General features: G+C 32.6%; 15 protein-coding genes and 2 pseudogenes across 20 annotated transcripts; 9 read left to right on the top strand and 8 right to left on the bottom strand.

Moving 5' to 3' along the window:
• Window positions 1–1,771: 1,771 nt before the first annotated feature.
• On the top strand, window positions 1,772–4,120 carry LOC129881873 (two-component response regulator-like PRR1). Its single transcript, XM_055955985.1, has 3 exons — window positions 1,772–2,614; window positions 2,710–2,895; window positions 3,754–4,120. Exons 1-3 carry the CDS (start codon window positions 1,856–1,858, stop codon window positions 4,045–4,047), a joined length of 1,239 nt encoding a protein of 412 aa, XP_055811960.1. The 5' UTR covers window positions 1,772–1,855; the 3' UTR covers window positions 4,048–4,120.
• A 10,866-nt stretch (window positions 4,121–14,986) lies between these two features.
• On the top strand, window positions 14,987–29,692 carry LOC129883721 (uncharacterized). Its single transcript, XM_055958331.1, has 14 exons — window positions 14,987–15,487; window positions 15,653–15,782; window positions 16,363–18,176; window positions 18,282–18,442; window positions 22,941–23,082; window positions 23,606–23,661; window positions 24,142–24,331; window positions 24,550–25,135; window positions 25,968–27,082; window positions 27,662–27,924; window positions 28,391–28,457; window positions 28,562–28,612; window positions 28,767–28,862; window positions 29,413–29,692. The coding sequence occupies exons 3-13, from the start codon at window positions 16,506–16,508 to the stop codon at window positions 28,857–28,859; spliced, it is 4,395 nt and encodes a 1,464-aa protein (XP_055814306.1). The 5' UTR covers window positions 14,987–15,487; window positions 15,653–15,782; window positions 16,363–16,505; the 3' UTR covers window positions 28,860–28,862; window positions 29,413–29,692.
• Window positions 29,693–30,652: 960 nt separating this feature from the next.
• LOC129883720 (disease resistance RPP13-like protein 4) lies at window positions 30,653–31,237 on the bottom strand. Its single transcript, XM_055958330.1, has one exon. The coding sequence runs from the start codon at window positions 31,235–31,237 to the stop codon at window positions 30,653–30,655; it is 585 nt and encodes a 194-aa protein (XP_055814305.1).
• A 4,559-nt stretch (window positions 31,238–35,796) lies between these two features.
• Window positions 35,797–38,957, top strand: LOC129883181 (60S ribosomal protein L23-like; annotated as a pseudogene).
• A 3,752-nt stretch (window positions 38,958–42,709) lies between these two features.
• On the top strand, window positions 42,710–44,321 carry LOC129881872 (acid phosphatase 1). The gene is made up of 3 exons (XM_055955984.1): window positions 42,710–43,193; window positions 43,624–43,833; window positions 43,921–44,321. The coding sequence occupies exons 1-3, from the start codon at window positions 42,811–42,813 to the stop codon at window positions 44,096–44,098; spliced, it is 771 nt and encodes a 256-aa protein (XP_055811959.1). The 5' UTR covers window positions 42,710–42,810; the 3' UTR covers window positions 44,099–44,321.
• Window positions 44,322–44,705: 384 nt separating this feature from the next.
• Window positions 44,706–47,122, bottom strand: LOC129881871 (peroxygenase-like). 2 transcript variants are annotated; one of them, XM_055955982.1, is made up of 6 exons: window positions 46,954–47,122; window positions 46,661–46,810; window positions 46,436–46,521; window positions 45,319–45,413; window positions 45,107–45,232; window positions 44,706–44,965 (listed from the first exon to the last, which is right to left on the bottom strand). In XM_055955982.1, exons 1-6 carry the CDS (start codon window positions 47,090–47,092, stop codon window positions 44,809–44,811), a joined length of 753 nt encoding a protein of 250 aa, XP_055811957.1. In that variant the 5' UTR covers window positions 47,093–47,122; the 3' UTR covers window positions 44,706–44,808. The 2 variants fall into 2 exon arrangements, with proteins under 2 accessions (XP_055811957.1, XP_055811958.1); XM_055955983.1 differs by having other exon boundaries at window positions 45,111–45,232.
• A 2,306-nt stretch (window positions 47,123–49,428) lies between these two features.
• Window positions 49,429–53,800, top strand: LOC129883719 (uncharacterized; annotated as a pseudogene).
• A 758-nt stretch (window positions 53,801–54,558) lies between these two features.
• Window positions 54,559–57,004, bottom strand: LOC129883718 (uncharacterized). The gene is made up of 3 exons (XM_055958328.1): window positions 56,478–57,004; window positions 55,751–56,361; window positions 54,559–54,993 (listed from the first exon to the last, which is right to left on the bottom strand). The coding sequence occupies exons 1-3, from the start codon at window positions 56,986–56,988 to the stop codon at window positions 54,559–54,561; spliced, it is 1,557 nt and encodes a 518-aa protein (XP_055814303.1). The 5' UTR covers window positions 56,989–57,004.
• Window positions 57,005–59,486: 2,482 nt separating this feature from the next.
• Window positions 59,487–63,589, top strand: LOC129883180 (eukaryotic translation initiation factor). Its single transcript, XM_055957781.1, has 5 exons — window positions 59,487–59,753; window positions 60,544–60,712; window positions 60,837–60,962; window positions 63,202–63,264; window positions 63,367–63,589. Exons 1-5 carry the CDS (start codon window positions 59,566–59,568, stop codon window positions 63,415–63,417), a joined length of 597 nt encoding a protein of 198 aa, XP_055813756.1. The 5' UTR covers window positions 59,487–59,565; the 3' UTR covers window positions 63,418–63,589.
• An 891-nt stretch (window positions 63,590–64,480) lies between these two features.
• On the bottom strand, window positions 64,481–66,313 carry LOC129881870 (protein PROTON GRADIENT REGULATION 5, chloroplastic). Its single transcript, XM_055955981.1, has 2 exons — window positions 65,885–66,313; window positions 64,481–64,789 (listed from the first exon to the last, which is right to left on the bottom strand). The coding sequence occupies exons 1-2, from the start codon at window positions 66,137–66,139 to the stop codon at window positions 64,685–64,687; spliced, it is 360 nt and encodes a 119-aa protein (XP_055811956.1). The 5' UTR covers window positions 66,140–66,313; the 3' UTR covers window positions 64,481–64,684.
• Window positions 66,314–72,800: 6,487 nt separating this feature from the next.
• LOC129881869 (uncharacterized) lies at window positions 72,801–73,997 on the top strand. The gene has a single exon (XM_055955979.1). The coding sequence runs from the start codon at window positions 72,917–72,919 to the stop codon at window positions 73,781–73,783; it is 867 nt and encodes a 288-aa protein (XP_055811954.1). The 5' UTR covers window positions 72,801–72,916; the 3' UTR covers window positions 73,784–73,997.
• A 2,512-nt stretch (window positions 73,998–76,509) lies between these two features.
• On the bottom strand, window positions 76,510–82,852 carry LOC129883179 (actin-related protein 2/3 complex subunit 2B). 2 transcript variants are annotated; one of them, XM_055957778.1, is made up of 10 exons: window positions 82,555–82,852; window positions 80,656–80,722; window positions 80,212–80,419; window positions 79,127–79,293; window positions 78,161–78,238; window positions 77,934–78,066; window positions 77,555–77,646; window positions 77,427–77,483; window positions 77,231–77,282; window positions 76,510–76,951 (listed from the first exon to the last, which is right to left on the bottom strand). In XM_055957778.1, exons 1-10 carry the CDS (start codon window positions 82,743–82,745, stop codon window positions 76,740–76,742), a joined length of 1,257 nt encoding a protein of 418 aa, XP_055813753.1. In that variant the 5' UTR covers window positions 82,746–82,852; the 3' UTR covers window positions 76,510–76,739. The 2 variants fall into 2 exon arrangements, with proteins under 2 accessions (XP_055813753.1, XP_055813754.1); XM_055957779.1 differs by having other exon boundaries at window positions 80,218–80,419.
• Window positions 82,853–88,826: 5,974 nt separating this feature from the next.
• LOC129883178 (uncharacterized) lies at window positions 88,827–92,993 on the top strand. Its single transcript, XM_055957777.1, has 2 exons — window positions 88,827–89,544; window positions 92,653–92,993. Exons 1-2 carry the CDS (start codon window positions 89,339–89,341, stop codon window positions 92,708–92,710), a joined length of 264 nt encoding a protein of 87 aa, XP_055813752.1. The 5' UTR covers window positions 88,827–89,338; the 3' UTR covers window positions 92,711–92,993.
• On the bottom strand, window positions 92,966–95,342 carry LOC129883177 (histone H2A.Z-specific chaperone CHZ1). The gene is made up of 3 exons (XM_055957776.1): window positions 95,035–95,342; window positions 94,562–94,632; window positions 92,966–93,981 (listed from the first exon to the last, which is right to left on the bottom strand). Exons 1-3 carry the CDS (start codon window positions 95,107–95,109, stop codon window positions 93,225–93,227), a joined length of 903 nt encoding a protein of 300 aa, XP_055813751.1. The 5' UTR covers window positions 95,110–95,342; the 3' UTR covers window positions 92,966–93,224.
• A 3,036-nt stretch (window positions 95,343–98,378) lies between these two features.
• On the top strand, window positions 98,379–103,231 carry LOC129883176 (heterogeneous nuclear ribonucleoprotein 1-like). Of its 3 annotated transcripts, XR_008765883.1 has the most exons (4): window positions 98,379–98,712; window positions 100,763–102,084; window positions 102,365–102,525; window positions 102,616–103,231. XR_008765883.1 is itself a non-coding variant. In XM_055957775.1 (2 exons), the coding sequence occupies exons 1-2, from the start codon at window positions 98,491–98,493 to the stop codon at window positions 101,966–101,968; spliced, it is 1,428 nt and encodes a 475-aa protein (XP_055813750.1). In that variant the 5' UTR covers window positions 98,379–98,490; the 3' UTR covers window positions 101,969–102,236. The 3 variants fall into 3 exon arrangements, 1 of the variants encoding a protein (XP_055813750.1); XR_008765882.1 differs by lacking the exon at window positions 102,365–102,525; XM_055957775.1 differs by lacking the exons at window positions 102,365–102,525; window positions 102,616–103,231 and having other exon boundaries at window positions 100,763–102,236.
• A 1,174-nt stretch (window positions 103,232–104,405) lies between these two features.
• LOC129883173 (uncharacterized) lies at window positions 104,406–120,257 on the bottom strand. The gene is made up of 25 exons (XM_055957771.1): window positions 120,101–120,257; window positions 119,518–119,713; window positions 115,603–115,820; window positions 115,268–115,373; window positions 115,056–115,157; window positions 114,843–114,902; window positions 114,618–114,696; window positions 114,293–114,440; window positions 113,580–113,703; window positions 108,090–108,270; window positions 107,949–107,977; window positions 107,689–107,837; window positions 107,400–107,502; window positions 107,188–107,283; window positions 107,061–107,116; window positions 106,855–106,978; window positions 106,675–106,737; window positions 106,535–106,594; window positions 106,292–106,453; window positions 106,127–106,200; window positions 105,944–106,037; window positions 105,709–105,845; window positions 105,546–105,626; window positions 105,309–105,414; window positions 104,406–104,720 (listed from the first exon to the last, which is right to left on the bottom strand). Exons 2-25 carry the CDS (start codon window positions 119,689–119,691, stop codon window positions 104,640–104,642), a joined length of 2,607 nt encoding a protein of 868 aa, XP_055813746.1. The 5' UTR covers window positions 119,692–119,713; window positions 120,101–120,257; the 3' UTR covers window positions 104,406–104,639.
• An 11,670-nt stretch (window positions 120,258–131,927) lies between these two features.
• On the bottom strand, window positions 131,928–138,406 carry LOC129883174 (uncharacterized). 2 transcript variants are annotated; one of them, XM_055957772.1, is made up of 24 exons: window positions 137,989–138,406; window positions 136,929–137,146; window positions 136,562–136,667; window positions 136,348–136,449; window positions 136,155–136,214; window positions 135,978–136,053; window positions 135,721–135,868; window positions 135,259–135,382; window positions 134,999–135,179; window positions 134,750–134,778; window positions 134,500–134,648; window positions 134,314–134,413; window positions 134,139–134,234; window positions 134,013–134,068; window positions 133,805–133,928; window positions 133,600–133,662; window positions 133,424–133,483; window positions 133,180–133,341; window positions 132,981–133,054; window positions 132,791–132,884; window positions 132,579–132,715; window positions 132,415–132,495; window positions 132,237–132,342; window positions 131,928–132,127 (listed from the first exon to the last, which is right to left on the bottom strand). In XM_055957772.1, the coding sequence occupies exons 1-24, from the start codon at window positions 138,160–138,162 to the stop codon at window positions 132,056–132,058; spliced, it is 2,592 nt and encodes an 863-aa protein (XP_055813747.1). In that variant the 5' UTR covers window positions 138,163–138,406; the 3' UTR covers window positions 131,928–132,055. The 2 variants fall into 2 exon arrangements, with proteins under 2 accessions (XP_055813747.1, XP_055813748.1); XM_055957773.1 differs by lacking the exons at window positions 135,721–135,868; window positions 135,978–136,053; window positions 136,155–136,214; ... (2 more) ...; window positions 136,929–137,146; window positions 137,989–138,406 and having other exon boundaries at window positions 134,999–135,163; window positions 135,259–135,375.
• Between the last annotated feature and the right edge of the window lie 3,205 nt (window positions 138,407–141,611).

Raw genomic sequence — 141,611 nt, 5'->3', positions numbered from 1 at the left:
ACTGACAATTAAATACTCAATTCATCCTCATTGCGTCTCATAGACACCCAACGCTGACATGACACATAAATTTGAAGATGTCTAAAAGATCCTTTTGTAAATTAAAAGTGTTCAAATGACATAATTAAGACGAATTGAAATGTCTAGATGTGAATATTCCTAATTGAAGCACCATTTATTTATCAACAGAGGCCAAATTTGAAAGTTTGTTTATTGTATTATGCTTTCATTTTTAGGCTAAACAATTGGCAAGAAAATTCAATATTATATAGGGAATCAAATTATCGGAATGAATTTCATGCCAACATAGTTAATTTACTTCATTACTACTCCCCCTATTCCAAAATAATTGAATTATTGGAATATGACACACATTTTAAGAAAAAAATAAAGACATAAATTAATCATGTTTTTCCATTTTTGCCTTTTCAAACTTCATGCTAACCCTCAATACTCATTTAATTCATTCTTGGAACTCAACCTTGAAAATTTAATTAATGAAGGATAAAATTAAAAAAAAATTCCAACATCTATCTTGAATAATGAAAATTTCAATTATTTTGAATATGAAAAAATACTCTAACAATTCAATTATTTTTTTTTTAATTTTATCTTCCCATCCAGCAATAGGAGAAAAAAGTAATCTTAAATGCTCCCTCCACGTGTCAAAATTTCATGACATATCCCACAAATTGACTGGCCCACCAACAACCTCGGTTTGACTTCAATGTATGGTCAATCCATTTAGCTATATAATCAAGGTACCTTTGTATTTCCATTTAGACCAACCCCCCCCCCCCTAGATGTTATAATAATCTCAATTTTTTCATAATAATCTCAAATTTTTCATAATAATCTCATATATATCTTCTCTCTGTTTTTCCAATCCAAAAAATAATCCTATTTTTCTTCCATGGATTTCTCTCTTCCATTGGTTACAAACATGAGTTTCATTAAGGTAACAAAAAAAAAGTGATAATAACAGATTTCTTTGTTAATCACTTTTTTTTATAAAAAAATAATTCTCTTTTGATATTATGCATGGTATAAATTTTCAAGTTTTTAAAAACTTAAATCAAGAAACAACAATGTTGCAGGACATGATGCTTCATCCTCAAGAACCTCAACAACTTTTTAATGTACAAATTATGTTGAATTCTTATATTAATAAAAAAAAATTACAGATATATATATAGACAAGATTCAAGTTTTTATAGAAATGGGGCTTTGAGAATTGGATGATTTTTTTTTCCTCTTTGATTTTCTTTCAAGATCTTGAATTAGATCATATTTACTTTTTTCTTGTCTTAATTTAACTCTTTTTGTTTTTACTACTAACATTTATTCCTGTCATTTTCTTAGATTGCATTAAATTAAGAATATTTAGCTTTTCAAGCTTATTGCTCAAGTTCTCTATATGAAAAATTATTCTGTTTTTTTTTTTTGGTCTAAGGTTCTGTAAAATGACTTTTATGAAAGGAACTTGAAAAATTGCAGATAAGTCATATGCTTATCATAATATGCTTTTAGTGCTACGAAAATTCCCATTGCTTGTCCAACTTTGGATTCTTTTTTTGCTCCATTTTTGTCAAGTTTCACTAACATAATCCTCAGAATTCATGTCCTTTTTTTGTACAATTTTAGATGCCAAAAGAGTTTTTTGAAGTGTACATAGTAAAGTGTTGGGCATCTCTCGAGTCTCGTGTAGTCTGCATGAAAAAAGATGGTTTTCAGCTAATATACGTAACGACATGATTCTATTCTATGAAAAAGTAGTAGTAGTAGTAGTATAAAGATGGTACTAATTTGTAAGTGAAATTTGAATATGTTTCTGTTTTTGTTTTTGTAGGAAGAGATGCCAAGCCCATTAAATGATCAAATTCTGAATTTTTGTGAATCTGAACTTTTTTCAGAAATACAAAATTCAGATGTTGCTTCTAGCTCAAATAATTGTTGCTATGATGAACAATCTTCTTATAGTACTACTACTACCACCAATTTTGATCTAAACAAATTCCAAAACAATGGCGAAAAGAATGATGAAACTATCACAAAAACAGCCACCAGCACGACAGATGTTAGCCCTGATAACGTCGATTACAACAACAATATGTCGATTATATTTGATACACAGGATGAAATTGATAACGACATTTCTGCATCAATAGACATCACACCATCCGCGAATTTCACAGTTCCTGATCATTTCCTACAACAACAAGAGGAACAATTCGACGTAAATCCTCTTAACAATCATCATGGCTCTGTTATTCCCCTGTCTCATCAGTATCACTCTCTTATGGGGCCTCCATTAGGACATGTATATGAAGATGAATCGTTGTCTTCTATCCCTCCTTATATGCAAGGGCTCGCGAGTACTTCTTCTACTTCTCCTTGTCATGCACTTATTGATCGTAACATGATTAATTACCTTAAGGGAAATCTTAACAACACAATGAATTCAGAAGCTTCAGCAATATTTGCTGCAGCTGCTCATAGTGCCTTGTTCTTTGGATCTCAATTATTGCCAAATCAAGAATTGGATTTTCAAGGAGAGAATGGTAGAATTTTTCGCCCTGATTCCTTGTCAAGGATCTACAACAATGAGCTTCAGGTATTGATTTCCTTTCATGTGTAACATAATCGTCTCAGTGAAAATCCTGACTTTGCTACTTATAGATAAAACACTTGTTTGTTTTGTTTATGAAGGCACTGAGCAATGAGAGTCAGCATTTGGTTAGTGGTGCTGGTTGTTCTAACACTTTGGCCACAGAAATCACAAGCTTTGAAGATCCTACCTTTAAATCTGGTAGGTGTTCAGTTGAGGCAAGGAGGGAGAAAATTCATAGATACATGAAGAAAAGAAATGAGAGGAATTTCAGCAAAAAAATCAAGGTCTACATCTCCCTATTATTTGTAATTTTATTCCCCCTCATCCTCCCCCTAAAAATCTTTATACCAGTGGCGAAACTAAGAATTTTGCTAAGGTTTAATATATTTTTATAAACTAATATATAGTATAATTTTTTATACACACAATATATTTTTTGATGAAAGATATTCAACTGAACACCACTTCATGTTATGTGGCTATATACTTCTAGCGCTAGACTTCTCCCCCCCCCCCTTCCTTTCTACGTTTCTCTATCTTTTTGTTTGTTCTTCCATCCAGGCTTTTCATTTTGTTTTATAAAAATCCAAGAAAATTCTATATAATAAATAATAAATGCAAAAAAGTGAGGATGAGGTACTTTTCCTGATAAACGAAAAGAAATTCAGGATAAAGGTTATCAAAAGATGAATAAGAGACAGAAGAGGAGGCTCTCGAAACCAAACAAGACTAGAAAGAATATAAGAATTAGCACCCATCCATATGAGTGCTTTTGCCTCTTCGAAACAACATAACAAAAGGACAACCCTCTCTATATCTCGATCTCGATCATTGTATATCGCTTTGAAAAGCATATTTACTAGTATTTATAATGTGGATGTTAAAGCAGCTCCTCTATACTGTGTGTGGAGGGGGCGGTCGCCAAAAGCGGAGACCACCAAAACTAACTGCGTCGAGTGTTTCGATTGAAAGAGGAAGGGAGACAGCTCATTCTTGCTCCATACCCAAAAAGACTAATGAAACACCATATATATTACCACTAATTACACTTCTACCATTGGTAACTTTTAATTACTTTCATGTGATAAAAAACTAATGTTATGTTTGTTGTGAGTTTGATTTTGGAACCCAAAAAATTGCAGTATGCATGCAGAAAAACACTAGCAGATAGTAGGCCAAGAGTGAGGGGAAGATTTGCAAGAAATGATGAATTTGGTGAGGCAAGCAAAGCAAATTCTTGTGGAACTATTGAAAAGGACACAATTAGTCATGAAGATGTAAGGCTCAATAATATTATGTATCATCCAAATATGGTTACATCTTCAACTCATCATGACAACAATGCCAGAATTTTCACCTCCAATTGTCATGTACCAACTACTGGTCCCTATGATATGTGCACACCTCTCTATTGTATAGATGGTCAAATGCACTAAGCTAAGAGTTTTCATAAAAAGCTCTCCAATGTGCTCCTATAGGTTCTCTCCTCTACATATAACAAGGTACTCTTCTAACAACCCTTCACATGTTTTTGATTATTTTTTGATATTTTTGCTCTAAAATAAGTCATAGATATTTGTGAGACTTAAATCAAAAGTTTTTTTTTTCATTTAGTCAAGGGTCTTTCGGAAACAGCCTCTCTAACTCTTCGAGGTAGTGGTAAGGTCTGCATATACTCTACCCTTCCAGTCCTCATTTAGTGGGATTTCACTGGGTATATCGTTGTTGTTGTTGTAAATCATTTCATTAAGAATAAAATGATCATTTTAAAAGTTAAATTGTTACTATTAAATATAAAAGCATGTCAACTACTAACATCGACTAAAAAAAAGAATGTCTCATGGAGTATAAAGTAACATGTTTGTAAAATTGGCCTAGAAAATATGGCAAATTACCATATAACAGGCTTGAAACATGTTTATAGTAGAAGTGTCAAATGAGTGGGTTGCGCTGAATTTGAGAGGGTCGAATAAATTGAGTTAATAAATGAATGAGTCACTAACCCATCTAATGGTTGTATTGAGATCACATGTAGATCCAATATTTAAATTTAATGAGTCCAACTTTTAAGAATTTTAGTATTAAGCTCATTGTAAGTACTACTAAAATTAGGGTGTTCATGGGTCGATTTTTGCTTAAAACCAAAATCAAATCAATTTGGACAGTTTTTCAATTATCAAAATTAAATTAAATCAAATATAATACACATTTAACGTTTTAGTTATTGTCAGTTTTATTCGATTTTTTTATATAAAAAACTATTGATATTTTTCTCTTTCTTTTATCCCCCTACAATCAGAAGAATTTTCCATTCTTTGTCAACTTACAATAATTTATTATCCCTTCAATATGGTGGCTATAATTTTCTTGAATTATGGAGATAATATCTTGAGATCCATAAATTTAAATTAGCTAATAAAGTTTATCAGAATACAAACAAAAACATTAAGGTAAAGTTTCCTAGTTGTTTTATTACCTAAATTGGTCTGAATTCATACCTTTCTTTAAAGAAATGAGCTAGTCAATTAGTTTTTCAGAGATAAAACTAATGGTAAAACGAAAATTTTAATGATAATCAATATAAAATATTTAAAATTATTTATGAATATTAACATATTGTATTTGTCACCAAATCAAGAACACCCTTAGCTAAAAGTATGGGTTACTATCTAATATACTTAATATTTTAGTAGGTTTTTACACATATATTGATACTTCGTAGTTTGTATCGAAGGTTATGAGTTGAGATGAACATATAACCTAAAGGCTACATCCTCTCATGACTGAGATGATATGTGTCAAGATGGGTTAAACAATGGGTCATAGTTCAACGCGTGCAATTCTTATTAAGTTTTAATTTCTTTGTTGTATATTTATAATTGTTTAATTACCTTAATGTTTTTCCTTTATTATTATAACTATATATAACATGTGAAATAAAAAAAAGTCTTCTAAAAGGGTTTTTCATAGGTCAATTTAGATTACATATTTAGCTAAAATCAACTCAATTTTTAAATATGTTGAGTTGGATGATCAAAATGAATTGAGTTAATAAATAGAAGGGAGGGGGTATTATCATCCCTCCTAAATTAGTTGGATTGGACGAATCATATTTCTATGAATTAATTATGCCGCCCTACCTAATACATCAACATATGCGCTAACAGTGTAAGGTATTTTTACACTTTCAGTGTATCCTAACATGTTGTCAGAGATGGATCTAGAATTTAAACTCTCAAATTTTAATTTACGGATCTAGAATTTAAACTCTCAAATTTTAATTTACTTAGCATTGAATACAATATATCTTAAAAGTTATGAATTCATATTTTTTATTTCTTATAATTTTAATGCATTTTTTACATAAAAATCAATATTTTATATTAAAAATATTGAGTTCAGATTAACCTAATATCTTAAATCTGCATGTTACTAGTCACAACTTTTCTATGGATAGTTATAATCCTATTTAGGTGTTTTCATAGTGTAAAAACTCCTTTATAATATCAATGTAATTAAACTCATAAAATATATTGTGTAACAGTATAAGGTGGTGAAAGAAAGAAGAGGTGGAATCATTATATATATTTCCACATATTATTGGTGTGAATACCTTCAAAATCATATATTGCATCAAGCAATCTTGGATTTGATCAGCTGTCAACTTTGTCTTGGACACAATTTTGCAGAACTTTGTTTCCAATAGGATGTAATAATTAGTCATAAACTAATTAGAGAAAACAAAGAATAACTGGTAATAATTACTCAATCAATGTCCTGTAGTCAGGACATGTAAATTTTTTAAATGTTGTGCTATTGTAAGTTAAACTTTTGTGTTTCCAATGCCAAGAGTTATCCAAGTTTAGCAAATTTGGGGCTAAAAAGGGAAATAAGTTATTTGGGCTAAATGCACAAATATTCAATTTTGGGATCATTATTTAAGATGTTACTCGAAATTGATTTTTTTTTCTTAAATATAATTATTTTGAAACAATTTTAGAGATACGAAATTGAAATTGCAAAAAAAAATAATATAAATTTTGACGAACTTCAAATAATTTTTACCTAAAGTATTGAAACATCCGACATGTTTGCTCGAAGTTTGGTCTGGCTTGTCAAGGTCAATTTCAGGCATTTTCTACAAAAGTTTTGACCTTTGCTAGGCCAAACTTCAAACATTTTTAATTGTAGTTGTGCCTTTGGCAAGGCCTAGCTTCAAACATATAATGATTTGTCAGGATCAACTTGAGACATTTTTGCTGAAGTAATGTCATTGATAATACCTAACTTTAGCTATATGTTTTTTACTGAAGTTTTTTGACAACGCCAAACTTCAGACATTTTTTTTTTACTGAAAGTTATGGCCTTGGCAACGTCAAATTTCACACACATTATGTTGCACTTCAGACATTTTGACACGAGGTCAAACATATATTTGGATGCACTTGAGATAGTTTGGGATGAAGATTTAGATGAATATTTTTTCTCCTCGAAATCAACAACTTGTTATTCAATTATGATAATTCAACACACGATTCAACACTCAAGTCTACCTCAAATGAGCTCAAATTTGAAATATAAATTTCATATATCACGAATAACAAATTTTAATCATCAATTTGTCGAACAACAACAAATCTACCAAAACCATTTATTACAATAATGACGATTTATTATTATCTTGAAGCTTTTTCAAAAAACACCTATTTGATTTAAGTTTACTTCTCATATTTCAAAATTCAAGACCACTTCCTCAAAATATTATAATTTAATTGTTATAAGTTTGAAAAATATTATTGTAAAACAACTAAGACGGATGATGAGGAAGAAAAACAGAGAAAAACCAATTTTATTTGAAGTTACCTATAATTTGGGTATCAATTCAACTTTTTTTTTTTAAAAGTTGGTACAAATTAAATGAGGATGATCAAATTAGATACCCTGTGACATTTATACAGCTTATACAAAGACCATTTTACACCCACATACATAAAAGGCTCCTAATTATCATTTTTATAGAATTTTTTAAAAGTAATTACCAAACATAACAATATTTTTAAATTGAAAATTTGATTTCCCCAATAACATGATACATATCTGTATATGTTTTTGCACAAATTTTCTTTGTGTGATTTTTCTCCAAATTTGCAATGCTGGAATTATGGAAATTACAATGGTGGTGGTTTGAAGAAAAAAAAATTAATGCATGTTCGGTGTATCTTATTGTATATCTACTGTATGTTTTATGTATCACTATATATACAGTGATATACACACGACATATTTTATGTTGTGTGTATGATATTTATATATCTTGTATCTTTTGTGTATGTGAATATATATGATTGTATGTCATGTGTATGAAAATTATATATATTAATATACATTTGAAATACAATAATATACAAGTGTATATGGAGAGACGATAGAAAGGTCTTCCAAATTTTCTAATTTTGTGGGATTTGTTGGAGATTGTATTGTTTTGTTATAAAACTATTGCTAGTTTTTTGAAAATGTAATTTTACCATTAATGTATTACATTTTTGTATGTAATATAATCATAGTTGTATGTATGTAATATGCATATAATATGTATACACCAAATTTTCTTCGTGTAATTTCTACAAATTTGGTCCTCTCTATAAAAGCCCCAACATGTGTGTATGAAATTGGACAATTTGTTGCCCTTGTATAAATTTTGTAAGAAATCCATTGTTATGAATCGTAAACTAAATTTCTTGGTATAATTTGTAACTATGGATCTTATTTTATATAATATTTAGGAATACCGACATACATGAATGGAGAAACTATCTTATCTTATTAGACATATATCCATACCATATATATAAATTCTACCTATACTTTCAAATAATTACGTATCTTATCACTAATTAAGAGTTTTCTACCATATATTCATGAGGAAGATACACTTAGATACATGTATTTTTGCTTTCAGATACACAAAAAATAGGGAGAGATAGGGAGAGAAGCGAGCAAGATAGTCATGTATCTCAAATACATGTGAATCGCATTAGATATATATATATATATTTGTATGTATCTGATGTGATTCATATGTATCTGAGATATCGAATACATAAAAAAATGGCGAGCGAGATGGGACGAAGGCTAACGGAATTTGTCTAATGTATTTGCTGAAATATGCATGTAGATCCTATGTGTGTGTTCTGTGACAAGAAGTCAGAATCCAAAGAACATTTGTTCTTTAAATACAACTTTACACATGAATTTTTTTGTTCAAATCAGAAAAGAGTCGTGTAGGAGAATTTCTTCTTGATCTTGTAAATATTCCCACTTGGTAATTAATAAAATATCTTTAATTGCCAAAAAAAAAAAAAAAAACTTGGCTGCCTCAAAGTTGGGACCGTTCAAACAAAAAATGATCCCTAAGTTTAAATTTGATTTCAAGATAATCAATCCAAGTGTTTTTTTTTGCTTTTTAATTTAGGGGAAAAGATCAAAAATATTCTTAAACTATTTAAAATGAATAAAAATGTCTTTCGTTTATAGTTTGGTTTTAAAATGTCCTTGCCACTAATACTTTGATCCAGAAATGCCTCTTTTTTTATTAAATGGGTAAAAAATATCCCTATTGTTACAAAATGGATCAAAAATGTCATTTTCCGAATAAATACATTATTTTAAAAAAACAAATGTTGTTCTTTATAAAAAATATTGCTTTTAAGGAACTCTATTCATATTTTCTTTCTTTTTAAACCACTTTAAGTAATAAAAATGTAGAAAATTATTTTATTCTTCGTAATCTCATTTTATCAATTAAAATAGAATAATTTCATGTACTCTAAGTTTTAACGGATAATGTATGTCATATATATAAGATCATAATAAATCTATCATTAATTTTTATTCAAATACCGATAGAAAATAATTATAATAAAATAAAAAATATTTCTAGTTTTTTAATTTTTTTCTAATTGAAGTAGAATAAACATTTGCTAATAAAAGAAATATTATTAGGAAAAAAAATGTGTAAAAAAAAACAAATAATATATTTATTTAAAAATAATATTTTTGACCATTATAAAAAAAAGATATTTTTGTTCATTTCAAATAATTTAAGGATATTTTTGACCATTTTCCCTTTAATTTATTCTGTACATGGTTTTCTAGAGTCATGTGGACTTTGGTCATGAATATGATTTGGAATATTTTGAAATAACATTAGGAAATCGTTTTAAGTAAGTAATTTGTTTATTAAATTTATCAATTATTTCAACTTCCAACTTAAAATATAGAATTAAAAATTTGAAAAATAGGTTTTAGGAGTTTTTTGAAGTTTCCACTTACAAAATTTCAACTCTTTTTTCATGTCTCAAGATAATTTTAGGTAGTGTTTGCCCATATATTTTAGGAGTAGATTTTGAAATTTTGTTTTTAAATATATGTTTGACCATGAATTTGATCAGGTTTTGATAATCTGATCTTCCATTATTTTTAGGTATCTATCTAAGATTTTCACTTGTAAAACTTCAATTTTTTCCATTGAAATGCATGTTCAAACATAACTTCAAATTCCAAAACTCAAAATTTTAAATTTTAAATTTCAAGTTCAAAATTTGCTCCCATCTCTTGGCAGTGTGCAATTATGCTTCAGATGCTTCATCATAGAATAGATCGATCCAGTTCCTGTTATTTATGAACAAATTAACATATTTCAAATTATGTACCTACCAAAACTCATGTGATCATATGTTGAATTATTAAATCCATTTTATTCATTTTTAACTCACACAATCGAACTAGAAAGATGAAACACATCTTAGATATTATTAAAAAAGTACAAAGTTTTCCTTTTCTTGGAGGGGCAATAGAAAGCTCCATTTTAAAACCATCTTACAAATTTTTGCAAAAGAAGGTGTTCACAAGACAGGGAATATGGTTGGCCATACTACATTTTCCTTGAAATTTGAGTCCCTAGAACAAAGTTGATTTTGATAGAAAGCGTTTAACTTTAAAATAAAATTTTCTAATGTTAATTTGGATTTGTCGGTCCCGAATTAGTTTTTTTCTGTGAAGTTTCACTTTTTGTGGATAAACCACTCTTTACTTGAGATAACTTTATTTCGAAGTTTCGAATCTAAGATCTCTAATTAAAAATGAAGGGATACATATCGACCACCACAATGTAATATATTTAGATGTGAGGAAGTGAAAAGGATCACAATTAGCATCAAATTGACACTTCCAAGTTCCAACTAATTAAATTTGCCTAAATTGAAGGTAATTAAATCAACAAGTCATTTTCACGTCCATAATCTGAAATGGAATAAATTTAATAACAATAATTTGACTAAAACATTTGATACAACCAACCTTAAAACAGTAATTATTTCTCACCATTCAAATTTTTGACTTTTCCCATTTCTTTTTCTCAATGGTTAGTTGATTAAATAGTTGTTAAGTGTACAAACAAATAAACAAATATTTCTCTGTCAATCAATATTTCATTGAGATTCATTGCATTAATACTGAAAATTTTGTTCATATGATTTTTTTTCCATCCGGTATCTGGTATCTGCATTGGATTTCATCCAATCTGGATCCGCGACCATTTTTGGCAGCAACACTTCCAACATGATTTTTTTCGTTCTCAAGTTGCTCGAATCCAAGACTTTAGTTATAAGTGGAGAACTCACAATCATCCCGCCACGACCCATGTTGGTTCATAGTGGTTCTTTAATTTGGCCCTACCACCACCTGAATTTGAGTTTTCAAAATGAAACAATTTTAATACACTGTGTGCATTTAAATAAATTGTTTCCAGAGAGTAACAACTAAATTTGACTTTGCAACTCTGAAAAAGAAGTGCATAGTTTATAAAGTCTTGTCTCTTTTGTATTTATTTCTTGAATTCAAAATTTTAAATTCAAAATCAATGAGATAATGTTTTTATAAAGAAATAATAATTAAGCACCTTCTAGTGTTACAATTATTGGAGCACATTGTGGATTCATGTCTATTTTATGAATTTGAATTTCAAATTTGAAAAAAATGGTGCATAGACATATAGTATACATATATAGTATAATATTTTAGTGCAAATATGATGTATTGTCTTTGTTGCATAAACAAAATATACAATCATTAAAAGAAGGGAATTGGTCACAAATTTTATCACTCATTTGTTGCTAAATAGCTCGTGATTAACAATTTGTTTTTGATAATTTATCGTTAACTCATCGTTAAATTAGATCGATTAATTTTTATTGTTTAGTGATAGAAATTGTCTGTAACTTTTTTAAAAAAGGATTTTTTGTTTGCGTCAAATCTTGCATACATTACATTGTCCAACAATTCTTTTCCATTTGATCTTTTTCATCTTCATTTAATAGAGACAATATATATTGCAATTGGTTGAGTTTATGTGAGATAATTATATATGCTGAACACAAGAATATTCAAAAGTTTAATAAACGTAACAAAAAAACTTTGTAACTTTCAAGAAATCCAAAATAATACTAGTCTTCTAGTCTTACTTTAACGTGTTGTGTTTATATTTTTATAGTATACTTTTCGAACTTTGACAAATGCCTAATTTCTCTTCTTTGAAAATTACAATTAACGAACAATTAAGTAGGAGAAGAAAGCTTAATGGAAATTTTGTGTTATAACCCTATTGCAATTTAGAAAAAAAATTTATTTTGTTAGATGAGTAGGAAAAACATATCCATAAGTGATATTTCACACAATTATCTCCTCCCCACCCTTGTATAACTATTGCTTACCACCCCACCCACTTCCATATATCCAATCACAAGTTTTTGGGATAATATTTTCTGCTTTCTTATCGAAAATCTAAATAAGAAAACTAATTATTTTTTATAGAAATATTCACCGCACCAAATACTCTTACTATGCACTAGTTCTTTTTATAAAAATATTTTTCGTCGCACCAAACAAACACTCATACTATGCACTAGTTCTTAAAAAAGATTTGGAATATAATAATTATGTGATTGACGTAGTCATTGAAATAATCAACTTAAGCCAAACATATGAATACCTGGAAAGTCTAAATCAACAAATGGTTCACTCCATTAAGTGAATTAATGGATCTCCATGTGCATGCACTATCTTAATAGTTGTCTGGTATTAATGCATAACACAATATTAGCTTGTTAGACCCTGAACAATTTTTTTTTATTTGATGTTCAATATTAATATTGAATTCAACTATATTTAAATTTGCGTATTACAGGATTTATTTTTAAGATCGGCACTCCGAACATGACCTTCTTAATTATAAGGCTAGAGGCATTATTTGATAATAATCTTTTGTATTCTGTCAATATTTTATAACTCAATATTTTAATTGAAGTTTGAATAATTTCACCTATATAGGTATGTCGAATAAATTCGAAAGTCTACTTAGGTTGAAATAGTATCCTCTTTGGAAGTATCTAAAAAGTCGATTAACTCTAATCCTAACTTTATAAAGGTCATTTATTATTCTCTCCTACGACCTCTATCTACTCACACTTTTTATTAAGAAGAAAAAAAATAAAATTTCCTCTTTCTTTCATTCTTTTATATAGAAATGTACAAGTCAAATTTTCAAGTTAAATAGAATCGACGAATTAAGTTAAATCCATAAAAAAAATTAACTTGTGGTTTGATTTGGTTGATTTGACGTTGAAAAAAATAAATCGATCATCATTGTTTTGGTTTGATATTAATAGAAAAAAAGTCAAACTGAATACAAACCAAACTGACATAATACATATATAATTTTTTTTATACATAAAAATATTTATTATAATATGCTTTGTAAGTATTTTTTAAATTGATTTATGACTTTCAATGTTTACATATATTATTTCATATTTGGACTTATAATATGACTAAAAAATTGACATATGTTATGTTTTTTCGTGAGTTTTTGATATGTTTTCCAAAGATAATATCTTGAAGATGTCATTGTAACACTTATTTTTTTTCGATTTCATTTGTTGAAGTGTCTTTGTTGATATCATTAAGCAATACAATCACACGATCAAGGGAACAACCTCCAGTTAAGAACTTCAAGTGCAACATTAAATCACACAATCAAGAAAACAACCTATTCAATTTGATCTCTTTTTCAATTACGGTATAATTGTAAAAAAAATAATAAAAAAAATTAAAAAATCGAAAGAACCGACTAAAATTAAAATCGAAAAAACCAATATTATGTTGATTTGGTTTGATTTATAAGTTTAATAAACCGTCATAATTAATTTTGTTATTTTTTAATAAAAAACCAAACCGACCTAATATACACCCCTATTTTTATATATATTTTGTTATCTAATTTTTTATTCCAAATACATCGACAAGTTTCCCATCTATTGAGCTTTTTGCGCCGCAGATAAAATAAAAAAAACAAGTCAAGATAAACAACAATAACAATTAAAAAAAAAGTAGCAACATGACAATATTCAATGATTTGAAACATCATGATATTTAATTTATTTCACAGACAAATCTACCACCAAGCATTAATTTCACAGAAGAACATTTCCCATGTCTATAACATTAATTTCGAAAACATGTTTGAAACATAACACCTCCAAAAAAAGAAACAAAAAATAAAATAAAATCGTCCTACCACCTACGTGATCTATGTCAGTATATATATATATTAAATTTCTTTCGATTAAATCATATATTTATTTTTTTATATTTTAAATTTTTTAATAAAAATTTTGTATGATTACAGAAGTCACATGTTTGAAGAAAAGTCATGGGTAAAGGTATCAATATTCAAGATTGTTAGGTACATATGTTTATTTATATCTTTACAGGTTCCTTTTGTTTTCTTCTTTGGATTTCTTACTTCTAAGCAAGAAATTACCTGTTTTCCTTGATCAAAACGACTAATTAGTACCCATTTGGCAATAAAAATTAACTATTTTTGGAATAATTTGTATTTTATTTTAAAATTGGTGTTTGGTTATAAAAAATTTAAATTTAATTTAAAATTGTATTTTAAATTTGAAAAACATCTTATAACTTGAGTACATCCCAGCATTCCAAATATTCTTATGACCAAATGCCTACTAATTATTTAGCTAGTGTTGACCAAATATTTTATATCAAATTTTCATAATATATCTTTAAATATATGTTTGACCATAAAATTGAATCAAATTTTAAAAATTCAATCTTTAAATATTTTTAAACTCTAAAAATTTGGCTTCAAGTTTTGAAAATTCCACTTATAAACTTCAACTTTCCCCCCCCCCCCCCCCCCCCAAAAAAAATACACATCTAAATACAACTTAAAAACCTCAAAATGTCAGACTTCCAACTTTAAACTCTATAATTAAACGGAGGCTTACTTTAGTTTTGCACTATTCCACAATAAAAGCTTTAAAGAAAAAAAAAAGGGGAATTAGTTAATGACATGACATAGTGCCAAGTTGCCAAATAGTCCAGCACTGATCTTATTGTGCTGACCAGCTAAGACATTTTTGTTGCCTTTTTCTCTCTTTACTCTTTCACCTATACATACATATTTCTGTATATATCTCTTCTGTGTTTTCACTCGTTTATGGATGTGGGGTGGTGGGGTTAAGGGGTTTTTGGTTTACTCCATAGATTGGACCTTGAAAATGCAAGATTTCAGCAAATCTTGGACCCCACTATTGTCTATTCTATAGTTTTGCCTAATTTTTCCAAAAAAACCAAACGTGGCTTACGCACCCCCCACCCCCACCCCCTTTTCTTTAAACCCCATTTAGTTGAATTTAGCTAAAGATTTTACCTTTTCTCTATTATTTATGTGTTTGGTTTGGTATTCTTCTTCTAGAATCAAGATTTGTCAAAAAAACAGTTATTTTGTAGTTGGAGGTGAGTGAAAGTGGTGGTGGAGCTTTCTTTCATGTGCTATACTTTGTAGAAGTAATTTCTTTCTTTTTTTTTAATAGCCAAAGTTTCTTGCTTTTCTTTCTCTACTTTGTTTTAAAATAGACTTTTTGAGGGACTAATTTTACATTACATCTTATCTTTGTTTAGTGGGGTTGGCTTGAAGTTGACTACCATTAAGTTATCTTTTTTTGGTGTTAGCTGTTTCTGAAGAGGATTGGAAGAGCCAAAAACTTGATCTGAGTGGTGAATTTGAAGTGGGGTTTCATTTTTTTTGGAGGTGAGTAGGAAGTTATTAAGCTTTGATTTTACTTCTGATGTTTGATGTGTACTTTGCTTACTATTTGTTGGACATGTTGTTATGTTTGCTTTTTTTTGTGCAATTTGTCTAGTAGTTGTTGCAATTGTTTATACTGAATTTCTTGGTTATTGAAATGCAATTAGGATCTGCTTGAGCCCTATGAGATACATAACATTGTTTGTTCTTCTTTATTCTTTTTGTTCAACTGCTTGCGTCTCTCCCAGCTATGGGGAATAGCAAAAGATTGTTGTTTTTGTAAGGAGATTTGTTGCCAAAGATATGATCTTTCTTTTCTGTTTTTCAGGCTGTTACAAAGTCTGAGACTTTGTTTTGTAGTCCGGAATCTTACTAGCTCAGTTGATTGGCTACCTAAACTCTCAACTGGATTCCCCACCTTGTAATCCCCTTCCCCTACAAAAGACTTGTTTTGTAGACCCCCCTGTAGCTCATTATTTGATCAAGTTTTAATCTTTGGAGTAATTTAATTGGTAAAGATTCTTTCTTCTGATTCATGCCTAAAAGTTCTTAAGCATTAACTGTTAGTTCCATTTGATTTCAGCCTATTTCCCGAAACTAGAATTGGGGGAAACAAATGCTGGTGGATTTTGGTCTCTCTGTATAACTATATTTACACAAGTAGAAGGTGAAGGAAGAAAGTTCATTTATCTGCTTTCTAATGTTTAATCACCTTGGAGGTGGAATATGGAAAACAGAAACATGGACAAGGATGGAACTAATAAAGAAGATTTATTGCACTTTGTGAAGAAGGAAGAACAAGCAGAGGAGAATAGTTGTTTGTCGACAAGATTAATAGAAGAGTTACAACCACAGCACCTACTTAGATTCAGAAACCCACATTTTACTGGAAATTGCACTCAGAAATTGTTCTTTCATAGTTCTCTTGGCTTACAAAATAAGCTTCCGAAGCATATAATAAGTTTTGACGAAAGATACTTTCTTCGCTGCCTTGAATTGGTACACATACATTCCACATGTAACTTCTCTTCAAAAATGCAAATTTTATCAAAGAGTTCAGGTTCAAGAGAGGTTAGAAATGAAAATATCTGCACTAATGGCAATCTGGCAATCGAATGTACTCAAGCTGCGGGGACTGAGAGTTATGTCCCCGACTCCTCTGCAGAGTGGATTCTTGGTGCAATAACTGGTAGTAAGAGTATGCTGAACATTTTAAAGAGTCCTTTACTTAATCAATTGAGATCTGTCAACTGTACCGTTGATTCTGGAAAGGAAAATATACATGATAGTGAAGAAGCAGGTTTTTCTGATTTCATGAGCTCTCCCAGTGGTTTTAGTGTCGGTTCATCACAGAAGCTACAGAAAGAGATGACAGGTCTGGAATATCGTGTATATGGATCTGAGCATGTACACAGAAGGGTTCTTTCTGTATCTAGTACAGCTTCGACATGCTCAGATCAATCTTGTCTTTCAGCAGCTGCTCCTATTTCTCAAGGAATGCTCCAGAGGAGATGGAAAAATGGTTTACCACATTATGTCTTTTCCATAGATGGTAAAAAGGAAGTTTATGCTGCTGATTTGCTGAAGATCGACTCACCTGATGATAAGTTTCTGGATTATGTTTACACATTTCATTCAAGACCAGAAGGCAAAAAGGAACGCGCCTTCTCTGCAAGGGAATCACATCTTGTAGGTAAAATGACGGTGTCAACTTCAGTTACACTCAGCTCTACCAAGTTGGAGATCATGGAGACCCAATTTGTTGTGTTTGGTTCCATGGATCAATATATGGATGAGATACAAACAAGTCATATCCTCAGGAAGAACAAAAAATTGGCGAAGAAAGTAACAGATGTGTTCAGAACTAGTCAGTCTTATAAGCAGAGAAGCTTATCCAAGTTCGGGGGAACAAGCGCCATTCTTGAAGATGCTTCTTGGACGCCATCCATAGATATGTATGATGATTATTATTCATGCGGCAATGCTCTTTTAGATCAACAGATTCCACCAAATTTTGAGTTGGCTGCCATTATTACGAGAGATCCTATTTATGACAGCCCCAAGGAGGCAGAGACGGGTGGCTGGGGTATGAAGTTTCTCAAGAAATTCCCGACTGGAAGTAAAAATGCACGTCCTGAGACATCGGTGGAATGTTGTTCACGTGGAACCAGTGAATGCTCGACAAGCATGGATGTTATAGTTCCAACTGGTTTTCATGGTGGACCTAGAAGCAGACATGCTGGGCCGTCAAGCCTGTTGGAGCGGTGGAGCTCTGGTGGGCACTGTGATTGTGGAGGGTGGGATCTCGGGTGCCCCCTCACAGTTCTTAAAACTGGAAATGAAGCTTCATCACAAACTACATCTGGAGACTGCCAAACTTTTGATCTCTATATAGAGGTCTATCCCATTAAAAGTTTTTGTTCTCTATGTTCTTCAAGCAACTATGCATTTTAATAAGTAGAGCATTGAATGTTACTAACCATTTTTTTCCCGATTTTGTAGGGTTCAAAACAAAGTGCACCAGTCATGAAAATGTTGAATATTCATGATGGTTTGTATTACATCCATTTTCATTCGACTCTATCAGCTTTGCAGTCCTTTGCCATAGCTGCTGCTTTCATTCATAGACATAGTCCTTTCCTACGACCGAAACTGTACAGGAAGTGAAGTAAGATGACACAAAGTATGGTATCTGTTGTTATAGTTCTCTAGTTTGAAAGAAGTCAGACAAATTGACCATTAGAAATGGTTCAGAGATATAACATCTGATTTTCTCTCATGTTTATTAATTTATCTTAGCTAGTAGATTCTTAGATAGGAAATTCGTTTGTTAGCTCACATTATCATTTTGTTAGTGTAATGAATGATACACTTTAGAAGCAGCGGTCAGTGTACAAATCGTATATTGGATGGGGGGCATCCATTTGTACCGTAAAAGTTGATTAAGTTACTGAAAGTCGAAACATATTGATTTTTGAGTGGTTTGTTCCTTTGATCTTTAGTGCAACTTTCAGGCATCAATGGAAACTTCAGTTGTGTTTCAATATCGTCTACCGTTGATTGTAAGTAGGATTTTGAAATTTCCCTTTCAATTTTTAAAATTGTCAACTACCTTGTCAATTCTTGAGTCATATTATTAGTTTGATAAGCAATTTTCTTTTTCTGTGTGTTTGCATGTGTGTTATGTTCAGTGTAGACAATATTGATGAATTACTGCATTCCCATGCTTTCTTTAAACATGTTCTTGGAACTCATCTAAGATGACATGCTGGGTGTCAATGGTAAACTCAACGAACACAACAACGTACCCAGTGTAATTTCATAAGTGGGGTATGGGGACGGTAGGATAAACTCTTTGTTTCCTTATGTTTATGTTGCAAGTTTTTTCGTGCAAATTATGCTTCCGTTAATTGTAGCGTTGAGTGCTACATATGGAAGTAGCGGGGCTAAGTTGATGAGTAGCATAGGCGTTTGGACATTCTGTTTTGAACCTATTGCTTTCGGCTTGAACTATGTGTACATATATAAAATATACATATAATAAGGTCACATCGTCAATGAAAATGGCGTAAAAAGGGAGTTGGTTGGTGATGATCTCCGAGAATGCTATTTGTTCTTTACTTCATTATACAGTATTATGAGGGGATTATAAGTTGATCTTTTCTAGCATGGTTAACACAAGCATAATTGGGGTCAAATAACATGACTAGACATTCAACTAGGTAGCCTAGTGATCGATGAAATGGTTGAGGATTATGACATTTCTAGTTTAAATATGAGACAAAAATACCTATTTTCATATATCCAAATCTTGATGGACAGCATACCTAATACCTATAACGAAGAAGGTAGCAAGGGGGAGCTACAATTATGATTACATATGTGGTAGAACACTTAATAATTTTGGCGCAAGTTCTATATTTGTGTTGAAAAGAAATTCACGTGATATATATACGATTAGCTAAAGACAAGGATACGAATGGATCAAAAGCGTAACATAAGATAAAATTGAGCAATTATGAATACTATCAGCAATCAAAAAATAAAAATATAGTGCTTAGGACTTAAACTTAGAATCTTAAGGTGAATTTTAAACCCTCTAAATCATTAAGTCAATCGTTAATTTTATGTTTAAGGAATTCAAAATTTATATATATACATAATTTTTTTTTATATATATAATATAATTTTTTATTGAGGAGTTCGAATTAACTCCCTAGATCCACCTCAAGATACATCTCGGCCTTTTCCCCTTAATGGGCTTATTAAACCCGGGCTAGGAAGCTTGATTGTCATGTCATATCATATGGATTATGATATTGATTTAGAAAGTCTGATCATAACGCAATTTTTTTAAAAAAAAAAAAATAGGAAGGATTTAATAAAAAGTGTAAATATTGAGAAATATGCTCAACTTTTTTGACCTGTTTGTTTTTTAGTATATAAGCTAACAAAAAGATAAAAGTAGAAATAGGATAATTAATGTAGATAATTTCAATTTTCCCCCTAGTATGAGTATATATTTTTGCAGTGTTTCTTTGAGAAAAGCTGGTAAGACACTGTTTGTTTTGAGTAAAAAGAAACAAATTGAGAAGAAATGGTAAAGACAGTGTTCTGTAAACCTCTGTTTGTTTTAGACTGAGTTCCCAAACAGGAAATAAGAGATTTGGGAAATCTTCTGTTGTGATATGAGCCGTTGGATCCGTGAAGATGAGTGGTCAAGATCAATCTATACAAAGTCGCATTTGTTATGGAGCGTTTTAACCCTCAATGTGGAACTTTCCGTGCGAATTCGAATTTATTCAGGCTCCAATATGTATACCGAACATCAGATTGAAAACCAAAAAAAGAAATAATCAGACGGTCTATATTGGTCAAATTTATTCTATATTGGTCGAATTTATTCTGTCAACATATCCTAAAAGGTAAAAGTTTAGTAGCGTTGTGTTTATATCAAATCGTATTAATTTATATAATTAAAAAATTATGATGACAATGTATATAAAAGTATATATGTCATATATTTATTGAAAGAATTGATTATATCTTAATTTTGAACTGTCTATATATCTCAAATTAGAATTTAATTGGATTACATGTAATTCAAGAAATAAATAAAGTGAATATGTTCGAGTGAATCTTTTACCTATTTGATATTACATTGAAGTTAGAAGAAGGATCATACCAAATCTCCATTTTTGGCACTATTATAGGTTGAATTATATACATTTGCTACACAAATTTAAATGAAAAAAAAGGCTTGTACAAACTTAAAAAATCATATGATATGTAAGTATATCTTGATGTTTTATGGATGAGTACAATATTTTCAATAGTTTAAAGCAAAAATGGTTAAAATTGATAATGGATATACCAAGTGGTTGAGTCAGAATTTTCATTAAGAAGGTTCAAAATCTGAAGAGTAGACATACAAACTAGTCGAAGGGGGTTCGACATCTAATGTATATACATAAAAATTTATTTTAACTATATATAGATAATTAGATAGTATAATTTTCCAATGAAGGAGGTTCGACTGAACCCCTGAACTCAAGGTGGCTCCGCCACTGGATATACTGATGAGATTGATATCGAATATATTGAATGAAATTGATTTTAAATATGCATATATATATAAAATTGATATTGAAAGCACAAATTCATGAAATTGTAAAACTAAGATTCATTGTGAAATACAAATACAAAGAAGGAGAGGGATGAGAGAGGCGAGTGAAAGAGTCAATGTATCCCAGATACATGCGAGCACATTTTGAATACAATGTATCTAAAACATTAACTCGCTTATATCTAAGATACGTATATTCGGAGGAAAAATAATTCGACAAAAAATATAATTTGAGAAACTATTATTTCTAACAGGTAATTAGCACCAATAATAATGGTCTGTTTCATGTTATTTCCTCTAAATAAAAACAAATCATTTAATAGTTTTTTCTTTTTTCATTTGTGGAATGCCAAAGAGTCAATGGTGGAGTGAAAAGGTAAAACGTAAATATGATTGACAATTAAAAAAGATATACTGCAGTAACTTTTTATTTATTTATAGATATGTATAAAAATAATTTTAAGTTGCGTGAAATTTCTTTTTATTTAATAAAATGATGAATTCAATGTTTATAGACCTAAAAGTAAAAATAAAATAAAAAATTAATTAATTTGTGAAAAAAAATGTCATAAGTTTCTCAAAATTCTCTTATACACATTTATTAATTAGTTAATCATTAGTTTCGTCAATCGTTGACAGTCTTAAAAATATTTTTCTACGTTGACTATTTAAACTTAAAAATATCTTTTTATTTGACTAATTGAACTTAAATACTGTCATAGGGATATTTCTCAAAAATTCTCTTATACACATTTATTAATTAGTTAATCATTAGTTTCGTCAACCGTTGGCTAATTGAGCTTAAAAATACTTTTATATTTGACTAATTGAACTTAAATGCTCACATAGAATTTTTTTTAAAATTATCAATAATTCGAGGACGAAATTAATAATTTACGTTAATTTCAGATATTTTCTTCTCTCTATTTATTAACTATACTTAGAATTAGATTATTTGGTTTGATATATTCATAGTAAAAAAGAATTGGAGCATTTGTCTCTCATCATTGTTGAAAAGAATGTTGAGATAGAGTCCAAGTGTTTCTTAATGCTAAGGTAAAAGCTATTTCTCCAACTTTTCCAAAAAAGGTCTTGTGATTTATCCCTTCTTTTTTATATATTTTATCGACGTATTCAGAATTTAAAATTTAAGGGTTTCAACCCATTATATCTTTAAAGTTAAAGGTTTATATTTATTATTTATTATAATTTTTCATGAAATAAATTTATGCTAAAAGTATTGGGTTCAGATGAACCGGTATCTCAAGAGTATGGTCCACATGAAGTTTCTTGATTCTCAAGTTTTTTAAGGTAAAAAGGTGAATACTTTACTTGTTCTTTTGGGGTTTATGGCAGAATTTCGGTGAAAAACTACTGGGATCAATCTTGCTTTGAGTGATTTTGTGTTGGGATATACTACCCATTGATATTGGAGAGTGAAAATGGTTTCATGCAGGAGAAAATAATGATATAAAATTTTTACCTTTAAAATGTATTTTGCTTGTTGTTGTTGTGTTTCTTTTTGTGGTTTGTAGTGCGTTATTGGAGTCCGACTATTTTGGATTTATGTTCTATAGGGCCCCGTTAGGGGAAAGCGCGACCCGAGACCTCTACAAGAGCAGCCCCATCCATGTTGTTTGTTTCAAGGAAGAACAGAGCAGAAAAGATGAAATCTTTGTAGTCTTATTTGGAAATCTGTTCTATTCCACATTATGTTCCTTTTTATTTTGTATTTTTGCTTTTTATAAAACTTATTCTGATTTCCCCATGCTAAGATGTTCATGATTCTGTTTCGATTAGTAAATTTTATTTTATGTTTCATCTGTTAAATAAGGGTTTTCCTTCTTTGATGCTGTGAAATCTCAGTAGTTTTGTTTCTGAGGTTTAGGGTGTGTTTGATATGAAGGAAAATGTTTTCTAGAAAAATAATTGAGGTTTTTACTTATTTTCTGTCTAAACAAAAAAATATTATTTTTAAAACATTTGTGTATAATCTAGGCGAGTTCTGATACAACCAATTTTGAAAAGTAGGAACTACTTTGATCTCCATTCCTCTGTCATTTGCTCTTGGATTATAGAGAAGATGTCAGTAATGAAACATGACTTAGTGAACTGTGGGAGACAATAATTGCATTCTTCGTATATATCTTGGCAGATGAACTGGTTATTATGCAGTCAACACTTTTTTCTACTGTCTCAGACAGCTCAATTAGGAATTTCTGGACATGATGAAGTATCGGTTTATCAATACATGCTGTTATTATGCTTTACTTGAGCTGGAGGTCTATCGGAAATAACCTCTCTACCTTCACAAAGTAGGGGCAAGGCTGCGTACACACTACCCTCCCCATACCCCACTTGTGGAATTATTACACTGGGAATGTTGTTGGTGTTGATGATGGATGAAGTATCAGTTTGATGCGTAACAATATTGTATCGTGTGTTTTTCTATTGATGTAGTATTTGATAAAACCAACATTCTATAGTACTTCCTATTAGCTTCTGAAAAAAATGTTAGGAGTCCTCATAGATCTGTACCCATTCAACATGGAATGTATGCTATGCTTTAATTTATTCCAGTCATTATGTTGGTAAAATTCAGACATTTTTTCTGTATTTTCTTGTTTGTGGTAGAAATGCAGATGTAATGTTTTCTCTTTATTTTTTTGGCATTTAAAGGAAGAAGATATACCTCAACCTCATTGAGCTCCTTAAAGTTCTACATTAGTAATACTAAATGGCGCCAAATTCGAATTCAAAAGTTACAAAGGCCTTTGAGGCAATGAAGGTATTTGGCTATAGGGAAGAAGTTGTGAAGCCAGTATTGAGGAACCTTCTGAATCTGTACAACAAAAACTGGAAGCTTATTGAAGATGAGAATTATTCTGTTCTTTTGGAGGCTATTATAGACAGCGAGGAGTCTAAGGTACTGTTATTACTTATGATTCAGTGCTTATTTATATTGTCCATAACCGCATGATACTCCTTGCTCGTGTTAATCCTTTGTGTAGATTATGTGTGGTAAGATATATGTCTATCTTGATGTCATGCACAAATAGAAAAATGGGGCATTCCTTTATCGTTACTTCTTTACCTTCTATTTTCAATGAGAAAGAATGTCACTATAATTCCCCTGATGATCAGGAAAGGCAGAAATCCTTGTTGGAAGATGAACCGGAAGAAAATGAACCACCACTGAAAAGATCTAGGCTCTACTCCCAGGGAAATCATTCTTCACCTGCTAAACACGATGCCTGCCTTAGTTCTGACACATGTACTTCAGAGTTGCAGCCTTCCGGCAAGCAGAAGATGGCTGAGTTCACCACCGAGTCTTCTGAAACTGAGGATGTTGAACTGAAGCCTCATTCTCTCTTGAACCATTATCAGCGCAAAGGTAAGAAACAGATTTCTTCAGAGGCTTCTCCTGTTTTGGAGGAGGATAATGACATTGTAGTACTCTCTGATGATGACATACAAGGACCTTGTACTCTGTCATCTCATTTGAAATTAAAGAAAAGGGGAAACACATCTCGTTCATATCCTGCTGTGATACCCAAAAGAAAACTAGCTTATAATAGTAGCCTGGAAGAGCCAAACATCATGGGTTCTACTGATACATCCGTTGAAGGTGCTCTGGTTGAGTATGGCTTCAGTGATGCTATGCCTCTCAATATGCCACTTTCTGATAACCTGCCAGGTTTTGATGTTCCTCTTGCTATTGTCCCTTCAGGTATTCCTTCCATGTGTAGAGTTAACTATTAATAAGATCTTTCTGTCTCTCTCCCCAGACATGGTTTACTACTTTGAAACTGTGAAAGGGTTATTGTTTATTGTGAGTTCTGATACCCATTCTGTTGATATTCTCTAGATGGATTTTTCTTTTTGAAATCTCTTTTGACTGTCATGTATGCGACTTTTGGTGATTATTCATTAACTTAGGACGTGAATATTGAAATTATTGATTAAAAGGGAAATAAAGGAGGAGTTAGCTTGCTAATATCAATAACTATATTCTTGAAGTTGATGAGTTAACTGAAAGCCAAAGAAAGACAGCAAAGTCATACTGCTATATTGCAATCCTTTCTCCACTGATATACAATTCTTCTTTATGAAGCTTCAATGATTACAATTTTTCTGAGGGCAAGTTCTATGAATTTGTTCTGGTTCTAGTGATCTTCTTTATACAAATCAACGATGTGAAATCATATATGTATACACGCCTTTTACAAAAAAGCTACATTTTCCACTCTCGGTTGAGCTATCTTTCATAGCAAGCCCAACTTTGATATTTTTGGTTGATGCAAAAAGGAAAAAGCTATGTGAATGAAGAACGTAAGATTTGTTGAATCAGACGGGGTCGCAAGTTTTTTTCTCTTTTTGTTGGTAAAACCACATGAAATATGTATCAATTGGTAAATTGTATGTCTGAAGTTGGGGATCTTTTTATCTGTATTCCTTTCCTCTTGGTTTTGTTGTCAAATTCTCAGTCTTACCAAAATGTGAATGTTATCTATAATCTAGAAGTTTGATTCTCTCATATTTTTTTGGAATTGAAAAACAAGAATTGGAGTGTCTCAACTCTGAACATTCGAGTACAAAAGGAAATGAAGAAGGTGCAACAAATTCGTCACGACTCAATATTGCTTCCTCTCCAAACGGGGAGGTGAAGATCTCTTTTGTCTATAAGCCATATTCTTCATCAGACTTTTGTCCACCAAGTTTAGATGCAGTCTTTAAGCGGATGGAGGAAAAGTATATGAAGTCTTACAGATTTTCTCAACCTGGTTTTCTGCTGAGGCTGATGGAAAACCTATGTGAATGCTATCTGACAGCTGGCACCAAGGCCAGGGCAGCAAGTAAGCCATCAGCTGGGATAGAGTCTCAGAAACTTCATCCAGTAGGTGTCAAATATGATGCTACTAATCATGAATTGCACTTTGCTTCAGACACTAGCAATGGCTCATTCAAATTGTCAAATTTTATCAAAGTCTTACCTCAAATTCCAAGATTTCCAGCTTCAGGAAATAGGGATATAATGTGCTGTATGGTGGATTTTAATGGTACAAAGATTAATGGTGCTGAGAAGGACAACACTAACAAGGTTCTTAAACTCCTTGCTTCTTCAACTATGGACAATTCAATGCTTGTTCAAAATAAACACTCATCTCCTGGTCTTCATAATTCTGTTTATTATATTGAAGACATCGCCAATGGTCAAGAGGAGCATAGAATTTCGTTGATAAATGAATTCAGCCATGTCCTGCCTGTCTTTAAGTACATACATAAAAATGTTATTTTCCAGAATGCCTATGTGAAGTTTCTTCTTGCTCGTATATCAGATGACAGCTGTTGTTCAAACTGCAGCGGGGATTGTTTGTCTCAAGATATACCCTGTGCTTGTGCTGGTGAAACAGGGGGTGAATTTGCCTACACATCAGGTGGTTTGCTCAAGGAGAAGTTTCTTCAGAGTTGCATCTCAATGAATCGTGAACCCCAAAAGCATGGTTTAGTATATTGTCAGGACTGTCCCCTTGAAAGGTCTAAGAATAATAGCATGTCTGGCCTGTGCAAGGGTCATCTGGTGAGGAAATTTATCAAAGAGTGCTGGCATAAATGTGGCTGCAGCAGGGGATGTGGAAATCGTGTCGTTCAGCGAGGCATAGCAGTGCCATTGCAGGTTAGAAAAATATTGCAAACCAAGCGCATCATATACTCTCACTTAGGCTATTTTTGAACATAAAAAATAGGAGATTGTTCCAGTAATAGTGAGAATGATGTTAGTAGTATTAAATATGATTTCTATGTCATTTAAATTATTGGTCTGGGAAAATATGATGCTCCCTCCGTCCCAATTTATGTGACACCGTTTTACTTGATACAAAATTTAAGAAATAAAGGATGACTTTTGAAATGTGGACTAAAACACACCTTAGTTACTTGTGTGACTATAAATCATTTTATTAAGGGTAAAAGGGGAATTTTAAAGTTAAGTTATCTCTAATTATAGAAATGTGACATTCTTTTTGGGACAAACTAAAAAAGAAAGGGTGCCACAAATTGGGACAGAGAGAGTAATTTATTGTGGTTGAACTATAATCTTTATTATATATATTGTTTTTTCCATCTTTGTGTGAATATAAACGATACGTATCTGATTTATCCGAAAAGGAAAAAAAGGTTTTGTGCATGATCAATACTTTTGAAGAAACCTAGAGTAGTAAGAAATTGTTTGACACATTCTTATCCTGCATGTCAGGTGTTTATGACAGCTGATGGAAAAGGGTGGGGGCTCAGGGCACTGGAGGATTTGCCTAGAGGTGCTTTTGTTTGTGAATATGTAGGAGAAATAGTGACCAACACCGAGTTGTATGAGCGAAACACGCAAACTGCTGATGAGAGACACACATATCCAGTTTTGCTAGATGCAGACTGGGGTTCGGAAGGTGTCCTGAAGGATGAGGAGGCACTTTGTTTGGATGCAACTTACTATGGCAATGTTGCAAGGTTCATTAATCATAGGTTAGGCTTTAATTCTCGTCCTTTCCTCTTTGTAGTTGACTTTCTTCTTTGCTCCTCTTACATTTATCCGGTGATAGGTGGTTTGTACACTTTTTCTTCATAGTAGATAATATTCGTGATATTCAATAGATGCATTAGAAAGAGTGAGGCTTTCTTTATCACCAATATTATTTGAAAAGAAAAGTGATAGGTAAAATTAGATGCAACACTATATCTGGCATGTAGAGATATAATAATCAATTGATTCCTTTTGTTATGGCTTTCTTTATGAAGTACATTTGGCATGGAATGAACTCCCAGTTGAGCACCATTACAAGTTTCCGTTTTCTTGTTGCATAATCAACAGCTCGTTCTTTGCTTTTATTGTTTCTAAGAATCACATTTACATTCAACAAAAGTGCATTGATTCTTTTTCTCTTCCCAATGTGGACTGAAACTAACCACATTGTAATTTTATCATGACCAGATGTTATGAAGGTAACTTGATTGAGATCCCAGTTGAAGTAGAGACTCCAGATCATCACTACTACCATGTATTTGTTATCCATCTTTCTTTTCACGCTTTTTGAAGTATCCCTCTGTTATTTAGAAATCCGTGGAATATCTACATCAAGCTTCTTTTTAAATATCACTGCAGGTCGCTTTTTTCACTACGAGGAAAGTTAATGCTTTAGAAGAGTTAACTTGGGTAATTCCCCCATCTATGCTTCAACACTATGACTTTAGAACTTTTTCATTTTAATACAGAAAGTATGAGTTTAGTCAAAGATAAGTGTAATTTCTTTTTAACTAGTTGATGACTTAGATTCTCGAAGAATCACTATAGATTTGCTACATTGCAGGATTACGGTATTGACTTCACCGATCATAGTCATCCAGTGAAAGCTTTCAAGTGCTGCTGTGGAAGTAAAGAGTGTCGAGACATCAGCCTTTAAAGAGTCAGTTCAACTTTTTACCTCCCTTACTTGTGCACACATAGCAGTGAAATCTGCCTACTATTTTCATGCGCATATTGACCCTGAGTACTTATCTAGAGCTTTATGATATGTTTTTATCTAGTATGCGCCATACGTGCATCAAAAATATCCATACAGGTACTCACTTAAATATATTGAATACATTAATAATTTTCGGGTGTTTCCCTGGCTGTATTCTCATTGAAGATGCAATTGGCTTCATATTAACCATTTAGTTGCTTCCTTTTCTTTCCTTTCCCCCTTACATACACACACACCTCTTCCTGCCCTCTATATCTTCTCGCGACAAAGAATCAATCTATCAATTGATGAAATTATTTAACAAGTATATTGCTTCCTTAACAGTTCTACCTATCAGCCTTAAGTACATTGAAATGTTTATTAGGCGCTCCATTTGTTGTAGAATAGAGTAACTGAAGCTATTCATGCGCGTGTTTCACTTCAAAATGCTTTCTGATTGTGAGCTACCTTCTTTCGATCTTTATATTTTATCAGATATCTCTACTTGCAGGATCTAGGAAGTAGACACTGATGATGCTGACCCCATCGATAGCGCTCATATAGATATAGGTAAAACAAGAAACAAAGTTTTGCTATTTCTGGAAAAGAACCGCTGGTGTTAACACAGATGAAGATTCCTTCTTACTGATGATGTTGATTGCTCCGATCAAGAAGCACAATTTTGGTTTTTTGAAAAGAACTGCGGATGTTATGTTCTACCAATTGATGAAATTGGATATGAGTATGTTGGAAAAACATGTTTTATTTGAGTACATTACTTCTTAATCCTATACCATTGCAACAATAAGTTTACATTTTCGTGGGGAAAAAAGCAAATACCAACTTAAAGTTGCCCAGTATACACTGAGAAGCTCATTGGTAACGCCTTTGACTCTAGCCTCTCACTTAAATTGCTACTTCGTCAACTTCTCAGTCCCTCGTGAGTATGGCACCAACTTCTAAGCATGGAGTTAATGGTTGGTAAAAGTCTTGAATTACATTTCTTTGCAAAAATGCAATACATTAAGAGCATCATTATATTATTCTTGTGACGAAAATGGATTTGAACTATTTGAATATCTAAAACCTTGCATTTAGCTAGTGACTGGGAATCACAAGGTCACATACCCTTTCCATGAATCATTGCTAGTTTGTGTTGAAGGGGATAGCCTTAGAGAACTGTAAAGTTGTTTCCGTGTAGACCTATAAAGGTTTGAGCTGTGAAAGTAATCATTTATGATTGCGTTAAGATAGAATTGTCCACTTATTCTCGAGCTGTAAGATCAGTCATTGTTGCTAATCACCTATAAATCACTATTTCAAGCTGTAGAATCAGTGCAACAAAGTTGATTGCCTACATTACACCTCTTCTACTTGACCCTTTGCCTGACCTTGTGTAAACGTTGTGAATTACGCTTATGACGGTATATTATCTTCCATGGCAAACTTGTCTGTCATACTATGCAACACCAAAATATAGTCCATAAACAACTAAAAGTACATATTATGAAGCAAGTCCTGAGGTAGATAATAACTTTACAATAAGTGCAAATACTTAAAAATATAGTCAGTAAATAGTATAGTACTTACTAATTACCATGCAACATTAAAAAAAGAAGTCAAGAAATAACTAAATACTAGAAGGTCCAACTAGATGACAGCAAGAAAAGACAATCTTGTGCTATACTCCAAGACACGCCAACTCCCCTCGTATCTCAGATCAGAAACAAATGTCTAGATAGATACTTACTTCAAATTCTTTCAAAACTTTGATCCAACACCTTATTCTCATGATTAAACACATACATACTTACAAACTTTGACTTCTCACGTTCTTTAAACTCACCCTCTATTATCTTAACCGTAGTAGTAGTTTCTTCCCATCTGTATATGCCATCAACCCTTTTATCGTAATCTTTTCCATGCACTATCTTCTTCACACCATAAAACTCCAATTTCCTTGTGTACCATTTCACATTACTTTTATATGCAACCATTCTCAACTGAAACTTCTTTTGCCTACCATAATATATCCTCTTATAATGTGCCATAACTCCTTTGAACCATATTTTTCGACTTTTCGCTACCTCAAAGTAGTAATTTTCTACTTCATCATCGATCTTGAAGGCAACCCTTCGAATATTCTGAATCATATCACATAATTTTTTGTTTTCCTTTTGTTTTTCTTCAGCATCTTTAAGTAAAAGCTTCATTTTCTTGAGTTCTGTTTGGAGATCTTTAACATACTGTTTTGCACCACATAAAATGGTACCTTTGTTTATTTTCAATACTCCTTCAACTCTCTCAATGAGAAAAGAGACAAAAGCTTCTGCCATTAAAAAAAATGGATTGAAAAACTTAGAAAAATGCTCACAAGAATGAATAATCAAAGTAGTGTTTGGTTAATTGGCCTTTAGTTTCTCTAGTTTATAATCTTGGAAGTTTCAAAATTACATATGAAGTCCTTGTTGTTTGTTAAAATTACAAAAACTTTCAAGAAAAATAACAAAAATGGTCCCTTATGTTGGGGTATACGTTCAAATTATCCTTTAAATATATACTCCTAAGCAGTTTTGGTCCTTTAAGTTTGCTCTCTATCATATATTTCATAAGAACTGTGGACTTGTTTTTAACAACTAGAAAAGTCTCGTCAAATCACAGAAATTGCAACACAAAAAACTCCACCCGATATCCAAAGTATTCCCTCTATTTCAGTTTAAGTAACACACTTTCCTTTCTAGTTCGTTCAAAATGAATTAGACTTTTCAAAATTTGAAAACAATTAATTTTATACTTCAATTTACTCTTTAATGAGAAGATATTATAACCATACAAACATTATGACATGTTTAACAATCGAAAAAGTCCTTTATCATTTATTATAACTATAGAAAACTCCCATTAACTTTATGAAATTACACTTTATAATCTTTTTTGTGTTTTTTTCTTCTTTTCAACTTATTGTCCTTTTCTTTTTAAGGAAAAAGTGTGTGCTAACAAAAGTTTGTGTAGATTGGATTTATTTTCTCAAATGGTGTGTTTATAAATAGTAAAAACGCGTGAAGAGGGAATAATTTTCTTCTTTTGTTGATTTCCCTCTGTATCTTCTTTTAATAATGATGCTAAACTCTCGTGAATTGCCTCTCAATACATGACAAATAACTTACTATATGTGTTTGAAAATCAACGTAACTAGGTATTACTGTGTTGATGGTCTTTTGAAAATAACTTTTCTACCTTCACGAGGTTGTGGTAAAATCTGCGTACTATATAATCTATCCTTCTTAGATTCTACTTATAAAATTTCACTAAATATATTGTTATTGTTGTTGACCTAACTAGGTATCAAGCACATATGCAGACATGCAAACATTCTTTTCTTTTATGACATTTTTGGATCACCATTTAAATATTTACTAGTTTTCCTCCATGTTGCACGTGTATCCTGAGTCAAGGAGTACAAGATTTTATAAAAAGTATATCAATAATATTTAAACAAATATTTGAGTGAACAATTATACATGAGAATACAAAACACAATTTTATGTAACTATACTATCCTTATTTTACAAATATTCCAGCTACACAATTTAGTTGTGAATATAAGAAACATTGACTATATAGTTAAGATGATGAAGTGATAACAATGGGACAAGAAGTAATAATATTGTCATTGACCAACCACATTACTATAACTAACAAGCATGCACATTTTTTTTAATTGATACATCTACCAAAACAGAGTGTACGAAGATAGATAAATGATCCATTGCATTTCAATTAGAAGATAAAATGAACTTTCTCACTTGATATCTATAATAATCATGCCTTTCCAAATATATAGCAGCCAAAATGTTTTTTTGTACTTAATAAATGATCTATGTGGGTTTAATTTTAAACAGGATGTTATTAGAACTTAAAAGGTAATAAATTATTCGGGTGTAATTTAAAAGTGTATCCTATTTCATCAAAAAATATAACATGAATTTTTGTAATAATTTTCGAATCACATAGAACCAAATCAATTTTCAAATTTCAGGCCAAATGACTCTCTTGTATAAGTGGCCACCTACTCTAGGTTGTTGAGACATAGAATAATATGATCCAAGAGTCATATTGTTAATTTTTGAATAATTAAAACATAAAAGCAATCTCGCTAATAATAAATAATAAAAGAATACATTCAGAAAGTTTGAAGATACTTAAAAGAAGGCTCTGAATAGGCCGATGAGGCTATCAACGATGCTTGTTTCAACGAAGTCATATTGCGTATTCCCTCCCTGTGTTCGTTTTCTTTAATTTTAAGGAACACATCTGTTGGTATGCATTGCTAATTAAGCATTGGGGTATGTAAGATGTAAATTGGATAAACACTAAACAGGAGCATAAAGTAATTGGGTGGAAACTCACAACTTGTTAATGATAGAGATTGGCGAGTAATTTCACAAAAGCCTAATCTAGTTTTTCAAGTGCGGTTTAAGGGAAAATGAAGGGAAAATCTGTGCACAAAGGAAAAATGAATAACACACCGTAGAAGCTTGGTTTAATTTAATGAGACAGTCGAAGCGGATGTAACTGGGCATACCTGTTCGGATTTTGCAGTAGTTGGATTTTGATGGGAAACTACAATTAACATTGTTTCTTTTAAGTGATCATCGAGGAGTTGCAATTGTTGGGGCTTATATCGAGTTCACCCCTGTCCAGAATATGAGAGTTGGAAGTGACGACTGTTGGCATAGGATTTCGCAGAACGACAATGCTTTTAGTTAGGGCTTTTTTTTAGATAGGAATATTTAGGTACTTTAACATTCAAGTTAGAAAGTTCATGCTTTTAAGATAGTATAGAAGATAGATAGATAGGAAAAATACTACATGTTAATTGTTTAATTATTAACTAATCATGCTTTATATAGCAAAAAATGGTTTGGAATTGAGCATTTACCGGGTAATTGAAATGTAAAGGAACAACAAAGCACAATAATAAGAGTCTGGTTCATAGTTGAAGTAGACGGCAGTGAAGAACCATTTGTCATACTCAATTTATCACATCATGTGGGATTCTGGTAGAATATATGATGTCGTTTCAGAGACGGAGCCAAAATAGAGATTTCAGTTTGAATTGAGGGAGTTTTCACCGCACATGCATGTAGGAGATATAAATTTATATTCCAGATTTCTCCGAATCCCGCGCATAGCGAGAGCTTTAGTGCATCTGGCTACCTTTTTTATTCTAGATTTGGCGTTATACCACGAAACTTTATTGAAGCAGCACAACCCTTCACACCATGACAAAGGAACTTCGCACATCGTTTGAAACTATGTAATGTATTAATTTCTTTAAAAATAGTAATAAGGTAATTAAGTTTCCTAGTTAACAAGGGCATTATCGTAATTTGACTTTCAGGTTACGGAGTTCATACTTTTAAAGTAGTATAGATTTTGAGCAAACGGAAAAACTTATGAGAAAACGTTAGACCTCAATCTAAGATTTTATAAGTTATTGGAAACGTCAGACATTAGTGTATTATTTTGGACTATTACATTAACTTCCCCGGTGATGTAATTTGTCTATCTCTTAAATTAAGACCCATTAAAACAAAAATATGGAATATTTACTATCCTAAATACTTTGGCCGATTAGTTTATAAAATATGTATAAAATGTATAGATTGTTATACTAACTATATACACTATACATATAGTATACATAACTATACACAAATGTTTAAAGAGGTAATTAAACATAATATGACACAATTTTAATTTGCTGATGATATGACCTTAGATAAGAGGTTATAGAGGACACAAATTAGAATAGACAACTAATAATATAGTTGAGCGTGTTTTGCCTATCTTTCCGTACTATCAGTTGTATTATTACTTTTGTAGTTTCTTGTCTTTTGAGTTTGGTTACTATCTATTATTTTTTGTTATTTGATTGTCATATTATTTTGTTGTGATTACTGTGTAGAGTAATTTTTCATGTTATCTATTGTTTCATGACTTCGTTATTTCTTTTTTTGTAATGTTTAGACTTTTTTTTTCTTGAGCTGAGAGTTTATAAACTCTCTACTTCTAATGTAAGGTAAAGTATGAGGTCACTCTATTCTTTCAAAACCCCATTTTATGTGATTATACTGAGTATGTTGTTATTGTTGTTGTTATTATTATTATACCTATATATTAACCCCTTGTTTGGATGGTTGTTACCCGTTGTATTGTATTGTATTGTATTGTTAATCTAAATATAATATTTATTTTGATTGTTACTTAAATTATATTATATTGTATCTTTTAAATCCATCGTTATGTAACAACAAAAAGACCCATTTTGTGTAATGACCAATTTGGTGTAATCTCGTTGTTACCTTAATATTCTCATTTTGTCTTTACTTATTATTTAATAATTCTATTTTATCATTACCCTATCTTTTCATAGTAGCTCTACGACGTACCCTACAATTTCTTGTAGGTTTATCATTCATACTATGGATATGTGACATTATGTGATGATGAAAAACGATACAATCTATCCAAACGCTGTATTCATTAAAAGAATACAGTGCGATACAATACAACAAAATACAATACATTACGATACATTATGAAATAATAAATAACAACCATTCAAACAAAGTATAATATTATATACATCTTAGCATATTAATAAATTAATTGATCGAACTCTACATATCAGAACTTTCTCTTAAAACAAAATATATACAGTAGGATTTTCTCCCATGAAAATTAAAGAAAGTGGCCCGGTCCGTTTGTATGCGACAAGCCCAAACAGAGTCCAAAAAGCCCATAATCAAACATTCTTCGAATTAAAACCCTAACTGCCATTTCTATAAAACCCTAGTAAAACCCTAATCACCAAACTTCAGGAACCAAAATGTCGAAGCGAGGCAAGTATGCTTCATGTTGCTCTCAAATTCAGAAGATCGTTCTCAATTATATTCAATTTCCCCTGATTGTTTTTAATTTTTTCTTGTAAAATGATGTTTAGGGCGTGGAGGGTATGCCGGATACAAATTACGGATGTCGCTGGGTTTTACCGGTGGCGGCGACGGTGAACTGTGCTGACAACACTGGGATTAAGAACCTTTACATCCTTTCTGTAAAGGGTATAAAGGGTAGGTTGAATCGGTTGCCATCTGCTTGTGTAGATGATATGGTAATGGCTACTGTTAAGAAATGAAAGCCTGATTTGAGGAAGAAAGTGATGCCTGCTGTCATTGTTAGACAACGCAAACCTTGGCGACTAAAGGATGGTGTTTTCATGTACTTTGAAGGTAATCTTTTTCGGCAACATGAAAATTTGAGCTGATTGTTAAATTGTTTTCTTAGCTTGCCTTTTGAATTTATATGAAAGTTTGAATCAACTATACCTTAATCCATATGCCCAGATGTGACATCATTTGATTTTATATAAGTATGTAGTAAAGTATTTACATGATTAATTATAAAAATATTACCTTTTGAGTGGATTAGCATTAGTTGGTGTACAAATTGAGGTTTTGTGGACATCAATCTATCAGAGTTACTCTAGGCTGTTGAAACTTCCTTGCTAATATAGTTATTTATGCATATAACTTTGTTCATTTCCCTGAATTTGAAGCAGTGAGTGGTTAATACATGAGTTTTACCTGTTAGGGTATAGTGCAATCATCCAGTGGTGTGTTTCTGGACATGGTATTCGTTCTTGTTTTTATAGAAGTAATCTACGAATGCAAACTAGTTTGGCAGTATCATCATCCAATTTATCCGTGTGCATGTCTGATTAAGGTCTTTCTATTCCTAGCTAGTAGATGAGAGTCAAGTCATATAAGAGTAAGGAGGTCTTTAGTCTTCTAGGAAGTAAGGAGGTGTCTTTAGTCTTCTAGGACCATGCTGTGTCAAGGCTGTCACAGTTCATGCTTCATTCCTCTCATTTTGGGTCTCCATTAGTCCATTCGATTTTCCACTCATTCTTCTGGTTGCTTTGCTGGTAATGCAGTGTTGAGAATTGGATTTGAGTTTCTCCGCACTTCCCATGACCAGCTATAGTCTAACCGACCTTACCTTATCTCGGTTGGTAACTTCTTTTACCATCCCTGTAAGGTTGGGAAACTTTCTTTGACTTGTTCTCTTTCTACCTTATCCAACTTATGTCACATTGTCTTGTTGATACATTATAAGGGTTAACATGGTTTACTGTCACTGCTTTCCGATGTCCATTTGACAATTCTTTTGGGGACCTCTCTGAAAGAGGCCATAACTCGACACCCTTTTCTTCATAAAAGATTGAGAGGCAAATCATCTATACCAGTTTTCTTGCCTGGGTTGTTGTTTGTATTGCTGGTTTAAGGGTTGCCTTGATGCATATATGGCCTATTGCTGAATAGGAGATGTATGCAGGGGGATGTTATGTGTCCTTAAACCTGCAAAAATGAACTTCTGGATATATAATCGAATGAGGTCTCCCCTAGTGGACCTCACTTTTCACGATTTCTCTTCTTTAGTTGATCACTTCCTAGAGAGATAGCATAGAAAAATTAACTTTTGAAGCATATGATCTTAGCAAGTGAATTCTTCAGTAAAAATAATGTTCCTAGCAAGTGAATTAGGGAACAAATTGTGTCTCTTCATTGCAAATTCTGTTACCATAGAACTTTCTTTATCTTGTTTCTGATGATATTAGGCATGAAGGTGGTATGGTAGGGTCGCTGCTTGTGCAGCTGTTTCTGATGATTGAGAAACTTATGTTTATAATTTTTTTGAAAACCAGACTTAGTCAGGTATTAACATTTCATATCGTGGTTAATACAGTTACTAGTCTGGGAAATTAATGTTGTCTATCGTTACAGATGTGCTTATACCATTCAAGCACTTTCTGCTCCATATGGGCCCAACATGAAGTAATCTATTTTCTACCATTCTGCACACATATAGGGAGGATATGTTGACCTGGGCTCTATTGTTTTCTTTACTTGTTTAGTTTCACATCTTTTGAAATAAATTACATGATGTTTCTTTACAAAATTCAAATTCAAAATTATAATGTTATTTCTGTGTATAACTTAAACATATCCATGCATTAGTCAGGTAACAACCTTCTTATACTGTGGTTGATACAGTTACATGCCTGGAAGATGGATGTGTCCATCGTTACAGATGTGTTAATTTCTTTTAAGCTCACATCTGCTCCATTTGGACTCTACATATGTTATCAAGTTGTAGCATGTTAAGCATATACATTGTCTTTACTAATTTGAGTTCAATGTTTTCTTGTTGTTGTGTACAATTTAAAACATATCCAGTAACAACCTTTACATTGTGGTTGATACAGTTACATGGCTGGAAAATGAAAATGTCCATCATTACAGATGTGTTGATTCTTTTTAAGCTCATATCTGCTCCATTTGGACTCTACATGTGTACTCCTCGAGTTGTAGCATGTTAAGCATATATTTTCTAGTAATATATTTTACACTTGGAAGTTTGCAAAGGTGGATGGAGCGTGTTTTAGTAGTTGTATTTTGTACCTCTCAAGCACAATAATGTCTTTGAACATAACTGTTACTTTTCTTGAGATCATAACATATGTCTTGTATGCTTCTGCAGATAATGCTGGTGTAATTGTGAATCCCAAAGGAGAAATGAAAGGTGAGGTCATATGCTTAAATCTCCGACAAGAAAATCTGTCTAAACTATATGCCTGATTACAACTTCAAAAAAGAAGTCCTCTACTCATTTTTTGTGCATTTCATAGTTGCACGGATTAATTCTTTGTTTAGCCGTATATCAAGAATTTAAACTGTATGTATTGTTATTGAGCTTCTATTGGCTGTTTCAGGTTCTGCTATCACTGGTCCTATTGGAAAGGAGTGTGCTGATCTATGGCCAAGGATTGCTAGTGCAGCTAATGCAATTGTTTGAACTGAGAGTTAACCTGCAGATTTTGATATCTTTTATTTGAAAGTTCTGTTATTGTCACATATACAAACAAATGTAGCAATGTTGTATCGCTCTGAGATTTTAAAGTTCATATAATGCCACTTATTTTCTACTTAATATTGTGTCATTTACTTTTCGTCAATTTTTTATTTATGGCTTCGTAATTATGGAAGACTTGTCCAGATAAAATAGCCTGTTCCCCTCGACTATTTTAGGATTTTGATGCTAAGTGTCATGACCCGCACTTGATCATCGAAAAAGGGGAAGAATCTAGAGTCTTGGAATTTAAGTCCGCGACATAAGGCTCACTCCAATCTCTATTATCTTGTTTACTAAAATAAGGTTGGGTTTGCGCTTTTGGTTTGAATTACTTTTGTTAGGGGGTGCTTTAACTCTCAATAGGTAACTTTCTTGCTTGAATTTTGATTTAGTCAGGTTCTAAAACGGCTGTCGTACATATGAGAAATTGAGGAGAAGAACAAAAATTTAATATATTGAGAGTTACAAAATATTGTGCTTATTATATTTAGTCGGGTTCTAAAATGGCAACACCATATCAAATGTGAATACTACTCCTTTTCATACAAAATATTGTGCTTACTATGATTATATGTCTTGAAAAAAGAAGAAGCTAATTACTAGTTCTTGTTAAGTAAAACATTATTCATTTTGAAATAAAATGAAAAAGCGAATTTAAAGTTACGTTATTTGAAAGTAAAAATTTATCTTAATTTGTCTAATTTAAAACAAAATCACACATATTATATCTCATTTTTTACCAAATGAACGAAATATCTACCCATAAAATTATGTCTATTAAATAATCTTGTCATTTTTTTTGTTTTGATACTATAATTATGATATAATTTGTTCCCATCTAAATGATCTTCAAGAGTATATTTGAAAAAGGATAGTAATAAGTGACCTTTTCCTAATTACAAAATGTTAATTATTTTGAAATTAATTCAGCTGGTCGAAACAACTAATATTTGAGATCGAATAAATTAGCAAAAACGGATAGATCAATATTATTCGTTATTGTTGATATCATATAGTATATTTCTGGATTGAGTTATGAATTGGCATACAAATTTGGATGGCGATGAAATGGTTAGACTCTTTCATTTTTAATTAGAGATTTTGAATTCAAATATTAAGTAAGATTTTTTTTTGTTGTTGAAAACGTCTTGCAATGCGGGATTAGGATAAGCCAAATTCTGAATATTCCGTGGGAAAACAAAAAAATTATGAATAGGTATGACATAGCTGTAAGTTGACAAATGTGTTTTGACCACAAAAAAAAAAAAACAGATGTGTAAAGAGACGTGCTACCCACTTGCTGATTAATTCCAATTATAATTTGTTAAGATTTCTGATTTATGTTTTTAATAATAATTAATGTGTTGACATTTGCCTCTTGTAGGTACAAAGCTTGCAAATTCATGAGACTCCAATGGAACTCTGCCACGTATCATCAATCATCAAGAGTGATAACAAAGAATTATCGACTTATTATACTTCAGTAACTTACTCATTATTAGCTAAATATAATTTTTTTAAAGTACCTGTTTATGTAAAATTTAAGTCTTAACAAAACTTGATCACCCTTTTCCCTAATATAAAATATTGAAAACAGTGGCGGATCCAGTATTTAAAGGTTATGAGTGCTCATTTCAGTTTCTTTCTAGAAGCTTACGAGTAATATTTTTATAGTTAAGTTAGTAAATAAAATACTATAAATAAAAAAGTGGAAAAATAATAAAGAAAAAAAAGCAAATAGCCGTGAAAAAGTATAAAAAGAAGAGTAAAAAAACGTCAGAAAATATTGTAGTCATCAGGATTCAAACCCTCGCTAAAAGGCATTAGAACACGCTAACTTCAACTTTAGAACCAAATCACCTATCAGATCTTTTGGTTTATGGGTGCTTACGAGTAGCTTATATCAACTTTCCAGTATTTTCCATATACATATACCAAGTTTTCGTTGGGATCAATGGGTGCTCGAGTACCCAATACGGTATACGTGGGTCCGTCCCTGATTGGGACTATCAAAAGATGTGGTGAGGGATCACCTCTTTATCCTTAATTAAAAGTTTTGAATTTAACCTTAGAATAGAATCACTTTTAGTAAAAAGCATTTTAATCCGTTGAGTTATCATATCATTGGTAATGAGTTGTTTGGTCTTTATGTTTTGACCCAGTTCAATTTACCTTATGTTATGCTCCCATCTCATATTGTTCATACTTCGGATATCTGGTCCTAGTAGAGGGGGAGAGGGGGAAGGTTAAGTTCGCACATCGTTGGTGGATGATGAGTTATTTGTCTCCTTAGAAGGTGTTGAACTATTCACATTTCATATGAGCTAGTTAGATCTCTAATTTATTTTTTATAGACTCATCTAAATATTTCATTTTAATCGTGAATATAAATTAATTAGATCTCAAAATAGATAACGATCATTAAATAAGAATAAAAATACAATGATGAGAAAGTGCCAAAAAAAAGAGGTATTAATATAAAAGCTAAGTTAAATGATTTTGGTATATAATTACTCATAATTGAGTGATCTTTTGAGAAATTTACTTCGATATATCCTTCGATATATAAAGGATTTGGCAAAAGGTTTCAGTAACTAAAGCAAGAGCAACCCCAAATTTGTGTTAATACAACAATTTCTAAGCATGCAAACAAGTTTTTCAATTGATATAAATGGATAGAAGACCAAGATTTTGATATTTAATATTCAATTGATATAAATGGATGATATTATTTATATATTTATGATTTGGTTTATTCCATGTGAGATAGCTGTATGTTCATGACATGTCAATTATTTCTAATTGGTTTGAATTTTTTTTGCTATTTACTTTTATAATATTTATATTAATTATTTCCTGACACTTCTTTATTGTAAGATATTAGATTGCTGAATGATCTTATTCAAATAATTTAACTGCGGAATCCTTATTAACTAGGACTCTAGGTGATAGTTAATTTATTTTTTTTTAAAAAGTTTTAGATATACTCTCCCTTTTGATTTATTTCCATAATAACAATAACCTTCCTTATATTTTGAAAAATATGACCAATAGCAAACGCAAAATTTTGTGCAAGTAATATTGGCTTATTGACACGACTCAATATATATTTGGGACGGTACGTGGGAGTTTTAGGACTATACTTCCAATTAATCCCATATCAAATGGTTATGTTGTATTACACTCACCTTTCATATTTTATTCTGTTTGTTTGTAAATAATAATACTTCCAATTGAAAGAAACTAATAATAAAAGAAATTTTTGGAGGGAGATCTATGAAGTTTGCTGATCCAACTTCACTTGCAAAATTATGTTAAGTGGGCAATCACCTTTATTATCGGTTGTATTGGTATCTGTTGCCGTATTTATTTTATATCTTGCTATTATATTTTTTCTTTTTACAATCTTACGTCATATATTTTTTCTTTGAATCGAGGATTTTTCAAAAATAATCTCTATATCTTACAAAAGTAAGAGTAAGGTCTGTCTTATATCATATTTAGATCTCACTTATGAAATTATATTGAATATCTTATTGTTATTGTTGCGGAATCACATTTCTACTCAAGAAGGTGTAGTTGATTATGTAACATGGTGCTAGTGTGAACAAAATACAAAGAAATCAAATGCAATTTTCATGATCTAAGTTGTGTTTAAAAAAAAACAAAAGATATAAAAATACTATTTTAGAAATTATAGAATAAAGTTCCATGACACCATTGATTGACATAATTTGACAATTTTCATGTTTAATTTAATCAACCTGCCACCCTATAGATCATGTTTTATTAAGGACAATAATATACATGGTGACAACTAATTCCCATCACCCATGTGATCCTTCCATTTTGAAATTTATCACTACAATAAGTAGCTACACAAAAATCAACTAAAACTCCAACTTTCTCAAACTTTTTCTCTCAAAAAAAAATGGCAAGAAAATTTGGAATTTTCTTCACAATCTTTTGCATTCTCTTAACTTCATGTCTTGCAGATTGGAACATTTTGAATGAGCACAAAACCAAGAGTGGTCTCAAAATTAGCCTCAAGAATTATTGTGAGAGTTGGAGAATGAATGTTGAGTTGCATAACATTAGAGACTATGTTGTTGTCCCTCAAGAATGTGTTGCATATATTGGAAAATACATGACTTCTACACAATACAAAGTGGATTCTGAAAGAACAATTGATGAATGTATACTTCATCTTAGTACTAATTGTATTTTGGAAAATGATGAGAAAGATGCTTGGATTTTTGACATTGATGACACTCTTCTTTCCTCTGTTCCTTACTACAAGAAAAATGGTTTTGGGTAAGTTTTGTTTCTCATTTCTCATTTCATGAATTAACTTTTGGAGTTGAGTAATTAGATTTAAGATAGATATGTCCTTTCTCTTTGCTAGTAAGATGATCATAAGCTTTTAGTCATCTATCTTGCTACATACTCCTTTTGCAAAAGGTTCATTTCTTATCATGGTATCAGAGTCAGGTTCATCCAAATTTCTAGTTTACCTGATGTTGAGTCCCATATTAAGTTGTCCACTATCAAGTTGGCAGAACATGGTGAGTCCGGGGTTGGGGAATGTTGAGTTTGTCCCAAATTGATTGTGGGATGGGTATCTAGTGTCCTTATATGATATTGGATAATCTCCACATCATGAACTAGCTTTTAGAATTGAGTTAGGCTCGATATTCATTGGTTGTTGCTAATGTATTTTTTTCTTTTTTCTTTGGTGGAACAGGGGAAATAAGCCAAATGAAACATCTTTGGAGGATTGGATGAGCCAAGGGAAAGGAACAGCATTGGATCATTCTTTGAAGTTGTTCAATCATCTTAAAGGTCTAGGAGTTCAAATATTTCTTGTTTCTTCAAGAAAAGAACATCTTAGATCTGCCACTGTTGACAATCTTGTCCATGTTGGTTTCTATGGGTGGAATAGCCTTATACTAAGGTTTGAATTTTTTAATTAATTTATTTGGTTTATGTTTATACATTATGTTAAGGATTGGTACTTATTTTTGCTGTTGAATATTTTTAGAGATCAAGAAGATGAATGCAAGAATGCTCAAAGATTTAAGTCAGAGATAAGAAGTAAACTTATAAGCAAAGGCTATAGAATTGTGGGCATTATTGGAGACCAATGGAGCAGCATTGAGGGTCTTCCAAGTGCAAAAAGATCATTCAAACTTCCAAATCCAATGTACTATGTTGCTTGATATGGATCCAATTTGTTCCTTTCACTTGTGAATTTGTCAAGTTTTTGTGAGGGAAACAAACATGATGTCTTGGATGTTATATGTTGTTATTTTTGTGATGTGGATTATTGTTGGAAATAATTTTGTGAAGAAACTTGATGGTTTGGTTGATTTCACACTAAATATTGGAGAATTGCAAAGTCGATCCATCCATATTTTTTATGGCAATTATTGGAGTAAGCAATTATCAACTACTGCCCAACCTAAAGTTGCATGTGCACATTTAAGAATTGAAATAGACAAAAATAAAGATGAATCATCTCTTTTATAGATTTGACTTATGTACTAATGGTATAGAGATGCTTCACATTTTCAGAATAATACATCCAATTTATCGTAATCGATTGGTTAACATGTTGGTTAATTGTATTCTGAAATAAGTTAGCCAATGTTACAAATAATACCAATTCATACTCTGACATACAATTTACTAGTAGTTGATTGCAAACTTATTTGATGTGCAAAAACCATTTTAACTATCAAGGTAACGTTTAATGATATTAATAGGTTGTTTGGCCGAGCTTCTGAAAAAACATACAGATGATAAAGATGTAAGATACTCTAAACGTTGAGACGGAAAACTGTTTAAACATGTATGCCAAAATACAAGATTCAAGGCTAGACTTTTACATCTTATATCAAAACACTAGCATTTATAATTCTAAGTGATCCTATTCTTGCTTAGCATTGTCACCTCCCATTTGTTCCTTGGCACAATAGTCAAACAAACTCCCATCGAAGCATCGCCTTATAGCCTCTTTCGATAAGAACCCATCTTCATCTCGAGCAAGAAGATACAAAAGTCCCCACTCCATTTTTGTAGCAATCCTTCAAATTAAACCAAAATATCAAAATGGTTAAAACAACTATGATGAGCCCATTTAGCTTGGCTCGAATTTAAGAAGCGTTTAAAAACTTGTGCACCAAGTGCTAGAGCTAAATAAGCAGTTACGTGTTTGACTAACATACCAACCAAAAAAATCATATGTTTCTCTTCTGGCTTGAGTCATATCCCACAATTCTCCAAGAGTAAGCTTATCAGGCATTGTGCGAACGTACTTGCTAAAGATGTTCTCAAAGTGCACTGGCAAAAACCTAAGGAACAATAAAACCACACACTGAGCTCAAGTTCAGGAAGGTTGCAATACGAGGACTTCAAAATGAGTAGTACATATACTTGCCTGCCTTCTCTGTCATACGTCCCCGAACCACTTCCATGTTTTCCCTTGTGTATATTATGAATGTATATGGGAAGGAACGAAGAAGGAGACCATCCCTGCAATTAACATTTTACAAAGCACTATTACAACAACCTACATAGTATAATCCTGGAGATGGTATAGTATACGGAGACTGAGGTAGAGAAGCACAATGCACTATTAACCGCTTGACTAAAAAAAAACACTAGCAGAACAGGGAAATAACCGGTCCTGCTGTTTGATCTCCTACAACTCTGCCTCCATTAAAATATGTTAGTGTGAACATTTTAACATTTTATTAAATTGCAATTTTAGCAATTGTCCATTGATGACATTTAATGTCATCTTTATTATTCTTTCTTTAGTGCATAAAAATGTCTTTCATTATCATCTTTATTTAGTGCAAGACTAAATCATTCCATTATGTATTTTTAATCTAATTATCACTAATAAGTGGTGCACTAAATCATATTATTATGTATTTTTAATCTAATTATCACTAATAAGTGGTGCACTAAATCATAATGGTGCACTAAATCATAATGGTACACTAAATGATGATAATGATGACATTCTATTATTTTTTTCATCTTTATATGATTTTTTCTCCTATAAATAGAGAGATCTTCTTTGTTTTGAAAGGAAGATAAGAGAAGAAAAAATTGAGAGAGTTAAGTTTATATAAAAAAGAGAGTTCTTATTAGTTGAAGGGAGGTGTTCTTTGTGTAGAGCTTTAAACTCAACTCTTGTCCAGAGTTTGTTGAGTTACATTTTTGTGATAAGACTGTTGTATCCTGGAGGGGACAAGTCAAGAGGACTACTGCTGGACCAGTGAAACGATTTACTGCAGTGGGCTTGAATCTCCTTAAAGAGAGCGAAATATCCGCGCCTCAGCCAAGAAGTGAAGTTAATTTCTTCATTTTATTTTTCAATTGTAATTTGTAATCTTATAATTTCTCCATTAAAATACATAATTGCTAAAGCCTTTACAAATGAGTAAACAAATTGATGATGAACGCATCAAATTGAGGTAAATCCGAATGAACCAAAAAGTGTGCACAAAAATCAAATGTATGTCAGTTACTCTGCTTCAACTTACCGGAAGAGTAGGATAGCTCAAAGCAGCATTGATCATAATAGCCGTTATGAATGACCCAATCATGTTGAAACCAATTTGACGAAGTCCTGTTGTAAATGGACGAAAAATCAGACATGAGCAATGTACTAGCTAATGTTTCTTGAATATAGATGAGAAGTTATAACATTAAAATTTCCTCATTATGTTATAAATCCACAAGAGTTATGGACTAGCACGATAATTTACCTGAGTATGTTTCCCATGGATAAATAATGCCATTATCGTCCTGGTCAAAGAAGGCTGCATGCTGCTGAAGAACACTCATGCCATTGTGACTCTGCCCAGGAGTTCCGTTGGGATGCTCCATATCCGGAGCAACCAATCCCCTAGCCATATCTGAATATTTTGTAACAAGCCCATACTTGAACAATTATTCTTAAAAGTTTAAAGTCTCCGATTAAAATTTGGATTTAGGCCACTTATATTAATCGTACAACAACATATATTACAAAAAGTAAAAAGAATGATACAAAACATACAAGGCTTAGGAATAGAAGTTTCCAAGTCAGTTCTAACTTTGCGCTGAGTAGTGATTGGGGCAAGAGGGGCCTCTGCTGTCAATGCTGGATTCCTCTGATCCACTATTCCACCTGCGCCTGTTATTCTTGTTTCTGCCATATCTCTCACTCTTCTACTACTTCAAGAAACATGTACCCAAATATAGAAAAGTAGTGAAATAATTGGTGGCAAGCAATAAGAGGAAGAGGATGGAGCCTCTGTAAAGATTACAAGTGGCACTTCATGCGTCAGTGGCTCCCCAAAGTTTTTAGTGCTGCTAACGACACATATCAGTCAAAAAAATATGATCCGTTTAGTTCTCTTCAAAGTTGAATGGAGTAATTTATTTATCTCCTCACGAAATAATAACATATTCAATTTAATTTTATAATTATTAGTGTCTGGAAAGGATATTTTGTACTCGACTTTACGCCTTATCTTTTGTAAAATAAAAAAATTGTTTTCGATAGATCATAATATAGTACTCGAAGCAAATAAAGCAAACATATAATTAATAAAATTGAAGAATTAGATAAAAGAGAGTAATAATAACAATACTAATAAAGAAAACTAGATAACGCTCAACTATCTACTTACATTCTACCCTATTCCTTGATCTCCATGCTTCACTCCAGGTCGAACTCACTTCCATTTACAATTACCAAATTCCACTGTTAGTCCTCTTATCTAAGTTTATGTCCTTGGTACACTACACGTGTATCATTTCTTCTCTTATCAACTCTCTCCAATATTTCTTCAACCAACCTCCACCTCTCCTCATATAAACAATAGCCAATCTCTTACACTTCCCTCACTGGGACACATGTGTATCTCCTATTCACATGTTTGGATCATCTTAGTCTCGTTTTCTTCATCTTGTTTACTATACAAATCATTTTTACTTTGTCTTGAATATCTTTATTTCTAGTTCTATCTCTCTTAGTAGGCCCACACATTCGTTTCAACATCCTTACTTTCACACAAAAACCGATTATGAGCCTTAAAATTATGGGCAAATTACCTTTTTACACAACTTCCCCTAATATATTTACTTTTACTCCCATATACACAAAAAAATTTCCAAATTCCCTCCTTTTCCTTTCTCTCTCTAAAAGTCACTGATACATCCGCCCTATCCCTCTTTTCTTGCCCTAATTTGCTCCTTCAAGTGTTAATCAGGTTCCAAATAAGGTAATGTATCAATCTTTCCTTATATGAAACTTTAATTCATCCTCATTCAATATGATTTCTCCTAAAATTTGTATATTTTGATTTCTTCTGAAAATCTTTGATAAATCTTCTAATTTTTTATCATTTGCTTTCTTCTGTAAATCTATCTATTTGTGTTTCTCATACTTTAGCTTATACATATGGATTCCGTTCATGGTCTCAAACAGTCCACCAAAAATCAACGAATTCTTGTTTCTCCCGGGTCTGATTCGTCTTGGGAAGGTTACGACGAAGTTAGATCAAAACATCGTAACGATCCAGCAGTGATGAATAAGCTACGAGAGAATTTGAAGTCAAAAGCTACAGTTAAACATGCACCCAATGAAATAGTCAAAAAAATTGAAGGGGTTACAACACGCCCTAATCTCCCAAAGGTATGTGTTCAATTAAGTTTTTTTGTTTTAGAATGCATTTTTTGTGAAGGTTTTAATGTTTCTGATACATATCATTTATGTATCAGATACATAATATCTTTTTAAAAGGAAATCTTTTTGGAGGTTTTTTATTTCCGATACTTCAAGTTTAAGTGTCTGTTGTTTTAATTTTTAATGATTCTGATACATATACATTTATGTATCAGATACATATTATCTTTTTCAAATGTATTTTTTATGGAGATTTTATATTTCTGATACATCATTATTAAGTTTTAGTTTCTGTTGTTTTAATTTTTAATGACTCTGATACATATATATTTATGTATCAGATACATAATGTATTTTTCAAATGTAAATATTTGAGATTTACTATTTCATGTTTTAGTCTCAGCTTATGTTATTTCAATTTTAATGAATCTGATACATCTGCATTTATGTATCAGATACGTAATGTATGTTTCATATGAAATTTTTTGAGAATTACTAATTCTGATTCATCATCTTTAAGCCTCAGTATTTGTTATTTCAAGTTTTAATGATTCTGATACATATATATTTATGTATCAGATACATAATGTATTTTTCAAATGCAATTTTTTTTGGGATTTACTATTTCTGATATACCATGTGTAAGTGTCATTTTTTGATGTTTCAAATTTTAATGATTCTGATACATATACATGTATGTATCAGAATATAATATATAATTGTTTCTGATACATCTTCTGTATGTATCAGAATCTCATCTTATGCATCAGATATCTTAATGCATATGATACATCGTATCCATGTATAGAGTTCAAGTTGTATTTAACTATTTTCATGTCAATGCAGGGAATGAAATACGTCATCAAGAAGATCCCGTCACACCCATTGAGATTCGGAACGGCATATAGGGCTAATTTTCTTGATGATTTTGAATCATCAATAGGTGAAGAAGGTATAAAGTTATTTAGGCAATCTATATTTGGTCACTACTTAGATATGCCAAACTGCAACTTTCAAGGGCAAATCATCAAATGCCTCTTACTTCTTGAGGTAGACCAAAAAACAAAGAAGAACTGCACATTCGTCATGTGCAGGGTAATATACTGCGATTTACAATAAATGATTTTGCTATCATTACTGGTTTGCGATGCACCGGTAATATGAATGACTTCAAGTATTCTGATGATCAAGCAAGTAGATTATTGTCTTTATATTTTCCTGGTGCCAAAAATGGGGTCAACAAAGCTCGTTTCGTTGAGCGTTTTCTGGTTGGAGGATGGAAAACAAACGAAGATGCCGTTCAGATGGCCATTCTCTATTTCATCCATACTTTTGTTTTTTCTCAACTAGGTGATGCACCTATATCAGTTGATGATTTCAAGATGGTAGAAGATGGTAGTTATGAGCAATATCCATGGGGGAAATTAGCATATTCAAAATTGATAAAAGGAATGCGTCAGGAGTTTTCAAATGCCAAACAAATGTATCGTCTAGGCGGCATGCCATACGCTCTGAATGTTTGGATATATGAATGTGCATCTCAAGTTCCCTCTGAAATTGCTGTAAGAGTGGGTAATAAAATTCCCAGAATTCTTAACTGGCGTGTTGTCGCCGTGAAGCCAAAATTTGAGACATTCATGTCTACCATCTTCAGTGAGGTACATGCTTTGAATATTATTCGTTTATGCACTGATTCATTATACATAAAATCTAAGATACATTATATATCCATGACCTTGATACAGTATAATTTGATTCATAAAGTGGATGTATCAGCTCATATATTTATGTATCAGGATATAAATGTATCAAGATATAATGTATCTTATACATATACTTTATATAACCTTTCTGATACATATAATGGTATGTATCATAAAGGTATTTACAGCTCATGAAAACTCATTTATCAGTATTTACAACTCATGAAAACTCTATCTTATGTATCAAATTATAATGTATCTAGAATTACATCTCATGATACATCTGCATGTATGTATCAGATAATGTTGTTTTTCTATCAATTTAGCATGTATGAAGGAGTAATGTTTCTGATACATCATGTCTATGTATCAGAATTAACATGTATCAATTATTCAATTTTTTTGCAGTATCCATGCTCCAACATTGTCCAATCTCAACATGAAATGGAATCTATTGTCGTTCATGACAGCCAACAGAAACCTGAAGATTCAACATCGGCTGCCAAGGTCAATTTCAGAAAACCTCATGAAGTCACTGGATTTGAGGACTTCTCAACAACACCACCCACTGAATTTTTAAAGAGATCCAGGGATGTCGCTGAGACATCTTCTCCACCTCCTTCCAAGAGAATGAAGACTTCCCCTGCTAAAAAGCCAATTCAAGTAGAAACAGCCAACATGCACAAGGATTTCATACCACCAAATGAATCAGAAAATCTTGTTTCTCCTGACAATGAACCGGGGGCAAAGTCACCAAAGGAATCAGAAAAGCCTGTTTCTCCTGACAATGTACCAGGGGCGAAGTCAGCTTTAGGAGGTGAATCTTCCGGTCATTCAGATCGAATTATTCATATGCAATTCAAAGCATTGAAAAAGTCCATAAAGAAGTCTCTAAAGAGATACGTAAGTTATTACTTTAAGATGTATCACGTACAATATACTTTTAATTAGGTGATACATTCTGATTTTTCATATACATGTATCAAGGTTGACCGGAAGTTCAAGCGTTTGGAGAACAAAATGGATTCAAATCACATTGATCTTTTGAAAGCCATCGACAGTATGGCGAACCGAATGACTGGCACATCATCTCAAGTTAAAAAAGATGATTTTGATCAATCATTCCATGTGGTTGAACAACAAGAAGCACCTACTGGATTGGAGGTGCACAATTTTGCAAATAAATCTGACCCACCCCAAAAAAATGACAAATCTAATGTCCAGGAAGATATTAAGGTACATACATCATGTAATATTTGATATTTATGCTTTTAAACTTCTGAATAATTTTCATTGTCATGTATCAATTGTAAATGTTATTATGTTTTCAGGGACCTGAACCATCCACCATGATAAATCAGGTGGACAACATATCGGAACAAAGCATTTTAGCAGATGTTCCTGAATTATTTGATCAGCAAGTTTATTCTGATACATTAAAGGTAATGTATCAGAAACAAATTGATGAATAATTTGATTATGTATATATATTTTGTATAAGCTCTACCTCTTTAAATATATATATATCTAGACATTTAGTACATATATATCATAAGTAAATGTTATTATGTTTCCAGGAAGATGAACCATCCGTCAAGGATGTATCAGCACACCAAATGGAACCACAAAGAGCAGATACTGATCAGCTTATTGCTGATTCTGATACATTACAGGTAATGTATCAGATTCTTTATTGAGATAAAATCAACATTATTAATTTTTTTAATGACGTTATACATTACGTGTAGAACACTGTAAAGAAAGATGGAAGAGTAGCTGATGATAAATCTGCCAAAGTAGAAGAGCAAGTCGAGGAGATTGAAAAAGAAAAAATCAAACCAAGCACATCAGAATCCAATACTTCAGCACCATTTTCGTCAGAAACTCTGGATGTGATAGATGCTCTAATATACGGACTTCCATTACCAGCCATGCCATTGACAGCTGTTAGTCATGAGCAAGTTCAGGATGAATGTCTATTACGCGATAGCCAGCTACCAACCACTCTTCCATCAAAAGCTAATGTATTGTCTGACGATGCGAAGACACCATCTCGAAGAAGCAGGATTCCTTCGAAGATCTTACAGTCGCCGTATCTTTCAAACTTTGGGTCGAGTGAAAAGGGAAAGGAAAATTTGTCAGATGTTACGCATCAGACACACCCTTTTGAAGGTTTTGGTATATGCTATCAACCCCCTTCCGAGCTTGTCACAGAATACTCTGAATGGATAGATAAAGGACTTCTAAAATCACATGGCAACAAGTAAGTATGACATATTCAACTTATACCCATACAAGTCGTGTATTATATTTGTTATGTTATTAAACTACAAGTTTCCATTCAGGAATTCGAAGGAGGATCATTACAGATCTAAGTGCTCTTCATTCGGCTTTGAAAGAATGGACTTTGTTGTGGCATTTCCTAAAGATAAGAACTGGTTCTACCTAATGTCACAGCCGGACAGATGCTGGAACGATGAGGTAAAAATTTCATCATAAATAATATGATACAACTCATACTAACTACCTGATACATACATATTAATGTATCTGATACATAGATAGATAAATGTATCTGATACATACATAATCTGATATGTGATGCTAGTTGTTATATAACTAATACTTTCTTAAAATGTGCAGCACATCGATGTAATATTTTACTACCTTCGGAAGAAATCGAAGATGCAGTTGAGCAATCATTATCGATACACAACGACAAATTGCATTTTCAAAAATTACATCGAATATGCACACACACGCTACTATCACCTTCCACCTAACATTTCTACACAAGAAGATATGGCAAGGTCCACTGTTACAGCTCATCAAGAGAGATCCGTGAAGAACATAATAAGAGGTTTCTCAATACCAGCCGGTTTGCCCTGGCATTTGGTAGATGAGGTATACATTCCAGTAAACTGCGACATGGATTTTCATTGGGTTCTTGCGGTAGTTGTGTTGAAAGAGAGGTTGATACGTGTGTATGATTCATCGCCTAGACGAAGAAGTAGCAACCCTTTCCAAGAGATCCAAAAGATAGCAGCAATGCTACCAACATACCTGCAAGACAGTGGTTTCTTTGACAACAACGAACGTACTGATTGGTCGTCTCTTGATTCATACAAGGACAAATCAACCGGTAATATGCTTGAACCACATCACCCATTAGCAGTTGAGTATGTTGAAGGAATTGCGCAACAGGGAAGTGGCAGCTTGTGAGTATTAACATCGGCTATGTATACCTAAATCATTCATATGTCAATTTTACTTTTTTTAAATTCCTGTATTCCTTTATTTGCAGGGATTGTGGAGTTTTCCTGGCCATGTTTGCTGAATATCTTAGTGATGGAATTTTTATTCCAAGTACCGGACTAAACGCTGAATTCTTCCGTTCAAGATATGCCGCACTCTTATGGAGATATGGTTGTCAGAAGGCCATGGATGGTTATGTTAGCGATAACGACGATCCAAAAAAACCAAGGAGAGACATATCTCCAAACCAAGGAGAACTGATTGATGTTCAATAAATTTTTTTTGATAGTACACATTTTAGGTGATTCTGATTCTTCCAATGTATCTGATACATAAACTGTAATGTATCAGATTTAGTATATTTTAATATTTCCATACCTCAGATTTACTATGTTTTCTCTGGTGTCAAAATGGAATATAAATTCAAAGTTTATGTTTTATACTCTACTGTATCAAACTTGTATCGAGTATAATATTCATAAGTGTCACATTTTGTGAATTCTGATACATGAATCAAGTTTTTTTTATTATGATACATAATGCACATGTATCAGATTCTCATTTCTCAATATTTAATGATTCTGATACATTAATTTTTTTGCATAAGAATTCTGTCTCAAGATTTAAAGTATATGATACATCTTGCTTATGTATCAGATTTGCATTTATCAAGATTTACTGCATATGATAATCTACAACCTATATCAAATAGGATCTTATGTATCACCAACAACTTTTGTGTAATTATGGTTGTCGAAAAGACAAGAATGTTTATGTTTGGGAAAATAACGATCCAAAAAATAAACCATGTGAGATTTGTCATTAATCCAAGTCATGGCGAACCGATGGAAGTCCTGTATTTTATTTTAAAAAAATTGTAGCAATAAAATGTTCTAATCTTGATACATAAAAAAATTGTCACTAAAAGATTTTTATATGTATGTCACGTGTCAAATTCAAATATAAAATATAATAATAGATGTTATTTTATGATTCAATTAGAATGTACACCGAGATACCACAAATATCATATCTATTTAGGAATGAAATTACAAGTCTTTCTGTTGTGGCCTTCGTGGCCACAACGTCCACAAGAATTTGTGCTATTTGTTATTTTCTCACTAGCAAACTTTTTTCTCCCTTTCTTTGGTCTTCCTGGCATCCTTTTGTATATTGGCGGCAAGACAATTTCTTCCAAAATTTCCTTCGGAGCAGTCCAGTCTTTCTTATCTGGCATTGGAACCATTGGTAATTCATAAGTATTTGCCAACGCCTCTGGTTTGTAGTAATCAGAACAATATGGGTGCAGGTCAGTAATGTTCTTGCTCTTCAACACTGCAATTGCATGTGGACATGGTATCTCGTCTAGTTGAAATCTACCACAAGTGCATGTTTTTCTCTCTAGACACACAATGTATCTTATACCTAATTCGTAAACAGAATAAAGATACTCTGATGAAGCAACAACCTGCAGGAATTATATTTCAAATTTATGTATCAGTATTGCTTCCTCACATACACAACTATGTATCAGAACTTATGTTAAAGGGTAATAATTATCACAGGATATACATATCAGGTGAATCAACAATCAGCAAGAAATAAATTTCACATATATGTATCAGAAAGTACGTATCAATTACAGAAATGATGTATCAGAACTGATGTATCAGTATGTATTTTAAACATGTTATGTTTATATGTGTCAGTACTTATGTATCAACTACACATTTGATGTATCCGAATTGATATATCAGTGTATAATGAACACAGGCTTTACTTGAATGACGAAGCAACAAACTGATATAAATAAACTTCACATATATCTAATAGTACTTATGTATCATCTACACTAATAATGTATCTACACTGATGTATCAGTATATATTTAGAACAATTTATGCATAACTGATTAATCATCATCCTGAAGGAAAATAATCTTTACATATATGTATCAGAACTTATGTATCAAATATAGAACTTATGTATCATAATTGAAGTTTCATTATTTAATTAGCACATGTTATACATAACTGATGAATCATCAGCCACCAAGAAATAAATAACACTTATATGTATCATAAAGTATGATTCAATTACAGAAATGATGTATTAGAACGGATGTATCAATATATATGTATCAGAAAGTATGTATCAGAAAGTATCTATCATGTATCTACACTGATGTATCAGTATATATGCGTCAGAAAGTATGTATCGTGTACCTTCATTCTCGAACACTTGATCGTGTTTGAAACTAGGATATCTTCAAATTTTCTACCCAAAGTATGTTTTGTATAAGATGCTATTTCTCGATTTTTGCAGTTCCAAGAACCAAATAACATTCTCGTTTGCTCCAAAAAGTCAATTATAGGCAGCTCTCGTGCTTCAACAAGACATCCATTGATACATTCTGCGATGTTAGAAGTCATCATTCTACCCCTGTTGACAGTGGCATGAACCCTTGACCACTTTTCGTATCCTGCATTTTTTAAATATTGTGCCACCCGTTGATCGATTCTTTCAACTTTGGCCATTAATTTATCGACTTCATCTTTTCGGTATGCCTTGGCCATTGAATAGAAGATGTCACTTAGTACAGCTTTGCTCCTTCTGTATTTAGTACACACATTTTTCCATATATGCCATATGCATGCAAAATGAGGAACATTGGGAAATACCATGCTTACACTCTTGATTATGCTTTCATTCCTATCTGATACAACACACATATTGTCCCTCTCTCCAAATGCATTCTTGAAATTCTGAAAAATCCACGTCCATGATGAATCATTTTCCGTATCAACAATACCATACGCCAACGGCAATATGCAACCTAATAAATCAATAATAGCGATACAATAGTTATTAGAATTCATCAGAATCACAACAAACGTGAAAAATGAGATGACATACTATTATTCAATAAGACACAGTATAAGAAAGTAATACCTGCCCCATCAAGTGTGCTAGCTGATACAAACGTCCCTTTATAAGGTCCATCAAGATGTGCACCGTCAACAACAACTACTGGTCGACAAAACTGAAACCCCCTCATCAAGGGCCTTAACGCTATGAACAAATACATGAATTCATCAGTTGATGACTTGTGCATACTTATGTACGAATTTGGATATACGGTTTTTAGAATATGTATATATACAGGCAGCTGTCTATATCCATCAGCAGGTTTTCCCCTTAACATCTGCAAAGCATGCTCTTTTGAACGCCATGCCTGTTGATAGGTAATATCAATTCCATACGCTGATTTAATATCCTCTCGTATATCATTAGGGGTGACAATTCTCTTATGATTAACCAATTTAGGGGCTGTGAATGCACTAACAAAAGCCTTTGTAGCATGAACTTTGTTGAAAATCCTATCTCTCAGTGCACATGAATGTTCACTATTGAAATATCTAACTTTGAATATATCCGTTTTTTTCCAACATGAAGCTTTCATTCTCCAACAACATCCTTCTGAAAGGCATACTATCACATAACTGCATTTGTATTAAAAAAATGACATGTATCATATCAATATTTTTTCATTTATAATATGAACAAATACAGTGACATACTGATAGGAAGTGTGTCAACCCATGTACTTGATACATGCTTCTTTGTATGTATTGTTAAAAAAAAACATCTGATACATAGAGTATTATGAACCTGATACATACTGACAGCATTATTATCATTTTTTAACTGAGTTACAGGAATGTAGTTTTGATGTATCATGACATGAAAAATTATTTTATTTTAAGAATGTATCAGATACACACAGTAATATGTATCTGATACATACTGTTGGATACTATCCAACATCAAAATTTCCAAATGCAGAAATGGAGTTTTGATGTATCATGACATGAAAATTATTTTACTTTAAGAATGTATCAGATACACACAGTAATATGTATCTGATACATACTGTTGGATACTATCCAACATCAAAATTTCCAAATGCAGAAATGGAGTTTTGATGTATCATGACATGAAAAATTATTTTAATTTAAGAATGTATCAGATACACACAGTAATATGTATCTGATACATACTGTTGGATACTATCCAACATCAAAATTTCCAAATGCAGAAATGGAGTTTTGATGTATCATGACATGAAAAATTATTTTATTTTAAGAATGTATCAGATACACACAGTAATATGTATCTGATACATACTGTTGGATACTATCCAACATCAAAATTTCCAGATGCAGAAATGTAGTTTTGATGTATCATGACATGAAAAATCATTTTACTTTAAGAATGTATCAGATACACACATGTATATGTATCTGATACATACTGTTGGATACTAAACAACATCAAAATTTCCAGATGCAGAAATGTAGTTTTGATGTATCATGACATGAAAAATCATTTTACTTTAAGAATGTATCAGATACACACAGTAATATGTATCTGATACATACTGTTGGATACTAAACAACATCAAAATTTTCAAATGCAGAATATGCGCATACCTTTTACTGTCGGATCTTTTAACCTTGAAATTAAATTCATTATTGATTTTGTATTTGGCCATTACATCAACTAGAGTTGCTTTATCCTTATAGAATTGATTCTCCTTCACTTCCGCACCATTTGTATCATCTATGTAGTTCGTCAACTCCAATTCTGCTATATAACAACTTGCAACTTTACCAGATTCTTCTACACCAAAATTATGGAACTCATTCGCATTTGATTCGGCACAAACGATTGCTCCAGATGTACTGTCGAATGATTTTATCTCACATCTTTTTATATCAAAGCTTGATATGCACAGGGGATAATTCACGAAACCAGGCTCTTTCTTCTTCAACTCTACGTAAAGATTAACACCCATATCATTACGAATATATATTGGCGACGAGTTACCTTCAACTATGTATCGGATTTCAATTTCTTTCTCTGATTCATCCACACTCAATTCAGCAGCGATTGCTGCTTTTAAATTTGAGTAAGATACATTGTCACCGACAACGATTCCATCACTTTTGTATTGTTCATAAGTAATATCGGATTGCCAAACTCCAGAATGTCTCAGTAGTATCGGGATATTCATATCGATTAATTGATGAAATGCGAAGTTTGCTTTGAATTGATGCTCTGTTGTTTTTCTTGTACGATGCTCTGACTTTTGACTTCAAAATTCATCTACATAACTGTCGCCTTCTTTAATAGATTAGTAATTGATATAAAGAGCCAATTTTTTATCCATAAATAGCTGATGTGCATTAACTATTATATAGCTAAAGTTATGTATCAGATACATAACCTATGAATCAGCAAAAGTTGAAAAATAATTGAAATCAACTTCGGTATGATTTGATGCTCTGTTTTTTCCATTCGAGACGACGCTGTGTTTTTTGGCTTGAATCTTCATGGACATAACAATTGTTTTTTTTAACAATTGATGTATCATATACATAACTGATCTATCAGATACATAACCCAAACTGGAAAAAAAATGGAAACGAAGTTGGTTTGTTTTTATGCTCTGTTTTTTTTGGCTTAAATCTTCAACTGCACAACCGTTCTTTTTTTAACCAAATTAATCCCATTAATTAGATCAATAATTGATTTGATACCAATCATCCCTTATATTAAGATAATATCCATAAATAGATGATCTTCATTAATTACTGATTGGATAATTGATGTATCAGATACAAATCTAATGTATCAGAAAAGTTGAAAAAAAGGGGATATCGGGTAATTTTGATACAATGTGGGATGTATAGTAATTAAACTTTTCCATTATGGGATTTAGGTAAAGTTTACTAAAATTATTTAAGTTATTTTGACTTTGAAAGCTACATAAAAGAAGAGGATTGTTGGCCCATTCTATCACCAGCCATGGGCTTAAAACTTTGGAAGACTTTTAGCTACAAGGCCCACTAACATCAATCAACTGGGCCTGTATAAAATAAAACTCCATCGCCTTAACCTGTCCCCCTTCGTAATTCCTTTACGCCTCTCCGTCGTGAAAAAGCCACACAAAAGGAGAGGATTTGACGTGAAAACAATGGCCACCGAAGCACCGGTAGAGGCGACAGAGGTTCCGCCCGTCCCGGCGGCGGAGAAGCAACCGCATAAGCTAGAGAGGAAGTGGACATTCTGGTTCGATAACCAGTCTAAGCCAAAACAAGGCGCCGCTTGGGGAAGTTCTCTTCGAAAAGCTTATACTTTCGAAACTGTTGAGGAATTCTGGAGGTAAAATCCTCTTTTCCTACAATAGGAACGTTATATCTTCTAGATTCTTCAGGTTATGTTTATCAGATTTGTGCTCGTAAATTGGAAACCCTATCTAAGGCTCGTATCACAAATCCATATCGGTACTTTGGATGAAATGAATTTTTCGAATGAAACAGAACCTCTATTAGCACGGATTTGGATTTTTAATGTGATTTATTGATTGCGTTTGTGGAGTTTTGTTTTTCACCTGCTTAATTCATCAATAATTAAGATAGCTTTGATACTGCAACATGTATGTTGATCTAAGATTATATGCGATCTTCACTAAAGAGAGCGTGTTCTGGACATTCTTTCTGCTGATTACAGATTGAATTTGTGCTTTCTCTGCCAGATTTATGACACTGTCTCTATTTTGTGATGTTGAAAAAGTTTGCGCCTTTACAGAATTATATTAGTATCTCCGATGAAGTTCTATAACTAAAATTGTTCTTTGCAACTTCCGCCATTTTTGAGAAATCAAATTTACTTAGCAGTTTAAAGCATGTGATGATTTCTCTATGAAACCAACTTTTTAGATATTACTAATCTAATATTTTCTTCAACTATACTGTAGTTATACGTGAAATTGGCATGTTAAACTCACTGTCCATGCAAGCAGTGCACTATTAAACGAAATGGAGCACTTATTTATATTAAATTTCTTATATGCTGTATGGCTTGGTTTTGATTGATTAATGAGGTACTATGGTTTATAAAGAATAATAGGTGGGTAGAAGCTTATCTTGAATGTGGATTATTGTCTTTGCAGTCTATATGATCAGATATTCAAGCCCAGCAAGTTGACTGTTAATGCAGACTTTCATTTGTTCAAAGCTGGGATTGAGCCCAAATGGGAAGATCCTGAGTGTGCCAATGGTGGCAAGTGGACTGCTACGAGCAGCAGAAAGGCTAATCTTGAGACTATGTGGCTTGAAACTGTAATAATTCATTCTTTACCGTTTGGTTTCTGTTCAGTAGTATGTCATAGAAAGCACTGTATTGATTAGTTTTCTTGCTAAAGATGCTCATGTATTGTTTGTTGGATGTGCTTCTTTTGAACAGCTAATGGCATTGGTCGGTGAGCAATTTGACGAGTCAGAAGATATATGTGGGGTGGTTGCCAATGTGCGTAGGAGTCAGGATAAACTTTCCTTGTGGACTAAGACTGCCACCAATGAAGCAGCTCAGGTAGTTTTCTTATCTCTTGGTGTTGTATAGCTTCAGAACTGAAATCTGTGTTATTGTTCCATTATTTCCGAAATTTGATGTGAAATATTGTTTAAGACGGCCCATGATGATAGATCCTAAGTCTTGTTTCTCAAAACATTTGCTATTTCTCAATTAATATTATTTAAGAAAAGGATATACCGGAATACTTGAAACAGATACATTTGCAGGAATTTGATGGCTCTCCTCTTTCATTGTCAACTAATACGGTTTTGTACTGCGTTTATCCTTTTTCTTAATGCTGATATGACCTATCTCCACCTTTTTTTTTTGGTTAAGAGGAAAGGAAAAGTGATTCTATCTGAGCACCAAATTTGAGAACAAGAAAAAATGCCTTTCCCCATTCTGACCTATGAACGAAACACTAGGGTTGATTATTGGATATATAATTTAAATATTCAATCAGAAACATCACAAGCCGTAGTTGATCAGTGATTGATTATTCTTTTTCCTGTCATGGAAGTCCTTAATATTGCTCCACTTGTTCTTTAACCATAGCTGGCAGATATGATTTTTTTTTTTTTGCTTATTGTAGTGGTATCACCTTTCTCTACGGCATTTGTTCTTGTTATATGTCTCTGATATCTGTTCTTGCGTTAGGCAATCTGATAGAAGCACTTTGACTGGGGCACTTGTCCCTTGCACTGCTCTATGTATGTATATGCATCTAGATCTGCTTCATTTTCAACTTCTGCTTTGAGCTCTTCTGAAAACCCCTTAAAATGTGTCTTGAAATCTAAATTGCTGTGTGGTGATGTTCTATAGAGCATAATAAGGTTCAAAGGGTGTGAAGGTTGGAAAGGTGTGCCCGAGGAGGCTGTACTCATCAGTGACTTATCACTAATGTGGTTATTATAAAGAGTTAATGGCTGAAAACCCTTTTAAACTATCACCTTTTTGCAAGATTCATACCCATTGACAGTTGACATAGTGTCTGTTAACACTTAGAGGCCCATGAAGGGTGAAATAAGTCATCCGCGTGGCTTTTATAATTGTTAAAAACCTTCTAAACTAAAAACACCCCTGAACGTTTTCTTTTTTTTTGATGTTGGGTGGGACGGGATTTCAAATGGTTATGTGTAACCTCCTTTTTTTGGTCAATTCTTTCTATGATACACATACTTTTTTTGATAGGCCATTACCATCTTTTACCTCTAAAAAGAGAATCTTTATAAATTCTCAAGTCGAAGCATGAAGATTTAACCATAAGGCTATGGGTGATGTAGCCAAAGATTTTCTTTCGAAGCCCATACTTCCCATGTGAAACAACTATACACAACACCATCCGATGTACAAGAGTGAGATATGAGTTTTGTGAAAGGTAGGTTTTGATACCATGTCAAACAATTTGAGCATTCAACCTAAAACTCTTAGGGATCGTTTGGTTGGTAACTAGTTATCCCAGGATTGATTATCCTGGGATAAGTTATCCCAACTTTGTCAACCAAACAAGACACCAAATTATTATCCCGGGACTATTTTTTTATCCTTGGACTATTTATATTTATCCCTTACACCAAACGACCCCTTAGGTCATTGGTGGAGTAGCCCAAGATCAAAGAAATGAGTGGAGTAGCTCATATCCTTCATTAAACCCTTTGGATGCCCTCCCACTATCCACGTAAGAACTATATAACTCAACAGTGTCAGTTTTTAAAGATCATCTAACATTCGTGGGAGGAGCAATTTAGGACTTATATGAAGCAACTGCACTACTGTGGTGAAACCGGCATCATCTCATGATAGCAAACTGAGGAAGGAAACATTCTGATTGCTTAATTACAAGCATTGTGCTGTGATAGTTTGCTATACATTAGTTTTTCCTAAATTATTTTCTAGATGTGTCCAAATAGTCTATTGATACTAAACCCAAGATGGTATCATGTGTTTGTTTTGCCCAAGTTATACTTCTTCATCCTCAGTTTAGTTATCCTATGTACATGTTTAGCTTACATCATTGCAATACACAAGTTGCGCATTGAAATTCTTTTACATTGCTTAACTAGGGTTTTTCAGTCCTCTTTAGCAGATGATTCCCTCGTATTGTTCTGTAATCGTGTATGTTTGGCTGTTTTTGGCCCTGTAACATGTCTGCATATGACGATTTTCAGTCTGAATTGTTTTGCCTTCTGGCGTGACGTCACATTTGATGCTCCATGGTTTTACCTATCATATATAACTGGTTTGTTCTATGTTGTAGATGGGCATTGGTAGGAAGTGGAAGGAGATCATTGATGCCGAAAAGATATCATATAGTTTCCATGTAACTTCCCTATCACTTACAATTCTTGCAAATTCAATAGTCTTTTATCTTTCCTCTTGATTTTCGTTCTTTCTTAATCAACATTACTTTTGGTCGTTGCAGGATGATTCTAAAAGGGACAACAGGTCAGCTAAGAGCCGATATACTGTGTGAATTTCTTTATTGTGTGGGATTAACACCGCTCCCTAAGCTCTACCAATACTGAAATTGTACGATTAGCACTTTTTTGCATTTGTATACTGCAAATTTTGATCTTATTGAAATTTATTCGGACTCATGTATGTTTGGATGTATTGCGTTAAAGATTTTGTTCTGCTGTTTGTTATTTTTGTGGAAATCACTTCATATCTTAAGTAGACTATCTCTTTTACAAAAAAAAAACCTAGTCGATTGATTGAGTATTTTAATGTCTAGCAATTTGTTGTATTGAGGGAATGTTGCAAAATGAGCCTCTTTAGTGAGTGTATAATAGAATTTCGGAGGAACTTAGTAATAGGAGACTGCATCCTAATGTTACATAGAACTAGCAGACTCCCTAACACTTCAAATTTGTACTTGTGCAAAAAAAAAAAAAAACTAACTTGGAAATGAAATATAGCCAAAAGTACTTCTAAGTTACTAGCAAAGATTTGAAGCACTTTTCATACTTATAAAACAGTATCCATTGCGGTCTTCTCCAATTGGCATAATATATGCCCTCCAACAATGCGTTACTTAAACTATCATTAAGTTGAACAAGTAGACACACCGGTTAATTGTGTGAGATGTATTTGTCTTACATGTCAAATCGCATGAGATCTGACATATAAGATGTGTATGTATACTTGTTTAATTTTATGATAGTTTAAGTGTCTACTTGTTCACACCCAAAATTGGAGGCCATATGTGTCAGTTGTAGACACATTTATGTATTATGTCTCTCAAATATGATCATATTCTTTTGTATCCATATGAGAAAATTAAGAATAGTTTTATTAGTCAAAATCCTGATTTTCAATAATGATGGTGTTCACGTCAAATTTGCATGTTATTTCAATTGAACCTACTATTGTGTTTCTACCTACCTTTGTTCACCAAAATTTAGATGTGAAGAGATTTATTTCTTAGGTCTTTGAACTTGGATTCCTCTTCCACATGACAATTCAAAGCTCCAAATCTTGATTGGGTTCTAGTTTGCAAGAAGGATCCTATCAAGTTTAATACTTGCAATTTCGAATGAAAAGTTCAAAACTGAAATCTTGAAGAAAGTATTTTCTAGACTACAAAGCATATATATATATATATATATATATATATATATATGTTTGAATAGTACAGATAATTAAGTTGTATCTGATTGATTTGTCTCAATTACACAAAAGGCTATAGCTATTTGATCATAACACATTTTTCCATTGGCAATGCTATTAATTATGAGCCATCAAGCAAGAAATCCAAGTCTTTCACCATTCTTCTTTGCCAATCGAATCAATCCTTGCCTTTGCTTCTGATCTGCTCCTATTGATTTGCAAAACTCTGTGATTACCTGAATAAACAAACACCATCAACATTAGCTTTGTTTCTCAGTCGATTTCGGTATTCAACTAATCTAGATTCGTGTCTGGAGGTTTTATTTGATATTAAAACAGTTCCTACTAAAGGCGATTTCATTCTCAGGACTCGAACCTTAAACCTTGGCCTTTATCCTTTTTGGAGACTCAAATACCACATTTAACTTGAGAATTAATGAAATATACAACAAATTGTCCTCTATAAAATCTTATAGGAATTGTATGAGTTTTATTTACTTATTTTTTCTAGTACATCTTGGATTTCAAGTTTACTTTAAAATGATAAATGAATCAAATTTAATATTACAAGACATTTATTAATCAAATCCAACATTGAAAAGCTTTTAACCTATTTGTTTAGACTTTAGAACAATAATAATATGAGAATTTGAGAACCAAAGTCCAAAGCCTCTTCTTTTAGACTCAATATTTATTTAATGATTTTAAATATACAACATCTCAAAATCTTGCCATAAATCCAAATTCAGTCCAAATAGACTAAAATTGTATATTTACTTCTCAGTTTGAACATTCTTTTAATCTTGAAATTAATTTATATTTCATCAATTTTTACCAAACAACTCTGATATTTTTATTGAATATATCCCCAAATTAGAACACTTTGAAAGAGCATTCAAATAACATCATTACTTAAGAAAGACTTTTGCAGAAAATAAATCTACCCAAAATTCCACAGCAACAAAAAACACTGAGATAACAAGGATTAAAACAAAAGAACATAAACTAAAAGTAGTGTAATTCAAAGACGTGGCCTAGTGGTCAATGAGTTGATGAAAAACAATATAAGCAAAGACAAAAATTGTTGGATAATTTTAGCCCATCTTTATTTGGTAGCTAGACAAGGTAGAATTATCCGGTATCTATGTTGGTTAATGATCAATAAAATGGATGAAAAACATAAAAGATTGATGTTAAGATTTTCCAACATACAAAAAGAAAAAAAAAACGATATGTAATTTCTGCTCATTTGCAGAGGCAAAATTATTCGAAATCTACAAACTGGTGGATACTGGATAGTAGCAGGTATACAGTAAGTGAATGATGATTACCTGAGAGTGTAAAGCAATAGCTTTGCCCCTAAGTTGATTGAATCTTTTCTTGCCAACAATATTCCTAGTGACAACAACAAGTGGTGCAAATATCCCTTTCCCTTCATTAACATTCTTCATCATTGGCCTTGATCTCACTGCCTTTCCAGTTCCAACACTCATTAATGGTTGCACTTTTCTAATAAACATACCATAATCTTCACCACTAATACATGAAGAAAAAGAAGTTGCTGCAATTGAAGTTGTAATTGCCATTGAAATAATAATAATAATAATCACAACTTCTTTTTGAGAACTATTAGTTAGTAAAAAATATTCTTGAATATTGAAGTGATGACAATGGAGCTAAGGGATTCTTTGTTGTGGTGATGGTGTTGTTTTTGAGCTTATGATATAAGATTTTTTTTTGTGGTTTTTAAAGATAGGGGGTTGTTGTAAATTTTGTAGCCTTAGTTTGGTTTATATTTGAGTGGTAATGAAGAGGCAAATTTAGAGCCACACAATTGTATTTGCTGGCTTTGATTTTTTTCTTTTTGTTCGACTTTGATTTTTCCATTTTACTTGAATAATAGGAGTAAGATTCTTCTTGTTTTTTTAATTCTTTATGGTCCTCCATAGTTTATTTTTATCCAACAAAGCATTCCGTTTTAGTAAAGCTTGGGATAGCAATGACAGAATCAAGATTTTTGTTAAAGAAAGGTTGAAAAATAGAAATATAATATTTGAAATCTAAACTTAAAACATTAAAGTGAATTTTGAATCTTTAAACCACTGAGCCAATTTTTAATTTTGTGTTAAGGAAATTCAAAATTTATATATATCCATCAAAAATTACCTTATATGTATTAGGGGTGGGCGTTCGGTTATTAGGTTGAGTTTTGCTAAAGTTCGATTCGATTTTTTGGTGTTCGATTTTGAAAAAGTGTGCACCATATTTCAAATTAAATTAGATCGGTTCGGCTTTTTCAACTTCAGTTCAATTTAGTTCGGTGTTTTTAAAATGGTTTTTCGATACAATTAACTATGATTATTCTATATATGACTTACTCATTGGTCAAAAAAAAGATTTTGTTGAGTCCAGGTGTGGCATCTATATTTTTTAGGTGAAGTATATTGGGTATTCAATATTGGTAAATTATTTTGATTATGTCTTTGTTCCAAATTAGTTATATAGGTAATCTATATCCTTTTCACTCTATTCAGGTAATTTCAATATTTTGATAGAGTAATTTGAAATATATAAAGACTAAGTACTAAAACTCAAAAATAAAAAAACTAGTCTTTTGTAATGAAAGTAAGAAACTTCATTTGGTGAAATGAGCAATGGAGAGTGAAGAGTGACGAGGAAGTGAAGCCTGAAGGCAGAGGAGCTGCAAGGTGAGCAGTGAGCCCTAAATTAAACGTTCTAAAATTTAAGCCAAAATTAAAAATGGGTCATTGAATTGGGTAAAAATTAAAATATTTTGGGTTAAAATATGTAAGTAATAGGAGGAATGACCTGAAAACCAAAGAACCGACATCGAAAAATTAAAATAATTTGATTTGGTTCGATTTTTTGATATTTATGTCCACCCCTAATATGTACAATATATTTTTTTATCGAGGGAGTTTGAGTGAACACTCTAGCAACCTTCTAGATTCTCTCCTACAGGGAAGGACAGCACCCGAAGGGTGTGATATAGATATCTTACATGAATACAAGTACGAAAGATTATTTTCATGGCTCAAACTCATAAGCTTTATTTTATTTTATTTTATTTATTATTTATCCGACTTTGGAGATCTGTATGTTCTATTCTAGTGGCTCTTTTTCTTCATGTAGGGTCCACCATTGTAATCTTGATCATATCCATATGCCAAGTGGTGGCCGTTTGATCAATTGAAAATTTAAAAGTCTTTTAATAAATGAGTCTCAATTTTGGATTTTTGTTTTTTCTCGTTAAATGTATTTTGTGAACCACCTAAATGAAGAAAAATATTAATTTACTCTAGATAGAACAAAGTTTTATTAATTTTATATGTTTCCTAAGAGCCTTTTTAGTATTGTCTTGGATTTATATTTCAGTAGAAAATAAAGAACGTCAATACTTAAAAGATCAACTTTTTAATACTATTAGACTGAAATAGACTTCAATGGAGCAATAAGTAAAATGATGATAATTCATATACACAAGTTTTAATTTGCTTGAAATTGAGGCATAGCCGATAATATAATAAGATTTTAATATTTTTATTTGAGTGCATAATAGTAATCCAACACGTTGTGTTCAAGAATCCTAAAGGCCTCCTACCAATCATCACTAGATAATTCTTATTTTTCTTTTTAATAGTCTATTCCAAAAATAACATTATATATACAATAAGTCTTAAATTTAAATATTCTCATTTTAGTCATAATTGCATTTTCTTACACATATGGCATTGCAAGTTTAAAATCGCGGGATTGAAATTGTATTTTATTATGTTATACACATGTTTAATTTGAGATTATCTTCAAAAAAAAAAATGCATCGTAAATTTTATGTATAGTTAAATTAAGATATAAATCAAAACGATGGATTAGAAATTTTATCTCTAATTTTTCATTCGGTATTCGACATTTGCATCGACATCAATAAAATTTAAATTTGCGCATTGTAGAGCCCTAGTCTGAGTGCAACACTTCCCACAATTTATTTATTTTTATCGTCAGTGGCTCGAATCCGAGATCTTTGATTAATGACAGAGGCATTCAATCACCACTATGGTTCTAAATTATACACGGTCTTAAATAATCCCAGAAACTTGGAATGGTAGGTAGCATGCAATTAGTCCACAATAATTGAACGGTGCAAAACGTTTGAAGACAAGTACATAAATTTCACTTAAGGTGGGAAATTGGATTTTGTATTTGTAAAGTCATATACAAACGTTTTTTTCTTGTTTCATATTTGATGCATATGTGAATAAGGAAAATCTAAATTTTTAGCCGTTAATAATATGCTGTATATATTATGTATATGTAAGTCCTATATATGAAGCTTCATAGAACTACTGCAAATTAATTAATTGTTTGTCAAATGGTACGAACAATCTCTTCAACTGAGTATATTTTTTTTTAAAAAAACAATATTTAAAGTGATGGGTTTGTTGGGGTGAGGAAGCACCACAACTAAAGTTTGATATGATGAAAATAATGAAAATAAATTAGACACGAGAATTTTACGTGGAAAACCCCTCTAACTGATAGAAGGGAAAAACCACGGGGTAGAAGGATCTCACTATAAAAATATGGAGTATACAACTCTCAAATACAAGGAGAAAACAACAATTAACACTTCTCTCTTGTAAAAGGAACAACTACTAAAGAGGACACTCAAGACTACAATATTTATCTTGGTGTATAACTCTCTTTGTATTCTTACTCTCTCTTTCTGGGATAATTTCAAATGAGGGCAAGAGACCCTATTTATAGGAGAAAGAAAACGTGTATACGCGTTTTCTTACCGTGTAAATTTGCAGCCAACTTTTCCCAAATCTGCAGCCAACTTTGTCAAACAAAGTTGCTGCCTCTTGGCCCCTTTTTTTGACTCCCTTTTGCAGCAACTTTTATTGACTTTCATTTCCCTTTTGCAGCAACTTTTATTGACTTTCAGGGTTTTCTTTCAGAAAATATAAATTTATGGGTCAAGCTTTATATTTTTAAAAAATTTGAAATATAAAATTATGACTTCATATCGGATGTCCAAACACAAGTTTCGACTTCATTGAGTTATTGATTTTCTTTATTACTTCTTACACTAGGAAAAACATGTTATTATATGTGGAGATGATCTTCTTTACTTCTTGGAATTACTAACTATACTTGAGTCTTCTGTTACTATATACATATATTTTTTTGTTCCATATTTCTTTTTTATATGCCTATTATTTGGTTAATATTCTAATGCATCTAATAGTTTATTCATGATGTTGAGAATAATCTGATTATCAATTTGTTTCAAATTCATATGTTTTTGATGAATTAGATCCTATTAATATTTTTCAATTTCAATGATCAAAGTTTGTCATAATTAACCACACGACATGCTTAATAAAAATTAAGATATTGGACTTTTGGAAGAAGAATGCTCCTAACATTAGAATGTAAGGAATTAATAAGCCAAACAAACGTAGACAAATTAAATTCTTGAATTTCAAGACATAATAGTGATAAATTAATATATTTTTAATAAATAACGTTTAAAATAATATAATAATTAATTTTTGGGGGGTTAAGAAGATATATATACTTAAGATGTAACTTTACAAAATGTAGTGCTGCTAGAAACACCAGAATGATCACCATTCACCATATTAGTAATTCAAAATGTTCTGAGAATTATTACTTACATTAGCTCATACGATATCATAGTGATTATCCCAATTTTTTTTTAATTTAGTTAAATAAATTGTTCAAAATTATTATAGTAATTAAAAGAAATTTCTACTTTGTTTGCCTCATAGGTTGGCAAAGCAAATAAGGGAACTTTAAAAAGTCTCGAAAATTATGATGAACCATACCAAACTCACAGATTACTTATTACTTCAAAATCTCCAAACATGTGTTTTTCAATGTTTAAAGAGTTATAAGTCGAGGACTCTGCTATTAAAATTAGACATTTCGTTAGTGATAAATTTTGTAGGTTTTTATCGATCAAAACAATATTTTTGATTAATCACAATTAATTTTTCTCATTTATACCAAAGCAATTCTTCTCATCATATATTCACAATTTCAATCAAATGAAATCTTAAATTTGTGAACTTTTTTATTTTTTGTTGTTACTGAAAAATTAGCATTAAAACACTAATTTTTGTATTTTTGTAGAGGGAAATTATCATAGACAATTTGAGGAATCCGCATTAATAAAGAGGATACTTCTTGATTGTCCAACTTCAAACTTTAACTTTAGGACATAGTATTAAAGCAACACATTCAAACCCATCGATTTATAAATTGAAAAAAATGATAATATAGTTGTACAATTAGTTCTATTTATGGAGAATAGAAAATTCAAGACATACATATATAACAACTTAGCATCAACTTATGTGTAAATTGATGAGTTAAAGTGTCTTAAATCAATGAATTAAAATAAACAATTGTGTGTACAATAGTTGTTTAACTAGAATATTTTATGAAACATAAAATATTTTAAGGTTTATCATTACTAACATGAAAACATATAACAATAAAGTGAATAATATATAATTTAAATGTCATTAATTATATTTTTCTTTAATTATTATGTATTATAATTTGTTTGAATCATATTATTCAAGTTATTTGTGTCACAAACTACATAGTTATGATTGTTGTGTCATTCAAACGCCTCTGACATTATACTTCGTTTTTAAAAAAAATATATTTTATAATTTTTTTTTCTTTTTGCGTATGTTGCAAAGCTATATTAAATGAGAATAAAGGTTAAAAAAGTAACTGAAAAAAGATTTGGCCTTTTTGTGTGATAGTATAAAGCAGTAACCATAAGTTTTCAATGATTTCATCAAATACAAGGATGAATAAATATAGCTGAGATTTCTAAATAGTGATCAAGTAGTATAAAAAATAATAAATTAATAATAAAAGACACATTACACTATTAAAATATCTGAATAAATATCTAAAATGCCCTAAAAAATCAGAGTTCTCATTTTTATTTTGTAATAATACAAATAATAATATTTTATTTTATTTAAATAATTTTACTTAAGACCACTCTACTTATACACTGCAAAAGACCAAAAAGAAAAGGACTTGGTACATAGGCAACCCTTTAAACTTGTCATCAAATTTTACGTAGATATCTGAATTATGATTTGCTTTAATTAAGCATCTAAGTATACTACAATAAAGTATCCAATTTGGAACTTTTGCTTCTAATTTTGAAAAAAATTGTGTCTTCTAAAGAATTTTATAGGTGATTAAGTAACCATATAAAATATATTATCTCTTTTAATTATATACATCCATTTCAATAAATAGTAAAACTCAAATGTTTTTTAATTGATATTGATGCGTATAATTAAAAACAATAAAATATTTAATGTGGTTAACTTAACTATCTAATAATAATAGATTCTTGAGAATAATAAAATTTAGTGACAAATTTATGAAGCTAGGAGGATTATGTATTAAGCCAAAGAAATACCTCCAAATCAACAAATTTTGGGGTAAGAATTTGCCAAAAATGGGAGAAAAGTAACAGAACAACAAACAAACTTAAGGGTATTTTTTTTTCCGCTCAATGCCCGAAATACGTATTGAAGTCCCGATAAAAAATTTATCACATATCATGGAGTCCGTTTGAAATGGTGCTCTCAACAAGATTTGAACTCGAGACTTGTGCTTCATAATAATAAGACATAATACATAAATTGACCTTTAAACTTGGATTCAAATTTTAAGTATGATCTTCAACTTTCATAGTGCACAAATATACACTTTAACTATCCATTTTTTCAACCAAAAAACACGTGAATCCAACAACCAAAATGCGTATACAAACGATTCCACGTGAATTTTTGGGCCACTCAGTAGCTGCCACATAATTAAAAAATTTACACGCATTTTATAATTAAAAAAAATAAAATTAAAGAAAATGAGATTTTGATTTGAAAAATAAAGAATATATATATATAAGGGATTTATTAAGGGTAAAATTGCCATTTTTTCTTTTTTTTTTATGCTTTATTTACGCGTTTTGTCAGGTTGGATTCACGTGTTTTTTTGTTTAAGAAATAAATAGTTAAAATATATTTATACTCTATAAAAATTGAAACTCATACTTAAAATTTAAAGCTAAGTTTAGGTTCAATTTATGTATTAAGCCCTAATAATGAACACTTACAATTTTTTAAGTTTTCTTTTCTCCTGTCCGTTCTTACCCTAATATTGACTTTTGCTTAAAACAAAAAAAACATCACCATTGATGAGCTTGAAACAATCTTCCATTTCTCCTTAATCTCATCAAATCCCTTAAAAAAAAATTCAAAATTATCCCAATTGAGATGTCATTAGCTATCCATTTCTCAGCATTTCTTATCCTTTTTACACTAGGTATTCATCGTCTTCTTTGTTGCATCTGTAATTACCTCAAAAACCCATCACTCTGCAGATCAAAAACATGGTATTTCTCAGAACCCAAATGGAAAAATCTTGATTTATACTCCCTTTTAATCATTCTCCCCATTGCCTCTTTCTCTCATGTATTTCTGTTCTTAGCTTTCTCAGGCAACAATGTAACGTATAAATTCTCATTCTTGCAGCAATCTCTAGTCATTTTCTTCTTCTGGGTGCTCTTGATTCTCATTGTTGTTAAAGAAAGTTTCGATCTTTATGCAATTCTTGATAGTTTGGTTTACAGTTTTGCTGGTGTTTGTTTTGCTGTTGAATTCTTGATGAATGGGAAAGGACTTGTTGGTGTTAGTGGGGATATGTATGGACATTTGGGGGAATTAGCATTTGCTTGTGCTGGCTGTTGCTTGTGTTTAGCAGTAAAGCCATCTTTATTTTTTGTGGAGTTTTTGTTTTCTTCTGTACTTGTGTTAAAAGGGACTTGGGTTTTGCATGTTGGGTTGTCGTTATATACTGATATGTTTTCTCTAGATGGATGTGAGAATCTTTTGGTGGGTTTGTCAAAGGGGAAAAATGATGTTAAATGTGATCTTGAGGAGAATAAGTTGAGGGGAACTGCATTGATGAATCTGCTGTTTATAGTGCATGTTATTGTGGTTATGATCATGAGTTTGGGGTTGTTTGCACTGTTGAATCGGAATAAGAGTATGAGATGTGGCGATACAAGTGGACCATTGCTAGCACAGGTTGGATCAGAGGGGGTGTTGATGCGTCTGCCTCCTGAGTTAGAGATAGAATGAGAGATTTCTGATGTTCTTTGATAGAGAAGCATTTGAAAGAAACTGCAGAAGTGGTTTCCTTGTAAGTTTTGAATTTGCAATTTTTTTTATACTATATAGGAAATTCTAGCCTTTTGTTTCTCTTGAGCTTCTGTCTTTTCCAATGTACCTTACCAGCATGACATTTTTCATTTCTGACACTTACTATTGAATGAAAGGAGAGTTTCTATATAGTTCATTATAGTATTGTTGTCTTTCTATATTTCTATATTCATCTGATTTTTAATGGCAAAATGCTGGTGGCCAAAGAAAGAACTTCTTGAATCAAACTCCGACTTGTCTTTAGAGTATCTTTGTATTAAATTAGAAAAAGAAAACAAAGTAGTTATCTGTTACAGATGTAGAGAGCCTATGAAATCCAAAAGTTAATTTACATCATCTGCAAATGAAAATTATAACAATGATCTAACATAGTTAAACAGAAAGCTTTCATGCTGTAAGGAGGATTAGATTTTCCTCCAAAGCATCTAGGGTTCTTTTCTGCAAAGAGTACTTACAACATGAACAGGGTACAACTATGAGTGAACCATGTTTTCTGAATTCCTACAGCGGTTTTTTCTAGACCAGCTCCAGAAAGCTTCTGTTGGGGACTTTGGGTTCTTAGCGTCATCACTTCTGCCCAAATTCTTTTAAAGCATATATGTCGTCTTCACGATGCAAATACAAGTGATTTGAGTCTTAAGTAGTTACCATTATCAAAAAAAAGTGATTTGAGTCTTAAGTATTCAGCTCACAGAAGTTGTATCATTCAGTAACCAACTTCAAAGCAAACATTAGTCTAAACTCCCCCCATGGGTTTCTTTTGCATTCCTGAGGCCCACTTTTATAAAGCTTTCACTTCATAATTGTATCTCCACAGCTAATCAAAAAGGAGACTCTTGTTGTGCATTCGTGGGTTCTCGCTCTGAGATCCCATTCTCCTTGTGGTTTCAGTACTACACTGCACTTTATCAGATGGTATTTATCTCGACTGATATTGCCTTCCTACAAAATTTCTCCTTATGTTGTCAATCCCGTATAAACTTTAGCAGGAATGGGAAACAAGGACATAAATATGTAATGATGCTGTCAACACACTGATAGTAAGTTTGAGTCTTTCCCATAATGAGAGATATTGCCTTTTCCTTGTGTCTGAGCTTCTACATATTTCCCCACTACCCCTTGCCAAATATCCATATCTTTGTGGCTAGCTCCAATTGAAGAGCCAAATAACTAGTTGGAGTTCCCCACTTTATACCTAAGTATCTCTACTTAACACCCAAGTATCTCTGCCTCTGGAAATTCTGCAATGTCTTAGATAGACACAGGACAATTTTGCTTGTACTACCTGATACAACAACAACATCATACCTAGTGAAATCCCACTAAGTGGGGTCTGGGGAGGGTAGAGCGTATGCAGACCTTACCACTACCTCGAAGAGGTAGAGAGGCTGTATTACCTGATATTTTTCCAAAAGCCATCAATACTATTTTCAGGTATAATATTTGTCTCTCCTTAGTCCCACAGAAAATTAAACTATCATTTGCATGTAAGCATTAGAGTTATGTATGCAAACCTGCTGTTATCACTTACTTTCGGATTTTGGTGATTTATAGAACAGTTTTTTTGATTCTGGCTCGTTTTCTTGACCAAAAGCTCCATCCAAATTTTTGGTTTATTCTATGAAAATTGTCTTCTCTTTCTTCTTTTGATTTTTAATTTTTTTTCTTTTTAAGACCTGGGGATATGATTCTGCACTTCAAATGAATTTGTTCCATGGGATCAAATATAAAATCTGTTTCTTTTTTCCCCATACAGTTTCATGACAAAAACGTTTACAGGATTCTGATTAAGCACTGAATCACTTCCAGGTTTTTGAGCCAATATTATTATCCTATCACAAGGTCCCTTCTGTTTATTTTCCCCTTTTTTAAGATGTTAAATGATCAAATGACCATGGAAGAACATAAGCGCTCTATTTGTGGCAGTGAAAGATCAATAGATATGGAGATTAACTCTTTAAAGAATTGCCTAATGAAGGATAATTGAGAGGTTAAGATGGTGAACCTGTCTAGCAGAATCAACTTGTTATAATTTTACAGACTGATCTGTTGCTTTTATGGTCTCGTTGTATCTCTGGAAATTTGATGGCAATTTTCAAATCCTGTGGAAATTTTCTAAATTCAAGTGTTATATCTTGGGATTATGCGAAATCAAAATCTTAATTTTTATTGTTCTTGTGAAATTAAGTTTGAAATTCCTCCCCCCTCCTTTTTTATTGCTATTTTAGTTATGCTTTTTCTTTCATGTCAATGCCAAGGGAGACCGACTTCTAGTCTTGTATACAAGCGCCGCAGTTCCTAAATGTGATCTCTCATTCGCCCATCAAAATACTTGTTCATAAACATCATCTTTAAAATTTTCAATGTCAAGAGTCTGAACTATTTATTGTTCTTTTAAGGTAACAAGTTGATCTAATGTATATGGACAACAACAACACACTCAGTGAAATCCCATGGGTGGGGTCTGGAGAGGGTAGAGTGTATGCAAACCTTACCCCTACCTTAGGGAGGTAGAGAGGCTGTTTTCGAAAGACCCTAGCTCAAGTAACGCCTTACATTTATGGACAGATACATGAAATAATCAACTTCAAACAGTTGATCATCAATAGAAAAGAAACTTTCTTGCTTAACAACAAGAGTAATATGCAAATCTGGGTTTAATCTGTGGTAGAAGTATAAAACAACTGCTAACCAACTTGTTTGTGGTGCTTTAATATTTGTACAATGTACATAGTACACAGGTATCTATATGTATTGCCAATATTTGAGGAAGTGACAAATACAATGGTGTTTTACATGCTATAGTGTAACAACTATCCTGATTAAAGGATACGTTTGTCCCTTTCCAGGAAAACTCTGACATAAGCAAAATCTACTAATTATGTTGAAGAGAAATATCTTTTTCCAGCTTTCTGTATTTTGTCTTGGAGGAGAAGGTGGGGAACGTCAACCATTTTCGACGAAAACGGCTGAACCCGTGGATTTTTAATCTTGAACGAAGCCTCTTAAGTTTACTGATGAAATCACTTCTATATCTGGGTATTTTGAATTTTGTGAAATTTACCAACTTTTTCATGCGCTTGTATCCTGCATGAATGTTGTTTGAAAAAAGTGAGAGAAAGTAAAAGAAAAAGGATGTATAGAGTTACAAAAACAGTGAAAAAATAAAGAAAAAGTATTATTATGGAAGGTAAGTGTCTCCAAGTTAATAGAAACCTATGATAAATTCACAGAATTGCTGTGAGTCCTTGCTTCTATTATATGTGCATAAACTTCATAAACCTTGCCATATTGTTATTTGATTGTTAGTTTCTCTTTAGGTCTTCTATTCAAATATATGTTGACCTCGAACTCAAAGATTCATACCTTTCACCTCTTTAATCTGTTGCTCATCTTGAAGTCCTGTTTTCTGTAAGACCTACAAGTTGCAATCATATAGTAGTTCATCGCTGTGCATATTTTTGCAAAATTACATCTCAGAGTGCAGAGAGTAAGAGAGGTTCTACTGTTTCTTCGTGAACTATAATGTGCTACTCCTGATGAGTATTATCTATTTCTTTACCTCAGCCAGGCTCTTCAGACATGTTCTCATCCTTCTTTGTATGAATCCCCGAGTGCTCTGTTTGATGCAGAATATAGGCATAAGATGTTAATAGGTATAATGCTACCACGCTAAAAGGATTTTTTTACCTTTACATGATTTTTCACAAATGCGTAAAAGTTCAGAAGGTTCCACACAGTCTTGTCTAGCCTTTTGCCTTCAATATGGCGCGAAGTGATATCTGTGAAAGCCATGATAAAAAGGTAAATATCAGGCCAACTCCAATCCCAAGATTTAGAGAAGGCTGGAGAACACTAATATATGTATCTTCTGATTTTACAAGTAGACCTCTTCTCTTCTTAAATGTCTGTTTCAAATCATTACTCATGTTTAGGAGGTTCTTCTAGTCTATTTTCTTCTCCAAAGCTGAAGTAGTATAAACATTTTTCTTTTGCCCTTATCAAATGTTTCATTTATTTGAGAGAAACAGTATTTTGCGTATACATGTGAGCTGTTAATAAAAGATACCAAAAGAGACAAATCCTCCGTTTGTGCTTAAATCTTCAATTGCTTCTCCTCTTAGCTCAGGAGGTGGTATAGGGGACCAGATGCAATGGGGTGCTTTGGCACATGCTTTGGTATTTGTAACATCCATGAGTTCCTGCTGGGGAAACTGTCAATTTCTCCTGAACACTTGAACAAAGTCATACATGCTCTAAAATTACAAAGTCGTACATGTTATAAGATTGTGTTACCTGGAAGAAAGCTGTTGCTATAATCACATCTGTTTTCTCCTTAAAACGCATTGGGAATACTGCTGTGATTTTCTGGGGCTGTCACAAATGTAGAGTTTACATATTCAGAAACAGGAGGCTGTATTCTCTAAAACAAATATCATATTTTAGGAAGGAATTTTTCTCTACACTTTTTTTGTACAATTATTTTTCTTCATTCAATTTCCTTTTAATATGCCAATTTAAACCAGAGCCAATCATATAGTTGTTATTCATGTGCCATATTTTGAACTTAGTATAACACAGTAGCTATAGTGCTATATGCAGTAGTTTGGAAGTATTATATGGTGTAGTTTAGAATTTGATCTAAAACATGCTTCTAGTGCCTTGTTAAGAAGTGCCTGCAACCTGTTCTTCCTTCACAGCTTCCTGAATTGACATGATAAAAGGTGTGCATTTTCGGTATAGTATACCTTTGAAGTAATTGCTAATAGATCAGTTGTGAATATAATGCTTCCAATTTATAAGTTTACTGCAAGTAGAATATTGCAATCCAAGAAGGTAAGACTTTCGGTTGACAGTTTGAATAATAAATCACTCTGCAGATATTAAAGTCTTAAATGGTCTGGAAATTTGATGGTATCAGAAAATGTGATGGTCTCACTTTGATTTTTTAACCTCTTCCGTATGTAGTATAATTATATCACTTTTTGGAGCATGATTGAGTATTGCTACCTGATGCTAAATGAACTAATTGTTTCTCAGAAAGGGCTTCAGCATTTATGGCTGCCCCATAATGCATTTTAATCCCTCTACTGATGTTCCGACGATAGGGATCAACTACTGCCAAGTTAATGTTGACTGAGCGAGTCTTACATTATGCAGAGCTACTTATCTGCGTTATTGTTCATTTACTTGTCCTTAAATTTGAAATTGTATATTCAATGTTGGTGTGATTAAACTAAGTTATCACATAATTTGAAGTACCTGTTTTATGACATAAAACGGCTCCCTTGGGTGATAAACAAGCTTGATTGGTTTGTACATCCCTTGAGCCACATCTTGTGAATTCACATTCATCAGCATTTCTTCCAGCTGAGAACTCAGAATTACACCTTGCACAGCAGCAATGTCTGTGATCAGTTTTGTCGACTCTGAAAAGAACACAAGACAACACAAATTTTATTAGCACCACTGCAGTGTGGAATACTATCAAAGTTGTAAATTTTAGTGATTTGAGTTTGAAACATCCAAAAAAGATTGTCATAACATCATTAAATGAAGATAGGAGTTTGTTAACTTGCATCTATCTATATGCTGGATTTTTTGGGACTGTTTCTACTCTACTTGATCCAATTTTGGTACTATGATGTAAAATAGCATCTTCTTTACATTCTCTTTTACGATAAATAATTCCGAGTTTCAGTACATTTAATCACCATTTGCTCATTTTAGTTCGGAGATCTTGAATACTGGACGAGCTTGTTTTCAGTTATAACAAACTGAAACATGTATCTAAAAACAGGTATTATTATCTTTGCTCCATTTTTTTATTTTTATTGTTTTGCATTAAACTTGATTACTAATCTTATTTCTTTTATCAACTATGCAAACATGAATGTATCCCTGTTTAGAATTTTTGTAGACATGACTCTCCATAGAGCTCCTTCTGTTTTCCTCTGTAATTTCTTGGTGTGCAGCTTATTGGTGCCGAAAGTAATATTTATATAGAACTGCTTAGTAAACCTCCAACATCCAACTTTTTTGCATCCACAGGGAATTAATCTTAACTTAAGCTGTTCTAGCTGCAAGAAAGATGTGATTTTAAGTTGATGAAGCTTCAATTACTTGACAAGAAAGAAACACAATTTGGTTCCACTAACAATGGCTCAGTTACATCTTATCATCACCATACAAAACGAAAGTAGCGGACTGCTATAATGGTTCTGTTTTTTGCTTGGGGTTCCACATTTAATTGTTTACTGCATGATCTACCATTCTGCTTCTGAGATGTTTCTAAAACAGGAAAAAGAGATAGGGGGGGGGGGGAGGTGATGCGAGGAGATCCAAACCTTTACCATGAGGCATTCTAGCAAAATTGAGTCGTAAAGTCAGCTGATATCCTTCTTTTGGAGGCTCAACGATCTCTAACACTTCAGAACTAATAGCCTTTACCTTCTCTATAGTGTAACGTGAAAGCCGAGTTGAGATTAGGAATGCTTGAGACAGAATTGGGGTTGATATTGATAAGTAGGTATGATCAGGATCTGACATCAAGGACTGACAAAATATTTCAAAAAGAAAAAAGTTATGGAAACTTTTGCACACATATTTTTGATTGTTCAATATCAGCAAAAAGTTGAGCAATAAAATGCATTTCTCAACTTTTTCTTTTTTTTAATACAAAAGTAGTTGCTTAAATTGTTCTTCAGTCCGAAGGATCTTCGTTAAGACAAGCCTTATCTTTTGTGCCATGAACTTCAATCATCTATGGAATGTGTGCTTGTTGCTCTTACCTGAATGTAATATTCAACGGACCCAAATTCATGAAGGTGATGGTCGGCATCAATAGCCCGTTCATCTCTGTTTCAAGAAAGAAAAAAAAGCTTGTTCATTGTAAGAGTTTTAGTTTTTACATCTGTGTTATTCAAGAACTTAAGATTCACTCCAGGAAGAAACACATTTGTAGACTGCTTAAAATTCAGTTAATAAAATCTAATGTGAATTATTTACACTTCGTCTAGCTTAACAATACTAAATGGATCTCAAGTCCTCAACTTTGTATAGTTTTGTTTTTGGGCTATTGTAAAAATGTATTTCTCAATAGTGAGAAATTGAACAATTGAGTCTCAATGATTTGGCCACTGGGGATAAAAAGAGAATGTATGGAAAGAAGAAAGCTATGAGGAGGATGTGGCAGCCTAGCAAGTCCGGAAGAGGAGGTGTGGGCATATGCTGGTCTGATTTATCTGAAGGTATTTGCATGAACGCCTTCTGAATTAATTCTATGAATTGTACGGTTAGTCAAGAATGATCTCTATGATTTTTGAACTGGAGATGGGCAGTCTATTTCGTCTTGCTAAACTAGTGGGAGGTCCATTCTGTTGCTAAACTAAAGGGAGGTTCAATCAGTTGTTTTAATCAATCTGGAATTAGCATCTCATTACCTAGATTTGTTGTAGTAATCAACTTCTTGACTGCAGGTCACTGCGTCTAGTCTAACTTGATATATAACTATAAAAGGAAGTTGTTCCAATTAGTTTGTTGCATGAGTATAATCTAAATAACAGCATGTCTTTTATTCAGCGGGACCAACTTAGCAGAAACTTAGAGAATATGGTTGTTGGTTCTTCTCTTTCAAGCACTTTGGTAAGTCCCCACTGGCTTGTGGTCACAAAGTGGCATCCCCTTAAATTTTCTCAATATTGCTGTCACTAATTGACTGTTGAAAGCAACATTGACAATAGATCAAAAGGCAAATGTAGCCCCAGAAATGGAATTCTACCTGTACAATGCTTTCTTTTGTCCACTAAATAGAATCCTTTTTCTGCACACTCAATGTCTATCTGCTTCCACATCATAACTATAAATAAATTCCTATTCATCGGCAATGTTCACTAATCGTGTATTACTCAAAACTTAATTATACTTTACCTAATGATTCTTGCTTAATCTGTATAATTGCCTTGTGTTCTGTACATTCTCCTTTTACATTATGAGACGTTCTCCAATGTGTTCTGTGATCCTGCTTAATCTGTATAATTGTGTTTTGTTCTGTTCTTTCTCATTTTACCTTATGAGACATTCTCCAACGTGTTCAGTGAATTTTATTTGGGTTTCTAATAATGTGATCTTGAAAATGTTAGTGGAAAAATAATGTTCACTATCATGTTTTTGACAGACTAGAATTACCTAGTATTGAAATTGTCCAATGAACTCGAATATTAGACACACCCTAACTATGATCAGCAACATTTATCCTGGTGAATACATTGTTGCATCATTTTGCTGCACTCAAATGTGTCGCCTAGTGGTCAATGAAGTAGGTTGAGAACCATCAAGTCTCAGGTTCAAATCCCAGAGGAGGCAAGAACTCTATAGTTGTGCTGGCAGGAGGTAGCAAGTACCCCGTGGAATTAGTCGAGGTGCACGCAAGTTGACACCGACACCACAGTTATGGAAAAAAAAGAAAAGCATTGTTGCATCATTTGCTAGGTGTTGAGATTACAAAAGTTGTTATGGATGTCATTCTACAACAGGTGATGCTTCTAACTTAGTGAAGATATATATGTTCAATCTAATAAAACACTTTGTTATGTTAACCTCTACAGGAAAAGCATATTTGTCTACTTATTTGAGAAGTAAATCTTGAACATGACTTGACTATAAAGAACAATGAGTATAGTTCATTTTACCGGTATAATCTAAGCAGAATCTCCTTCAATGCTGGCGATGCACGTTCAAAACACGCCATGCTCCGTGTGTTGATCTTGAAGGTGGAATGAACTTCACATGAAGGTATGTAAAACAAGTTTTTACTGATGAGTTGTTGTGGTGGAAGTAGTTCTTTTTGAGTTAGGTGCAAGTTTGTAATTCTTGCAATCATGTTTAGCAACTTTTGAAGCAATTTATTTACCTAACAAGGCAAATGGCACTTCTACTTTTTAGTCTTCAGCCCATATGATTATATCTGCCAATGCTTGTCTTCAAAGATCAGGAAACAGATAGAATAATCATGTTATATATGATTCTATTATTGATCATTATTATATTCTCCACTTCACTTGGAAATTTGAAAGTTGTTGCATGTGTGCAAAATCAATCAAGAAGATCTTATTGTATAATTAAGTTAATGAGTTAGTGGAACTACTTGCCCAAAAAAATTTGATCTTTTGGATCATATTCTGGTGTTGGGCTCAACAGCGAGGTACATAATTTATCGTCAAATATTCAATATCATTTCACAACATCTAGTTTTGTTCAAGTAATGGATTTTAGCCACTAAAAAGTTGAGATTTTCTTACCTATCTTAATGCTTGCTAATTGTTTCAATGTTCCAATTTACACATGGATATAAAATATATCTACTAAATGGGAAAATGTGGTTTTCAAATAGGATTTAAATTTAATGGGTTCAATAATTAAGTTTCTTAACATTGATATAACATTAATTTATATTTTGTGTCAAAAGTATTGAATTCAGATGAATCAATGTCGCAAGTTTGCATCCGCCCTTTGCAAAGGTGGAAATTCAATTGAACTCAATATTTCTTCAAGGCTAGCTACAATGACAAAGATGTCCTTTTTCAAGGTTCTTTCGCCGAAGTCCTTCACAAAATCCAAGGTTAAAATTGGAAATAAAAATTTAACCTAATTTATCTAGTATATACCAAGCACAAGTTTTATTTTATATTCTATATATCCCATTTTTAGTCTAATGAACCAAACATCACCCTATAATACTAAATAATTCCATCACTGTTTAATCCTTGTTATAATTTCTCCGACAATTACTTTTATAGTAGCTGCGAGCCTAAGATCAAAGGCAACCCGAAATCAATAGCCCGCAAGAAATAGAAAGGAGATAACTTGCTTTCCAACCAATCAACCTCAATAGGTTACCATTAAGGTTCTTAACATTGACGCTACATTAATTTATACTTTTGTGTCAAAAGTATTAGGTTCAGATGAACTGATGCTGCAAGGCGGCATCTATATTTGTAGGTGAATGAAACTTACATTCAATGGATTCAACTGAACTCAATATTTTCAATAAATATATATGTGAAAACAACTAAAATTTCAACAAATACCATTAAATTATGTAAAGCCAAGGAATAGGAAAGAAAATGAGAAGTTTCTAGAGAAAATTGACTATTACAAAGACAGAGATTATTTATGAGGTTTAAATAATTATGATTATAAAGTACGTAGGTTATATAGATCTGAATTTGAGGTGGTCTAAAATTTAATTAGTCCACCAGTGTATTAAATATCTTCTTTTTTTGGTCATTCAAGAGAGTGTCATTGTCCACATCTCCATATGGGAAAATTCTTTTCATTTTTCAAATCATTGTTGAAGAGAGAGATTTTTTTAGTTTGAGTAGATAACCTATATCCAAGTATCCAACCAAAGAAAGTCTAAAAAAAAAGATCTTCTCCTAACTATCAATAATCCAAAGAAAACTATATTTCTACATACTAAACTCAAAAGCCAAAAAAAATAAAATTACAACAAAAATTTATTTGAATTTGATGAGTTTTGAATTTTAGAGCGACGACTTCAAGTGTTAATTAATAACTTTTTTTTCTCCACTAGTGTTATTTGATAAATAGATATTAAATTTAATAGTCGTACAAATTTATTGCGTTCGATCGAATCTATATCGCCCGACTTATATCCCCTTTATTTTAGCATCATACCATACGTCACTATCCACTAGTGCCATAATATCATGCAGAAATTTTGCAATTTGTTAGTTTAAATAATTGGACGTTACTATTTCATTTGCTATACACATGCAGCAACCACAAAAGAATAAGGATAGAATAGTAAATATGTATAATGACAATAATCTCATTACACCTTTTCTTACTTTCTTTTGTTCAATAATATCACTATTTTGAATTAACGGAGGCGGAGTTACAATATTAGGTACAATTTTTCGAACGAATTATGTACTTTTTACTTGGACTTTGAGTTTATATTGTTAAGAAATTTATTAAATATATTACAAATTCAGTAACTAAAATAAATTAAGAATTCAATGACAAGTTCATAATTTATAAATAATTATCTATTTATTTAATTATTCTCAACCTAACCTTACCTTGAAATGATCAAAATCAATTTCTTGTTCAGTTTTATTTGAAAGAGTCTAATATTCCAAAGACTGCTATCCGGAAATATAATTAAAAGTAAATTTAATACGTTTTGCTTGGTTTAATTTTCCCTCCCATAACAATTAAAATAACTATTACTAAAAATGTTTAAAACTAGCGTTGGTACAATACGATTGTTACGTAATAATGAATTTAACAATACAATAAATTTAAGTAACAATTAAAACTTAGTGGTGTATGGTAACCAACTAGGATCGTCCAATACTCACTCCTTTATCATCAAGTAGAGGTTTTGAGCCGAGTTTGAGCTTTGAATTTGTAGTCATCTTCCTTAGGAAATTTTTTACCCTTTAATATGGAGTTTTCCAGTATGAATTTAAATATTATCAAACCTAATACAAGTATTGCCCACTCAATAGAAAATTAAAAATAAATAAATTGGTGATTCAATATTGAAGCTATTATGTACATCCTTAAGATAAAAAAGTTTTGAGAGTCATTAAAATATTAGAACCTTTTTTTTATATGAACCCTTTAATATGTGTCACCCATCACTATGTGAGTTATGATGCATAAATTTGCTATGTGGTATTGTTTTTTTTTCAAGTACAGACCTTATCTTGCCTGTTTGCTTTACAAGACTATCTTATATTAATTATAATTCTTCTATTTTAGCATAACATAAACGTTTTTCCATTATTGTAATTGTTTGTTTTGTCCCTTAAGGGTGTTTTTTAGAAAAATAAGTAAAGTTTTTTATTTATTTTTTGTGTTTGGTATGTAAGCAAAAAATAATTCTAAATGTTTATGTATAATTTAGATAAATATTATGAGAGGGGAAGTTTTAGGATGATGATTGGTGGGAATTGGGGCTAAGAGGATTGAAGTAAAGATGAGGTGTGTTGAAGAACGGGGATGACACAATTAATTTGAAATTTCAATTGTGAAATTTATTTTTTCGAGAAGACATTTTCATATAGAAAATATTTTCCAAAATTTTGACGAATTGAAAAAAATTCAAAAATCTAGCATTGTATTGATATATTTTCTTGAAAATATTTAAGACATCACTTTACAATATTTCTGTCATTTTAAATATAAGTTTTATGTACAAACATGTTTGTATTAAACCATATACAAGTAGTCTTTGGAAAAGTTGGTGTATACATAGTCTTATCCTTATTGTAAAGATGGAGAAATTTTTAAAATAAACACTCGACTCAACTAAAGCATATCAAAATTAATAAAGAAAAGAAATCTGATCCTAAAAAAAATCATGTAGAAAATAATTAAAATAAGGATACTAAAAGTAAATAAAAACAAGGATGAGCTGGTCTAAATTAGACCATTAGTTTAATAATCATGTCATTTTTTTCACTTCCGAAGATATTTTTATCTTTTATTTATTTATTGGAATGAGAAACTAGTGATTTAATTTATTAACTACGAACTTTCATTTTACTGGTGAGGTCTCGATTCCCAATCTTATAATCCTCTTTTTCATTTCACCTAATTGTCGGTACCCCAATTTTTTTTCTTTTTTAGAGAAGACTACATAAAAGAATTCTTAAAGACAACTTTGAAATCATCCAAGAGATAATTTAAAGAAATTATTCTTCACTAATCAATTGCTTTATAGTACAGCCAACTCCATCATTCCCCTTTATTATATTTTTAGGAACACTTGTTATTTTAACCATTGACATTCTATCTTTTTGCATATAAGTACAAATTCAATGGGACGAGGGATTGGACATTTCTTTTTCTTCATGATTTGACACTAAAGTAAGCCTACAAAAAGAAATTCAAAGCCAAGTAACATGTCTTATTTCTTTTCTTTCTTTTTCCAAGAACCTAAACTTGGTGGAAATTGTGAAATGTAGTGATTAAAATTGGTGTCATTATCTGTTGTTGGTAGGAGATGACATATATTTCATAAAATTAGTTGAGGTGCGCATAAACTAACATATACACAATTATAAAAAAAACGATGTCATTATCATTTCATCTCTATTAAGTAACGATCATATCATAATACACCAAAATCAATTAAGTTATTCTAATGTGATAGGAAGAAGCAAATAAAAAGGATTTCAATTATTTATCAAAGTAAGGAAGAATTAACATCACAATCATATTATATCATTATCAAGAAGAAAGTAAAAGAACTCACAAGTAATTACAAAGAAGCCTTCCACAAAAGAGGAAGACATTTCAAAATCTAAACTTATTCAACATTTTGTCGATTTACCTTTATTATTTATCACATGATTAGTAGAAAGCGATATACTTAAAACTATGTATTGATTGTAAATATGATGCATGCCTTACTTAAAAAGTTATATACTCTAATTGGCATAACATTTCCTTCTCTATAATTTCAAGCTTTTAATCAACTTTAGGACATCATTTTTGAATAAGTAAAAATAAATAACTACTCAAAAACTAGAAGGGGCAGATGGTTTGTAGATGAAACAAGTATTTTCAAACTAAGGAATATTTAAATAATAATAATAATAATAATAATAGTATTAACTAACCAACTTATTTATATATAAAAAGATTTTATTTTATTTAAAAAAAAGACATCTTCATGTGAAGAAATTCAAAGTGCTCCACTTTAGTATTCTTTATTCTAGGAGTAGGCCCCATATTCCCTCCTGTCATCTTCATAACTAACTCCTTTTTTGGCATTAATTAATAACTATTTACCTTTTTAATCAATCCTGAAATTTACTTTATAACACTTACCCCCTTCTAGTTTAAGACTTTATCAAACATTTCTTCTTTTTTTAAAAAAAAAAAAAATTCATGTTGTAAAACTTATTGTTTGCACATAAATTGACTTGTATTTCTAGAATTGTTATTTTATTAACAAATTGTCACTAATATCCTTTAGCATTTTTTAAATCTAAGGATTGAAAGGAGAGGGACAGAAAGGATGAGTACAATTTTTGTCTTCCCTTTCTCAATTTGGATTTAAAGGAAATGAAAAACGTATAGAAAGAGGAGGAGGATGCCTACAAAAAGTTAGTAGATAATGGAGTGTTATTTTTTTTAATTTGAGAATTTAGGTTTGTTGATATTTGTTGTTGAACTAGTCGTATTATTGTATTTCAATTATCGCATTTTTTTGTTGTTATTTTCCTTTTTTATAGGCTTTGAACGCTTTTTTTGTTAGTTGTTATATTTTATACACTATTTTCTTCTTCTTTGTATTTGTATCTGATACACTTGAGTAGAGAGTCTTTTGAAAATATTTTTTTTTATCTCCACGCAATAGTAATAAAATATGCGTACATTCTATCCTACTCATACCCCAATTGTGAGATTCAATAATTTATATATCCAAAAAAATATTATGCACTATTTAATTATAAAGTATAATTTTTTAACAAAAGAGGATTCTTCCAAACTGTCTTGCACCCCTCTATCTTCACTTTTGTACCTAATAAATTAGTTAAAATGTACGAAAACTATCAACATATGAATCATAATACAAAAAAATAATAATTGTTCTCCATATTTTACTTTATTTTGATTTTTTATTTAATATTTAATATTTATATTAAAATTTAATTAATTTAAATTTACATTGCAAAATCTTATTTGAAAGGAAGCATTTTCTATCCAAAAAAAAATAATCTATATCAAGACTTCTGCTTTTAAAAAAACCCAGCTTTTATCTTATGAACCACATTCTTCGGTAATTATTCTCTGTACTTCCACTGAGTCAAAATTGGCAACAACAGTGATTAGATGCAAATATAGAATATTTAATCCTAATTATTATGTAATTTTTCTTTTGTGGGTCAATTTATATTTAGCTTCCACAAATAACAAAAGTAAACGCACTTCTCTCTCTCATAGGCACACACGCTGTCTCTTGTATCCCTTTCTATTTTTCTCTCTCTTTTTTCCTAATCTAATCAATACAAATTCAAGGGTTTTTGATTCATTGCTATACCAATCCTCCTATTTTCTCCATTTTCCTTCACATTCAGAGAAGGAAAATTAAAAAAAAAAAGAATTCTTGGAGCTAAACCACTATCATCCCTTTATTTGTTCTTTGAAAAGATTATCTTTTTAGCCTTTTTAATGCATACTCATATAGTTTTATGAGGATTTGAAGATCAAGAATCTGCAAATTCCTTGTTTTGTTATCATTTGGGAACTGGGTTTTTGTGGGTCATGAAGATAATGCATTAAATCTTGAAATTTTCTTATAAAGATTTGACCTTTTTGAGGATTTTGTTGAAATGGGGTTGTTGGTTCTGCATTGGAATCATCTGATTTTGAGGTTCTTTAAGTAAAAGTCTTTAGCAGGAATCTTTTGTTGTTTGTGTATTTGGACAAATGGATACAAAAAATAATAAAGATACTGTGGAAGCTCTTCCAAAACCTGTATTGAATGGGGAAAAAGATGAGGACGATGAGTCTAAAGCATTGTTGCCTTCTAGGAAAGGTGGATTGTCAAAAAAGACAGCTAAGCCAAAGAGAAAAGTTCAGTGGAATGATACAAATGGGAATAAACTTACTGAGGTCTTGGAATTTCAGCCAAGGTAAAAAAAAAAAAAAAAAAAAGAAATTCTCTTTATTGTCTCCTCATTCAGCTTATGGTTAATCAGTAGAAGTTTTGGTTTATAAAGTTTAATGCTCCTCTGATTATGTGTGAATTGTATTGGTTGCTCATTGTGGGAAATCATAGTAGTTAATCAACTTGATGTTTTCGGTCGGTGAATCACTAGAACAATGTGGCAAAGCAACAGTTCTCAGTAGAACTATTGATGGTATGGGAGCTTATCTGGTACTAGATCTTAAGTGTGATGTTCTGTTTATGCCTTGTGTCAAATCTGAAATAGAGTATTAGATGATGTATATGCAGTCTGTGTGTGGATATCTTTTCTATGATAAGCATATTGATTGCGTGAATCGTAGCTATAGATTAGTTTTCAACGATAGCTTGCTTGGCGTCCTAATATAAGCAGCACGATATAGCCTGTTATTATGAGTTGCCAAGGGGATGACTAAGTGGTTGAGGCATATCAGTAACAACCTGGAGATAATATCACATCCACAAAACTTAATGTGAGCCCATCTACTCCAACTCTATGGTTCCCAGCGTCTGTGATTGTGGGCAGTAGCAGGCTATCCGGTGGATTAGTCGAGGTGTGTGACATGGCCTATCATCCAAAAGAAAAAGAAAAGAAGCCAGTGATCATTAGATTTCCTATACTATTAGCTGATGAACCGTTGGGCCTTTAAAGAAATGCTTAGATCCTGACTGCATTACTGGGCTGATCTTTCAAAACGTACAGATTCACTGTTAGCATTGGGCAACGTAACAGTATAAATGCTCAAGCTATCCAAAACCGCCGAGAAAAATGCCTAAGTACTACACCATCCAAATGCAGCATGCTGTCACTTTATATTAAAGTGAATGTAGTGGCAACTCCACATATTTAGGATTTAGGAGCCCTCTTGTTTGAGCAATATAGGCATTTAATGAGCTGCCAGTATTTGTTTTATTTTAACTTGCCCATGAATTGTATTGATTGCAAGTTTCTTAAACATCTAACGACTCTTGCAGAAGCAAGAATTAATGAAGAATCTTTTAAAAATATTTGGTCTAAGAAATATGTGTGCAGCTCGTGAAGAGAAGTAGGATAAACAGCTTGGGGAAGGTGAAGGTGAAGCCCTTTCTCATGTATTGTGTGTCAATACTCATATCAACTACAATATTGCATAGAGTCTTCTGCTTAGAAATGTGTGCCTCTACAGTTTGTTTTACTACGTCTTCAGAATAAAATTGGGCATAGAATATACCATTCTTGACAAAATTTTAGCAACTAGAATGATATTTTGATTGGAATTTAGAGGTTATACAATATTTTACTGATAAGGTGACTAGAGTTGGACTCTTTCTGGTCTTCAGTAGTACTGTCCCCCGTTTTACTATGACTTGTGAACTAGGAGGTCAAACGCGTACTGTATACTGGAAATGAGCTATGAAAAGGAAGGGCAGAAAGATTTATGAAGTGAAAAAAGAGTTATAAGCTTGTTGACACCTTTTCACTTGTGCATTCAATTATGGTTCCTAGCTTTCTGAATTTTTCTTGTCTAACTTTGCACAGTTATTAAGCATACTTTTATGTATATTGCTTAGAGGCTCAGTTGGGGGAACTAATGATGATAAACAGGACCAATGAATCCTTTTCCTGCCATAGTTTTAACCAACCCTGCCACTCCCCTCCATGCCCCACATAACTTCTTTTGGAACCTTTTTTCCTTCCATTTTTGTGCACTGAATTGTTATAATCCTTTTAACTCTGTTAAGATAATGGACCTTGAGCCTAACTCATCTCCAAAAGCTAGCTCATGAGGTGACCCCAGACCATATAAGGAGGCAATAGCGCACTCCTAGTTCCAGATGGAGCATTCTATAACAAAGTGTAATAACTAAGTGCACGTGAAGATAAATTAGAATAATGGAATTGATCTTATACATGCTGATTTATTCAAAAATAAATTTATAGCAGTGGAGATAATTTTCTGTGATTCCATGATGATGATAGTTATCTACAACCATAAAGGATGAGATTCTCCTTATAAAAATTCTCCTACTATTTTCTCATAATATTCACAATGTGAAAATGGAACATTCCCATTGTAGAGTTAACCCAGGGCAACTCTACTATAGTTTTGCCTTTTCTTTCGCTCCTTTCAAAGACAGCCTGTCATCTCAGGAATCACATTAGAGAGACTTCAACATAGAGCCAAAATCCCCATCGAGCATGTTTACTAGTTTGAATTGTATCAAACTGGTCATTGATCTTCATCATAATAATGTTGAAGGTCAAAGGCTTCCCCTCAGTAAACAGAAGCTATCAGTTATTCCTATACCACCTATTAAATTATCTAAAAGCATCACAAGCAGTAGAGCTTAAGTTAGAAGCTAAATTTTATATTTTCTCAAAGGTCGTGATTGCAAGAAAACAAGCTCACGTAACAAAGACTTGAAGTTCAAGCCTAACCCTGAAAAGGGTCTCTTTTTACTAAGCTTCAAGAAAATGCCCTAAATTCAATGAAGAATACAAAAAATGCAGAATTAAAGAAATATTACCCAAGCAGAACACAAAACTAAAAGACCTACTGCACCTTTCTGTCGTTGAAGGTTAATGTGGTTACATCTTAGAGGCATTCAGGCACCCATGGCCCATGCCTGCTATATTTTAGAAAAATAAGCATTCACCCATCCCATCTTCTCCTACTCTGCCTGAGCATTTCCGTGCCCCCGTCTTCCCCATTAGCATCCCCAAGGGGTTACTACATAAGCTTAAGCTATATGATGCATCATAAAAGATGAGATAATACCTCACTATAGATTTGTCTTAAATGTAGTACATCTAGCACAAGCACTAGATCTTGAATTTTTTGTTGATGAGCAATGTTTATGTTGGTCTCTGGTACTTGAAGTTGCCGGCACTACTTGATATGGTTTGTGAACATTTGTTTTTTCTGTATTTAGTTCATCAAAAAGACAGGATGTAACTACGTTACCCCTTTGCCATGGAATGTACAAGTTCTCTTTTTTGTTTAGCCGTTTGCTTTGGGCATTATGTGAAGTTTATTGGGATTGCTCTTACACATAGCTTTTGTTTTTCCTGCAGTGATGCCAGTGACTCGGATGAGGATGAATCAGATTCTTGCATTTGTAGAATAATGTAGTTTATGAATCAAAAATGTTGAATCTCCTTTGATTCACATCTTATAGCATACTAATAACAGCAGTTTTTAAGAGATTCGATTGTCTCTAGTTTTGGTTCAAGTTATCTGGCACCTCCAGTCAAATGAAACGACCCTTTCCTTTTACAATGTATATGAGTGCTTCGGGTTTTAGTAGATAACATACAGAACCCTCTGGGTTTTCTTTTGCTTAATTATAATGTATATGAGTGCTGAGCCTTGCATATGATGACTCTGTTGTAGCAAGAATGATTTTGTTATCTTTCTTTCTTTGTCCACTTTTTGGTTTAGCAACAATAAAAAAATTACAACATGCATATGATATGCTCTCAACCAAATACAAGTCCCCAGATGGAAATCTTATGTCTTTTTTTCTCTCGCGGAGGAGAATACAACACACTGCACTCATAAATCATGCACAAAAACAATAAATTCTTTACACAAACATCAATCAAATGTATTTAGGCCAATAGGCCATTCTCTGCACTTTCTTTGTTTATATGATACTGACTTCATCAAGCACGACTTGATCTACAGCTCTATCTTGAATGTAATACACAGCTGAGCCATTTACTGATGTTGTCCTTGCTGAAACCAGCCAGTTTGAGAGACTGGCATCTACTGGAATTCCATGTTCATTAGGCTTAGGCTTAGAGTTATTTTTTGGATTTACGTCCGCACCATGGTTTACTGGTTTTTCAATCAAAGGCAATTCTTGTTTTCCATCCAATTTGATAATGTTTTCCTTTTGTTGCTTCACTTGCTGTGCTCCTCTTGCTTTGACTGCTTTCCATTGAGTGAGATTTTCAACTGGAAGAAGCACAGAATTCCTATGATTTCGACCTACTTCATTCGATTCATCTTTGTTCAGTTTTTCAACATTGCCATACTTGTTTTCTGTTTCAATATGCAAAGAGTTATATTCATCACCACCACCATCATCATCATCGTCATCGCTAACACCATAGTCTTCTTCTTCTTCATCAAGATCATCGATGTCACTGTCCTCAAGTGTTATCTCATCTTCCTCCTCATAGCTATCGTTGCAGTTGTAGTATCTATGACTTGAAGGGTACATGGACAAACTTGCTTTGGCTGTTTTTTGTTCATTGTATTCCCTTTGTGTCTTTTCCTCTTCCTCTGAGAAATATGTTGTGTTGTTGTCATCTTGAATTCTCTCATAAGTCTTGACATCCAAATTGAAGCTCACTTTCTTTTTTACCTTACGTTTTGATGATTCTTTTGGCTTATCCCTGCATAAAAACCAAATAAATTCACTAATTAACAAACAAAAAGTGTGACTTAGTAATTAATGAAGTTGGTGATGTGATAGGAGGTCAAGCAAGGAAAGCCAAATAAAATTCACAATCATGATGTCAATGAAGTCATTGAAAACTATGGGAGACCAAGGAAAGCCAGATAAAATTCACAACTACCTAATATGAAATGGTGTCATTGAAAATTATGAGAGATCAAAGGAAAACCAAATAATATTCATGAACTACCTAACATGATGTGACCTAGCGGTCAAAGTAGATTAAGGTTCAAATCTCAATCGAGATAAAAAGAACTTTAGGTGATTTCTTCTTATTTGCCTAACCCTTAGTTGGCAGAAAATCGATGAAATAGTCAACATCAACAAGATACCAAGTATAATCGTGCAAGTGGACCTTACACTTACCTAGAGAAGATAGAGAGACTATTTCTAACATACCCTCGGCTCAAAGTAAAACAAACCCAACGAAATAGTCGAGATACATAAACTTATCAACACATCATTGCTATCAAAAAAAAAAAAGTGAAAGAGAAAGAACCCATGAATTGCTGACTCACCTGGGCTTAGAATTTGCTGAATCTGCGATAATTTCCTTCGCAGAATCCAGTGGTACATACTTTTGATGCACCTAAAAACAAGATTCAAAAGAAAGCAAACATCTTTGTATTCAAATAAAATTATTTAAACACTTCTGATGAAAGGATTTTGCTTTATGCCAATTCAGACATATCAAATAAAATTCAAATTCTTCAACAACAACGACATATGGTGTCTGTGAAAATAAAGTGTACACACGCCTTACATCTAATCTCGGCTCAGGTAACACATATCAAAAAAATATAAACCTTCATTTCTAACTAATTCACCACACCTCTAATTCAGGGATAGAGCTAGAGGGGCCGAAGGGGTTCATCTGAAAAGCAAGATAGATTTTTTTTAAGAAAAAGTATATATAGTAGATACATCCTAGTAAAAATTCTGTTTTCGCCACCGCACAAATTAAATGTTAACAAGCATTGGGGGAACTTACTTGGAACTTGTTACAAGGCTTTATGCGTTTTTGTTTCTTGGTTGTAAAACCAAAACATCCAAGAAAACATCCCATTTTTTTTTCTTTTCAAGATCTCTGCTTTCTTGATTTTCCCAACAACAACAAAAAAAAATCTGCAGAGAAGAATGGAGGAGGAATTTAGACTGTATTTGCAGAGTGTTTATATTGGGGGTAGGGTGGGGGGTGGGGGGGAATGTGGGCTTATTTTGGTAATGAAGATTTAAATATGTTGCCTCCAACGGTATTTGAAAAAAAATAGGAACGTTAAGAAAAAGGAATAGATTATATAGTAGTAATAATTAAGTGGGGTAGTGAATAAAGACAAAGTTTCAAGCCAGTTTGCCAGCTTTCAGAAAAAAAAAATTGAGGCCAATTTTTAGAAAAAAAATCACTTCTATGACTTGTCGTTTGGAACGTCCGGATAAAGATAATAATTTTTGCTTAAGGTATTAGTTAATTTTAAAATTATTTTATCTGATCATTTGTAGTAATATGGTGAGATTACTATCTCATATAAAAGGTGAGATTAAAAAATATCATGAGATATTTTTGTTTATCCCATTTCGCGTAGCAAACGGTCCTTAAAGATTTGGTGGTATTTGTTCTATAGAATTTAAGCTTTACTTAAACTAGGTATCCATTCTATAATATTGAGGTAGAGAGAGATAAGATTTGTGTAAATTTTACCTTCTGAATACTCTATTTATCGAATTACACTTTTTTAGAAAGATTGTTCTTTAAATTGTTTTAAAGAACTTTAGAAACGATCCATTTCTTTCTAACTTAATCTTTTATTTTTGTAAAAGAAAGTGTTGGATAAAGGAAAAAGAAAAAATAGGGTTTACTGTTTGACTATATATCAGGATTTTGCAGCATATAATTAGAATATCCCTCTTCTTCTTTTTTTTGGTAATTATATGAATTATGATATTCGATCGCCATACACTCATTTTACACTTTGCATTAAATACTATGAGAATCCATGGAAAAAGTTTTGATTCTTTTAGAGTGGAAAATTAGAATATAATCACTTGACATTCTGATCAAAATGACACGTAGCCAACTCCAAATTCTTTGGAAAACAATCACATAATATAATATGCTTTTGTACCATTTCTAAATTTTTATTAATTTTCCACTTTTATCTTTATATTTTTTGTGATTTTTTCACTTAACCATTATTAGAAGTAACTAATTACGATGTTCCTTAACTCTAGCTTAACATTTTTAAGACAAAAAATCATGTTTGTCAATATATCATTTGTTTGAAATAATTCATGCTGCATAAATATAATAATTATTTCTTATCTTGTGTTAAAAATGGACATCAATTCAAGCTTAAGCCAAATTATTATAAACAGTTGACTTCAAAGTTTCAATGGAAGTGACCATCATAGAGGGCATTGTTTAGTTAAATATTTGAATGTTAATGAATAATGTATGTAATGTTCTAGCTATTTGTGAAAATTGGTTAATTAGGTTAGATTTGTCATAAGTTCAAACATTGAGAACGTAATAGCTGTTGGTAGAAATATTTCTCCTTTAATAGGTCTTGTGATATGAATCTAAATTAACAAAGCAAGTGAGTTTAATTTCGAATACCAAATAATTATATACAAAAGAAAACAAAGAGGCTAGATTCCTGCACTTAACGTTGGATCTCCTTATTTGAAAATGGAGATAAGCGAGAAGCCGCTAATAGGTTGGTTAAGCCTATGAGCATAAAGAAGGATTATTATAGTATTAAATTGGTTTCAATATTAACCTAATCACTTGGAAACAAGTAAATTTTGAGTTACATTTTTCAATAATTTATGTAAAACATTTTTAATTAATTTTTTTTAAAGTGACTTGGTAATACATTTTTATACTCTTACTAAAAACAATTACGGATTTACATATATGTTACAACAACAACAATAACAAACCCAGTATAATTCCATAATGTGGGGTCTGGGGAGGGTAGAGTGTACGCAGACCTAACCCCCACTTTGAAAGGTAGGGCGGCTGTTTTCGAAAGACCCTCGACTGGATTTACATATATGTTATTACTAATTATTTAAATTTAATAAATAATTGTTGAATTTCTATTTTAAGAACTTATATTCTACTATGAATAGTTATTCTTCTTCTTAACTTAACATCTCAACTCCTAATTTTACCTCAAAAACTTGTGCTCCCCCGTGAACAAATTTGAAGAAGTAACAATGGGAGGTTGAAAGATAAAAAAGTAAAGAGGGAAAAAAAAAATCAAAGAAGAGAAAATACAAGTAAAAGAAAAAGGTGAAATTAAATATGCTTACATAGATGTATAATACATGTTAACAATAATAACATATTTGATATAATTAATCTCACAAATAAAATTAGATTGCTATTGTTGTTAGCAATTATAATACAGACAAAGATAAAAGTGTAAGAAGTCCAACTCCTTTTGATAGTTCTTTAATTTAGGACTTTATGATTTTTAGATAGTAGCATTGCATTCGAATTTGATCTATATATTTACTCGATCATTCATCTGAAGGCTTTACGAAGCGAGATATGATACACTTTGCTTTCTTGTTGCACCTCCCGTATAAGGAGGCAGCGATAAGCTATCCACTCTCGATATTTATATTGATCAATAGATCTTCACATCTTGTCCATTTGCTTTGTCGGAGCAATTTTATAACAAGATTTGAACGATTATCTCTACCTTCGGCAACTTATAAATTTACATCAATCATCGATCAGGTATATTTTCCTTTCTATTTCTCACTTTTCTATTTGAGGAGGAATAATATATCTAGTATAATTACATAAATGAAATATGAAAGAAGATGCTAACAACAACAATATACCCAATGTGGTCCGTCCCATATTAGTTGATCATCTTTCTAAAAATAATTATTCCATATTAGTTGTCCACCTTACTAAATCACAAAATCATTGATTAACTATTTCCTATATTATCTTTGCAATAAATTTTTTGTCGAAGTGTTCACATCTGTTTGTAAGATTTCAAGAAGTTTTTTTATAAGGGAGTGTGAATTAGTAAAATAATCTTCTTATTTGTGATATCTTAATATGCCTATATATAAAAAAAATAACTAATATGAAACGGAGAAAGTATTACTTAAAATTAAATATAATTAATATTCATTAAATTATTTAATTATGATAAATTTATACAATTTGATGTAAATACAGAATAGGAATAAATATTTATATTTACCTAAGTTCTAAGCATGGAATAGTGACGTTAGTACAAATATCTTACAACTCATCAAATAACCCCAAATTTATTACATTAAATCTGGACCGTTGATTCCTCCTACGCTACACCTAGTCTCTCTTCTTCACTTTCTGTAACCCTTATTTTTTTCTCCTTTCTTGAAAAAAAAAAATTCCCAAGTCGGCGCTTCTCTCCTCAATCCCTCAGAGAAAAATCCTATGGATTCAGATCAAGGAAAGCTTTTTATTGGTGGGATTTCATGGGAAACAACTGAGGAGAAGCTTAAGGAGTATTTTCAAGGATATGGAGATGTTTTGCAGACGGTTGTTATGAGGGATAAGATTTCTGGGAAGCCTAGAGGATTTGGGTTTGTTGTTTTTGCAGATCCTAATGTTCTTGATAGGGTTCTTCAAGATGAACATGTTATTGATGGCCGTACGGTGAGATTTGGTTCTTAGATTTATAGAAATTTACGTTTTTTTGGACATTTGTTTTGTGGGGGTTTCACTAATTTGGGTTCTGGGTAAGTGTTGTTTTAATTAGTTTATTGTTTTTTGAGACTATTTGTTTGTGGGTTCTTGTTTTAAGCTTGATTGGGTTCTTAAAGACGGACATTTTATTGATGGGGGCGTATGGTAAGATTTTTCTTAGAGCTATTGTTGTTTCAGCTGCGTTTTGTGGTAAATTTATCTAATTTTGTTTGTGGGTGTTCTGTATTTAGTTGATTTTTAGTTTTAGAGATGATGTGTTTTAGGGTTTTTGTTGAGGGTTGATTTTGCTGCATTTGAGCTGAGGGTCCTTTGGAAACAACCTCTATACCTTCGCAAAGTAGGTGTAAGGTCTGTGATTTCACTGGGTATGTTGTTGTTGTTAGTTTAGGGTTGATTTGGGTTCTTCAAGATTAGACATTTCATTGATAAAGTGAGATTTTCCTCGGAATTTATTATTCTTTATTATGGCTTTCTCCCTAATTTGGTTTGTGGGTGCTCTGTAATTCCTCGACTCTTGGTGCTGGTGTTGTTGTGTTGAGTCTTAATTTAGGCCTGGATTGAAGATAGACTATGTCATAGATGGTTGTATTTTGAGGTTTTTCTGCTTCATTTGTTGATTTTCTCTATAGTTTAGCTTCTTGGAATTGTGTGTATCTTTTTTTCCCTCTGTTTTCTTGTTTGTTTAGGTGTGTGTTTTACATTTGTTGCTGTCTGAACTTTTCACTAGTTTGTCAGCTATAATTTTAGCATTCTTTATGTTATTTGATGGCATTTCTGTCCATTGTACTGACTACTTCTGCTGCAGATATGCTCTTTGTTTTATTTGATGGCATTTCAACTCTTCAAGTGACTTATACCTATGTAGATGTATGTACTTGCCTATCAAAAGAAGAAAAAATGAAGATAGACTCAAATTAACTAAAATTTCCTGAACTGTTAGTCAATCAATGTCTTCCTTTAATTGTATTTTTAAGCATATCCTGAATGGTTTATTGTGTGGCTAGTGTAGATAGCAGCTTTTCTCAAATCATTTTTAGTGAGAATGCAGTCTGTGCTATTAGTGATTTTTGTTGATGATGTGGCTAATTCTTTTTATGTGGGTTTGCGCTAATGTCTTTGATGCCAGCAGTGCCTGAGTGATTTTCATCTTCAGTTATTATGTGGTGCATAGTAGACAGTTTTCATATGTCAGCAAGTCTTGCTATATAAAGTGTTGACAATTCGCTTCCCGTCTTCATTTATGTTATGGTGCATATAGTCAGTTTTGTTCGTGTGCAACTAATTTCATTATACAGTTTATGTAGGTATTGTTTTACACCTTATTTTCTTTGATTCAAGTCGTGAGATGCTAAAATTATGTCTTATTATATTTTTACATTTTGGTGCATAGAGTTCTCAGTTGTTAGGATGTCTAACTAAATTCCTTCTTAGGCAATGCGTGGACTTGCAGATGGAGGTAGTTTATTCTTCTTTTTGTCGATAATCTGGTGTTTTTCTTAGATGCTTGTGGCCCATTTTAGATGAACATATGAAATAGACTGGTTTTTGCAAGCTGAGCTTAAGAGTGCTGAAGGAAATTATGTCCATTTGTTTTGTCGCAGTTTGGTGCTTAAGAGTGCTACTAATTGTTGGTCCAAAAAAGTGACTCTAAGAACTTCAAACCTCAAAAGATGTTTTGAAAAAAACTTTTTCATAAACTTACGCCAGTAATTTAATTCTGAATGGATTTTTCGAAATTTCTGAGGAAAAATCATGTTCCAACGCCTCTTAAGTCGCTCATTTTATGTTGGTTGTATCAGATCTATTGTTGCACACATTTCACTCACCCTACCAGGCACGAGGTTCTGTAGAGGTTTCCTATGTCGCAGATATGATTCATATTGTACGATTTTAATTGATAACCTGATTGCTGTAAGATATTTTGTGGTGATCTTCTGGGAGGGTGTTGCCTTTCATGTATGCTTCTAATTTGGGTTTAGCTGACATATTTCTTGTATAGGTTGATGCTAAGAGGGCCTTGTCGAGAGAGGAGCAGCAGGGCTCAAAATCTGGAAACACAAATAGTGCCAGAAATTTTGGAGGTGGTGGAAGTACCAGGACCAAGAAAATTTTTGTTGGGGGATTGCCTCCCACTTTGACCGAGGAAGGATTCAGACAATATTTTGAAAGTTTTGGTAATGTCACTGATGTAGTAATTATGTATGACCAGCAGACCAACCGACCTCGTGGGTTTGGTTTCATCTCATTTGATTCTGAAGATGCAGTAGATAGAGTTTTACAGAAGACCTTTCATGATCTGAATGGTAAACAGGTAGAAGTAAAGAAAGCTCTTCCTAAAGATGCTAATCCTGGTGCTGGTGGTCGTTCCATGGGCAGCGGAGGCGGTAGTGGTATGGGTGGTGGAAGTTATCAGGGATATGGTGCATCAGGTAACAATCCCAGTTCTTATGACAGTAGAATGGATTCCAACAGGTACATGCAAACTCAAAATGCTGGTGCTGGCTATCCTTATGGTTCATCTGGATATGGTACCCCAGGTTACGGCTATGGGCCATCCAACAATGGTATGGGCTATGGTGGTTATGGAAGTTATGGTGGAGCAAATCCGGGTTATGGGGGTGCTAATCCTGGCTACAGTGCTGCTGCAGTTGCTGCGGCGTATGGAAATCCAAATGCGGCCAGTGCTGGTTATGGAAGTGGTCCAGCGGGTGGACCAAGAAGCACATGGGGCTCTCAGGGTCCTTCTGGATATGGGAATATGGGCTATGGTAATGCCCCTTGGGGTGCTGCAAATGCTGGTGGTGGTGGTGGTGGACCTGCTAGTGGAGGATCTGGTCAATCTCCAACTGGAACCGCAGGATATGGTAATCAAGGTTATGGTTATGGAGGTTATGCTGGAAATGATGGTGCTTATGGAAATCAATCTGGTTATGGCGCTGTTGGACGTGCCAGTGGTGCTCCTAGTGGTAATTCACCTGTTGGAGGTGGTGCTGTTGGAGACATGCAATCAGGTGCTGGGGGTTACATGAACAGTGGCTATGGTGATGCAAGTGGAAACTCTAGCTATGGGAATTCAGCATGGAGATCTGATAACTCACAAAGTTCTGGTAATTATGGTGCTCCACCAAATGGAGCTCATGGTGGCCAAGTTGGATATGGTGGTGGATATGGAGGTGCCCCCAGTCGGCAAGCTCAACAGCAGTGAACGAGATGCTTTGTGTTGTCTCGGACTTCATCTCTTTTAATGGAGAGTTTTGCGTCACTTTTGCGTTTCACTGCAGAGTTCTGCTCTTGCGAGGTGTCACCTGCTAAATGAGACTGGTTGGATTGCTTGAATCCCTAGTAGTTTGCAGTATTTATTTCTAGTTTATAATAACTAGTATTGTCGCTAGTATTACCTATTTCGTGTTATTGTTGTTAAGTGCAGTTTTAATCTTGCTTGCTTATGGTTATGTTTGTTAGTTAATGTGGTTCATTTGTTTTCATAGTCCACAAATATATTGGCTTATGTTAAAAATTGCGTGAATTTACTTTTTTGATTGAGCCATCAGTTGGGGAATTAGTATTTGAAGTGGATTTTAACCTTTGCCTTCTGAAGCAGGTGGATGGTTTGGTGCTAATTTTACGTGTCACTTAAAAAGAAAAAGTTAAAAAAGAAGAATAGAACAGTTTCTATTTTTCTTTGCGTGATGTAGTTGGATCATGAGATTTGGTGGTGCTACTTACTCATAGGAGAGCAGTTGTAGCAGACCTGGTAGATCAGTACGTAATGGATAGCGATAATGTTAGCGGTAGTTGAATTTTGAGAATGGCATAATCATTTCCCCCTGTATTTGACCTTGTGTTGTACAGGAGGAGAGGCCTGAATACTGAATGTGATGAACAGTCCACTCGGAGATAAATACGACCTGGGTGCTGGAGATGTTTAGTAAAGAAAGGTATCTTACTGTGGATTGGCTTGTTTGATGGGGTATTATCCTGAAAGTTGTCATGGTGAAGCAGACCAAGGCCAAGCAGGCGCTGCTGAGTTGTATTTTGTGCAGGGTCGAGACTAACAGCCATCCACTTGGTATATGTTGCTTGCAACTGCAGTTGAGTGTCAATTGGTTCTTTTGAAACTGGATACTTAGACTTTTAGTGTCTCAATAATTTGATTAGGTACTTTTGACAATTTAACTTGCAGAATTTCTTCTTTAGGTTTGAAACAGTTTTTTTCAATGCAATGGATTCTTTTCTCAGGATGGTTGTTAGAAAATAAAATGGTTTAGTAGGTCACTGGTGTAAGATGATTTGGCTTACCAGTTTCTCCCATGTTTCTCGTGTTTATGTGTCATCTTATATCAGTAGGATAACTTAGTAGTTTATGCCTCTTTTAGAATTAGAATTCAGTTGTGGCTGGAGTTTGTAGTTAGTTGAGCCTTTAATGCTGTCAATTCACATCATTAGTGTAAGATGATTCGACTAATCATCTACAACGCCTTTCACACTGATGTATTATTTTATATCAGGAGGTTAACTTATTAGTATACAGTTGTGCTTGAAGTTTCTTAGTTAATACTGGAGATTTCCTCGTGTTAGAAGGAGCATATTCCTTTTTGAAATCGTGGTAGTCTCTCCCTCTCGGATTGGCCTTTGAGGGAGCTAATTTCCTTTCTTCGTAGGTTGAGGTAAGTTGTTAATGTTCCTATCTATGGTCTTTCCTTGTATGGATGGGATTTTTAGACTCTACAGGGTGTCCTCCATCATTTGTTTCATTCTAACATTTGTCTTGATACTTTTCAAGGGGGCTAAATGTTGAATACATTTCTTTTGGTGAACAAGAAATCTATTTGGAGTTAGCCCTTTAGGCCAACACTCCAGCCTGAGACTTTAAGGATGATGGTGTCATCACTTAAATATTGGATTTAGTTTGTGTCGCGTAAGAGCTCAAACTTGCGACCCTAGGGTGATGATTTTGTTGCCATTTGACTTGTTGCATGTTTGGAAAGCCACGAAAGAGGAGTAAATTCAAAAACGACACAATCAATGAATTTGTTTTCTCTACTTTTATTGGCCAAGTCACTTTTTTTTTTTTTAAAGGAATTTATTTTTTTAGAAAAAATATTTTTCAATTTCTTTAATCAACCAAAAATGGAAAAATTGGAAATCTCTCTATTGAAATCACATACAGTAATTTTCTTGTGTAATCTCTACGAAGCAAGTACCGTTTATACTAAAAATAGTTGTCCTAAATTAATTGTAAATTTAAACAATCAAGAAATAGTAAGTTACTTTTTTACAACTCTACTCTTAGTAATTAAGTCATTTTGAAATATAAAAAAAGTTATTACTACAATTCTACTCTATTATCAAAAAGGTTATTTTAAAGTTACAAGATTATTTTTTGTTAAACTTTTGATATTTCTTGCGTATCATTCAATACATAACACATCAATTAAAGATATTTAATGTATAAATTTAATAATTCATTAATAGAGATTAATTTTCATAATGATTATAGAATATTTATAGTATGGTTATATTAGTCAAATTGTATCCCTTATTAATTTTTCTTAAGGGTTATGCAAGATCTTATTCTGAACGGAGGGAGTAGTAAATTATTTGGAGTGGCTATCGAAACTTCTTTAATAAGCTGCAACCAATTAAAACCAGATAAAAATAAATAAATTATTATCACTTCCAATACAGTGATAAAATTAGAGAAAAGAATAAGCCAATGACACTTATATCATGGCTTGATTAGGATTTTCTTGCAGTGTAAAGGAAACAATCTATTTGGTTCCTTATTAATCTATAAGTAAAATCATCGCCACTTTCAAGCTACAAATCCAAACTAAACTCTTCTCTTTGATAACATACAATCAAACTCAAAATCTTTATAAAGAAAGGAAAGCGGAAGGCACATCATTGTAAGGATCACCAAATGCTGCAACATTGCCTGGCCTTGAGAATACAATCTATATATACAAAAAATAGAGTACCCTTAAGTAAATCTACTTGTTATATTTTGGTAAACAATTTGGCGATTTCTAGTAAATAATGAGAAAAACAATTGTACATGTTGTAAGCATTTAGTTTAGTTTACTTAGATAAAGTAGTAGCATGCTATATTACTCAGACTTTTCAAAAATATCGACATGTGCAGCGCATTTTTTAAGAATCTAACATGATGTGACAACATTTTTGGAGAGTTTAAGTTACATAGCTGATGGAAATTCTCTAGTAAGGTGAAGATCAAGGTCCATTTGGTATGAAACAAAAGTTGTAGTCCAATTCTCAGAGCTTTGTATGTCTTCAACTAACATCAAAAAAGGTACAAAAAACTTGTATCCTTGTGACAGATAAAGTCATTTTTCTATTTGGTCCAACAAACATATAAACATTATTTTCTCTCTTAACTGCTTGCAAGCATTATCAATTGAGCAACATACACATTCACAAGGGTGGAGCTAGAGAGGTGGAAGGAGTTCATCATCTACATTGTATGTTAAAAAAACGACCCTTGTTCTTCGCCTATAAATATTTTCAAAGGTTTTTCATCATACCTGATAATCTCCTAGCGTGCATGTTTTGAATCCAGCAGCACAGTAGTCAAAGTAGTACTCCCATGTCCTGATGAACTTGTCATCGAATCCCAAAGCACGAATTTGGCTAGTGACACAAGAGTTATTAAAGTTCCAATATCAGAGTCTAGAAATGATCTATTACTTCAGAACAAGCTACAAAATGATTCATGAAGGAAACATGTTAAAGTCTCTTTTGATTAATCTTGATCTTGTTACCTTTGTTTTTCCAGGAAGTTTTTCCGCCACCATCTTAGCGTTTGATAGTAATGGATTCCTATGTCTTCTAGGTGCTCAACGCTGCATTTGTATCATTTATCAAATGGTCTTTAAACAAGACATACTATGCTAGTGCCAAATGACAAAATGAGCTCTTTGTTACCATAGCCTGGATGCAGCAGCCATGGCTGATGTTACTCGACTCAGTGCAGGCAAGCATCCACCGGGGAATATATACTCTTTTATGAAGTCTGAGCTCTGCCTGTATTCTTCATACCTCTCGTCTGGTATTGAAATAAACTAAGGAAAGCCAACGTTTGTGAAAAGAAGAGTGAAGGAAATTAAAGGGAAAACGTCAACAATGTGGAACGTGTTGAGGAGTCACTTCAATTCATTACCTGCAGAACAAGAAGGCCATCTTCTGCTAGTGCTGATTCACAACAAGTAAAGAATTCCTCCATAAACTCATGACCAACAGCTTCTAACATCTCGCTGAAAATGATTATTTGTACAATTATAACACTGGCTTGACTTGTAATAAGTAACACAAAATTACATAATGTAGGTATGCAACAACTTACCATGATATAATCCTGTCATATCTAGACATATTTGGCAATTGACGATAGTCACATAGGAGAAATGTTATATGATCCTGTGAATACATTTCGTTGACTTTAGTTAGTACTAATCAAAATTATCCGAAATTGGTTCCAATGCATCAGGTGTTAATTGAAGTTATGTACCTGAAGGCCTTCTTGCTTAACTCTCAACTGTGCATACTTCAGTTGCTGCTCGGAGAGAGTTATACCAGTATATTTACATCCTGTTCGCTGAACAACTTCCACAGCCAAACTTCCCCAGCCACATCCGATCTCTAAGATGTGATGTTCCTTCTTAACTTTTGCCTAAATAGATAAGAATCAGAATCAAGTTAGGCTTGAACTTTATGTAGAAATGAGGGATTGTATACTTTGTTGATGACTTACCTTTTCGATGAGAAGAGAAATCTTCCTCTTCTGTGCAACTTTCAGGTCTTCCTCTTCACTCTAGAACAATTACAAAAGAAAAGAAAAGATCACCTTAAGAACAATATTAAATAACAGAAAATGTATCTTTGAGCTCTTACCTTAAAAATTGCACATGAATATGTCATTGTCTCGTCTAGGAAAAGCGAGAAAAGTTCATTACTCTGGAAAAAAAAGGCGATAAATATACTTATCAATCTACACTTGAATACATTGGCCTATGAAAGATGAGAAAGTTACAAGAAAACAGCAGGAAGTGATTAACTGTACAAGTTATTTACCAGATCATAGTGACGAGAGATGTTCCTACGAGCCTGAGTCAGGGTGTTCTGATTTGAAACATGTCGAATGAAATATTTTGCAGATGATACTGCAGCTGTAAAAAGCAGTGGTGTCCACCATCCTCTGGAGATAAAGGTAACCAAAATTTTTTTTAACGTGTCAACAGAAGTAATGTTCCTGATTTCAGTATCTATAAACTATTTACCTTTTCTTACTAGACCTTGTGACAGATGCGTTCAAATCTCTGTTGTTAACAAAAATCTGTAAAAGAATTCAGGATGCCAAGTACCAACAAAAAGCTATTGACATAGAAATAGAGGCATTTTTCGCACCATGAAAAGATTAAGAAGACCGTCGTTCTTATCAACAAAAGAGAAGTCCCCATGAATAAAAGCATCAGCAAGGCCCAAGTCACCTTGAGTTGCAACCTGTAAGAGATTAGTTTATGTCAAAGAATTTATCCATATTGGAGAATCCTTTTCATTTTTCTTTCTAGTAGCTTGATGACTTACGAGAAACGGAAAAACAAAAAAAATCTAGTTACCTTCCAGTAAAATTGTGTACTATGAATTCTAAGAGAAACTTTGGGAGAGCTTTTCTTCTCTGTTCCTTCGAATGTGAACATTGTACCCCCTTCTTCTAATAGGCTGAACACAGAAAATATAGTCTAAAAACAACGTATGCGTGATTCGTTTATATTTTTAAGTATATAAGAGCATACTTTCTCAATAAAATAGCTTTTTGCTGAAACTGAATAGATAGAAAAACCATTATGTCAAATATATAAACATTTTGGAATTAAAACTATACAAAATGAAACTATTATAACTCACATTATGCATCCTGTCGCGACGAAACTCTTGAGAAATCTAGTAACGAGGAGACGTGCTCCTGTTTCTGGCCAGGTAGGTACCATGTGTTTGGGATTTTTCAGGACACTAAAGTTCCTCTTAAGCAGTCCTTGTGCAGCAATAGCACCTGCCTGAGAAGCAGCCAAAAAACAGATTATTATCCATGCATTGTATCGTCTCATGGATTTCATTTCTCTTTCAAGTTGAAATGTGGTAAGCTTGTTGGAAGGATATAGTACTACCTTTAGTCCATCCTCATGGAATCCATAGCCTGAAAGTATTGCAATTTAACATCAATGAGTGATGAAAGAACAATGTAGCTATAAAATTCGTGCACTAAAGGAAGCAAAGATTAGAGAATCAGGATAATCTCATAAAAGCACCTTGATATGCTCCACAAAACCATATTCCTCTCTTCCCTTGGATTTGATAAAGCTCGGATGACGCTTTTGATGAAGCAACTGAGGGTACTGGATGGCCGGTGGTCCACTTAAGCAACGTATGCTCTGGTGTGTGAGGAGGATTAAGAGTTACACAATAAGGCCTCTCTGTCTCACCAAGGTTCTGTTGGTTTACACATTCCAAAGATAAGTATGCTAGAAAAAGCTAGGAAGAATATCAAAAGTTGCTGCTAGAAAAAGCTAGAAACAGAGGAAGAATAGTCAAAGTTGCCAAAAGCAACTTTTGACAGAAAAAACTGGCAACACGTTTTGGTAACTTTTTGACAGATAGCTGGCAACACGTTTACAAAACGCGTAAAATTTTTTTTACGCGTTTTGTTCCTCTTATAAATATAGAGGACATTCTGCTCTCATTTATATCATCCCAAAAAGAGAGAGTAAGAATACAAAAGAGAGTTATACACCAAGATAAATATTGTAGTCTTGAGTGTCCTCTTTAGTAGTTGTTCCTTTTACAAAAGAGAAGTGTTAATTGTTGTTTTCTCCTTGTATTTGAGAGCTGTGTACTCCATATAAAATAGTGAGAACCTTCTACCCCGTGGTTTTTCCCCCTCTATCAATTAGAGGGGTTTCCACGTAAAATTCTCGTATCCAATTTATTTTCATTATTTTTATCATATCAAACTTTAGTTGTGGTGCTTCCTCCCCCTAACAGTGGTATCAGAGTCCTCGGTTATTCTGTCTATTTTATGCGAAAGTACTATTCGTGAATAGTAAACTTTCGTGAATAGTAAATTCGGTGAATAGTACTATTCACGTGAATAGTAAATTTCAGTAACGGTACAGTTTGTCACGATTGTTCGCAAAAATATTCAGAAACGATCCAGAAGGTTGTGAAGCAAATAACAATGTCGAGTACAACAAAGTTTGACGTTGAAAAATTCAATGAGACTAATTTCTCATTGTGGAAAATGAAAATAAAAGCGATATTGAGAAAAGACAATTGCTTAGCTGCAATTGAAGGCAGACCCACAGACTTTGTTGATGACAGCAAGTGGAACGACATAGATAGCAACGCAGTTGCTGATCTACACTTGGCACTAGCTGATCAAGTATTGTCTAGTGTGGCGGAAAAACGGACAGCGAAGGAAATATGAGATACACTTACGGGGTTGTATGAGACCAAGTCTTTACATAATAAAATCTTCTTTAAAAGAAGATTGTATACTCTTCGAATGGCAGAGTCCATGTCAGTTACTGAATATATCAATACTTTGAATACTCTGTTTTCGCAACTTACAATAATGGGTTGCAAAATAGAGGGGAGTGAACATGCGGAGCTTCTACTTCAAAGTCTGCCTGACTCGTATGATCAACTCATCATCAACCTGACGAACAATACATATAGTCTAGTTTTCGATGAAATTGCAGCCGCTGTCTTGGAAGAAGAAAATCGGCGCAAAAACAAGGAAGACAAACAAGCAAGTTCGCAGCAAGCTGAAGCTTTGATGGTGGTGAGAGGAAGACCAACAGAACGTGGCCCCAGTGGGAGTCACAATCATGGCAGATCTCAATCAAGAAGTAAGAAGAATATCAAGTGCTACAACTGTGGCAAAAAAAAGCACTTCAAGAAAGATTGTCGGTTTAAGAAGAAGAGTGAACACCCTGAGCCATCAAATTTCAAGGGAATGTTGCATGTACCTCGGATGATGGCGATATTTTATGTAGTGAGGCAATATCAAATAATGAAGGCAGAAAATGTTTTTCTGATGTCTGGATCATGGACACAGGAGCAACAAGGCACATGACTTCTCGGAGAGAATGGTTCCATCAATATAATCCTATCTCAGAAGGGTCTGTGTTCATGGGAAATGATTATGCTTTGGATGTTATTGGTATTGGGTCCATCAAAATAAAGATGTATGATGGTACGGTTTGCACCATCCAGGAGGTACGACATGTAAAAGACTTGAAGAAGAATCTATTGTCTTTAGGACAACTAGATGATAACGGATGTTCATATAAGACTCATGGTGGAGTCATGAGAATATCCAAAGGAGCGCTTGTAGTAATGAAAGCGGAAAAACTTGCGTCAAATCTATATGTGCTTAAAGGTGAAACACACCAAGAAGGAGAAGCATCAACCGCGTCAGCAAGTTCATTTGAAGAATCAACGATGATGTGGCATCGTAAACTTGGCCATATATCGGAATGAGGTTTGAAGATTCTTGCTGAGCAAAAACTTCTTCTAGGGTTCAAAAAGGTTTCACTACCCTTTTGTGAGCATTATGTTACCAGTAAGCAAAATAGACTGAAGTTTAGCAGTTCCTCTGCTAAAAACAAGGAAATACTAAATCTGGTCCACTCTGATGTCTGGCAAGCACCGGTGGAGTCTCTAGGAGGAGCAAAATATTTCATGTCATTTATCGACAATTACTCTAGGAGAAGTTGGGTATATCCAATCAAGAGGAAGGCAGATGTTTTTTCAGTTTTCAAAGAATTCAAAGTGCGTGTGGAACTTGAATCTGAGAAAAAGATCAAGTGTTTGAGGACAGATAATGGAGGAGAATACACTGGTGATGAATTTAATAACTTCTGTAAATAAGAAGGTATTAAACGGCAGTTCACGGTGGCATATACTCCACAAAAAAATGGAGTAGCAGAGCGGATGAACAGAACCTTGTTGGAACGGAGAAGAGCTATGTTGGCAACTGCAGGGTTGGAAAAACCATTCTGGGCAGAAGCAGTCAAAACCGCCTATTATGTGATCAATCGGTCACCATCAACCGCAATTGATCTGAAAACGCCAATGGAGATGTGGACAGGAAAACCAACTGATTATTCTCACTTACATATATTCGGAAGTCCTACTTATGTTATGTACAACACCCAAGAAAAATCGAAGTTGGATCCAAAATCCAGAGAATGCATTTTCTTAGGGTATGCTGATGGAGTCAAGGGGTATCGCTTGTGGGATCCCACAACCCACAAGGTGGTAATCAGCAGGGATATTGTATTTGTTGAAAACAAGATACAAGCAAAAGAAGGTAGCACTTCAAAAGAAAAATCAGAGACTACTACAGTTGAAGTTGAAGAAATAGAAGAAGTTACAGTTTCTTCTGAAGCAGCACCAGAGCACGAAGAACAAGAGCAAACTGAGATCGAAACTCCAGAAGTTCGACGGTCAACCAGGGAGAGAAGAGAACCAGCTTGGCACTCAGATTATTCTATGGAGAGTAATATTGCATACTGTCTACTAACAGAAGATGGAGAGCCTTCAACTTTTCACGAGGCTATGAAAGGCCAAGAATCATCTCTGTGGGTGGCAGCAATGCAAAAAGAAATTGAAGCTCTCCATAAAAATAAAACATGGGATCTTGTTCAATTACCACAAGGAAGGAAGGCCATTAGAAACAAATGGGTCTACAAGATCAAACACAATGGTAATAATCAAGTGGAGAAGTATCGTGCAAGATTGGTGGTGAAAGGATTCACTTAGAAAGAAGGTATAGACTTCAATGAGATATTTTCTCCGATGGTTCGACTTACAACAATTCGAGTGGTCCTGGCGATGTGTGCTACATTTGACTTGTACTTGGAGCAGTTAGATGTCAAAACTGCATTTCTTCATGGAGAACTTGAAGAACTTTATATGCTCCAACTAGAAGGTTTTGAAGAATAGGGAAAAGAGAACTTGGTTTGCAGGTTGAACAAATCTCTATACGGTCTCAAACAGGCGCTGAGATGTTGGTATAAGAGATTTGATTCCTTCATTATAAGCCTTGGATACAACAGACATAGTTCAGATCCTTGTGTTTATTACAAGAGATTTGGTGATGAAGATTTTGTTATTTTGCTGTTGTATGTTGACGACATGTTGGTAGCAGGCCCCAACAAAGATCGTCTTACAAATTTAAAGGCACAATTGGCTAGGGAGTTTGAAATGAAGGACTTGGGACCAGCAAACAAGATTCTAGGGATGCAAATTCACCGAGACAGAAATAATAGGAAGATTTGGCTTTCTCAAAAGAACTACTTGAAGAAAATCTTGAGACACTTCAAGATGCAAGACTGTAAGTCAATTTCTACCCCACTTCCTATTAATTTCAAGTTATCCTCAAGTATGAGTCCTAGCAATAAGGCAGAGAGGATGGAGATGTCTCGAGTACCGTATGCATCAGCAGTGAGAAGTTTAATGTTCGCCATGGTATGTACAAGACCTGACATTGCACAAGCAGTGGGAGTGGTTAGTCGATACATGGCTAATCCTGATAGAGAGCATTGGAATACTGTTAAGAGGATCCTGAGATACATCAAGGGTACCTCAGATGTTACAATGTGTTATGGAGGATCAGACTTTACTGTTAAAGGTTATGTTGATTCAGATTATGCAGGTGATCTTGATAAAAGCAAGTCCACCACAGGTTATGTGTTTACTCTTGCTGGAGGAACTGTAAGCTGGGTTTCAAAACTGCAGTCTATCGTGGCTACATCTACGACGGAAGCAGAATATGTAGCAGCTACACAAGCTAGCAAAGAGGCAATATGGATGCAAATGTTATTGGAGGAGCTCGGGCACAAACAAGAGAAGATTGCTCTGTTTTGTGACAGTCAGAGCGCTTTGCATCTTGCAAAGAATCCGGCATTTCATTCAAGGACAAAGCACATACGAGTTCAGTATCATTTTGTCCGTGAGAAGGTGGAAGAAGGCAGTGTGGATATTCAGAAAATTCACACTAATGACAACCTAGCAGATATGTTAACGAAACCGATCAATAGTAACAAGTTCATATGGTGTCGATCTTCTATTGGTCTAACACAAACATAACATTGCAGTAATTGGGTAGAAAGGATGGTGTGAAGACTTAATTAATTCTCAATTAAGTCTTCAAGTGGGAGAATGCTAGAAAAAGCTAGGAAGAATATCAAAAGTTGCTGCTAGAAAAAGCTAGAAACAGAGGAAGAATAGTCAAAGTTGCCAAAAGCAACTTTTGACAGAAAAACTTGCAACACGTTTTGGAAACTTTTTGACAGATAGCTGGCAACACGTTTACAAAGCGCGTAAAATTTCTTTTACGCGTTTTGTTCCTCTTATAAATAGAGGACATTCTGCTCTCATTTATATCATCCCAGAAAGAGAGAGTAAGAATACAAAAGAGAGTTATACACCAAGATAAATATTGTAGTCTTGAGTGTCCTCTTTAGTAGTTGTTCCTTTTACAAGAGAGAAGTGTTAATTGTTGTTTTCTCCTTGTATTTGAGAGCTGTGTACTCCATATAAAATAGTGAGAACCTTCTACCCCGTGGTTTTTTCCCCTCTATCAATTAGAGGGGTTTCCACGTAAAATTCTCGTATCCAATTTATTTTCATTATTTTGATTATATCAAACTTTAGTTGTGGTGCTTCCTCTCCCTAACAAAGTAGACTTCCTTACTGAAGAACAATATAGAAAGGAGATGCATCATATTTACCTGGAGTATGTTGAGCCAATATGTCACGCATACTCTACCGTTCATGGTTCCAAGAAAATTCCATGAGCTCCACGCTGCTGGGTTGCGAGGCAGGAAAGTTTTGTCACAATGAAGGAAAATATCACTGTCGCAGAGGAATAGAAAATGAGTGTGCATGTTGACATTATAAATCGTCGTAACACTATGGTTTTAAAATACCAACTAACTTCTTTCAAACCAAGCAGCAAGAGAAGAAGTTCAAAGAATTTGTCAACAAGATGTATTCTCTTCAACATAATATTCTGCTCTACACACCGTGTTCATGAGTAGAAATTGAGAGAATGATCGAAATGACCCTTAATGCATACGAGTTGGACTATTGTAATCCTTAATATATGCCCTTCAACAGAAATAGACCATAATGGATGCAAAAAGTGGACACCTATGATCTTAATCCCCTAAAATTAACAGTACAAGTTAGAGCAATCACAATTTTATTCTACAACAAGTATCCAATGCATAATCTTAAGATTCAATGTGCATTCCTCAATTCTATCATCATAACAGATACTACTATCTAACATGGACATAAATTTATATGTTCATTTCTGAGAGGAAGATGAACCATACATATCATCATATCATCCTAAAGGATGAGCTTTTTGGAAAAGAAAATAAAGGGGAATGAGAAAATCAAGTTCAAAAAAAGTGAACATAATAGGCACACAAAGTACCTGTAAACATATTGGAAGGCACCCAATATTCTAGTTTCATCATATGTTGCCTCTTTGCCTAACATTCTCAGAGTATCTGGTGCATGTGCAGCCATTATGCATCCATCATATACTTCTTTGGATTCATCAGTGCAAGCTACAGTGCAACCTGCACGCGCTCTCTCTTTTACAGTTAGAATCACGACTAGTTTCTAACTATGGGAAGATTTCTCTCAGGTAAACACAAAGTGAACTCTTTGGATGTAAGGACAGGAAACTCTCACATAAATGCACAGACAGACATGGAGAAAATAGAGGGATTTAAAATGCTAAAACAAAACCGGACCTTCTTCATTTGTCGATACAGAATTTACTTCACAACCAGTCCTTATTTGACAGCCTCTCTTCTCCAGCTCCTCAATAACCTGCTTTGTATACCAATCTAATAACTCAGAAGGATGATAAGATCTTAACAAATCATTCAAGAAAGCGAAAATTGTTACTTGCTTGAAGTTTTTATAGTATGAAATCAGTAGTTTTTTGTATGGTACTTAAAGAATAAAAATACCACCTTGTTTACATATGTATGTGATCGCCATCTAACAGTGAGCCATTGAGGGCGACCAAAGATCTGTAAAGAAAGAACGAGAACACTCTAAAGTACAAGGACAACAAAATGCTATACAGCAGCATTCAAATTCAGTATCTTCTATGAACCACATTTAGCAATTGGCTATAAGCTATACATAAAACGTGCTCGTTAAACAGTTTATGAAAATTCTACCTGAAGAAGATGGTGGTTGCGACAAAATGAAAGGATGGAATAAGCAGAAAAGCCCATTACTCCATCCGAGGGGCAGGACCAAATTGAAGCACATATTGGAACCTGTGAAACATATGTGTGAATTGCTTGTTGCAAGATTAATCTTTTGTATGAACAAAAGTTTGCTTATACATGTGGTAAAAACAAGAAGTATGATAGAACAGCAGCCTCACCAGATAAGCTTTCTGAAATAACTCTGAATAACCATGTGACTGAATAAAATGTCCTAATGTTTCATTGCGATCAATGTCAGGATTGTTATCAAGTTCCTCAAGGTAACTGCATTGCAGAAGTAGAAGAATATTCATGAGAAAATAAAATTTATTGCAAAAAAAAGTACTCTTTCCTACAGAAACTGTGATAAACAGAATGATTTAGTCGATTTCCATCGAAAGCATGATCTTCAAATGAACAAAGAAGACTCTTTGTGCTCTAATGAGATAAGTAAATCAACAATGGCTCAAACAACATGTAATAAAATTGATTGCTGATAAGAAGTTATCGGTACCTTATGACATCCTGCTTGAACCTGATAATTTCTCTAATCATTTGCCAAAAGTATGGATTCAAGACATTCTTTTTCTGTGCAAACAGACCAGAGAGTCCATTTCGGCTACCCCATTCGCAACCATGACCTTTGTCCAAGCTCACTGAAAATGACATATCGGAGATCTCCATATCGATACCAAGACTCTCAAAAAATTCCATCATGTTTGGATAAGTTACCTGTCAAATACACCATTTCAACATACACTGGCTACTCTATGAACACAAAATTCGTTAAGAAAATGAACGGTGAGTATTGTTCAAGACCATATAAAGAGACTACAACCTATGCCCGCAACCAAAGTGAGATTCTAACACCATAGGACTGAACATTTGGAACATGAATAACATAACATGAGGGATAAATAATGAACAAACAAATATGAAGGATGTACCTAAAGTATTAGAGTATAATACTACATTAAGAAAATGGACATTGGGCCTAATTTAACCGCAAAGTAGATCAATGTGGCACTTTTACAAACTCCAAATTGATTTTAATGCTGATCATAATAAATTCTTAGCTTTCTTCTTAGACACGTGACTATGCATCAGAACCAACCTAAAAAGATAGAAAAGGAAAGTTTGAGAAATAGTGTGTAGCCCCCTGACGATGGACGGGTCAAGCAGGACTAGCAGACTTCTAGGTTGGTAAGCTTCTAAAGATGAGGTGCACGTGAAGAGTTTTTAAAGCATATTCAAATTCACATGGTGCACGCTTTTGGGCTCAATGATAGTTTAGCCCAAGGGACGAATCTGTGAGGCCTGTTGGGCCAAAACACATGACATGTGAATCCCATATCAGAATGAGGAAGAAAAGTGAATGAGTTTTGTAAGATATAGCTCAAGTTCACATAGTATGAGCTCGATGATGGCGTAGCCAAAGGAACAAATCTGTGAGGCCAGTTGGTTCAAAACGAACAATATGTGTCATGTAATTGAACTGTGACATGTGACATATAGTCACACTCGAGACCTTCTCTATGGTAGTTTTAGCGATTATTTAACGATATAAGTCCTCTAATTTTTTTTCATTCCACTCAATTTTCATTTTTCTATTGTCTTCCGCAATAATTCCACAAATTAAGAAGAATTTGGCTAAGCTACAATAGTATTGTATTTCATAATAATAGCATTGTCTTTCTATGCCGTTCGAATCCTTTAAAAATATTGTCGCTATTTCTCCCAAAACATTGTCGAGCTTTAATTGGATTTGAATTTGAAAGGAAAAAAAGGAGTTTTGAAACTTGTGAATTGAAATATGATATGCATGTCTTAGAATAGACAAATTAGAAATACTATCACATAAATTGACACGGAGAAAATACTTTTGATGTTTACGCATATTAAACTTAGGTGCAATTTCTTTTTCTTCCAATTTTGTGTCTAATCAAATACGAAAACATCGGGACGGAGTACTAGACAATATGACTTACAAGATGGGACATACCATACGACAAGAATACAGTTGCATTGGGCCTAAATTCATTTTAGGACCACATAACGATGGGTCTGTTTCTTCTCATGTACCTTTCAATATATTATCAAAATTAGTTTTAAGACTAAAAATGTAGTAATTTCCAATTCTATTAAAGAAAAAAAATTGTTTTATAAAAGTATGAAAGTGATTGCATTGTCGTATGTTTCTACATTGATTTGGTTAATGTCCATTTGGAATCTTTTTTTTGTCCTTTATTTGTTCGTTTAGGTAAAAACGTCCAAAAATTAACTTTTATTCTCAACTATAAACGACAATCACTAACATATTAATCAAAATGATTTTCACCTTTTAAATAGAGTTAATACCTTTAAAAAAACCTAAATTATTTAGGTTTAAATTATGGAGTGTTGTTGTTAGCTCTGAACTACTCCCTCCATTTCATTTTACTTAGCGTCTATACCAAAAATAAATGTTTCATTTTATTTGTCTATTTTTAGTAAATTCTTAGGGCTCATTTGGTATGAGAGATAAGGAATAACTATTTTTGAGATTAATTTCAATATGAGATTATTTTATATTTGGTTGGGATAAAATCGTAGAATAACTTATTCCGAGATTAATTATCCTGAAATTATAATGTTATTTTTATTTCATATTGAAGATGGAGTTACAATTCCAAGATAATTTGTTCCTTAAAACGAGCCCTTAAAGAGTTTGTGGGAACCATGCAATGCCAATATTGGATTTTATATTTTGAATTTTTTACACTACATAATAGCCTAGCAACACTCACAAACAAAAAATAATTTTAGTCCTTATTTTTAACTATTTATCTAGTGTATAGTGCATAAATAATATATAATCCATTGCATAATTAAGAAGTTGGTGTGAAATTTTCTTTCCATACATAATTTTATTATGTTTTATATATATGGGTTAAGGATCTATCAAAAATAACATCTCTATTTTCATAAGATAAAGATAAAAATCAATAAGCATTCTCGGATCTCAGATCGAATTGATATTGATATACTAATTCGATCCGAGCTATTGGAATTGGAATAAAGTTGATAGCGGATTGCAAAATGGAAAATTCCTCAAAATTATCTGGTCTGTATCCACCCCGAATATATGCTTCAACAAGAATCATATCATATAGAATTTTATGAAATATTTTAAAGATCAAGAAACATATGCGTTCTTCAGAAAATATAAATACATTATTCACCCTTCTTGAATTTTACTTCTGAAATTTCACTGAATATGTTATTACGTCTCTGGTCGACTAAAAATGTTGTAATATTCCTTTTAATTTAGGTGGGAGACAATGACAAAGTATCTTCATGGAAAGACAAGGCAATGCCCCTCTCACATCTCAATTTTGAAATATATGAACGATTCACAATCAAACACGTTATAGGGTTTGAACCACAAGAAATAAATATTCGTATTATAAATAAATACCTTTCATTATTTGTGAAATTTTACAAATTGTGAACCCCATTAAAAATTCTTGATCAACATCATCATTTTATCTCTAATTGCTACCTTAGTTCTTAGATAAACAATTTCTAATTTCTCTATATAATTTAGTGGCATAAGAATGTCTAAAGAGGTTTATAAAGCTTAATTAATTTTGAGCTATTTCATTTATTAGATTGTTCTACATTTTATTTAAAAAAAACATGTAAAGTACTGACTTATATCTCTGACTAGTTTTTATCTATTTAGATCAGCCTTATCTTTCTTGTCACCTTCCTACGTAAACAGAAGAAAATCTAGAAAGGTCACCTTTACACAATATAAACAAAAAAGACATATACTTTCTTTGTTTTAATTTATTTGTTCAATTTTAAATTGGCGTAAAATTTATAAAAATAAAGACAACTTTTGAATTTTATAATCTCAAACTCAAGATATATAGACTATATCAAAATGCCTGATAATATTATAATCTTAAACATATTATATGAAAAGTTAGATTCAAAGAGTTACCAAAAAAATAATAGAGAAAAAAACAATAAAGCGAACTAAAAAAAGAAAAATATATGACAAATAAATTAGAATAGAATGTGTATTCTATTTTTCGACATAAATCGAAATTAATAAGTCCTCAAATTGAATATTGAATATCAAAAAGAAATATACAACTAAATTATGAATGTTTTTGGTATGGTTCCAAATCTTCCAAATTTGTTTGATCAAAATATTTACTTTAGAAAAGCATTTTTTTTTTTTTAAAAAATAACTATATCCTAATGAAATAAGTTCATTATTATACTTGAACCCCCACTCTCCACCCGGTTTCACTCCATAATATTTTGCTAAAACTATATACAAATACTTTTAAAATGACATTTCTTTATTTACTTATCAAACATTATAAGTAACATAAGTAACTAATATATTTCTCGAGAAAATTACATTTGTACTTACCCGATTAAAGACCATAAATCCAAGGTCAAGATCAACGCCGTTAACGGTAACGGTCTTTGCATGGCCGCCGATATAATTTTCCTTGTCGTAAATTACCACTTTGACCCCAGATTTTGCCAATTCATATGCAGAAACCAATCCACTTATCCCTGCCCCTACAACTGCTATTTTCATTTTTCTGTCTTCAATATTACAACTGCAATAACAAATGATGAAATTAAATTAAATTAAATGAGGAATATACTCGCTTCATTTCATTTTATATGACGATGTTTGATTAAACATAATGTTTTTTTTTAAAAAATGAAACGAAAATCATATTCAAAGAAGCAAATTAATTAGTATCATATAATAAGTGCTTCATTGTGAAAACATTGTGTAATACAACCATAAACTCATGTGTACGGTTGATTTATCAGATGGTCACTGATCAATGAATGGTTATTAAATATCTCATGATAAAACCATTTTTTTTACTTGATTCGAATTTTCATCATTAAAGAAAGATGACTTTCTGAACTAAATAACTATTAGCTGAGTGATAATAATTAGTCGTCATTATAATTGAAAAAAATGTACTTACCTTATAAATTTATATTGAAGGCTTTGAAGTTGAAGTAGAGAAGAAAATGCAGGAAGAAAAAGCACAAAGCCAGTAAGGATTGGTTGGCTTAGTACAAAAGGACACAGAACCAAGTGGAAAAGGAAAACAGAGTGGGCACTATTCTGTCTTAATACTTAGCCTTGTAATGTATATATAGGAACATATTTATCGGATAGGGTCTTCTGTTGACTCCGGTATATAGATTTGATTAATTTAGATTCGCGTTAGGGTCAATTCAAAAGGGCTTCCTATGGGGTCGAAGACTGATCTAGAAGATCGGTTATATGTTTATGTGCTTGAACTTAATAGTTTTTATTTAGATCTTGTATTTATATTTTCTTTGTTCACTTTTATTTGCTTGTTTTAAATTTTGCACGCCTCTTTACTACAATTCTCATATTAATTAATGTATATTCTTAGGTCTTGAAAAATGTTTTGGATAATAAATAATTCATGTTAAATATGAGAAAAATAATTTTCTCTTATTGATAGGTTAAAAGTGACAAGTAAAAGTGAAATTTATTTATCTTGACAAGTTAAAAGTGAATGGTGTGTGTATATATATATTTGGGGATATTACGTGTCCACACATATAGCCTAGCGATTATTGAAAGGGAAAATAACACTTATATAAAAAAAAAAGAGAAAATATTTATCCTTAAATGCCTAGTACTTTTATACCCCCTTTTTAATTTTAAAATGACATAGATTTATTTTAAAATTCGCGCGCTGACGTTATTCTAACGTCAACGACCACCCTATATGATACCGATATGATATCAATATACCTACAAAGTTTCACGGAGGATTAAACTCAGTCCTATATGATACCGTTATGGTATTAATATACCGATGGAGTATCACAAAAAATATATTTTCAATTAATTTAGAGTTCAATAAATAAGATTGTGGCTTTAATAATTTTCTCTAAAATGTTTCATTTTTATTTCTTAAAAAAAGAGCCCAATCCTATATGAAACCAATAGAATATCAATATACCGACGAAGTATTACAGAGAATTAAGCTAAGTCCTATAGGATACTGATATGGTATCAATATACTGATAGAGTATCACAAAAGATTAATTCATAGCAGTGATGCTGACGTCATGCACGAAATAAGAAAGGAGAAAGTAGGGTAAAAGAGAAAATAGTTTGAGCCCTGAGTCCATTAAGGATATATAGTTTAATTTGGATTGGTTCCAATTTAGATAAATATTTTCATAATTGAGTCTATTTTACGTAGTTTTCCCTTATTGGAACAAAGGTTTAATAACTATTATATCAGTCAATTTCAAATTATAATTTTATCTATGTGAAATTTGTTTTTAAAGAAAATAAATAGTCGATCAACATTTCTTGATAGGCCTTTAATTATGCTTTTATAAAATGTTGCTTGATGAAAATATCCCCAAACATTGAGCGAAATTTATACCCTACAACATTAGGTTATTTATTAAATATTGAATAAAATTACAATAAAAGTTAATTGAAAGTGCAATTACACTTAAACTTTGATTTCTAACAATACTATAATCATTCAAATCTATTATTAGATCCAAACATTATGTTTCTTTCTAAATGTTCTAATATTATTTTAATTAGTTTCACTATAACTCTTTCTTGAAAAACGCCTATTGTTTAGAACTTACAAATCAAATACTACAAACCTGGATTGTGGTGGAGTGTTAAGTACTTCTTCATTCTTAACCATATATATGAGTTTGAGAAGATGGGTCGCTTTTGTTAGAAAACCCTTTATCCTCCAATATGGGATTTCCTGCTACGAATCCAAATTTAATCACTTTAATGTGGGTATCGAACACCAAATAGAAAACCTTTTAAAACTGATGGATAGATTAACCTCCACATGATTCCTCAGTGAGAAGTGCTAAATAATTCATATAATTTCATGTTGAATACGTGAAGGTAACTATCACCTCACAATTAATCCAAAACTATATAAACGAATTTAAAAACATAAGTAAGGACAAATAAATTAAATCAAGAAAAAATAATCAAATATTATAAAACGAGATAAATATAAATTATAGAACTCACCTGTGGAGGAGCAGTCAATATCAATGGAGAATAAAAAAATAAGGTTACTGATGAAGTTTTTAAACCTTTTTATAATAGGGATAATAAATGGATAGTAACAAATTTCCTATTTGTTCTCCTATTAAATCCCTTTGTTCTTTTCTTTTTAACATAGCTTCTTTTAATTTTTTGTCATGGGAAATTTCGTGTTTAATAAAAAAACTTTATTTGCATTTACTATTTTATCCAACTTAGAATATATATACTTACGAAAGGTAAAAACTATGAAAAAAATTTTGCTAAGATATTTCATATTTTAATATAATATATGTTAGTTTCAGTGTACAGGTAAAACACGTGATCTGTCATTTGACTAAGAACAATCGTTTAAAAACAACATAAATAGTACTATTTAAATGATATGTATGCATTCTACTATAAAAATTGATAAAAAAAATATAGCAAGTTCTAAAATAATAATTGTTTCTGATGAATTAATCCGTTAAAATTACATATATATATATATATATATATATATATATATATATATATATATATATATATATATATATATATATATATATATAATTGATAAAAAAATATAGCAAGTTCTAAAATAATAATTGTTTCTGATGAATTAATCCGTTAAAATTACACACACATATATATATAAACTTCTAAACTTAAATGAAATTAAAAATGTCCAAAAAGTTCATCTTTTTAGGTTAAAAATTATAACTCTTAGCAATATCGATATAATTTTCAAACACGTTTTTTTATATTTTAAAAAGTTATCTGATTTTTTTTTAATCAAGAATTATGTTTATAATAAATCATTCAAACGCCATGTAACTTTTTCTGAACTATAAAATACTCAGTTAGCTGTAATTGATCTTTGGACGAAGTCAATAGCCTTGATTTGTTGCATTAATTTTAGTTTAAATAATTTTGAATAAACAAAACTCTTATTACCCCACGTTGTTGTTACACTTCTTTGCATATATACTTCGGACGGCTTGCTATTAGTTGTTATATTTCTTGTTGGGTGTTTACCCTGACTTTCCTAGTATAATTGAGTTTTCCTTTTCCTAAAAGGAAAACACAAAGTTCTCCATATTTGGCTAGTCCTTTTGTAACACCGCAATTTTTTTTGCCAAGACTCGAACCATTCTTCATGTGCGTGTAGGATCGAATTTGGTGACTTCTAGTTGTATATATGAGTTAGGATCAATTCCTAAGTATTTGAAGTGTATTAGATGTCTTTTAGAGTCATAAGGGATCTCTAACACCAAGCTGAATCCAAAGAATTTCTATCGGCTAAGTTTTCGTATGAGTTCGTATAAGGGTCAACTTCAAACGATCATATCTCCTAGAGTATAATGAATTAGGTGGCCTATGACCTATCAAATTTAAGGTCTTTGAGTCTTCTTTCCAACACCACTAAGATTGCATTTTTTGGAGTTTGGAGTAAAAAGTTGTGCCCAGTCTACAAGAGAGGTGTGCGACAAGTCCGCGACGCGGACTTGGCCAGTTTTTCTAGATTTTTTTGTCCATAGTGGTGCGCGACAAGTCCGCGACGCGGACCTGTCGCGGACTCGTCCAGTTTTTCCAGATTTTAGTAAGGAAAACTTGGACCATTCCCTAATATATATATATACAATCTTGGACACGTTTTTAGGGCTAAATTCTGCCCCCATATCAGTTTCTAAGGAGTTTTCTCTCCAAAAACATCCAAGAACATTTAGAGCAAGAATTGGAGAAGAGAAGAAGAGTTAGGATTCAAGTTCTTCAAGTAAGACCATCAAATCTTTTATTTGTTCTTCAAGTCAGGTATGTAAGACTACTCACAATGTTGGATTGATTTTATCCACGTGCCCTACATTTTCATTGATTCGAGTTGAGTTGAGTTTTGAGGTTTCATGAGTTGAGATCTTGGGTTATTTATAATTTCTATTGAATTTTTGTATATAAATTCATATGTATTAATGATGTTCTTGAGTTGAGTTTTGTTGAGAGTATGGATTCATGTATTCATTCACATGAACCCAAAATTAGATTTAATTTTTGTCATAATTTGTCTTGAGGTTGAGATTGATGGTTTTTATGTAAATATTGCTTTCAAAGTGAGATGATGCATATTTTAATGAGTTTGATGAAATTGAACATAGAGTTAAATGATGATTTTGGAGCAAGATATTTGATGATGATGTGAATGATGTTTAGTTTTAAAAAGGTAAAATAATTGATGAAGAGGTAATGTTGATGATGATGTTTTGAGATGTAATGAATTGGAGTCTAATGTGACTACATGATATGATTTGCATAATTCGATTTGATTGGAGTCTTGTGAGCACTTTGAGTATAAATGATTGTTGAGAAGGAGTTTTAGTAATGATTTGTGAACGTTTTTGCATAAATTATTTATGCACTATTTTAAGTTTAAAGAATGATTATTTTCATTTTTGATTTTGAAAGAATTTGAGCATGAGTATTTTGAGTATAAACGAGTTAAGTATTTTTACATTAAAACATCTATTTTGAGTTTGACTTGAGGAGTGAAAATTATATTTTAAATGCATTTAATATTTACTGCATGATGTAGTTGAAAGCATGTCTTAAATGAAAATATTAACGATTGTTGATTTGGAGTCCTGATAAGTCATGAATGAGTCTTGAAAGAATTGCCTAATTGAATGAAGTGATGATTGAAATTAATTGAGTTTTGAAAGAAGGTCCAAAGAGACCAGATTGATTGAGTTTTGAAAGAAGGTCCAAAGAGACCAGATTGATTGAGTTTTGAAAAGAGTCCAATAAGACTAAATGAGTTGATTTGAAACTAAGTCCAAAGAGACTTAATGAGTATTTTGAGTATTTTACTCACCTGATAGATATGAACATATTGAGTCTTGGGAGGAGGATTCAGCACCGAACTAGTAAGAGTATAGTCCACACTCGAATCTCATGAACTACATAGCCAACGTAGTAAGGGATTGGACCGTTAAAGTTGAATGTTTTCCTATTTCATTATCCTGAAATGATAGGACTTGATTGATTGATGAATCCATAATTGGTTGATTCATTCATACCCTACAAAGTATGGACGAACGTGGCAACAACGTCGACTTGTTGTACATCACTGGCTCATAGGTGATGTTTGTCGGTTAGAGAAACTCCCAAATTGAGTGGATTGTGCATGATATGATTGGTTTGATTGAGATTGTTAATGATTGAGTCGAATTGCAAAACATTGCTAAATTCTAATTTGCATATTTGTTGAGTTGAGTCCTTTGAGTTTATTATTGAGTTGATTGAATACTTGGTTGATTGATTTGATTGGTATTGTAGATGATTTAGTCGATTTGTAAAATATTTCTAAATTCTAACTCACGTGTCTATTAGGTTGAGTCCTTTGACTTTATTCGTTGAGTATATGATTGGATTGGATGATGTGACTAGATTGAATTGGATTGTATATGATTGTATTAGATCAGATTGTATATGATTGGATTGGATCAGATTGTATATGATTGGATTGGATCGGATGGTATGATTAGATTGAATCGGATTGTATATGATTGGATTGAATTGGATGGTGTGATTAGATTGAATCGAATTGTATGTAATTGGATTGAATCAGATTGTATATGATTGGATTGGATCAGATTATATATGATTGGATTGGATCGGATTGGATTGAATTGTACATGATTGGAATGGATTGTATATGATTGGTCTTTGTCTAAACCGCATTCTTACTTTAGACTTATGACACCTTGATTAAGTCTCTCTTATTTTTCTGATTTGAGATATTTGGACTTATATTATTCTACCTTAATATATGTTTCATTTCGTCATATTACATATTCGTACATTCCACGTACTGAAGTCCATTTGGACCTGCACATTTCATGATGCAGAGACAAGTTTAAGAGATCATCAATAGGCGCACCGTTGGGGATCTGTTCACACTCAGCTTATTAGTGAGTCCTTCCACAACATTCGGAGGATTGTACTTGTGTTATTCTTATGATGAGTTTAGTTTTTTCATTCTGATTTAAGGTAGCCATGAACCTGTCATTGGCACCAATTAAATAGTAGTGATAGAGGCTTCATAGATTAGAAAGTGATGGGTCGATTGAGTATTTTATTTCCTTGAATTGTTATTGTCAGACTATTTAATGACAAAGATTCGAGTTAGACTTGTTGGCCCATGACGTTTCTTCCTTGAGCTAGATTGTTGATTTGAGTTGCCTACTTAATCACCTCTTTATTTTAAGTCTTCCGCTGATTGAATGAATGAACGGATGTGTGATCAGGTTAAGTGGTTCGTTTGGGAGCCAGTAATGGTTTTTGAGTGCCGGCCACATCTAGGGTATCCTCCCAGGACGTGATACATTTTTCTTGTAGGAAAAAGTTTATGACTCTATAAATAGAGGCTCATTCCTTCTAACATACCAGCCTTCACAATGTAGTCCTAAGGGGCTTTGAGAGTTTTGTATGGGGGAGAAATTGTGAAACACAAGTTATACGTTATCACTTGTGTGAACTTTTTTTTATTCCGAGTGAATTGTGTAAATTTCATCTCCTCTTGTGGATGTATGTCGGTTGACCGAACCACGTTAAATATTCGTGTCTCTTTTGATATATTTCTTGTTTGTCTTTTTACTCATGCTCATTCGAGGTTTGCGTTGCTAGCTTCTGCATGACACCTAATTATTTTCGATCCTAACAAGTTATATTAGAGACTTGATTGTCTATCAATGATTTTTTATAGAGGAGAATATGAACAAGATGATGTGTTTAAATGGGAGTAACTACAACATATGGAAGAGCAAGATGAAAGATTTACTGTTCGTTAAAAAAAGACATCTTTCCATTTTCGCTGCTCATAAACCCGATAATGTGACAGATAAAAATTAGGATTTTGAGCACCAACAAGTATGTATATATATAAGGCAATGGGTTGAAGATAATGTTCACAACCATATTGTGAATGAGACACATTCTAGAACATTGTGGGAAAAGTTGGAGACGCTTTACACTTCAAAAACTGGCAATAACAAGTTATTTTTGCTAAAGCAATTGACGACCTTTAAATACAAGGAGGGCAGTCCTATTCTTGATCACATAAATAATTTTCAAGGTGTTTTTGATCAGCCGTCAGGAATGAGTGTCAATTTTGATGATGAAATACAAGGACTTTGATTTCTTAATACTCTACCAGATTCTTGGGAAAATCTTTGAGTTTCTTTAACAAATTCTGCTTTCGAGAAAAGGGTATTTTCCGCGGCAGTTTTGCCTCTCCGACCAGCAACCTTCAAATTGCGTTTTCGATTCATTAATCTTTGGATCGGGCTGAAATTTTTACTGAGTGTTCCTAACATCTTAGTGTTTGATTGGAATGGTGGAGATCGAATTTGGAGGTCAAAAATATTTCGTTTTAGGTCCCGAACAATAGCTCTATTTTGGGTGACTTTTCTTCGTATTACTTTTGTTGGTGTAGCTATTGCTTCTCCTTGCATGACAATTGTTGTGTAGCAATTTAGGAGAATATTTGTATCTCTCTTATTGTTATAGTGGAGCAATTCAGATTTCGGTGTTCCCGTGGTTGTTACCTTCGGTTTGAAGGGTTTTTCCACGTTAAATTTGGTTTTATTTATTTTCTCTGTTTTTGGGTTTGCATCCTTCCGTCATAACAAGTGGTATCAAAGCGAGGTCAAAAATGGGTGTTCATCTTGGTGGGTTCAATTCTAGCCATAACCTTTTTTGACAGTAATGGAGGTTTTTGTTGGGAATTTTTTTTAGAGAAGTTCTCTGTGTCGAGACATAGATTTTGCAGAAGAGATTTTGAAGATAGAAATGCAACCTGTTGAACATTATGTAAAGAAGATGGAACAAATTTATTTTGTCGGAAATTCAGGCCAAGAGGGAGAATTGTTGGGTGTTTGCCCTGACTTTCCTAGTATAATTGGGTTTTTCTTTTCTTAAAAGGAAAACATAAACTTCTCAATAGTCCTTTTTCTTATAGGAAAAAGTTTATGACTCTATAAATAGAGACTCATTCCTTCTAATATACCAGCATTCACAATGTAGTCCTAAGGGCTTTGAGAGTTTTATGTGGGGGGACAAATTATAAGACACAAGTGATATGTTATCATTGTGTGAACCTCTTTTTATTCTGAGTGAATTATGTGAGGTTATTTCTCTCGATATTTTGTACTCTCATATTTATAGTGAATTGCTCATTTTCTCTTGTGGATGTAGGTTGGTTGACCGAATCACGTTAAATGTTTGTGTCTCTTTTGGTATATTTCTTGTTTGTCTTCTTACTCATGGTTTTTTGAGGTTTGCGTTGCTAGCTTCCTTATGACACCTAATTATTTTCGATCCCAACATTTCTTTACGCAATCATCTTTTCTTTTAATTACTGCTTTCATTTTCTAGAAACTACCTCTCTACCTTAGGAGTTTGTGATATGGCCTGCGTACACTATCTTTCTAGACTCTACTTTTGTAAAACTCTTATTATCGGTTGAAAAAGATGTGCACTCTCAAATTTGTTAAATCATCTATCAATTTGAGGTGTCCATACGTGCACTCTCAAAATTAAAATTAATTTGTAAATGGAAAGAGTCACTCAATTTAATTGTGTCGATTAATGTCGTACTGCACATCCAATTTACCAATTTTTTTTGTCATATTAATGCATAACAATGACGTGTTTAATTAATTACTTCTTATTAAGTGTGATTTAACCATTCATTAACTCTACTATTAATCTGCATTCTCAAATTAAACCACGTCTTCGACGATAGTGACTTATCAAAGAGATAAATTTTCCAACGGAACACATTTTTCTCTAATTTATGCAAAATTTTGGACATGGAAATTATTTAGTTTTGGGAGATTATGTTTCAAATTCCAAATTTTTCTTCAAACATGTTACTTAATCAAGATATAATGTTGCGTTCTTTTTGAATTTTGAAACTTGCCAAAAAAAATTATATTTCATAAAAAAAACTTTATCCACTATATACTTCAGATTTATTTTGGTTGATTTGTATGAATTTACTTCAAATTTGTTTTGCTTGATTTGTATTTTTTTCTCCAGATTTGTGAACCCTTGCCAATATATAAGATCTCTTATCTCTTACATTGAATAATATTTGTTTGTAATGTATAAATTTTTCCCGAAATTTTTAAATCTTTGTCAATATATGAGATCTTTCATTTCCTACCTTTTTTTTTCTTGCACGGATGGATTTTTGTAATTAAATTGAAAAATGACGAATTGTAGTGGCTAGTAATTGCACTGTTATTAGCCGTTTTTATTAAAATATTATTTTATGATTTTAGGATAATGTATTATTTAGTTCATTATAAAATAATAATTGTGTCAAACTTATATGTATATAGAATTATTGATTTTGATAATTATAGTGAATGTCATCCATGAAGATTCTACAAAATTTGGGATTAGAGAAAGTATGTTTGTGGGTATTTTTTATAGCTAGCGTTTAGAACTTATGGGCATAATTTCATATTTCTTGTTTTTCAAAAAAAGAAAAGAAGAAGACCTGAGATAAGTTTTGAAAACCTATAATCGAACATATTTTTTGAAACTTCAATCCAAATTTACTTCCCCTAAATCTGATTTTTCAAAAATATTTGAGAATCCATAGTTAAACGCTAGCTAATTTTGTAAGATTCAGAATTTCTAAAGGGTGACTTGAGTTCTAATTTAGCAACACCTTGTGATATAGCTAGAGATAGACTAAACGAGTTGTCCGATTTATAATACATCCCGTGTTAGCAGAGTTTGGGAAAAGATTGTATTTTAAAGGGTGTGATATAGATAATCTATCCTAATATAAATATGAATGACTATTTCATAGCTCGAATTTACGATAACCTATAATCACACAAAAATAATTTTATCGCTGCTTCAAAACTTCTAAAAAAAAAAAGATAATCGTCAGAGAGTTGATATATTCGGAAAAAAAAAGAAGAAGATGACCTATTGGTGTTTGGATTATATATGGGAGAAACCAAATAAAAGCCTTTTTGAGCGGTTGATTGTTAGAAAGTTTTAAATGATAATACTAATGAAGAAATATATAGATTAATATACCATGTAATTAATAGATTTTATATTAATCTGATCATCTTTATATATTGAATTAGATAGTATACCTTATTGTTAAGATTTTAAATTTCATATTTTCTACTTATAAATATTATTTAAATAATTAACCTAATAGTGTAAAAAATTGTGTGTATAAAACTTAAACTTACACTACAATAATATAGAGCAGGCAATATATTAGTCAAAGTGACGAATGTTTTGTTGTTGTAGACAAAGTCATTTTGACTTTGTCATAACTTTCCAGAAATTAATTAATTTGTACACATTTTCTTTGGGAAATAAGTGCGAAAATCACTTATTTTTTAATAAAAATAATTTTCCAAAATTGTTTTCCTTCATATTGGTATGGAAGAAAATATTTTTCAACATTTCAAGTTCATTGTCTGTTTCCTAACCATTCATTCACTCAACACCCCACCCCTTGACCATTCCTCCCCCGAATCCCGACTCCTACCTCATTCCAACCCCCATAATATTTTGTTAGACTACATATAAATACTCTTGAAATGATATTTTTTTTTTCATAGTTACCGAACATTAAAAAATAAGCAAAAAATCATACTTGTGTTACATGAAAACATTTTGTCTCCATGCCAAACACACCCTAAGGTCTTCTTTAATTTTCTTCAATCCCTCCTTTTAAGGTGGAGAAATAATATAGTTTCAATTTCTATTTATAAGGAAATTAATGATAAATATGAGTATTAAGAGTGAGGCTAATATGTAACTTTATGTTAGAAGAATGAAGTTTGAGTTAATAAATACGAGAAGACCATAATAAATTTTCAGACTTGAATAATTAAATTAAGAAATTATATGAGACAATCACATTAAATTATAAAATGTAATTTTGCTGTAAAGTTCGTAACACATGTATTTTGTAAAGTCATTTCGATTTTGTCCAACTTGACCAAATAAAAGAAAAGGCAATACACACATTTTTGAACCACATTTTGCAAGGGACTTTAATAGCATCGTGGCATGATGAAAACCTATCACTACACTTGGTAAACTAGAGTTCCAAGTGCCAAATCAAGAATAAGGAAAAGTCAAAAAAAAATAAAAAATGGAAAAGTCTAACTTAATTTGTCCGATTTGATTTTTTATTTTATTTATGTTGAGAGCTCACTAAATTTTGAGTTGTAAGAAAAAAGAGGAATTTCATTCATGTAAACGTACTTCGTAGGCAGGATATTTAATGCGTTATAGCTAGTTTCACCATTTACGTGGATGTCTTTTTTATTTTATTCGTTAAAAAATAATGTGCTAAAACAGATTGGCAAGTTGAACTATTGAAAGGAGGGGTTAATTAAAATTTGAAAACCCTCAAGTATCAATGTTGTAACTTTATAACACCTTTTAGAGATAGAGATAAAAAAATATCTGATTTACACTATTGTTGTTAGACGGTCTTGAAAGAGTAAGATGTATGCAAATCTGACTTGGTAATTCCTATTTTTATGAGATAGACATGTTATTTCTGAAGACTTGACCGGTTGATAGTAACTTCTTTATTGGAGTTCCTTAGACGGGTAAAACTACAGGAAATTTATTATGTTTACAACAATTGAATTCTCAAATTAAAATTATCAATATCTCCTTTTCTTATTTTAAATAGTAAATTCCATAAATAACTTGTAATTGATAATTGCAAAGAGTTCACTGAATAACACATATGACTTGATTAGCTATCGGAATTCGGTTACAACCTATCTACTTCATAAAAGCAGGGGATAAGATCTGCGTACGCCTAAAATGCTGAAGGCACACCATTGTAAGGATCATCAAAAACTGCAACATTGCCTGGTCTTGAGAATACAATCTACAACAATAGAAGCAAAACATTGATTTGTTTTACTTCTCAAATTTGATGAGACAATTTCTCTTAGAAAATGGAATAAACGCGTATTTTCAAGGATTTATCACCATACCTGATAATCTCCTATTGTACGTGTTTTGAATCCAGCAGCACAGTAGTCAAAGTAGTACTCCCATGTCCTGATGAACATGTCATCGAATCCCATAGCACGAATTTGGCTAATAACACAGTTATATATCAATGGTCAAGTATCAGAATAGAAGGCTATGTACTTATTTTAGTTTTGTTACCTTTTATTATTCAGGAAGTTTTTTCGCCAACATCTCAGTGTTTGGTAGTAATGAATTCCTATCTCTTCCAGGTGCACTACACTGTATTTATATCATTTTATCAAATACTTTCAGAAAGAAATGCTTTTGAAAAAGTGACAAGCACAAAATGAACTCCTTGTTACCATAGTCTTGATGCAACAGCCATGGCTGATGTTACTCGACTTAGTGCGGGCAAACATCCACCTGGGAATATATACTCTTTTATGAAGCCCGCGCTATTCCTGTATTCTTCATAACTCCCATCTGGCATTGAAATGAACTAAAGAAAGCCAACACTTGTGAAGAGAAAAATATAACAAAGTGGAATGTATTAGGGTGACTATAATCAATTTACCTGCAGAACTAGAAGTCCATTTTCTGTTAGTGCAGATTCACAGCAAGTAAAGAATTCCTCCATGTAATCATGACCAACATGTTCTATCATCCCGCTGAAAATGATAATTGGAACAATTATAACACTGGCTCGACATGTAGTAGGTAATACAATATGTCAAGATGCAGAGTGATAATGGATAAAACCTCACATTGATATAATTCTGTCATATTTATCCTTATTTGGGATTTGGCGATAGTCACATAGGAGAAATGTTATTTGATCCTATGAAAAAGTTTCATTGAATCGGATATTAATAGATAATCATAGCTTTAAAGTTGCTCGGATTTGAATCTTCTCATGTTAATCTAGAAAAATTTGATTTTCCATAGATATTGTAAGTACTATACCTGAAGGCCTGCACGCTCAACTCTCAACTGTGCATACTCATGTTGCTGCTCCGAGAGTGTTATACCAGTATATTTACATCCTGTTTGCTTGATAACTTCCACAGCAAAACTTCCCCAACCAAATCCAATCTCTAAAATGTGATGTTCCTTGCTAATTTTTGCCTAAATAGAACAGAAGCAGAATCAAGTTATGCCTGAAATTTATGTAGCAACACTGACGATTCTTACTTAGTTGATGACATACCTTTTTAATGAGAACATTAATCTTTCTCAGCTGTGCATCTTTCAGGTCTTCATCCTCACTCTAGAAAAAGTAAGAAAGAAAACTAGATCACCGTGGAATGAGATTAAAGAACAGGAAATGTAGCTTAACATACGAAGAAAAAAGTGGCAAGCATTTTAAAAGTTTTGAGAGCTAACCTTGAAAATTGCGCATGAGTATGTCATTGTTTCATCCAGAAAGAGTGAGAAAAGTTCATTACTCTGGAAAAAAAATAAAATCAAACCATTATACACATTAGCAACTGGCATAAATATGGCCAAGATTGAGTACTTTAATTTCAATAGTGATCTTTCACCTCCCCTACATTCTTTGGGTGATATAATATGCAAGTTAATTAGTTACCAGGTCATAATGGCGAGAGATATTCCTACGAGCCTGAGTCAGCGTGTTTTGGTTTGAAACATGTCGAAAGAAGTACTTTGCAGATGACAGTGCTGCTGTAAGAAGTACCGGTGTCCACCAGCCTCTAGAGCCATAAAAAGCGATGAAGAACTTTAACATATATATATAAGCTCATGTTTCTTGATTTCAGGTCAGTGAACGATTTTACCTTTTCTTGCTAGTTGGTTTAATAGATGCTTTCAATTCTCCGTTTGCAATAAATATCTGCAACAAAAATAGGGAAGCTAAGAACCAACCAAAAGCTATTCACAAAGATATCGAGCCATCCCCTCACCATGATAAGATTAAGAAGACCTTCATTCTTATCAGCGAATGAAAAATCCCCATGAATAAAAGCATCAGCAAGGCCTAGGTCAGCTTGAGTTGCAACCTGTAAGAGATGTCACAGAACTTGTTTTCTGAGTCTTCTTTTGATAAGTTGAAGGGGCAAAAAAAAAATTTCAAGTTACCTTCCAGTAAAACTGCATACTATGAACTGTAAGAGAAACTTTGAGAGAGCATTTCCTATCTGTTCCGTGGAAGGTGAAAATTGTACCTCCTTCTAACAAGCTGTATATCGAAACATGTAAAATTATTATCAGAAAAGAGACTAGGAAATCTTCAAGTAATAACAAGATGAAACTATCATCACTCACATTATGCATCCTGTTTGAATGTAACTTTTGAAAAATCTACTAACGAGGAGGCGTGCTCCAGTTTCAGGCCATGTTGGTATTATATGCTTTGGGTTGTTTAGAATACTACAATTCCTTCTAAGCATCCCATATGCAGCAACCACACCAGCCTGAGGAGGAGCAAAGAGAGATAATCATCCACAAAAGCTGCAAAAGACTCCAAATTGTTTTCAGAGTAAGTTAAAATCTTTATTAGCAGAAGTAGTACTACCTTTAGTCCATTCTCATGGAGGTCATAGCCTGAAAGTATTGCAATAAATACACATCAATAAGTAGTGAAACACAAAGTAAAACTTAAAGTCTATGCACTACAAGTGTTACACATAGCTTTCCTTTAACCTTAGCGGAACTGGTTCTCAAATTGAACATAGTTGACGTCCAACAGCAGACTAATGCACGATAGCACTATCTTCAACTTCAAAAAACTCTCAACACTCTGCATAAAGAAACAGATTCATACCTTGATATTCTCCACAAAACCATATTCCTCTCTTCCCTTGGATTTGATGTAGCTCATGTGAAGCTTTTGATGCAGCCACTGAGGGGACTGGGTGGCTTGTTCTCCATTTAAGCAACGTATGCTCTGGTGGGTGAGGAGGATTGAGTGTTACGAGATAAGGCAGCTCTGATTCACCAAGATTCTGTAAGTTTAGACAGTTCATAAGTTAAGAGAAAAGACTCCTCACTGAAGAACATTATCTTCTACTTTCTATAACACACCTGGATTATATTGAGCCAATATGTTATACATCCTCTATTATTCATGGTTCCAAGAAAGTTACAAACACTCCATGCTGCCGGGTCACGAGGCAGGAACGTTTTGTCATGATGAAGGAAAGTATCACTGTCATAGAGGAAGAGAAAATGATTTTGCATTTTGACATCACACATCTTATTAAGACTGGACAAAGAAGATGTACCATTTCAACATGATATTCTTCCCTTTAAGTAGAGCTCATGGTCGTGGCTAGAATTTTAGAAGCGGAATTACTAACTATTTTAATCTTGGGCTTCCAGTACCATTTTCATATTAGCTCAGAAATCTAGAAGGTTGTCGCTGTTAATTGACTAAAACCAGCCACCATTAAAACATTCATTTTAACCGAACTTTACTAAAGCACGAATACAAACATGGCTATATTTTCTTACCTTTTCTTATACGAAGAAAAAATAAATTAGTACCTATACACATACTGGAAAGCCCCCAGTATTCTTGTTTCATCATATGTTGCCTCTTTGCCTAACATTTTCAGAGTATCTGATGCATGTACAGCGATTATGCATCCGTCATATACTTCTATGGCACCATCATTGCAAGCTATGGTACAATCTGCAAGGGCTCTTTCTTTTACACTTAGAATCTGGACTATGTGATAGCAAAAATAAAGGACACAGCGTACTCTTGCAAGAAGACATAAATAAAAACCAAGCTAGACCACCTTCATTTGTCGATACAGAATTTACTTCACAACCAGTTCTTATTTGGCAGCCTCTTTTCTCAAGCTCCTCCTTAACCTGCATTCATTAATGCCCCATCAAAGCACTCTCAACGATGATCCATGCTTAACAAATACTTGCAAAAAAGTGAAAATTGGTAACTATGAAAAATAAATCACCTTGTTTACATATGTATGTGATCGCCTTCTTATAGTGAGCAATTGAGGGAGACCATAGAGCTGTAAAGAAACAAACAAAAGCACCATAGACACAACATAAAATTCAGTATATCTTGCATGCAACACATTCAATTATAGGCTATAATCTACCTACAAAGTATTCTAACTGAACAGTAGGTAAGAGAATAAAGACCTGCAGAAGATGGTGGTCGCGACAAAATGAAAGAATGGAATAAGCAGAAAAGCCCATTACTTCTTCCGAGGGGCAGGACCAAACTGAAGCACATATTGGAACCTGTGAAACATATGTCTGAGTTGCTTGTTGCAAGATTAATCGATCTTTTGAATGAACTAAAAGGCCAAATACAAGTATCAAAATCAATAACAAGAACAAACAGAAGCGTCACCAGATAAGCCTTCCGAAATAACTCCGAATAGCCATGTGCTTGAATAAAATGTCCTAAAGTATCACTGCGATCAATGTCAGGATTGTTGTCCAATGCTTCCAGGTAACTGCAATGTAGTGAGAAACATATTCATGATGAAACAAACTTCATTGAAGATAGCTCTTTTCTTGACACATAAACAAAGAAAATGCACAAAACAGAACAATTTGGTACATTTCCATAAAATGAACAATAATGAAGACTCTGTGCTCTAAATTTCTAATGAGATCAGAAAATCAACAAATTGCTCAAAGAATAATAAATCAACATGAAATGTAATGTACTACTGGTATGAATTCACATACAAAGATAAATAAGTTACTGGTACCTTGTGACATCCTGCTTGAATCTGCTAATTTCTCTAATCATTTGCCAAAAATACGGATTCAAGACATTCTTCTTCTGCGCAAACAAACTAGAGAATCCATTTCGAGTACCCCATTCGCAACCACGGCCTTGGTCTAAGCTCACTGAGAATGAGATATCAGACATCTCCAAATCAACTCCAAGGCACTCAAAAAATTCCATCATGTTTGGATAAGTTACCTGTCAAGTACAGCATCCACAAGATGGGGTTACAACAGCTCTAGCTACAAATATTTCCAATTTAATGCCTGAAAGAGAAGAAATAGTAGGAATTTGATTGAACTCGTATTGCAGAAAGTGAAGACAGAACTATCTATGTAGTTCTCTACTAAGAATAGATCAAAACTGAAGTTGATTTCAAATACTCACTCAACTAATAATTGTATTATCTTAGAAAGTTTTTTTCTTTGTTGATAAAAATTGGAATCAAGAAGAAAGACGACTTTTTGAAATAATAATACTATTAGTTAACTGATCATTATACTGAGTTTAACATTCATCATATAGTACTTTTTTAGGCTTCTTTTTCTGATATTTTCTAAAGCATTTTTTTGACATTTATTGCAGAAATAATTCCAGCTATCAAAAATTACAAGATGCTATAGGTGATAAACTAAGGGCTCGTTTGGCCATGCAATTCAGACTTTAATTTGAATCGAGATGAAATATCAGTTATGTTTGAATTACTAACTGATAAGTCGTGCTAAATTTATCTAGGTGTTCATAAGTATTTCTTTTATCTTATATTCACAAGATATAATTTAACATAATTTTTCCTAGAATCATCTGAATTTATCTAATTTGAAAGATCGACGTAATTTTATAGTCATTCAATCAGAATGATACAAGAAGAACATAAGTCAGATGACGTTGTTGATCGTGTAACGACCCTGGACAAAAAATAACACAACTATCTAGATAATTTAAATATTTGAACAACCTTTAAGTCTCTTAATAACAATACAACATGAACATGCATGTTTACCAAACGCGTAATTAAGCTAAAAAATACTTATACTTACCCGATTGAAGACCATAAAGCCAAGGTCAAGATCAACGCCATTGACGGTAACGGTCTTAGCATGGCCACCGATATAATTTTCCTTTTCATAAATGACAACTTTGACCCCAGATTTTGCCAATTCATATGCAGCAACTAGTCCACTTATTCCTGCCCCAACCACTGCTACTTTCATTTTTTTTGGTCACTTTAGCTTCAATATTGCAATTGCAATAACAATGAAGATCAGAGGAGGTGATTAAATAGGAGTGAAGGTGCTGGGGGGTGGGGGGACATGGGGGTGGTCGAGACTCGAGAGGTGGCGTGGAGGAGACCATAGATTTTAAATGTCAAGAACTGAGTGAGAGTACAGACAGAGTGTGCCCCAGCAGTAGCAAAGAAAGAAGCTGCTCACTCTGCTTTACTGAAAAAGGAAACAGTGAGAAAGGGGTCCCATGTTGCTTTTTGATACTATCTAATAATTTCGTCGAAACGCTATTTTTTTTATGTCATCAAAGTATATATTATGATGATATCAAAAAAGAATAGATACAACAAAACTGTTTGATATCAGAGTATAATATACTTTGATGGTATCAAGAAGTAAAAGATACAACAAAACTGCTTGATAGTTAAAAATAAGAAGTATAAAAGTAATGAATATTCAATCATAAATAGTTTTTTTTGGGTATAATAATTATTATCCCTAAAATTATATATAAAATTGATTAAAATATAACAATTTGATGTTAAAATAAATATTATATCTAAGAATACCATATATATAAGGATTTAAAAGTCTTATTAAAAAACGTGAACTTTTTTTTAATCACTTTTAATTCTTTTATTTATTATTTTATTTACCACGTTATATTGCATCACAAAAAAAATTAAAAATTATATTTGTACACCACATATATTATAGGGGACTTTAATCCTTGCCTAACAATCTTTGGAACATATTTTAATTAATTTGCACAAAATCTCACCTGCACACAAAGGGAAACGTTTTTTGCAATTGAAAAAGGAGACCATTTGGATTTTGGATTATTTTCATTGTCACACTTGCGTACTCTTCAATTTTCATTATTAGCATTACACATATTTTTCAGTGAGGGTTTATTAAAAATAATTATATTATTTTTGAAATATAGATAAAATATCTATTCTCCTCTATTTTGTGTGACTATTAGGGCTGTACAGGGCAAATCGATAAACCGCACCAAACCGACAAATCGAACCAAACCGGAAAAAAAAACCGACTAGTGGTTTGGTTTGACTTAGTTTGGTGTTTGGAAAAAAAACCCGACCATTATAGGATTGGTTTGGTTTTAACTAAAAAAAGTCAAACCGAACCCAAACTGACCCGATTATAGATATACTACTTTTAAATTATGTTATACATAATAATATTTATTAAAATGTAATTTATAAATATTTTTAATTTTTTTTTTCATAATTTTTGTTTTCTTTCTTACATTTAGATTTGGACTTGAGAAGCTCATCTAAATAATATACAAAAAAAAATCTCATCTTATAAAGTTATATTATAAAGTTAAAACTTCAAACAATGTTCTGCATCCATCTTTTATGTTGATATTTTGTATTAGAACTATTTTTAAGAAGCACTGTTCTATGCTTTTTATTAGATACTATGAAAAATCCGAGAAACCCAAAAAAATCCAAAAAACCCGAAAAAATCCAAGAAACCCGAAAAACTCGAAAAAACCCGAGAAAAATTGATATCGAACAACCCGACTTTTATTGGTTTGGTTTATAGATTTAATAACCCGACACAAATGATTTGGTTTGATTTGTAAAAAATCCGAACCAATCCGGTCTATGTACACTCCTAATGACTATTATGGATATGTTGTTGTTGTTGTTCGGCATGGAGCCAGGTAGTTTCATACAAGACTCCGATTTAAAAACCCTCTCCCCAAGGATGCTGATCTAAAACAGGTACAAGAGTCCTACAGAAACAGGACATTAGACAAATGAAAAGACAGTTCCCACCACAGGAAAGGAAAGGTAGGAGCTGCCGGAAGATCATCTTCGCCTTTACCTAGGGAACTCTACTGATCCTGCAATCAGACTATGCCAAGTGGCATAACAAAAGTAGTATCAGTACAGACAACACGTACTGGTAGCCATCATCGATCAATCTAATACCCACCATATAATATATAAACAGGAAAATAAGAGAGATCATAAACTATTAAACTTTCAAACCTATCCACCTCAACCTGCTAGTAAACTATTTATTCCCACACTTATATGTATTCACCTCTTTACTAACCATGGTTCCACTACCAACTCCGGCTTACAAATGTGCTAGTAAACTATTTATTCCCACCTTAGTCACTCAATGGTTCCACACAACTTATCACTAGTCTTGACCCAGTTGCCTTACAACCTATGGACCTAGGCATCTCAACACCACACCTCATAACTAACTCCGATTTCTATATGACCACTACTACAACCACTATTACTAACTGAAACTCCAATGAGAACAACCCTCTGCTAATAAAAAACCTCTACATTTAAAGCTGAAGATATAGAACATCACACATATCTCAACGTGGCCTAACCAGGTCCACCATCTTACCCACGAATGAGTCTATACTGTCTCACAGTCCTTTACTAATAACATACCACAAAATCACGGGCTCTTTTATAAGCCTTTTTTCCCTAGTTCATTAACAACTGCACTCACTATTACATAGTTTATAGATATCATTGGGTCTTCTCATGGGACCACCCATACACACACTTGGACCTCTCATGAGACCTAAACTCAGCCATATATGTGTTGGAATGTGACACCCAATTCAGGAATGTATTGAAACATGACACTAAATCTACCAATGTGTCGAAATAGATACCCAATTCAATAACATGTCGGAACGTGACACCCGATCCTCACAATAACAGATACATAATTATAATTCAATAGGCAGATAGAATAATGCATATTAAATTACTTAGATCTTGCACTCAATCAAGAAACGTTGTTAACCCCTAAGTTTTATTATGATTCTTCTCATATTTTCCTACCAAGGTGCGTATAATTATAGCATTTATCGATACACAGGTCTAAATGTGACAATATCACCTTTAACTACCCAAAATTGTTAAAATAATTTTCTTACCCAAATCACTTTCCGTTAACCCACCAACAACACTCGAAATTCCTACCCTTGACCAGTGAACAAAAGTCTATTCATGCAATCTCTCGTTAAATTCCTTTTTATACTGCGCAATAGGTATAAATTTAACTACTCAAATAAGAGAAGCCTAGCCTACCTGGGTGCCAAGCAACTGTGGAGAGATAATGGGCTCCAATCCCTGATTCCAGATGTCCGACGGACAAGATAGGCCTGAATTCTATAAATTGGAAACCTTCTAGTGCTGAGATTCCTTTCCTTTCACTTTTCAAGTCAGAAATAGCCTTTTGGAGAGTTTTTGCAGTAACTCCCACCTCTCACTTACCCTTGAAAGAACTGGGAGAAATAAGAAAATCGTGACTTAAGTTCTGACCACGTTCTCCCGCTCTGGCGACAGGATTCTCGCTAGAGTGGCGCAGCTATGGCGGGGCTATCCCGCTCTAGCGGGATTGTGGGATCCAATTGAGTTAGTTTT

Source organism: Solanum dulcamara, chromosome 3 (assembly GCF_947179165.1).
Source record: "Solanum dulcamara chromosome 3, daSolDulc1.2, whole genome shotgun sequence".
NCBI lineage: Eukaryota > Viridiplantae > Streptophyta > Magnoliopsida > Solanales > Solanaceae > Solanum > Solanum dulcamara.
This window is presented reverse-complemented; position numbering and strand designations above follow the sequence as displayed.

Coding starts and splice junctions, on each gene's coding strand:
- LOC129883721 (XM_055958331.1), top strand. CDS start 16,506: ATGGAAAACAGAAACATGGACAAGGATGGAACTAATAAAGAAGATTTA. Junction 23,662..24,141: donor TCGGTTTATCAATACATGCT/GTTATTATGCTT, acceptor TTAGTAATACTA/AATGGCGCCAAATTCGAATT. Junction 24,332..24,549: donor TAGACAGCGAGGAGTCTAAG/GTACTGTTATTA, acceptor CCTGATGATCAG/GAAAGGCAGAAATCCTTGTT.
- LOC129883179 (XM_055957778.1), bottom strand. CDS start 82,745: ATGATTGCAAGAATTACAAACTTGCACCTAACTCAAAAAGAACTACTT. Junction 78,239..79,126: donor CGTTTTATGTCATAAAACAG/GTACTTCAAATT, acceptor CATTTGTGACAG/CCCCAGAAAATCACAGCAGT. Junction 76,952..77,230: donor ACAGATTAAAGAGGTGAAAG/GTATGAATCTTT, acceptor ACATTCATGCAG/GATACAAGCGCATGAAAAAG.
- LOC129883180 (XM_055957781.1), top strand. CDS start 59,566: ATGGCCACCGAAGCACCGGTAGAGGCGACAGAGGTTCCGCCCGTCCCG. Junction 59,754..60,543: donor ACTGTTGAGGAATTCTGGAG/GTAAAATCCTCT, acceptor TTGTCTTTGCAG/TCTATATGATCAGATATTCA. Junction 63,265..63,366: donor AGATATCATATAGTTTCCAT/GTAACTTCCCTA, acceptor TGGTCGTTGCAG/GATGATTCTAAAAGGGACAA.
- LOC129881869 (XM_055955979.1), top strand. CDS start 72,917: ATGTCATTAGCTATCCATTTCTCAGCATTTCTTATCCTTTTTACACTA.
- LOC129881873 (XM_055955985.1), top strand. CDS start 1,856: ATGCCAAGCCCATTAAATGATCAAATTCTGAATTTTTGTGAATCTGAA. Junction 2,615..2,709: donor TCTACAACAATGAGCTTCAG/GTATTGATTTCC, acceptor TTGTTTATGAAG/GCACTGAGCAATGAGAGTCA. Junction 2,896..3,753: donor ATTTCAGCAAAAAAATCAAG/GTCTACATCTCC, acceptor AAAAAATTGCAG/TATGCATGCAGAAAAACACT.
- LOC129881870 (XM_055955981.1), bottom strand. CDS start 66,139: ATGGCAATTACAACTTCAATTGCAGCAACTTCTTTTTCTTCATGTATT. Junction 64,790..65,884: donor CTATTGCTTTACACTCTCAG/GTAATCATCATT, acceptor TTGTTTATTCAG/GTAATCACAGAGTTTTGCAA.
- LOC129883718 (XM_055958328.1), bottom strand. CDS start 56,988: ATGAAAGCTTCATGTTGGAAAAAAACGGATATATTCAAAGTTAGATAT. Junction 56,362..56,477: donor TAGCACACTTGATGGGGCAG/GTATTACTTTCT, acceptor TTGATTTATTAG/GTTGCATATTGCCGTTGGCG. Junction 54,994..55,750: donor TCAAGTGTTCGAGAATGAAG/GTACACGATACA, acceptor TAATTCCTGCAG/GTTGTTGCTTCATCAGAGTA.
- LOC129883178 (XM_055957777.1), top strand. CDS start 89,339: ATGGATACAAAAAATAATAAAGATACTGTGGAAGCTCTTCCAAAACCT. Junction 89,545..92,652: donor GTCTTGGAATTTCAGCCAAG/GTAAAAAAAAAA, acceptor TTTTTCCTGCAG/TGATGCCAGTGACTCGGATG.
- LOC129883173 (XM_055957771.1), bottom strand. CDS start 119,691: ATGAAAATAGCAGTTGTAGGGGCAGGGATAAGTGGATTGGTTTCTGCA. Junction 115,374..115,602: donor TTCAAGCAGGATGTCATAAG/GTACCGATAACT, acceptor TCTGCAATGCAG/TTACCTTGAGGAACTTGATA. Junction 108,271..113,579: donor ATTGGCTCAACATACTCCAG/GTAAATATGATG, acceptor GTAAACCAACAG/AACCTTGGTGAGACAGAGAG.
- LOC129883174 (XM_055957772.1), bottom strand. CDS start 138,162: ATGAAAGTAGCAGTGGTTGGGGCAGGAATAAGTGGACTAGTTGCTGCA. Junction 133,663..133,804: donor TCTCTCGCCATTATGACCTG/GTAACTAATTAA, acceptor TTTTTTTTCCAG/AGTAATGAACTTTTCTCACT. Junction 133,055..133,179: donor TTGAGCGTGCAGGCCTTCAG/GTATAGTACTTA, acceptor ACTTTTTCATAG/GATCAAATAACATTTCTCCT.
- LOC129883177 (XM_055957776.1), bottom strand. CDS start 95,109: ATGGGATGTTTTCTTGGATGTTTTGGTTTTACAACCAAGAAACAAAAA. Junction 94,633..95,034: donor AGCCTTGTAACAAGTTCCAA/GTAAGTTCCCCC, acceptor TCTTGTTTTTAG/GTGCATCAAAAGTATGTACC. Junction 93,982..94,561: donor TCAGCAAATTCTAAGCCCAG/GTGAGTCAGCAA, acceptor GTTTTTATGCAG/GGATAAGCCAAAAGAATCAT.
- LOC129881872 (XM_055955984.1), top strand. CDS start 42,811: ATGGCAAGAAAATTTGGAATTTTCTTCACAATCTTTTGCATTCTCTTA. Junction 43,194..43,623: donor TACAAGAAAAATGGTTTTGG/GTAAGTTTTGTT, acceptor TTGGTGGAACAG/GGGAAATAAGCCAAATGAAA. Junction 43,834..43,920: donor TGGAATAGCCTTATACTAAG/GTTTGAATTTTT, acceptor GAATATTTTTAG/AGATCAAGAAGATGAATGCA.
- LOC129881871 (XM_055955982.1), bottom strand. CDS start 47,092: ATGGCAGAAACAAGAATAACAGGCGCAGGTGGAATAGTGGATCAGAGG. Junction 46,811..46,953: donor AACTTCTATTCCTAAGCCTT/GTATGTTTTGTA, acceptor CAAAATATTCAG/ATATGGCTAGGGGATTGGTT. Junction 45,233..45,318: donor ACGTATGACAGAGAAGGCAG/GCAAGTATATGT, acceptor ATTGTTCCTTAG/GTTTTTGCCAGTGCACTTTG.
- LOC129883720 (XM_055958330.1), bottom strand. CDS start 31,237: ATGGCAGAAGCTTTTGTCTCTTTTCTCATTGAGAGAGTTGAAGGAGTA.
- LOC129883176 (XM_055957775.1), top strand. CDS start 98,491: ATGGATTCAGATCAAGGAAAGCTTTTTATTGGTGGGATTTCATGGGAA. Junction 98,713..100,762: donor ATGTTATTGATGGCCGTACG/GTGAGATTTGGT, acceptor TTTCTTGTATAG/GTTGATGCTAAGAGGGCCTT.